This window comes from Ranitomeya variabilis, chromosome 5 (assembly GCF_051348905.1).
Source record: "Ranitomeya variabilis isolate aRanVar5 chromosome 5, aRanVar5.hap1, whole genome shotgun sequence".
NCBI classification, from domain to species: domain Eukaryota; kingdom Metazoa; phylum Chordata; class Amphibia; order Anura; family Dendrobatidae; genus Ranitomeya; species Ranitomeya variabilis.
This window is the reverse complement of record NC_135236.1, coordinates 545,069,415-545,213,593: the sequence shown is the minus strand read 5'-3', so window position 1 is coordinate 545,213,593 and position 144,179 is coordinate 545,069,415. Positions and strand designations below refer to the sequence as shown.

The 144,179-nt window shown below is 44.6% G+C and overlaps 1 protein-coding gene across 2 annotated transcripts; it reads left to right on the top strand.

Annotated features, from left to right (window-relative positions):
* Positions 1-32,638: 32,638 nt before the first annotated feature.
* Positions 32,639-106,881, top strand: KIF3A (kinesin family member 3A). Of its 2 annotated transcripts, XM_077265870.1 has the most exons (19): positions 32,639-32,795; positions 33,024-33,297; positions 35,662-35,806; positions 39,554-39,638; positions 40,017-40,122; positions 41,761-41,900; positions 42,331-42,528; positions 43,918-44,092; positions 44,174-44,272; positions 53,399-53,464; positions 57,850-57,858; positions 59,313-59,469; positions 62,769-62,949; positions 63,131-63,241; positions 72,714-72,839; positions 93,754-93,807; positions 93,890-93,958; positions 95,652-95,776; positions 106,693-106,881. In XM_077265870.1, exons 1-19 carry the CDS (start codon positions 32,757-32,759, stop codon positions 106,739-106,741), a joined length of 2,208 nt encoding a protein of 735 aa, XP_077121985.1. In that variant the 5' UTR covers positions 32,639-32,756; the 3' UTR covers positions 106,742-106,881. The 2 variants fall into 2 exon arrangements, with proteins under 2 accessions (XP_077121985.1, XP_077121984.1); XM_077265869.1 differs by lacking the exons at positions 53,399-53,464; positions 57,850-57,858.
* Positions 106,882-144,179: the final 37,298 nt, after the last annotated feature.

Below are 144,179 nucleotides of genomic sequence, written 5' to 3'. Positions count from 1 at the left end.
GATTTGAAAAAGTAACAGCTATTTTTAAGGGGTTAAATGCCTTTGTGCCACTAATCTAACACCTGATTTACATACCTACTGATGCCGCACATGATACCCAGGTCTCTCCAGCCTGGCCCAAATGGGTTCTGGGCACCAGAACTGGCATCAAAGTGGGCAAACAGCCCATTTTCACAGATTTGAATAAGTAAGTGGTGTTTTTAAGGGGTTAAATTCCTTTGTGCCACTGATACCAGAGTGCATACATATAGAACAGGGAGCCCCACAATAAAACCAGGTCTCTTCAGCCTGGCCCTAATTAGTTCTGGGCATCAGAACTGTCATCAAACTGGGCAAACAGCCAATTTTAACAGATTTTAATAGGGACCTGCTGTTTTTAAGGGGTTAAATGGCTTTGGGCCACTGATCTGACACTTAAAATACACAAATAGCGATGCCCTGCATCAAACCCAGGTCCCTCCAGCCTAGCCCAAATGGGTTCTGGGCACCAGAATTAGCATCAAAGTGGGCAAATATAGTGGGTTGGTGTCGGGAATGCCTTGGTTACAGCATCAAAACCCTGTTATTAACTGGGTTACTGAGGAAATTGTTCAATGGTTCTTATCTAAGTCCTTGAAGTCTGTATCTGTGTTGTCTGTCGGTCTGGAAGCTATTCCGGAGTATCTGAAGGTCTTTGAAGACGTGTTCTCTGAAAGCGAGGCTGAGGTTCTACCGCCACATCCATCTTTTAATTGTGCCATCAATTTAATCTGTCTTGTCCTGAGCGGCTGGCCATGAAGGAGTATATTGCCGAGAGTCTTCGTAAGGGGCATATCCGCCCTTATGTTTCTCCTATGGCAGCTGGCTTTTTCTTTGTAAAGAAAAAAGATGGTGGTTTGAGTCCTTGCCTCGACTTTCGGGAACTCAACAAAATCACTGTGAGAAACACTTACCCACTTCCTCTCATTCCTGACTTGTGTAACCAGTTGTCTGGGGCCAAATGATTTTCAAAGTTGGATTTGTGGGGAGCCTATAATTGGATAAGTGTTTGAGAGGGAGACGAGTGGAAGACGGCGTTTCTCACGTGAGAAGTTCTTTTTGAGAATCTTTTTACGTCCTTCGGGCTAACAAACACCCCTGGCCATTTTTCAAAATTTTATTAATATTGTGTTTGCTGATCTGATCGGTCACTTTGCGATTATTTACCTTGACGACATCTTGGTTTACTCCCCTGACAGTGAAACCCATTTTCACTATTCGCGTACTGTCCTTCATAGACTCAGGGAAAAACTACTTTTTTCAAAATTTGAAATGTTAATTTTTTGTACAGGAGTTATCATTTTTGGGTTTGATTGTTTCCAATGAGGGGTTTCACATGGATCCCAAGAAGGTGCAGGCTATTAGTGATTGGGTTCAGCCCCGTGACTTGAAGGGTTTGCAACTAGTGATGAGCGAGTATACTCGTTACTTGGGTTTTCCCGAGCACACTCGGGTGGTCTCCAAGTATTTATGTCTGATCAGAGATTTAGTTTTCCTTGCCGCAGCTGCATGATTTACAGCTACTAGACAGCTTGATTACATGTGGGGATTCCCTGGCAAACAGGCAACCCCCACATGTACTCAGGCTGGCTAGCAGCCATACATTATGCAGCTGCATCAACAAAAACTAAATCTCTGAGCAGTCACAAATACTCGGGAGACCACCCGAGCGTGCTCGGGAAAGCCCGAGCAACGAGTATACTCGCTCATCACTATTTGCAACGCTTCTTGGGGTTTGCAAACTACTATCGAAAGTTCATCAAGTGTTTTTTGCAGGTAGTTAATAGTGATGAGCGAATATACTTGTTGCTCGGGAAATCTCCGAGTATTTGTGACTGCTCAGAGATTTAGTTTTTGTTGACGCAGCTGCATGATTTATGGCAATTATGGCACTTAGCCTCTCTCTTCCCACTGCCCTGTAGCGGTGGCAATGGGGTAATAGTTGGGTGGTTGATGTGACCTTTGAATTGTAAGGTCACATCAAGCCCGGCTTAGTAATGGAGAGGTGTCAATAAGACAGCTGTCCATTACTAATCCTATAGATCTCCTGTAATGAATAAAAAAAAACAAAACAACAATATACCTGTCCGTTGTTCTGTCCCACGCAGTAATCCATATCTGGTGAAAATACAGTTTGCAACCAGGACTGTGCTAAGATGCTACCAGCCCAGCTGCAAACTACTGGGGAATGAGGAGATGCTGCCAGCGCAGCCTCAGTGACTAGCGGTGAAGTCACTGAGTCTACCCTCCCTGCTTGCCTGACCCGCGCTGAACTCTGGAGCGTGGGAAAATGCCAGTTCATTTTCCCACGCTGCAGAGTTCATTGCAGTTCAAGCCGGAAGGGAGGGCAGACTATGTGACATCAGCACTAGTCTCTGTAGCTGCACTGGCAGCATCTCCTCATTCCCCAGTAGTTTGCAGCCATGGCGGTTGCATTTCAGCACTGCTCCTAGTTGCAAACTGTATTTTCCCCAGATATTGATTACTGCGTGGGACAGAACGACTGACAGGTATGGTATATTGTTGGGTTTTTGGTTTTGGTTTTTTTTAATTACAGGAGAACAAGGGCGTTGTATGTATTAGCTGCATAATAAGGATGAAAAACTGTGTTTAGTGTTTTATTTCATTAAAAGACTTTATCCTGGCTGCGTCTTTATTGAACCTGTAACAACTATAGGATTAGCAATGGATAGGTGTCTTCTTGACACTTCTCCATTACTAAGCCGGGCTTGATGTGACCTTACAATATAAAGGTCACATCAACCCCCAAACTATTACCCCATATACCACCGATACAGGGCAGCGGGAAGAGAGAGGCTAAGTGCTGAAATTGGTGAATCTTAAAAATGCGACATTTCTGGGGAGGCTGAGAGCTAGTGTTTGTAGCCATGAGGGGTCAATATCCATGGCCCCTTCCTAGGCTATGAATATCAGCCCGCAGCTGTCTGCATAGCTTTTTCTGGAATTTAATTATAAGGGTACCCCATGTCATTTTTGGGGGGCCACCCTATTTTAATAGCCAGTAAACACTAAAAATACAGCTGTGGGCTCATATTCATAGCCTGGGGAGATCCATGGGTATTAACCCCTTCTTAGGCTATAAACATTGGCCTCCAGTCGCTGGCTTTCCCTCTCTGGATTGGAAAATTATGCGGGAGCCCGCAACATTTTTTCCCCCCAAAATAATCTTTTATTAATTACATACATGTCCTCTAATTTGCACACACACTATACTAATTGTATTGATCACTGACATATACAGTACATATCTAACTATTCTGCATCTACTTAGTGTATGTAAACCATGTCTTCTATCCTGTCGGCTCCAGCAGTGATTTTAGAGAGGCTGACAAATGAATTACCGGCTATTCTTCTATGTATCTCTCTCTGCAATATAAAGACTATATATATACAGTGTATATATATATATATATATATATATATATATATATATATATATATATATATAAAACCATATGCAAGAAGAAAGAGAAGGCACTCACCGATCTAAATTTCCCAACTTTATTTCATCTTAATGTTAAAAAAATTCCATGGCCGGGGGAGTGAGGAGCGGAGTTCTTGTGAGCAGGGATAGACGATGGCCGTTTGTGCTTGCGCTTCCACGGGTCAGTATTTTTTTAACAAGAAGATGAAATAAAGTTGGGAATTTTAGATCGGTGAGTGCCTTCTCTTTCTTCTTGCATATGGTCATGGATTTTCGTGTTTTTTCAGAAGAGCACCTATGATCTTGATGCATGGCTGATGCTAGGACTATTATTCATTAATACCTGAACCCGAAATTTTTGGATAACCTCGTTTCACAGACAGTGCCGTTCGTTTTTGGTCTTCTTGGCGTTAGATATATATATATATATATATATATATATATATACACATATATACATACACACACCCACTAGCTATTGAACCTGTTCTACGCCCGGGTGGCGAGCATTTATATTGGTATATGGTCTCCATCCTGGTATGCGCCTCTTCCATCCTGCCCCCTAATCTTGTCATGTGCTGCTACCATCTTGCACCCCCATCCTGTCATACGCTGCTCCCATCCTGCGCCCCCTTACTGTCATGTGCAGCCCCATCCTGCGCCCTCATCCTGTTTTGTGCGCCTCCATCTTGTCATGTGCTACTCTTTTCCTGTGCCCTCATCCTGTCATGTGCTGCTCCCATCCTGCGCCCCCATCCTGTCATGTGCTGCTTTCATCCTGCGCCCCATCCTGTCATGTGCTGCTCCCATTCTGCGCCCCCATTCTGTAATGTGCTGCTCCCATCCTGCGCCCCCATTCTGTCATGTGCTGCAACCATTCTGCGCCCCCATTCTGTCATGTGCTGCTCCCATCCTGTGCCCCCATTCTGTCATGTGCTGCTCCCAACCTGCGCCCCATTCTGTAATGTGCTGCACCCATTCTGCGCCCCCATTCTGTCCCATCGTTGATGGCCCCCATAAGATGCTCCATAGCATAATATGCCCCGTATGCTGATGCTGCGATTTAAAAAAAAAAAATGACAGACTCACCTCTCGTCGCTGGGCGCTGAGTGCCTAAGCAGGCGGGAACACCAGCGCACTATGGGGGTCAGCTGCTGGAGTCGCCGCTGGCTAAGGCCCCCGGTGTAACAGCTTGTCCCTCCCCCGGCCTGTGTCCCTGGACTGCTATGTAATCAGGCTTGAGTCAACAACCAGAAGGGGGAGCTTTCCCTCATGGAGGGATGGATCCCAGGACACAGAACAATAGACTCATGTGTTGGCTGATTCAATTGTGTGGTGACTTGCGAAGGGCTGGGATCGTATGCTGAGGCGAGATCCTGGTGCCCGTGTGTGGAGGATTAAAAGCTGCCACGTGGAATGGTGTTGTGTCCCTCATCTGCTGGATCCAGTAAACCCATCCCAGGATTATTTTTTTTTTCCCTAGCTTCAGATTGCCAGGTGGCGCCCCCGGATCTGCTCCCTTTGTGTGGACTCATTGTAGACTAATTACGGACGCTGCAGAATTACTTTGATTTGTGTTGTCCCAGTTCCCTGTTCCGATAAATTTTATTGGATTGATTACTGGCGTGGTGTCTCTTCCTGCTCTGTCGCATGCCCCGTCACACCCGGCACTTGCGATATTCACCTGTCCCTGTTCCACCGCCGCGCGCCACTCTGTCATCCGTGTCCTCTGGCTGTGACTGTTGAGGCAGGGGGCGCGCACTGACCACGTCATCGCGCCCTATGACCTGAACGTCACAGCCAGAGGATGCGGAAGACCCGGTGGTGGAACGGGGACAGGTGAATATAGCATGGCTCACCCTCCCCCTTCATACTCACCCTCCTGGTGCATCTCTGCTTCTCCATTGGAGATAGCGGTATGCGTTCAGTGCTTACTCATACCGCGATCTCCTGGGCCACAATCCTCCTCCCCGGATGTGTCACACTGTGGGATCCAGACTGTGCAGACGCGTCGCGCTTGCGCAGTCTATAAAGGCTTTGGACAGAGTGACGCTATCAGCGTTATTATATATATATATATATATATATATATATATATATATATATACACAGTGGGGCAAAAAAGTATTTAGTCAGTCAGCAATAGTGCAAGTTCCACCACTTAAAAAGATGAGAGGTGTCTGTAATTTACATCATAGGTAGACCTCAACTGTGGGAGACAAACTGAGAAAAAAAAATCCAGAAAATCACATTGTCTGTTTTTTTAACATTTTATTTGCATATTATGGTGGAAAATAAGTATTTGGTCAGAAACAAACAATCAAGATTTCTGGCTCTCACAGACCTGTAACTTCTTCTTTAAGAGTCTCCTCTGTCCTCCACTCATTACCTGTAGTAATGGCACCTGTTTAAACTTGTTATCAGTATAAAAAGACACCTGTGCACACCCTCAAACAGTCTGACTCCAAACTCCACTATGGTGAAGACCAAAGAGCTGTCAAAGGACACCAGAAACAAAATTGTAGCCCTGCACCAGGCTGGGAAGACTGAATCTGCAATAGCCAACCAGCTTGGAGTGAAGAAATCAACAGTGGGAGCAATAATTAGAAAATGGAAGACATTCAAGACCACTGATAATCTCCCTCGATCTGGGGCTCCATGCAAAATCCCACCCCGTGGGGTCAGAATGATCACAAGAACGGTGAGCAAAAATCCCAGAACCATGCGGGGGGACCTAATGAATGAACTGCAGAGAGCTGGGACCAATGTAACAAGGCCTACCATAAGTAACACACTACGCCACCATGGACTCAGATCCTGCAGTGCCAGACGTGTCCCACTGCTTAAGCCAGTACATGTCCGGGCCCGTCTGAAGTTTGCTAGAGAGCATTTGGATGATCCAGAGGAGTTTTGGGAGAATGTCTTATGGTCTGATGAAACCAAACTGGAACTGTTTGGTAGAAACACAACTTGTCGTGTTTGGAGGAAAAAGAATACTAAGTTGCATCCATCAAACACCATACCTACTGTAAAGCATGGTGGTGGAAACATCATGCTTTGGGGCTGTTTCTCTGCAAAGGGGCCAGGACGACTGATCCGGGTACATGAAAGAATGAATGGGGCCATGTATCGTGAGATTTTGAGTGCAAACCTCCTTCCATCAGCAAGGGCATTGAAGTTGAAACGTGGCTGGGTCTTTCAACATGACAATGATCCAAAGCACACCTCCAGGGCAACGAAGGAGTGGCTTCGTAAGAAGCATTTCAAGGTCCTGGAGTGGCCTAGCCAGTCTCCAGATCTCAACCCTATGGAAAACCTTTGGAGGGAGTTGAAAGTCCGTGTTGCCAAGCGAAAAGCCAAAAACATCACTGCTCTAGAGGAGATCTGCATGGAGGAATGGGCCAACATACCAACAACAGTGTGTGGCAACCTTGTGAAGACTTACAGAAAACGTTTGACCTCTGTCATTGCCAACAAAGGATATATTACAAAGTATTGAGATTAAATTTTGTTTCTGACCAAATACTTATTTTCCACCATAATATGCAAATAAAATGTTAAAAAAAACAGACAATGTCATTTTCTGGATTTTTTTTTCTCAGTTTGTCTCCCATAGTTGAGGTCTACCTATGATGTAAATTACAGACGCCTCTCATCTTTTTAAGTGGTGGAACTTGCACTATTGCTGACTGACTAAATACTTTTTTGCCCCACTGTATATATATATATATATACACAATGGTGTTCAAAAGTCCTGCATAGGCGTGAAGAAAACTATATGTTTCATACTTCTGCATCTCTACAGTGAAACTGGTGGGACATATATGTTTTTGTAATCCCTCATCGTATGCCATACTCATTTTTGAATGTCCCAAGTGTATAAATAGTTATGGTATGCGCATTTTTGATATTTTTTTTTACAGCATAACCATACCTACACCAGTACAGTGTGTAGAATGGTGAACAGGTTTCTAAGTTCATTAACTTCCAATGCAAGTTCACACAGACTTAAATTTAACTTTTTAAGATTTATTATTTTTTATTTAATTCAGAGTCCTGAAAAGGGCCTTTAGAGTGCATCTTTAGCTTCTAATACTTTATTGGCCAGCCTTTGCTCTTGAGCACCAGCTTGCATCTCTGTGGCATTGAGTGAACAAGCTTCTGCAGATGTTCACGAGTGATGATGTGGTTCCAGGCCTGTATCAGAGCCTCAATCAACTCACTCTTGGTCCTTGGCTGTTTTCTAGATATCTCTAATGATACCTTGTGCCACAAATTTTCAATTGGATTGAGGTCCGGGGACTGAGCTGGCCAGTCAATAGTAGCCACCTTGTTCTTTTTTTTCCTTTCCGTTACTGTCTTAGCTCTGTGACAAGGAGCATTATCATCCTGGAAGATGTAATCCCCTGAAAAGAGGTGTTGAGCAGAAGGAAGCATTTTCTTATTAAGGATGTCTATGTATTTTTTTGCATTAACCATACCCTCCACAATATGAAGCCTTCCAACACCAATGGCTGCCATACAGCCCCAGACCATTACTTTCATCGGATGTTTCACAGAGAAGCTCAAACACTCTGGCTTGTGCTCTTCATGTGGGAACCTTCTCACATAAGACTTGCCATCATTTCCTAAAATGCAAAAAGTGCTTTCATCACTAAATAGCACTTTTTCCCACTCCTCCTTCCTCCATTTTAAATATTTCAATGCCCACAGTTTTCGCCTTTGTCTTTGTATGGCTGTCATCAATGGCTTCTTTTGGGCCTTGCACCCTCTCAATCCTGCTTCCAAACATCTCTTCCTAACAGTTGATGTTGCTACCTCAATATTGCACTTTTCTTGCCATTCTCGCAGAAGCTGAGGAGAGGTGAGTTTTCGATTGGCAAGGGATGTTCTTATGAGTACTCTATCCTCCCTTTTAGTTGACTTTCTGGGCCGACCAGATCTGGGCCTGTCCTGGGTAATTCCAAGCTGCTTATGTTTCTGCAAAATTCTTACGACTGTACTCTGATTACAGCCGACCTTCCTTGCGATCTGGGGGCCAGTATAACCCTCTTCATGTAGCACCACAACTCGCACACGATCCTCCGCTGACAAAAATCTGAAGGCTGCCATCATAAAACTCTACAGTATGATTCAGCTAGATAGACCAACAGATAAAACAAACAAAGCAGCAGATGGGATGTAATGTGATTGGCTGCCATATCCAGGTTATGATTGGTCACAAGAACCTCATCTGTGATTGGCTAATTTTGGATCTGAAGCTGTACAATATTTAGTTGTGCTTTCAATTCCCATATTGTTGCAATAATATCAGGCAAAACTGCTTTAAAAGCTAAAAATATTACAGGGAGAGAATGCAAAATTGTATTCTGAACAAAACCATATATAATATGTCATATTAGCATTGAAGATATTCGACAGAAAACGTTTAAAACTTGAAAAATCAATTTATCCTATACCTATGCAGGACTTTTGAACACCACTGTATATATATACTGTATATATGTATACACACACACACACCACACATTTATTCTATGTGTATATCTCTATTCTATCGTAATCTAACCTGTCACTCTGATTAAAATGTACGTGGCTGATCATTTGCCGGCTTTTAATCTATCTATCTATCTATCTATCTAGAATATATATATACATTTTGAAGAATATTACGTTTTAAAACTATGTGTAAATGATTAATAACATTTCTGTATGTAAAATCTCATGTTAAAATCGCACTGCAGTCGGCTGTAGATCGGGTGTTAGGTGTGAAAAGTCAGATTGTACTCGCACAAAAACCGCCTGACACTCACATGACACTTGCATTGCACTCGTCAGACTTTCCTAGTGTGTAAATCGCTAGTGTGTCTCCAGCCTGTGTATGTAATAGTGGTGTGAGATCAGTGGCCAGGGTCATTTAACCCCTTAAAATTCAGTTACTTATTCAAATCATTAAAATCAATGCCAACTTTGATGCCAATTCTCACGGCCAGAACCCATTTGGGAAAAGCTAAGGTGACATGAATTTCATGCAGGGCATCAAAATGCATGTAATAATGGTGTCAGATCAGTGGCCCAAAGGCATTTAACCTCTTAAAAAATCACTTACTTATGCAAATATGTGAAAATGGGCTGTTTGCCCACTTTGATGCCAGTTCTGATGCCCAGTACCCATTTGGGCCAGGCTAAAGGGACCTGAGTTTGATGCAGGGCATCACTATCTGTGAATTGTAATCGTCAGATCAGTGGCCCAAAGTCATTTAACCCCTTGAAAACACCAGTTGCTTATTCAAATCTGTGAAAATGGGCTGTTTGCCGACTTTGATGCCAATTCTGGTGCCCAAAACCCATTTGGGCCATGCTGAAGGGACCTGGGTTTGATGCAGGGCATCACTTTCTGTGTATCTTAAGTGTCAGATCAGGGGCCTAAAGGCATTTAACCCCTTAAAAACATCAGTTACTTATTCAAATGTGCGAGAATGGGCTGTTTGCCCACTTTGATGCCAATTCTGGTGCCCAGAACGCATTTGGGCCAGGCTGGAGGAACCTTGGCTTGATGCAGGGCATCACTGTCTGTGTATTTTAAGTGTTGTATCAGTGGCCCAAAGGCATTTAACCCCTTAAAAACATCAGTTACTTATTCAAATCCGTGAAAATGGGCTGTTTACCCACTTTGATGCCAGTTCTGATGCCCAGAACCCATTTGGGCCAGGCTGAAGAGCACTGTTTTTGATGTGGGGCTCCCTGTTTTATATGTATGCACTGTGGTATCAGTGGCCCAAAGGCATTTAACCCCTTAAAAACATCAGTTACTTATTCAAATCTGCGAAAATGGGCTGTTTGCCTAAATTGATGCCAGTTCTGATGCCCAGAAAACATTTGGGCCAGGCTGAAGGGACCTGGGTTTGATGCAGGGCATCACTTTCTGTGTATTTTAAGTGTCAGATCAGTGGCCCAAAGGCAATTAACCCCTTAAAAACATCAGTTACTTATTCAAATCTGTGAAAATGGGCGATTTGCCCACTTTGATGCCAGTTTTGATGCCCAGAACCCATTTGTGCCAGGCTGGAGTGACATGGATTTCATGTGGGGCATCAGTAAATATGTAAATCAGGTGTTAAATCAGTGGCACAAAGGCATTTAACCCCTTAAAAATAGCTGTTACTTATTCAAATCTGTGAAAATGGGTGATTTGTCCACTTTGATGCCAGTTTTGATGCCCAGAACCCATTTGTGCCAGGCTGGAGTGACATGGATTTCATGTGGGGCATCAGTAGGTATGTAAATCAGGTGTTAGATCAGTGGCACAAAGGCATTTAACCCCTTCAATACCATACCTCAGTGCCCACTTTGATGCCCATTTTTGTGCCAGCCTTCTAAATTTTGTATCTGTTTTAAAGTGTATTCACAAAAGGACACATGACCGCATATTATTATATACTCAGAATGGTTTATTTTTATACAAAAACCTGAAAAAAACAGAAAATAAAAAATAGCCGAATAAGAAACTGCTGAATAAGAAACCAACTTCAGCCCGAATAAGAAACTGAACGAATAAGAAACCAACTTCAGCATCGTACCATAGGGGCACATTCACAGAGAGATGAGATAGGGGCTCATTCAGATGGAGCGATGATCGCAGTCGTAGCGCACTCACCGCCGTAGCGTCCTCCATAACTGCTTTTCTCCTCTCGGCTATCTGTCCTGAGTGTTCAATTCCTTCCTGGGCATGTATATACTCCCCCCTGCCTTAATCACGCCCTCTGGTGAAATTTCTGGGCATGTATACACTCCCCTTCTCGGCATGTAGTCACTCCCCGCTGCTTTAATCACCCCCCTTTGCAGAAATGAAGACGCCCTGAAATTTCTGAGCATAGTAACGCCCCCCTCCCTTTGTCACGCCCCCTCCCTCACTATTGTGGTTTTAACCAGGCCCCCAGGTGCCATACTCACGCCCGTCCCTGAAATTTTCAGGCATGTTGCCGCCCAGAGCTCCTCTTCTCTCCACCCTGCATCTTCAGCTGTTGCTTGGCCGTGATTGGTCAGTTTGTGCCACGTGACTCCGTAGCCTCGCCCATCCCTACTATCTACGACATGCCGACAAATTTCAGAACACCGGTGTTCTGAAAATTGTCGGCATGTCGTAGATAGTAGGGATGGGCGAGGCTACGGAGTCACGTGGCGCAAACTGACCAATCACGGCCAAGCAACAGCTGAAGATGCAGGGTGGAGAGAAGAGGAGCTCTGGGCGGCAACATGCCTGAAAATTTCAGGGAGGGGCGTGAGTATGGCACCTGGGGGCCTGGTTAAAACCACAATAGTGAGGGAGGGGGCGTGACAAAGGGAGGGGGGCGTTACTATGCCCAGAAATTTCAGGGCGTCTTCATTTCTGTAAAGGGGGGTGATTAAAGCAGCGGGGAGTGACTACATGCCGAGAAGGGGAGTGTATACATGCCCAGAAATTTCACCAGAGGGCGTGATTAAGGCAGGGGGGAGTATATACATGCCCAGGAAGGAATGTCAGTCCTGAACGTGCATTCATTGAACACTCAGGACAGATAGCCGAGAGGAGAAAAGCAGTTATGGAGGACGCTACGGCGGTGAGTGCGATTATCGTGCCGTGTGGATGAGCCCCTATCTCTTCACGATGCTGAAGTTGGTTTCTTATTCAGCAGTTTCTTATTCGGCTATTTTTTATTTTCTGTTTTTTTCAGGTTTTTCAATAAAAATAAACCATTCTAAGTATATAATATTATGCGGTCATGTGCCCTCTTGTGAATACACTTAAAAACAGATAAAAATATTAGAAGGCTGGCACAAAAATGGGCATCAAAGTGGGCACTGAGGTATGGTATTAAAGGTGTTAAATGGCTTTGTGCCACTGATCTGACACCTGACTTGCATACCTTGTGATGCCACACATCAAGTTCCTGTCAATCCAGCCTGGCACAAATGGGTTCTGGGCATCAGAACTGGCATCAAAGTGGGCAGAGAACCAATTTTCACACATGCGAATAAGTAACAGCTATTTTTAAGGGGTTAAATGCCTTTGTGCCACTGATTTAACACCTGATTTACATATTTAATGATGCCCCACATGAAATCCATGTCACTCCAGCCTGGCACAAATGGGTTCTGGGCATCAAAACTGGCATCAAAGTGGTCAAATCGCCCATTTTCACAGATTTGAATAAGTAACAGCTATTTTTAAGGGGTTAAATGCCTTTGTGCCACTAATCTAACACCTGATTTACATACCTACTGGTACCCCACATGAAATCCATGTCACTGCAGCCTGGCACAAATGGGTTCTGGGCATCAGAACTGGCATTAAAGTGGGCAAACAGCTCATTTTCACAGATTTGAATAAGTAACTGATGTTTTTAAGGGGTTAAATGCCTTTGTGCCACTAATCTAACACCTGATTTACATACCTACTGATGCCCCACATGAAATACATGTCACTCCAGCCTGGCATAAATGGGTTCTGGGCATCAGAACTGGCATCAAATTGGGCAAATCACCCATTTTCACAGATTTGAATAAGTAACAGCTATTTTTAAGGGGTTAAATGCCTTTGTGCCACTAATCTAACACCTGATTTACATACCTACTGGTACCCCACATGAAATCCATGTCACTGCAGCCTGGCACAAATGGGTTCTGGGCATCAGAACTGGCATCAAAGGGGGCAAATTGCACATTTTCACAGATTTGAATAAGTAACAGCTATTTTTGAGGGGTTAAATGCCTTTGTGCCACTGATCTAACACCTGATTTACATACCTACTGGTACCCCACATGAAATCCATGTCACTCCAGCCTGGCACAAATGGGTTCTGGGCATCAAAACTGGCATCAAAGTGGGCAAACAGCCCATTTTCTCATATTTGAATAAGTAAGTGATTTTTTAAGAGGTTAAATGACTTTGGGCCACTGATCTGACACCTTTATTACATGCATTTTGATGCCCTGCATGAAATTCATGTTACTTTAGCTTTTCCCAAATGGGTTCTGGCCGTGAGAATTGGCATCAAAGTTGGCATTGATTTTAATGATTTGAATAAGTAACTGAATTTTAAGGGGTTAAATGACCTTGGCCACTGATCTCACACCACTATTACATACACAGGCTGGAGACACACGAGCGATTTAAAAATCGGTCCTATTTATTGCAGGAAAGTCTGACGAGTGCAATGCAAGTGTCATGTGAGTGTCAGGCGTTTTTTGTGCGAGTACAATCTGACTTTTCACACCTAGCATCCGATCTACATCCGACTGCAGTGCGATTTTAACATGAGATTTTACATACAGAAATGTTATTTATCATTTACACATAGTTTTAAAACGTAATATTCTTCAAAACGTATATATATATTCTAGATAGATAGATAGATTAAAAGCCGGCAAATGATCAGCCACGTACATTTTAATCAGAGTGACAGGTTAGATTACGATAGAATAGAGATATACACATAGAATAAATGTGTGGTGTGTGTGTGTGTATACATATATACAGTATATATATATACAGTATATATATATATATATTATAACGCTGATAGCGTCACTCTGTCCAAAGCCTTTATAGACTGCGCAAGCGCGACGCGTCTGCACAGTCTGGATCCCACAGTGTGACGCATCCGGGGAGGAGGATTGTGGCCCAGGAGATCGCGGTATGAGTAAGCACTGAACGCATACCGCTATCTCCAACGGAGAAGCAGAGACGCACCAGGAGGGTGAGTATGAAGGGGGAGGGTGAGCCATGCTATATTCACCTGTCCCCGTTCCACCGCCGGGTCTTCCGCATCCTCTGGCTGTGACGTTCAGGTCATAGGGCGCGATGACGTGGTCAGTGCGCGCCCCCTGCCTCAACAGTCACAGCCAGAGGACACGGATGACAGAGTGGCGCGCGGCGGTGGAACAGGGACAGGTGAATATCACAAGTGCCGGGTGTGACGGGGCATGCGACAGAGCAGGAAGAGACACCACGCCAGTAATCAATCCAATAAAATTTATCGGAACAGGGAACTGGGACAACACAAATCAAAGTAATTCTGCAGCGTCCGTAATTAGTCTACAATGAGTCCACACAAAGGGAGCAGATCCGGGGGCGCCACCTGGCAATCCGAAGCCAGGGAAAAGAAAAATAATCCTGGGATGGGTTTACTGGATCCAGCAGATGAGGGACACAACACCATTCCACGTGGCAGCTTTTAATCCTCCACACACGGGCACCAGGATCTCGCCTCAGCATACGATCCCAGCCCTTCGCAAGTCACCACACAATTGAATCAGCCAACACATGAGTCTATTGTTCTGTGTCCTGGGATCCATCCCTCCATGAGGGAAAGCTCCCCCTTCTGGTTGTTGACTCAAGCCTGATTACATAGCAGTCCAGGGACACAGGCCGTGGGAGGGACACGCTGTTACACCGGGGGCCTTAGCCAGCGGCGACTCCAGCACCTGACCCCCATAGTGCGCTGGTGTTCCCGCCTGCTTAGGCACTCGGCGCCCAGCGACGAGAGGTGAGTCTGTCATTTTTTTTTTTGAAATCGCAGCATCAGCATACGGGGCATATTATGCTATGGAGCATCTTATGGGGGCCATCAACGATGGGAGCAGCACATGACAGAATGGGGGCGCAGAATGGGTGCAGAACATTACAGTATGGGGCGCAGGATGGGAGCAGCACATGACAGAATGGGGGCACAGGATGGGAGCAGCACATGACAGAATGGGGGCGCAGAATGGTTGCAGCACATGACAGAATGGGGGCGCAGGATGGGAGCAGCACATTACAGAATGGGGGCGCAGAATGGGAGCAGCACATGACAGGATGGGGCGCAGGATGAAAGCAGCACATGACAGGATGGGGGCGTAGGACGGGAGCAGCACATGACAGGATGAGGGCACAGGAAAAGAGTAGCACATGACAAGATGGAGGCGCACAAAACAGGATGAGGGCGCAGGATGGGGCTGCACATGACAGGAAGGGGGCGCAGGATGGGAGCAGCGTATGACAGGATGGGGGTGCAAGATGGTAGCAGCACATGACAAGATTAGGGGGCAGGATGGAAGAGGCGCATACCAGGATGGAGACCATATACCAATATAAATGCTCACCACCAGGGCGTAGAACAGGTTCAATAGCTAGTGGGTGTGTGTATATATATATATATATATATATATATATAATCTAACGCCAAGAAGACCAAAAACGAACGGCACTGTCTGTGAAACGAGGTTATCCAAAAATTTCGGGTTCAGGTATTAATGAATAATAGGCCTAGCATCAGCCATGCATCAAGATCATAGGTGCTCTTCTGAAAATACACGAAAATCCATGACCATATGCAAGAAGAAAGAGAAGGCACTCACCGATCTAAAATTCCCAACTTTATTTCATCTTCATGTTAAAAAAATACTGACCCGTGGAAGCACAAGCACAAACGGCCGTCGTCTATCCCTGCTCACAAGAACTCCGCTCCTCACTCCCCCGGCCATAGAATTTTTTTAACATTAAGATTATTATTATTATTATTATTTATTGTTATAGCGCCATTTATTCCATGGCGCTTTACAAGTGAGGAGGGGTATACATAATAAAAACAAGTACAATAATCTTGAACAATACAAGTCATAATAGGTACAGTAGGAGAGAGGACCCTGCCCGCGAAGGCTCACAATCTACAAGGGATGGGTGAGGATACAGTAGGTGAGGGTAGAGCTGGTCATGCAGCGGTTTGGTCGATCGGTGATTACTGCAGGTTGTAGGCTTGTCGGAAGAGGTGGGTCTTCAGATTCTTTTTGAAGGTTTCGATGGTGGGCGAGAGTCTGATGTGTTGTGGTAGAGGGTTCCAGAGTAGGGGTGATACGCGAGAGAAATCTTGTATACGATTGTGGGAAGAGGAGATAAGAGGGGAGTAGAGAAGGAGATCTTGTGAGGATCGGAGGTTGCGTGTAGGAAAGTACCGGGAGATGAGGTCACAGATGTAAGGAGGAGACAGGTTGTGGATGGCTTTGTACGTCATGGTTAGGGTTTTGTACTGGAGTCTCTGGGCAATGGGGAGCCAGTGAAGGGATTGACAGAGGGGAGAGGCCGGAGAATAGCGGGGGGACAGGTGGATTAGTCGGGCAGCAGAGTTTAGAATAGATTGGAGGGGTGCGAGAGTGTTTGAGATTAAATAAAGTTGGGAAATTTAGATCGGTGAGTGCCTTCTCTTTCTTCTTGCATATGGTTATATATATACACTGTATATATATAGTCTTTATATTGCAGAGAGAGATACATAGAAGAATAGCCGGTAATTCATTTGTCAGCCTCTCTAAAATCACTGCTGGAGCCGACAGGATAGAAGACATGGTTTACATACACTAAGTAGATGCAGAATAGTTAGATATGTACTGTATATGTCAGTGATCAATACAATTAGTATAGTGTGTGTGCAAATTAGAGGACATGTATGTAATTAATAAAAGATTATTTTGGGGGGAAAAAATGTTGCGGGCTCCCGCATAATTTTCCAATCCAGAGAGGGAAAGCCAGCGACTGGAGGCCAATGTTTATAGCCTAAGAAGGGGTTAATACCCATGGATCTCCCCAGGCTATGAATATGAGCCCACAGCTGTATTTTTAGTGTTTACTGGCTATTAAAATAGGGTGGCCCCCCAAAAATGACATGGGGTACCCTTATAATTAAATTCCAGAAAAAGCTATGCAGACAGCTGCGGGCTGATATTCATAGCCTAGGAAGGGGCCATGGATATTGACCCCTCATGGCTACAAACACTAGCTCTCAGCCTCCCCAGAAATGTCGCATTTTTAAGATTCACCAATTTCAGCACTTAGCCTCTCTCTTCCCGCTGCCCTGTATCGGTGGTATATGGGGTAATAGTTTGGGGGTTGATGTGACCTTTATATTGTAAGGTCACATCAAGCCCGGCTTAGTAATGGAGAAGTGTCAAGAAGACACCTATCCATTGCTAATCCTATAGTTGTTACAGGTTCAATAAAGACGCAGCCAGGATAAAGTCTTTTAATGAAATAAAACACTAAACACAGTTTTTCATCCTTATTATGCAGCTAATACATACAACGCCCTTGTTCTCCTGTAATTAAAAAAAAACAAAAACCCAACAATATACCATACCTGTCAGTCGTTCTGTCCCACGCAGTAATCAATACCTGGGGAAAATACAGTTTGCAACTAGGAGCGGTGCTGAAATGCAACCGCCATGGCTGCAAACTACTGGGGAATGAGGAGATGCTGCCAGTGCAGCTACAGAGACTAGTGCTGATGTCACATAGTCTGCCCTCCCTTCCGGCTTGAACTGCAATGAACTCTGCAGCGTGGGAAAATGAACTGGCATTTTCCCACGCTCCAGAGTTCAGCGCGGGTCAGGCAAGCAGGGAGGGTAGACTCAGTGACTTCACCGCTAGTCACTGAGGCTGCGCTGGCAGCATCTCCTCATTCCCCAGTAGTTTGCAGCTGGGCTGGTAGCATCTTAGCACAGTCCTGGTTGCAAACTGTATTTTCCCCAGATATGGATTACTGCGTGGGACAGAACAACGGACAGGTATATTGTTTTTTTTTTTTTTTTTTTATTCATTACAGGAGATCTATAGGATTAGTAATGGATAGCTGTCTTATTGACACCTCTCCATTACTAAGCCGGGCTTGATGTGACCTTACAATTCAAAGGTCACATCAACCACCCAACTATTACCCCATTGCCACCGCTACAGGGCAGTGGGAAGAGAGAGGCTAAGTGCCATAATTGCCATAAATCATGCAGCTCCGTCAACAAAAACTAAATCTCTGAGCAGTCACAAATACTCGGAGATTTCCCGAGCAACAAGTATATTCGCTCATCACTATTAACTACCTGCAAAAAACACTTGATGAACTTTCGATAGTAGTATGCAAACCCCAAGAAGCGTTGCAAATAGTGATGAGCGAGTATACTCGTTGCTCGGGCTTTCCCGAGCACGCTCGGGTGGTCTCCCGAGTATTTGTGACTGCTCAGAGATTTAGTTGTTGTTGATGCAGCTGCATAATGAATGGCTGCTAGCCAGCCTGAGTACATGTGGGGGTTGCCTGTTTGCCAGGGAATCCCCACATGTAATCAAGCTGTCTAGTAGCTGTAAATCATGCAGCTGCGGCAAGGAAAACTAAATCTCTGATCAGACATAAATACTTGGAGACCACCCGAGTGTGCTCGGGAAAACCCAAGTAACGAGTATACTCACTCATCACTAGTTGCAAACCCTTCAAGTCACGGGGCTGAACCCAATCACTAATAGCCTGCACCTTCTTGGGATCCATGTGAAACCCCTCATTGGAAACAATCAAACCCAAAAATGATAACTCCTGTACAAAAAATTAACATTTCAAATTTTGAAAAAAGTAGTTTTTCCCTGAGTCTATGAAGGACAGTACGCGAATAGTGAAAATGGGTTTCACTGTCAGGGGAGTAAACCAAGATGTCGTCAAGGTAAATAATCGCAAAGTGACCGATCAGATCAGCAAACACAATATTAATAAAATTTTGAAAAATGGCCAGGGGTGTTTGTTAGCCCGAAGGACGTAAAAAGATTCTCAAAAAGAACTTCTCACGTGAGAAACACCGTCTTCCACTCGTCTCCCTCTCAAACACTTATCCAATTATAGGCTCCCCACAAATCCAACTTTGAAAATCATTTGGCCCCAGACAACTGGTTACACAAGTCAGGAATGAGAGGAAGTGGGTACGTGTTTCTCACAGTGATTTTGTTGAGTTCCCGAAAGTCGAGGCAAGGACTCAAACCACCATCTTTTTTCTTTACAAAGAAAAAGCCAGCTGCCATAGGAGAAACATAAGGGCGGATATGCCCCTTACGAAGACTCTCGGCAATATACTCCTTCATGGCCAGCCGCTCAGGACAAGACAGATTAAATTGATGGCACAATTAAAAGATGGATGTGGCGGTAGAACCTCAGCCTCGCTTTCAGAGAACACGTCTTCAAAGACCTTCAGATACTCCGGAATAGCTTCCAGACCGACAGACAACACAGATACACACTTCAAGGACTTAGATAAGGACCATTGAACAATTTCCTCAGTAACCCAGTTAATAACAGGGTTTTGATGCTGTAACCAAGGCATTCCCGACACCAACCCACTATATTTGCCCACTTTGGGGCTAATTCTGGTGCCCAGAACCCATTTGGGCTAGGCTGGAGGGACCTGGGTTTGATGCAGGGCATCGCTATTTGTGTATTTTAAGTGTCAGATCAGTGGCCCAAAAACCCCTTAACCCCTTCCCGACCTTTGACGCATACGCTGCGTCATGAAAGTCTGTGCCTTCCCGACCTATGACGCAGCGTATGCGTCATGGAGTGATCGCGTCCCTGCAGATCGGGTGAAGGGGTTAACTCCCATTTTACCCGATCTGCAGAGACAGGGGGAGTGGTGCTTCAGCCCAGGGGGGGTGGCTTCACCCCCCCGTGGCTACGATCGCTCTGATTGGCTGTTGAAAGTGAAACTGCCAATCAGAGCGATTTGTAATATTTCACCTAAAAAACAGGTGAAATATTACAATCCAGCCATGGCCGATGCTGCAATATCATCGGCCATGGCTGGAAAACCTGAAGTGACCACCCCCCACCCCACCGATCGCCCCCCCAGTGCTCCGGTGCGTGGTCCGGTCCCCTCCGTCCTGTGCTCCGCTGCCCCGTGCTCCTGCCCGCTCCCCCGTCCTGCTGTCCGCTCCCCCCGTCCTCCGATCACCCCCCCTGTGCTCAGATCCACCCCCCCACCACCCTTTCATACTTACCGATCCTCCCGGTGTCCGGCCGTCTCCTCGCTGGGCGCCGCCATCTTCCAAAATGGCGGGCGCATGCTCAGTACGCCCGCCGGCCGGCAGATTCCTTACAGGTACATTTTGATCGCTGTGGTAGGTTCTACCACAGCGATCAAAATAAAAAAAATAATAAATAAACCCCCCCCTTTATCACCCCCATAGATAGGGACAATAATAATATAAAGAAAATATATATATATATTTTTTTCCACTAGGGTTAGGGTTAGAACTAGGGTTAGGGTTAGAACTAGGGTTAGGGTTACGGGTAGGGTTAGGGTTATGGCATGTGCGGATTTGGCAGCGGATCCGCAGCGGATCGGCCGCGGATCCGCAGCGGATCGGCCGCGGATCCGCAGCGGATCGGCCGCGGATACGCAGCGGATCGGCCGCGGATCCGCAGCGGATCGGCCGCTGCGAATTCGTAGCAGTTTTCCATCAGGTTTACAGTACCGTGTACACCTATGGAAAACCAAATCCGCTGTGCCCATAATGCGGAAAATTCCGTGCAGAAACGCTGCGTTGTATTTTCCACAGCATGTCAATTCTTTGTGCGGATTCCGCAGCGTTTTACACCTGTTCCTCAATAGGAATCCGCAGGTGAAATCCGCACAAAAAAACACTGGAAATCTGCTGTAAATCCGCAGGTAAAACGCAGTGCCTTTTACTTGCAGATTTTTCAAAAGTCGTGCGGAAAAATCTCACACGAATCCGCTACGTGGGCACATAGCCTTAGGGTTAGGGTTGGAATTAGGGCTAGGGTTGGAATTAGGGTTACGGGTGTGTTGGGGTTAGGGTTGTGGTTAGGGGTGTGTTGGGGTTAGGGTTGGGATTAGGGTTATGGCTACAGTTGGGATTAGGGTTAGGGGTGTGTTGGGGTTAGTGTTGAAGTTAGAATTGAGGGGTTTCCACTGTTTAGGCACATCAGGGGTCTCCAAACGCAACATGGCGCCACCATTGATTCCAGCCAATCTTGCATTCAAAAAGTCAAATGGTGCTCCCTCCCTTCCAAGCCCCGACGTGTGCCCAAACAGTGGTTTACCCCCACATTTGGGGTACCAGCGTACTCAGGACAAACTGGGCAACAACTGTTGGGGTCCAATTTCTCCTGTTACCCTTGCAAAAATAAAAAATTACTTGCTAAGACATAATTTTTGAGGAAAGAAGAATGATTTTTTATTTTCACGGCTCTGCGTTGTAAACTTCTGTGAAGCACTTGGGGGTTGAACGTGCTCATCACACATCTAGATAAGTTCCTTGGGGGGTCTAGTTTCCAAAATGGGGTCACTTGTGGGGTGTTTCTACTGTTTAGGCACATCAGGGGCTCTGCAAATGCAACGTGACGCCCGCAGACCATTCCATCAAAGTCTGCATTTCAAATGTCACTACTTCCCTTCCGAGCCCTGACGTGCGCCCAAACAGTGGTTTACCCCCACATATGGGGTATCACTGTACTCACAACAAACTGGGCAACAAACATTGGGGCCCAATTTCTCCTGTTACCCTTGTGAAAATAAAAAATTGCTTGCTAAAACATCTTTTTTGAGGAAAGAAAAATGATTTTTTATTTTCACGGCTCTGCGTTGTAAACTTCTGTGAAGCACTTGGGGGTTCAAAGTGCTCACCACACATCTAGATAAGTTCCTTGGGGGGTCTAGTTTCCAAAATGGAGTCACTTGTGGGGAGTTCCTACTGTTTAGGCACATCAGGGGCTCTGCAAATGCAACGTGACGCCCGCAGAGCATTCCATCAAAATCTGCATTCCAAAACGTCACTACTTCCCTTCCGAGCCCCGGCATGTGCCCAAACAGTGGTTTACCCCCACATATGGGGTATCAGCGTACTCAGGAGAAACTGGACAACAACTTTTGGGGTCCAATTTCTCCTGTTACCCTTGCAAAAATAAAAAATTCTGGGCTAAAAAAATATTTTTGAGGAAAGGAAACACATTTATTATTTTCACGGCTCTGCGTTATAAACTTCTGCGAAGCACTTGGGGGTTCAAAGTGCTCACCACACATCTAGATTAGTTCCTTGGGAGGTCTAGTTTCCAAAATGGGGTCACTTGTTAGGGAGCTCCAATGTTTAGGCACACAGGGGCTCTCCAAACGTGACATGGTGTCCGCTAATGATTGGAGCTAATTTTCCATTCAAAAAGCCAAATGGCGTGCCTTCCCTTCCGAGCCCTGCCGTGTGCCCAAACAGTGGTTTACCCCCACATATGGGGTATAATCGTACTCAGGACAAACTGGACAACAACATTTGGGGTCCAATTTCTCCTATTACCCTTGGAAAATTAAAAAATCCTGGGCTAAAAATCATTTTTGAGGAAAGAAAAATTATTTTTTATTTTCACGGCTCTGCGTTATAAACTTCTGTGAAGCATCTGGGGGTTATAAGTGCTCACTATGCATCTAGATAAGTTCCTTGGGGGGTCTAGTTTCCAAAATGGGGTCACGTGTAGGGGAGCTCCAATGTTTAGGCACACAGGGGCTCTCCAAACGCGACATGGTGTTCGCTAACGATTGGAGCTAATTTTCCATTCAAAAAGTCAAATGGCACGCCTCCCCTTCCGAGCCTTGCCGTGCACCCAAACAGTGGTTTACCCCCACATATGAGGTATCAACATACTCAGCAGAAATTGCCCAACAAATTTTAGGATCCATTTTATCCTGTTGCCCATGTGAAAATGAAAAAATTGAGGCTAAAAGAAATTTTGTGTGAAAAAAACAGTAATTAGACTTACTGGTAATTGTATTTCCAGGAATCCATCCTGACAGCACACTGGAGGACGTCCTTCTTATCCATGATGGGACAGGAAACACGAGAGGTTAAAAGGACCCTCCCCCTACCACCCTTCAGTGTTTTTCCAAAGTAACACATCTGGATGGATGCAAACACAAGTTTTATTACAACAAAATAATGAATCATACAAATGTTATATCACATAAGTATAAAGATCAGACAATAGGGAGGGAACTAACAGTGCTGTCAGGATGGATTCCTGGAAATACAATTACCAGTAAGTCTAATTACTGTTTTCCAGGTCACCACCTGACAGCACACTGGAGAAATACCAAAGGAGAATGGTATTTAGGGTGGGACCACTGCTTGAAGTACCTTTCTACCAAAGGCCAACTGAGGCGAAACTACATCTAACTTATAGTGTTTAGAAAAGGTACTAAGATTAGACCATGATGCTGCTCTACAGATCTGGTCTGCCGTAGCCCCCCCTTTCTCCGCCCATGATGTGGCCATGGCCCTAGATGAGTGGGCTTTAAGATTAACCGGGGAATTTAGACCTTTAGCTTTGTAGGCTAAATCAATTGTAGACTTTATCCACCGTGCGATAGTCGCTTTAGACGCTTTTTTCCCTTTATTTGAACCCCTGAACTGAACGAACAAGTTATTGTCCTGTCTCCAGGGTCTAGATAGATCAAGGTATCTGAGTACTGACTCTCTTACATCAAGGTTATGAAAAAATCTTTCTTTTTGATTTTTAGGGAATTGGCAAAAAGATGGTAAAACAATCTCCTGATTCATATTAGTATCAGAAACGACTTTAGGGAGAAAGGCCGGATCAAGCCTTAGTACTATTTTATCATCAAAGATCTGTAAATACGGGTTCTGTACCGAAAGAGCCTGTAGTTCCCCCAATCTTTTTGCCGATGTGATCGCAACTAAAAACGCGGTTTTAAGAGAGAGTTTGTTAATGTCTATGTCTCCCGTTATATCCCAGGACTGATCACACAGAAAATTCAGGACCAGATTAAGATCCCACGGCGGGACTGATTTCCTAATGAATGGCCTTAGCCTCTGGACTGCTCTAGAGAATCGACTAATCCAGGGGTGGGTAGATAACGAAAAATCAAAGAATACACTTAGGGCCGCTATCTGGACTCTTAATGTACTTGGTCTAAGGCCTTTTTGAAAACCTGACTGCAAGAAGTCAAGAATTTTTGGGATATCTGGATGGTCAGTATCAACTGTCATCTTCCCACAGAATCCACAGAATGTTTTCCATATTTTTGTGTAGATGGCAGATGTCACCGGCTTTCTGCTGGCTTGAAGGGTAGAAATGACGTCATCTGAAAGACCTTTTGCCCTCAAGACCTTCCGTTCAGGATCCAAGCTGCCAACTGAAGCGCTCCTGGGTTCTGGTGTAGTACTGGACCTTGTAGAAGAAGATCCTTTCTCTCTGGTAACAGGAGGGGTTCTTCCACTGATAATCTTCTTAACATTGGAAACCAACTTCGTTTCGGCCAGTGAGGAGCTATGAGGATGACTTTGGCCCCGTCCTCGCAGATTTTCCTGAGTATTCTTGGAATCAAGGCCAGAGGTGGAAACGCATACAGAAGACCGTCGTTCCAGGGTTGTGACAGGGCATCGATCGCGGCTGGGCTCTCCCAGGGATTTAGGGAGTAAAAGGTTTTGACCTTTGCGTTTTGCTTTGTAGCAAATAGATCCACAGTCGGCTTCCCCCAACGATGACAAAGATCCCTGAATACTTCGGCGTTTAGTTCCCACTCTGTAGGGGATACACTTTTCCTGCTCAGGAAATCCGCCAACCGGTTCTTGGATCCCTCCAGATGTACAGCCGAGATTGACCGCACCGACTTCTCTGCCCACTTGAAGATCTGTTCCGCCAGATCTTGTAATGCCAGATGTCTTGGGCCCCCCTGATGTCGAAGGAAGGCTACGGTCGTCGTATTGTCCGAGAAGATTTTTACATGCTTGTTCTTCAGCAAATGTTGTGCCGCCGTTAAGACCTTCCAAACCGCATGCAACTCTCTGTGGTTTGATGATTTCTTGCTGTCCTTCCTTTCCCAACGACCTTGGAAATATCTTCCCAGGACATGACCTCCCCAACCTTCCTGGCTTGCGTCTGTCGTGACTGACACACTCGGGGTTTGAAGCCATGGTACTCCCAGCCGGAGATTTTTGGAGAGAGTCCACCACACCAGAGACCTCTTGATCTGAAAAGAGAGATTCAGTCTTTGATTTAAAGAATTTTGCCTTCTGTTCCAGCTCCTCAGCACTCCCTGCTGAAGCTGCCGGGAATGAAACTGGCTCCATCTCACGCAAGGGATGCAGGCCGTCATTAATCCCAGGATTATCATCCCGTCTCTGATCGTATTTCGGCCTCGGGAGAAATGATGGACCTTTTTTACTATTCCCTTTAGCCTGTCTTCCGGAAGGTAGGACATCCTTGTTTCTGAGTCGAGCATGACTCCTAGGAATTTTATTCTGGATTTCGGTATTAAATCTGACTTCTTCCAATTTATGATCCAACCGAGCCTCTCTAGAGTGGAGATGAGGAACTGACAGTTGATTCTGAGCTGGTTTACTGACTCTGCTGCTACCAAAAAGTCGTCCAGATAAGGGATTACCATCAAATCCTGATTTCTCAGATATGCGACTACTTCTACCATAAGTTTCGTAAAAACCCTGGGAGCCGACGCCAGGCCGAAGGGGAGACAACGAAATTGAAAGTGATAGATCTTCCCCTCCATGTTTACCGCGAACCTCAGGAATTTTTGATGGTTTAAGTAAATGGGAACATGGTAATATGCACTCTTTAGGTCTAGAGTGCACATCACCATACCCCTTCCCAACAGAGGAATGGTAGACCGAATTGACTCCATTTTGAATCTTTTGTATACCACCCAGTTGTTTAGGTGCTTCAGATTTATTATCGTTCTCGACTCTCCCGATGGTTTTGTTATCGAGAAGAGATTCGAGTAATGACCTCTGTACTCTTCTTGAGAGGGGACCGGAACAATTGCCGCCATTTTTAAGAGGTCCTGTATATCCGACCACATGGGGGATGACGATTTTAGATGTGTGCTGGACACTAGAAATCTTTCGGGTGGAAGGGAGGAAAATTCGATTTTGTACCCCTGGGACACCACCTGTAACACCCAAGGACTCGTTGTTATTTCCCTCCAACCTTCTAGGAATCCGGCTAGACGACCCCCTACTCTGATGGCGTCATTTTCTATGGTAGCTAGACCTCTGACCTGAGTAACTCGAGTCTTTGGTTTTGGGTCTACTGTCTCCCCCTTTCTGGTAGCTCCATCTACCTTGCTTCCCTTTACCCCTGTAATCCTGTTTCTGATTATAGCGGGGTCTCCGAAAGGGCTGGAATTTTTTAGGCTTTTCTTCGGGGAACCCCTTTTTTACATCTGAGGCTTTCTCCAAGATATCGTCGAGGACCGGTCCGAAGACCCTGCCCCCAGAGAAGGGTATGGAACATAATTTATTTTTGGAGTGCATATCACCCGACCAGCTTTTGAGCCAAATAGCTCTTCGGGCCGCATTAGAGAGAGATTGACCTCTAGCCGCAAATCTAACCGTTTCCGCGGATGCGTCTGCCAAAAAAGCGGTTGCCAATTTTAATAGAGGCAGATTTTTTAGGATAGTATCTCTAGGAGTTTTGGCTATTAATTGATCCTGAAGATCATTTAGCCACAGGTCCATGGAGCGAGCTACTGATGTTGCTGCGATATTAGCTCCGATAACCGCCGAAGAACTCTCCCAGGCCCGTTTCAAAAGTCCATCTGCCTTTCTGTCCATGGGCTCTTTTAAATTGGAAGAGTCCTCAAAGGGGATTGAGGTTCTTTTAGACACTTTAGCCAATGGAATGTCTATTTTAGGAATATCGACCCATTCCTTAACTTCCTCCGGGTCAAACGGCAGGCGGAGACGGAAATCTTTAGGGATAGTCAATCTCTTCTCCGCCTCTTCCCATTCCTCCAGAATCATGGCTCTGATATGGGAGTTTACTGGAAACACCTTCGCAGTCTGTGAGCGCAGGCCACCAAACATTTCATCTTGAACCGAACAAGATGGTTGTGGATCCTCTATCTGCATAGTATGCCGCACAGCCTCCAACAGTTCTCCTGTGTCTGCTGCTGAGAATAAGTATTTTCTCCCTCTCTCTGGAGGGTCTCTGCTCTCCTCTTCCTCCTCTATATCCGATACAACAGATAACGAGTCTTCCGAGGAGTAATCAACCCTCTGCCTTTTGCTCGGTCTCTCAGAAGGTGAGGCTTGAGGTAGTACCAGACCTGATACAGAAGCCTGGACTTCCTCTCTTATCATGGCTCTCATATTTGACATAAGAGAAGCCTGCTCCTCTCCTATGATTTTGCAGGTGCATGCTTCACATAGGGGCTTCTGCCAGGTATCTTTCAGCTTGGCTGCACAAATAGGACATTTCCTGCTTTTGCCCAGCTTCTTTAACGATTTTTCTGGTAATGAGGCCGCCTTATATTTCTGTTCATCTGTTCATCTGTACCGCGCTCCTGCGCTCACTACCGCTTCCTGTTTCGGAGACGCCGCCCGCCCCCCTCAGCCGCAAACCGGAAGTGACGCGCGGCCGGAAAGAGAGGATGGTGTAGCGAGAATTTCCTTCCCCCATGCCGGCCGCATGGAGACGCCGACATCTGCAGAGGCTACCGGCAGGATCGCATACACCAGGGGGCGTGACGGAAGGATCGAGAGCCCCCGGCAGGGGGAAGCGATCCTCATACCAGGAGCAGCGCTACACTGGTAGGCAGAGGGACCCTCGGGCGGGTGTCAGCCAGCGGGTGCCTCATGGAGGGAAGGGTGAGGCAAAGCCCCCCCGATCCACATCCCCCCGCACAGAACGGTAGCTTCCTCTCGCCGTTCCTATCCATAATGGGACAGGAAAAACACTGAAGGGTGGTAGGGGGAGGGTCCTTTTAACCTCTCGTGTTTCCTGTCCCATCATGGATAAGAAGGACGTCCTCCAGTGTGCTGTCAGGTGGTGACCTGGAAAAAGTACTTTTTCATTTTTACGGATCAATTTGTGAAGCACCTGAGAGTTTAAAGTGCTCACTATGCTTCTAGATAAGTTCCTTGGGGGGTCTACTTTCCAAAATGGGGTCACTTGTGGGAGCGCTCCAATGTTTAGGCACACGGGGGCTCTCCAAACGTGACATGGTCTCTGCTAGCGATGGAGATCATTTTTCATTCAAAAAGTCAAATGGCGCTCCTTCCCTTCCGAGCCTTACCATGTGCCCAAACAGTGGTTTACCCCCACATGTGAGGTATCAGTGTACTCAGGAGAAATTGTCCAACAAATTTTAGGATCCATTTTATCCTGTTGCCCATGTGAAAATGAAAAAATTGAGGCTAAAATAATTTTTTTGTGAAAAAAAAGTACTGTTTCATTTTTACGGATCAATTTGTGAAGCACCTGGGGGTTTAAAGTGCTCACTATGCTTCTAGATAAGTTCCTTGGGGGGTCTAGTTTCCAAAATGGGGCCACTTGTGGGGGAGCTCCAATGTTTAGGCACACGGGGGCTCTCCAAACGCGACATGGTGTCCGCTAAAGATTGGAGCCAATTTTTCATTCAAAAAGTCAAATGGCTCTCCTTCCCTTCCGAATTCTGCCGTGCGCCCAAACAGTGGTTTACCCCCACATATGAGGTATCAGCGTACTCAGGACAAATTGGACAACATCGTTCGTGGTCCAGTTTTTCCTTTTACCCTTGGGAAAATAAAAAAATTGTTGCTAAAATATCATTTTTGTGACTAAAAAGTTAAATGTTCATTTTTTCCTTCCATGTTGCTTCTGCTGCTGTGAAACACCTGAAGGGTTAATAAACTTCTTGAATGTGGTTTTGAGCACCTTGAGGGGTGCAGTTTTTAGAATGGTGTCACTTTGGGGTATTTTCAGCCATATAGAACCCTCAAACTGACTTCAAATGTGAGGTGGTCCCTAAAAAAAATGGTTTTGTAAATTTTGTTGTAAAAATGAGAAATCACTGGTCAAATTTTAACCCTTATAACTTCCTAGCAAAAAAAAAATTTGTTTCCAAAATTGTGCTGATGTAAAGTAGACATGTGAGAAATGTTATTTATTAACTGTTTTGTGTCACATACCTCTCTGGTTTAACAGAATAAAAATTAAAAATGTGAAAATTGCGAAATTTTCAAAATTTTCGCCAAATTTCCGTTTTTTTCACAAATAAACTCAGAAATTATCGACCTAAATTTACCACTATCATGAAGCCCAATATGTCACGAAAAAACAATCTCAGAATCGCTAGGATCCGTTGAAGCGTTCCTGAGTTATTACCTCATAAAGGGACACTGGTCAGAATTGCAAAAAACGGCAAGGTCATTAAGGCCAAAATAGGCTGGGTCATGAAGGGGTTAAAAACAGCAGGTCCCTATTCAAATCTGTTAAAATTGGCTGTTTGCCCAGTTTGATGACAGTTCTGATGCCCAGAACTAATTAGGGCCAGGCTGAAGAGACCTGGTTTTATTGTGGGGCTCCCTGTTCTATATGTATGCACTCTGGTATCAGTGGCACAAAGGAATTTAACCCCTTAAAAACACCACTTACTTATTCAAATCTGTGAAAATGGGCTGTTTGCCCACTTTGATGCCAGTTCTGGTGCCCAGAACCCATTTGGGCCAGGCTGGAGAGACCTGGGTTTGATGCAGGGCATCACTGTCTGTGTATTTTAAGTGTCGTATTAGTGGCCCAAAGGCATTTAACCCCTTAAAAACATCAGTTACTTATTCAAATCTGTGAAAATGGGCTGTTTGCCCACTTTGATGCCAGTTCTGGTGCCCAGAACCCATTTGGGCCAGGCTGGAGAGACCTGGGTTTGATGCAGGGCATCACTGTCTGTGTATTTTAAGTGTCAGATCAGTGGCCCAAAGGCAATTAACCCCTTAAAAACATCAGTTACTTATTCAAATCTGTGAAAATGAGCTGTTTGCCCACTTTGATGCCAGTTCTGATGCCCAGAACCCATTTGTGCCAGGCTGCAGTGACATGGATTTCATGTGGGGTACCAGTAGGTATGTAAATCAGGTGTTAGATTAGTGGCACAAAGGCATTTAACCCCTTAAAAATAGCTGTTACTTATTCAAATCTGTGAAAATGGGTGATTTGCCCAATTTGATGCCAGTTCTGATGCCCAGAACCCATTTATGCCAGGCTGGAGTGACATGGATTTCATGTGGGGCATCAGTAGGTATGTAAATCAGGTGTTAGATCAGTGGCACAAAGGCATTTAACCCCTCAAAAATAGCTGTTACTTATTCAAATCTGTGAAAATGTGCAATTTGCCCCCTTTGATGCCAGTTCTGATGCCCAGAACCCATTTGTGCCAGGCTGCAGTGACATGGATTTCATGTGGGGTACCAGTAGGTATGTAAATCAGGTGTTAGATTAGTGGCACAAAGGCATTTAACCCCTTAAAAATAGCTGTTACTTATTCAAATCTGTGAAAATGGGCGATTTGACCACTTTGATGCCAGTTTTGATGCCCAGAACCCATTTGTGCCAGGCTGCAGTGACATGGATTTCATGTGGGGTACCAGTAGGTATGTAAATCAGGTGTTAGATTAGTGGCACAAAGGCATTTAACCCCTTAAAAATAGCTGTTACTTATTCAAATCTGTGAAAATGGGCGATTTGCCCCCTTTGATGCCAGTTTTGATGCCCAGAACCCATTTGTGCCAGGCTGAAGTGATTTGACTTTGATGTGGGGCATCACTAGGTATGTAAATCAGGTGTTAGATTAGTGGCACAAAGGCATTTAACCCCTTAAAAATTGCTGTTACTTATTCAAATTTGTGAAAATGTACGATTTGCCCACTTTGATGCCAGTTCTGATGCCCAGAACCCATTTGTGCCAGGCTGCAGTGACATGGATTTCATGTGGGGCATCAGTAGGTATGTAAATCAGGTGTTTAATAAGTAGCACAAAGGCATTTAACCCCTCAAAAATAGCTGTTACTTATTCAAATCTGTGAAAATGGGCGATTTGACCATTTTGATGCCAGTTTTGATGCCCCGAACCGATTTGTGCCAGGCTGCAGTGACATGGATTTCATGTGGGGCATCAGTAGTTATGTAAATCAGGTGTTAGATCAGTGGCACAAAGCTATTTAACCCCTTAAAAATAGCTGTTACTTACTCAAATCTGTGAAAATGGGTGATTTGCCCCCTTTGATGCCAGTTTTGATGCCCAGAACCCATTTGTGCCAGGCTGAAGTGATTTGACTTTTATGTGGGGCATCACTAGGTATGTAAATCAGGTGTTAGATTAGTGGCACAAAGGCATTTAACCCCTTAAAAATAGCTGTTACTTATTCGCATGTGTGAAAATTGGTTCTCTGCCCACTTTGATGCCAGTTCTGATGCCCAGAACCCATTTGTGCCAGGCTGGATTGACAGGAACTTGATGTGTGGCATCACAAGGTATGTAAATCAGGTGTCAGATCAGTGGCACAAAGCCATTTAACACCTTTAATACCATACCTCAGTGCCCACTTTGATGCCCATTTTTGTGCCAGCCTTCTAATATTTTTATCTGTTTTTAAGTGTATTCACAAGAGGGCACATGACCGCATAATATTATATACTTAGAATGGTTTATTTTTATTGAAAAACCTGAAAAAAACAGAAAATAAAAAATAGCCGAATAAGAAACTGCTGAATAAGAAACCAACTTCAGCATCGTGAAGAGATAGGGGCTCATCCACACGGCACGATAATCGCACTCACCGCCGTAGCGTCCTCCATAACTGCTTTTCTCCTCTCGGCTATCTGTCCTGAGTGTTCAATGAATGCACGTTCAGGACTGACATTCCTTCCTGGGCATGTATATACTCCCCCCTGCCTTAATCACGCCCTCTGGTGAAATTTCTGGGCATGTATACACTCCCCTTCTCGGCATGTAGTCACTCCCCGCTGCTTTAATCACCCCCCTTTACAGAAATGAAGACGCCCTGAAATTTCTGGGCATAGTAACGCCCCCCTCCCTTTGTCACGCCCCCTCCCTCACTATTGTGGTTTTAACCAGGCCCCCAGGTGCCATACTCACGCCCCTCCCTGAAATTTTCAGGCATGTTGCCGCCCAGAGCTCCTCTTCTCTCCACCCTGCATCTTCAGCTGTTGCTTGGCCGTGATTGGTCAGTTTGCGGCACGTGACTCCGTAGCCTCGCCCATCCCTACTATCTACGACATGCCGACAATTTTCAGAACAACGGGCGTGAGTATGGCACCTGGGGGCCTGGTTAAAACCACAATAGTGAGGGAGGGGGCGTGACAAAGGGAGGGGGGCGTTACACCGGCCTTTACAACTGTTACCATGGCGACTGCTACACCCAGAGGTCACACGCAGCACAACACCACTAGCCTAGAGACAAGCTGGCTTCCTATTGGTCGGATCCCTCCCGTCAGTCGCCTACTTGGACACATTCCTCCCTATGTGTTTGCAGCAGGGAAATAAAGCTCAGTGATTGGACACTTGAGTCTGCAGCCGATAGTCATTCTTCTCAGGCATTGGTCAAATCTCCTGTCACTCATATTAGCGCAGTCAGCTCGGCGCATGCGCGTAACGAAAGTGCTGGTCCAGGGAATTGGCCGAGGTGTCAGTGGAGCCGGGGTCGCTTCTAATGCGCGGGGACCGGCCCGGAGTCATCGCCAAGATGCCGGTAATGGGGGGTGGGACTGGCAAATCCTGCCCTGTGCAGCTGCGCTGCTGGCGAGTCATGGATTCAGCTGCGAGGCCTCCCCCTGCCAGGGCATCCTCCTGTGTGGCCACAATGACACGGGAAGATGCGCTGCCATGGTAGTAATGGGGCCGGAGCCACCAATGGGGCCGGAGCCACCAATGGGGCCGGAGCCACTAATGGCTGCACGTATTTCTATTCTGCCCACAGATCAACAAAGCGGAGAAGCCGGAGTCCTGCGACAACGTGAAGGTGGTGGTGCGGTGTCGCCCCCTGAACGAGCGAGAGAAGGCCATGGGTAACAGGATGGCCGTCCGCGTGGATGAAATGCGGGGCACCATCGCCGTGCATAAGGTGGACTCCATGAACGAGCCCCCGAAGACCTTTACCTTTGACACGGTGTTCGGGCCGGACAGTAAACAGCTGGACGTGTATAACCTGACGGCCCGGCCTATCATCGACTCCGTGCTGGAGGGCTACAACGGTGCGTACCTGTCTGGGGGGCAACACGTCTATGACTAGAGCTTGATCTCAGTCTCTTGTTATGCTGGCATGGATCTTACTCTGATCGATGAGCTGTAAACTTACAGAGAATCTGTCACCATGTTTTAGCTCTCCTATCTGTATCAGTTGGGGCAGAGACCCTGATTCCAGTGATTTCACATACCAGGATCCTGTTGCATCTTTTATACAATCTCTGTTTTATCTGCCGCAGATGTAGCAGTTCTCTGAATGCTGAGCTCTCTATAATCCCACCCACACCACTGATAGGCCGCTTTCTGTGTGCACAGTGCATAGGCAGAAACCTGCCTGTCAGTGGTGGGGATAGAGTTATGGAGAGCTCATGAATATAGAGGACTACATGGCAGCAGGTTGTCTAGTCCTCTAGTAATAATCTCCTGCTGATAAAACAGTGATCTTATCAAAACTGTGTCAAGCCCAGTAAGCGATACATAACTGGAATCAGGGTCTATATTTTGTTGCTCTCAGATTAAGTGGCCAAAACATGGTGACATATTCCCTCGATAGCTGCTAGCATTTGCTGTGCATTGTCAGAATAGAATTCAGATTTTTACAATTTTCAATATTTATTAAAACTGGCAGTGTATTAGGGTAGTGTAATAGGCGGGTAATCTCCGTAATCTGCCTGAAAGGCGCAAAATAAACACTCAAAAGACTGAACATATGTAGTTCTATGTCATGACTTGCTGGTCATATGAGCCGGAGAGACTGAGGAGCAGTGGCATCACCGAGAGGAGGAGCGGTGGCCTCACCGGGAGGAGGAGCGGTGGCCTCACCGGGAGGAGGAGCGGTGGCCTCACCGGGAGGAGGAGCGGTGGCCTCACTGAGAGGAGGAGCGGTGGCCTCACTGAGAGGAGGAGCGGTGGCCTCACTTGAGAGGAGGAGCGGTGGCCTCACTGAGAGGAGGAGCGGTGGCCTCACTGAGAGGAGGAGCGGTGGCCTCACTGAGAGGAGGAGCGGTGGCCTCACTGAGAGGAGGAGTGGTGGCCTCACTGAGAGGAGGAGCGGTGGCCTCACTGAGAGGAGGAGCGGTGGCCTCACTGAGAGGAGGAGCGGTGGCCTCACTGAGAGGAGGAGCGGTGGCCTCACTGAGAGGAGGAGCGGTGGCCTGACCGAGAGGAGGAGCGGTGGCCTGACCGAGAGGAGGAGCGGTGGCCTGACCGAGAGGAGGAGCGGTGGCCTGACCGAGAGGAGGAGCGGTGGCCTCACTGAGAGGAGGAGCGGTGGCCTCACTGAGAGGAGGTGCGGTGGCCTCACTGAGAGGAGGAGCGGTGGCCTCACTGAGAGGAGGAGCGGTGGCCTCACTGAGAGGAGGAGCGGTGGCCTCACTGAGAGGAGGAGCGGTGGCCTCACTGAGAGGAGGAGCGGTGGCCTCACTGAGAGGAGGAGCGGTGGCCTCACTGAGAGGAAAAGCGGTGGCCTCACTGAGAGGAGGAGCGGTGGCCTCACTGAGAGGAGGAGCGGTGGCCTGACCGAGAGGAGGAGCGGTGGCCTGACCGAGAGGAGGAGCGGTGGCCTGACCGAGAGGAGGAGCGGTGGCCTCACCGGGAGGAGGAGCGGTGGCCTGACCGAGAGGAGGAGCGGTGGCCTGACCGAGAGGAGGAGCGGTGGCCTGACCGAGAGGAGGAGCGGTGGCCTGACCGAGAGGAGGAGCGGTGGCCTGACCGAGAGGAGGAGCGGTGGCCTGACCGAGAGGAGGAGCGGTGGCCTCACCGGGAGGAGGAGCAGAACAGCGCTGGATCCCGGAGAAGGTGGTGGTAGGTGAGTATATTAAAGGGACTCTGTCACCTGAATTTGGAGGGAACAATTTTCAGCCATAGGGGCGGGGTTTTGGGGTGTTTGATTCACCCTTTCCTTACCCGCTGGCTGCAATATTGGATTGAAGTTCATTCTCTGTCCTCCGTAGTCCATGCCTGCACAAGGCAATCTTACCTTACGCAGGTGTATACTGTGGAGGACAGAGAATGAACTTCAATCCAATATTGCAGCCAGCATGCAGCCAGCGGGTAAGGAAAGGGTGAATCAAACACCCGAAAACCCCGCCCCTATGGCTGAAAATTGTTCCCTCCAAATTCAGGTGACAGAGTCCCTTTAATACACTACATTACATGCACAGGTTTATTAAAGTTAACCCTTTGGTGGAGCGCGTCTTTAGTGGGTAAGAGATGCTTGGGAATATATTTGTTTGTCATAAAAGAAAAACTGATACTACAGTGATGGTAAAACGGACTAAACAGATAATAATCTGCTCCAGCTCACTGATGAATAGGTTTTTTTCCCATGTAGGAGAAAATAATGGCCTGATTCTACCTAATTTCTTTTCCAGGGACGATATTTGCCTATGGGCAGACTGGTACAGGTAAAACATTTACAATGGAGGGAGTGCGAGCTGTCCCTGAACTCCGAGGGATCATTCCTAATTCATTTGCCCATGTATTTGGACATATTGCAAAAGCGGAAGGAGATACACGGTAAGGCTATAGCTTGCTTGTCCATGAGGCCACGTTCACACATTCAGGATTTTACATCCATATTTGTAAGCCAAAACCAGGAGTGGGTGATAAATGCAGAAGTGGTGACGTGTTTCTATTATAATTTTCCTCTGTTTGTTCCTCTCCTGGTTTTGGCTTACAAATACTGATGTAAAAAAAACCTCACCAAATACTGCTAGTGTGAATGTGGTCTAATTGGACTCATTCTTTGCAAAATGTGATGGTCTAAAAATGGTCTTTTATGAGTACATCTGTCCCTGTGCTCCACATATATGGCCGTGCTACTTTATCATTCATACAGTATTAGGGCTATTTCACACGTCCTGATATTTCCATTACCGGAAAAACCAGTACCGGAGATATCAGTGTACGTGTGTGTCATACTTGTGGCATACGTATGGCAACCATGTGCCGCATCAGTACCACACGTACCGGCGCCTGTTTGTGCTATTCCCCGGCGTTGGGTGCTGATGACAGCTCACATCATTCTTTTCTGCTGGCGCTGCAATCAATGCGAACAGGGGAGAATGTTGAGAGTTGTATTCAACTGATAACAGCGAGAACAGGCAGCGGCTGATGGGAGTATTTTTGATAACCAGCCAGGTAAAACTGACAGCTGTGGACTGCAACCCTCATCTGTGACCTTTAGCAAGGTTGTTTATTAAGAATAGAGGGGTCCCCACATCATATTTTTAATTATTTATATAAGTAATTGAAAAAAACGGTGTTGGATCGACACTATTTTTGACTACCAGCCAAGCTAAAGCAGACAGCTGGGGGCTGTTATTCTCAGGCTGGTAAGGGGCCATGGATATTGGCGCCCCATCCTAACAATAGCCGCCCAGAAAAGGCACATCTATTAGATGCGCTAAGTCTGGTGCTTTGCCCGGCTCTTCTCGCTTGCCTTGTGGCTATGGTAAGTGGGCTTGATGTCACATTTGTATTGTCTGGTGACATCAAGCTCACGGATTAGTAATGAAGAGGCTTTTGAGACTTTATATTTGCTGTGTGTTTATTTACAATACAACTATAGGATTAGTAATGAATAGGTGTCTTATAGATGCCTCTCCATTAGTAATCCGTGGGCTTGATATCACCAGACAATACAAAGGTGACATCAACCCCAAAGAAATGAACCCCACTTACTACATGGCAAGTGGGAAGTGCCGGGCAAAGCGCCAGAATTGGGGCTTCTCATGGATGTGCCTTTTCGGGGCGGCTGTGGGCTGCTATTTTTAGGCTGGTAAGGGGTCCAATATCAATGGCCCCTTACCAGCCTGAGAATACCGCCCCCAGCTGTCAGCTTTAGTAAGGCTGGTTGTTAAAAATGAGGGGGAACCCACACCATTTTTTTAAATTATTTAAATAATTAGAAACACGGCATGGGGACCCCTCCATTCTTGATAACCAACCTTGCTAAAGCTGACAGCTGAGGGTTGCAACCTGTAGCTCTCAGTTTTGTCTGGCTGGTTATCAAAAATAATGGGGAACCCATGCAGTTTTTTTAAATTTATTTATCTAAAGCTCAGGCGGCGACCCGGTGGTGTCGGGTGCTAAAGATCGCTCTCATCATTCTCCCCTGCTAGTGCTGATTGCAGCATAAGCAGGGGAGAATGATGAGAGCGGTCTTCAGACCCGAAGCGTCTCCATTTTTCGTGATCTGGGGTCGGGTGAGGGCTTATTTTTTGCGTGCCGAGGTGACGTTTTTAATGATACCACTTTTGTACAGATACGTTCTTTTGATCGCCCATTATTGCATTTTAATGCAATGTCGCGGCGACCAAAAAAACGTAATTCTGGCTTTTCACATTTTTTTTTTTCGATACGCCGTTTAGCGATCAGGTTAATGCTTTTTTTTTTATTGATAGATCGGGCGATTCTGAACGCGGCGATACCAAATATGTTTAGGTTTGATTTTATTTTATTTTATTTTGGATGGGGTGAAAGGGGAGTGATTTAAACTTTAATTTTTTATTTATTTTTTTTTCATATTTTTAAAAACATTTTTCTTTAACTTTTTCCATGCTTCAATAGCCTCCATGGGAGGCTAGAAGCTGGCACAACTGGATCGGTGCTGGCACAACTGGATCGGCGCTGGCACAACTGGATCGGCGCTGGCACAACTGGATCGGCTCTGCTACATAGCAGCGATCATCAAATCGCTGCTATGTAGCTGAATTGCAGGTGTGCTGTGAGCGCAGATCACAGGGTGGCGCTCACAGCAGTCCGGCATCAGTAACCATAGAGGTCTCAAGGACCTCTATGGTTATCATTCTGACGCATCGCTGACCCCCGATCATGTGACGGGGGTCGGCGATGCGCTCATTTCCGGCCGCACGGCCGGAAGCGGTAGTTAAATGTCGCTGTTAGCGTTTGACAGCGGCATTTAACAGGTTAATAGCGACGGGTGAATCGCGATTTCACCCGCCGCTATTGCGCGCACATGTCAGCTGTACTAAATAGCTGACATGTCGCGACTTTTATGTGGGCTCCGGCGCTGAGCCCACATAAAAGGGGGAGACACGACATGCGCAGTACTAGTACGGCGCATGTCGTGAAGGGGTTAAGCTGTGCAGCCGTAGGTTGGCTATTTTCTCTTATTAGTCCATCTTTCCTCACAAACTGACCTGCACAGTGTCCATATAGTTGCTGCTGGCTGAGGAGCATATGACCAGAGCATCAGCTTCCTCCAATAGAAAAGCTGCTTTCCCGTGTCAGGTGTTTTATGGGGCTGGTCACATGCTCCGCCACCAGAAACCATTGTATGGACTGGAGGAGCTGGTCAGTTTGTGAGGAAAGTGTCCGAGCTGTGTGAGTTTTAAAAGTCAACTTGTCTATCTTTAAAAAAAGAAGACCCAAGAACCCCTAAGTTTTGTATTGTGACTAGCTGACTAGTGGGCAACTCCTCTAATAAACCAATATATATAAGTTGGAAAAATACATAACGATAAAATGCATAAACTTATCTTAGACATGCTTTCTTTTACCTATTAAGTACCAATTTTATTTTTTACTTTTTAACTGGGCACACACAGGTTTTGACAACCCAAAAATAAACACTTCCTAGCAGTTAAAGCTAAGGGGCTGGAGGAGTTAAAAAGGTGTCAATTATGTTGGTGATCAAGATTGACTAAAGGGTTAATAGCTTGTGGTTTAGAAACCTCTGGTGATGCAGCAATGCGTCCTGTCAGAATTTTGACCGTAATTGGATTAAAAAGGACTTTTTACTCCTTTTGTATAGTAGTTGCCGATCTCCTCATTCAGTGACTAAACTAAAATGCGGCTTACATTTTAATTTTTCCTATGGAAGCCTTTGGGGTCATGAATTCTACCGCGCCCAATATGCAAATTTTCTCTTCTTCCAAGAGGGCAGTTTACTTTTTCCCCTCTACGTCGCTGCCCAATCGTAAGAAGGCAGTTCATAGAGGGAGAAAAAGAAAACTCCCGATAGCAGAACTGACATTTTCAGCAGTGTCTGGTGAGAGTTTCTGTCTCTGACTTGACAGCACTGAGAACTTCTCGCTCCTGTTCTTGTCGTTCTGGTACTGGGAGAGGAGTGAGGGAACCATGAAGGTCATTTATCACACAACGCTCTGGACCACCTACAGGTGCCAGGATGTAAGGCGATTACCCCGATACCTGTAGTAGGTCCAGGTGTATTTTTTTTGTGCTTGTTCTGCTTGTTGTTTATATTGCATTTTTTTCAGCTTGATATTTGTTTTCTAGGTTTCTGGTGAGAGTGTCTTACTTGGAAATTTATAATGAGGAGGTACGGGACTTACTTGGGAAGGACCAAACACAAAGACTGGAGGTAAGGGTGCCATAAGAAATGTCCTTAATGTGTTCTCTTTATGAGTACTTATTATATTTGATATTTGACAACTCAAAGTTACTGTTCGAAAAGGGTGTGCGCTTAGGTGGTTAGCACTGATTGGACTGACTCTGTAGAGACACACCCACAACTGGTAACGCCCAGTTGTCAATTTAATACACTTGTAGAGGAAATAACAGATGTTGTAAGAAGTGATGCTCCTTAATCTCAGGAGAGCTGAGAGATCATCTGGAGACAAGCAGCGTAGATTGATATAGGAGCACGCGATCACCGTCCATGGCTGAGCGATTCTTTAATGCTCTTATGACGTTTTTATTCCAAAGACTCCTTTTATTCATGAGAACCGCATTGTCTTAGGTTAAAGAGCGGCCTGATGTCGGAGTTTACATCAAAGACCTATCTGGATACGTGGTGAATAACGCTGACGATATGGATCGGATCATGACGCTGGGACACAAAAATCGTAAGTCATGCTTGTGATTAATGTCTACAGCACCCGATTACAGGATGTAGCCATTTCCCAAATTTCTGTTCAGCACAATGCTGAGACCTAATTGGTGAGTGTGGCCATTTCCATTGTTCCTCTGCACACTTATTATAGATGTTGTCTCAGTGCTTCCTAAGCAGCCGATCTGTAGCACATGACTGTCCAATTCAAAGCTTGACTGGTAACTTGCCATTCTTCATCTCTTGCTGGCGTGTTAGGTTGGGGCTGTATTAGTGGTCTGGCCACAACCCAGAGTGGATCGATGTGTCGCTACTACATTGTAGCACAGAATAAGTGAATGGGACCTCTAGGGCACTGCCACAAGCAAGTCACAGAAATCAGATGACGTTGGATTTTCTGTCATTTGGTGCGGTCACGGTGCCCTAGGGTTCACAGAGGGATCCCATTCACTTGTACATGGCGACCTTTGGCTACATGACCAGTGACAAGCCAGAAGTTGCGCATAGATATGTTATTATAACTTTTCCTGGCTTTTTGTGGAAAATGAATGCTCTGTTTATCTCTAAGGACTCAATTACGCAAGTTTGTTATGTTTAGTGTGTTTCATTGTGCCAGTCACCAACTTTTTATGGACCAATACCCTCAAATGAGTAATGTAGGATCTGGACCTCCTTTCTCCTGTCCGGTGGTGGTCTTTGTGTAAGGGCTCCCAATGAGGAGATGTACAACACCAGTCGATAGGTGATAAATAACTGAAGACAGCTATGCCTGCCTGTTTAGTACGGAGTACTGTCTACCCTGTGAACAGTTTTATCCTCTGGTCAGCTGAGATTGGCGTTAGCTACTTACCAGCTTTCCCTCTCTAACTGCGAGCCTGGGTGCCCTCTGTTGCCGTCTGCCAGCCTGGGTGCCCTCTGTTGCCGTCTGCCAGCCTGGGTGCCCTCTGTTGCCGTCTGCCAGCCTGGGTGCCCTCTGTTGCCGTCTGCCAGCCTGGGCGCCCTCTGTTGCCGTCTGCCAGCCTGGGTGCCCTCTGTTGCCGTCTGCCAGCCTGGGTGCCCTCTGTTGCCGTCTGCCAGCCTGGGCGCCCTCTGTTGCCGTCTGCCAGCCTGGGCGCCCTCTGTTGCGGGCTGTGAGCCTGGGCGCCCTCTGTTGCCGTCTGCCAGCCTGGGCGCCCTCTGTTGCCGTCTGCCAGCCTGGGCGCCCTCTGTTGCCGGCTGCGAGCCTGGGTGCCCTCTTCCGCCAGCTGCGAGTCTGGGCTCCCTCTGCCGCCGGCTGCAAAGCTGGGCTCCCTCGGCTGCCAGGCTGGGCTCCCTCTGCCGCTAAAAACAAGTATCTCGAAACAAGGTGTAGTATTGATACACAAAGTACATTAGAACGTTGTAGAACTTTTAATTTTTGATTAGCCTTTACCTAAATGGAACCTCTTTAAAGGGGTTGTCCTCATGCAGATAGTGGCTTTGAGATGTGCTCATGATCGGCGTATAAAGGCCTTGCTGATATACTTTTATAGTCCATGGCTTTGTTAAGAGAGCAGGGCTCCACCTCCTACGTAATGGAAGTCATCCCCACAGATCCAGTACTGGAGGAGGACATTATTTTATACTGTCTCATGCTCGTGAATTGTAAGAGTGCAATGTTCTTTAATTTCCCCAGGTTCGGTTGGCGCCACAAACATGAACGAGCACAGCTCCCGCTCACACGCCATATTCACCATCACCATCGAGTGCAGTGAGAAAGGTGCTGATGGCAATATCCATGTGCGAATGGGGAAGCTACATCTCGTAGACCTGGCGGTATGAATCTTTTTATTTCTTGGCTGGTTCTTCATTTTATTTTCTATGCTAAAATGTTCTTACGACATTATGGAATGGTGAATATAAAGATGGTCAATGTCTTCTCAATAAAGTCAGGCTCATGAAGTGGCTAGTGCGTTGACTACCAAAACTGCATTGTATTTGGAGGATTTTTGGGCTGAGAAATGTTAAGTGCTGACCACTAGCTGTGTCATTTCTGTCTTATTTTTCATCCACTGCCTGTTGTCAAGTGTAATCCAGCTGGGAGCCGAACCCGTATTACAGAAAGTGTGTGGCCTGTTCTTTTTCTCTCTGCTTACTGGAATAGCAGCGAGTCAGGCTTTCTGTTCAGGGCAGGCTTGTCATTGGATAACTCCTCTTTTAAATAAGAATTATATCCCATTAATCTATACATATGTTGCTTTCCCAGGGCTCAGAAAGGCAAGCCAAGACTGGAGCAACCGGACAAAGACTGAAAGAAGCCACAAAAATCAACTTGTCCCTATCCACATTGGGTAATGTCATCTCTGCCCTGGTTGATGGAAAAAGCACTCACGTACCATACAGGAACTCCAAACTGACCCGACTACTTCAGGATTCTCTGGGGGGAAACTCCAAGACCATGATGGTAGGCGTCTTCTCCGCTACATACTTGCAACAAGGCGGACAAATCCCAGGCTTCTAGGGAGGATTCTGCAGTCTAACTCTACATTTATTCCACTGAATCCATCTCCTATAGGGCAGACCTCTGTTTTGTTATATACTATGTTGCTATATAAGTAAATGCGCAATACAATACTGAAATGCGTGAGCTCGGCCATTTTCAGATCTTACACAGAGTATTGACTCATGTCCTGGCCGCCTTCTTATGGGTGAACGAGGAGTGACTTGGGGAGCAGCATACAAGCACTGGAGTCTGACATCTGAGGACCATGGGGAGATGATGGAAGCGGTTTATAACTGCTCCTGTCTTCTCTTCATCAGTCAGCATAATGCTCAGTGAACGCTGTGTAGAGAATAGAGGAATGGGTGCTTACTGCAATATTTTCTGATCTCTTGGAGGATGTTTTATGTAACATAAGAAAAAAAATATTCCATAGATTTGTCACTCACTCAGCAACAGGCTTTAATTTCAATACAATTTTTTTTAATTGCTGTTTTTTGTAATGGGCTGTTTGTTAGCTCACGTTCAGGGAAAATTCCGCTTCTTGGCTACACTGCAGAGCTGATATATGTCTCCTAAGATTCTGTTATATTGCTCCTTCTAGACCCAGATTAAGTGCTGTGTATACAGTGAACAGGAAGGCAGAGAGATTTTCTTACCATCTATCTTCTCTATGGGGAGTCTGGCTGTGTCTGACAGCCGCCTCCTGCAACCTCTGACTCGGACTCGGTTTTCTTGCAGAGTTCTATGCAGTTCACTTCACCATTTGGGATGTTGGTAAAGTGTTAGAAAATAATTAACAAAGACTTTGCTTACTAGAAAAAGTTCATAGTCTACCATTTTTGTTGATAAACTGTAACTACACAGTTGGCCACTAGATGCAGCTAGTGGCCAGGTTAATCTTAAAAATACATGGCATGTCTGTGACTTCAGGCAACCCCCATTGTTTGGGAAAACTTCGCTTTATATTTCAATTTTCACGTTTCTAAGTGCTTTCTCTGCATATTCCCATGAGTGGATCAGACCCAAAAGGAGTCCTCCATGCATGGAACAGTCCTGCCTTATAATGGGCCTATGCCTTCGTAGTTTGCGGTCACATGCTTCGAAATCCTGCGGATGCTCGTGAACACTGCGACTTCAGACATGTGCAGAAAAACTTAGGAAAGATGACAATTCTGATATACTTTGCTTCTGCAATGTCAAAGGGTACCTGACCAATTTGGCCAAAAGTACAGAGTTACTAATATACGTGTGTTACATTACAGTGTATAGCCAAGTAAAATAAACAAGTCAATGTATTCATATTTTTTAACAAGCGGTTTTGTTTTTCTTTTAACCTCCTTCTGTCTTCAGTGTGCAAACATTGGCCCAGCGGACTACAATTACGATGAAACGATCAGCACTCTGCGTTACGCCAACAGAGCGAAAAATATCAAGAATAAAGCCAGAATTAACGAGGATCCCAAAGACGCACTTTTACGTCAGTTTCAGAAAGAAATCGAAGAGCTTAAAAAGAAACTTGAAGAAGGTAAAAAGTAAATAGATATCTGCTAATTTCTCCTAAATCTGTGGCAAACCGTACTTATGGGGATTCAATATGTTTATTTAGGAGAGGAAATCTCCGGCTCTGATGACAGTGGTACAGATGATGATGACGATGAGGATGGAGAGATTGGGGAAGATGGAGAAAAGAGGAAAAGACGAAGAGGTAAGATCTCACATCCATGTGTAACTCTTCTCACTGTTACATCCACTAATATTTATATAATGAACTGCAGCCGGCTCTTTACTCACCGGTAGGAACACCTGCTGGAAGCATTGGCCGTGTCTTTTCCTCCCAGAGGCTTTCCTTGGAAGCTCTAATGATTTTTGGTGATTTTTTTTATGAATTGCTCTCCACCACTATGTAAAAAAAAAATGGAATGTTTTAAAAATGTGACCTATGATATACTAGTGATGCCTTGTTTCCCAGACTGTCTCTTCCGGCTGGATGGATATGTGATTGCTGCCGCCAATCGCTGGTCACATTGGTGACACGTCACCACTCTGTCCAGTAAATGTCTGCAGTGGTCGCGTGTCCGTATGACCACAACGGGATCTACAGACACTGGCGCTGAAATCCAGACCTGGTTCTACAAACATGACTGATACAATTAATCACTGCCAGTAATTGCTTGCAGTGGTCAAATCCTGTTGGAAGCAGGACCGGCAGACTACCTGGGAGAAGAATGGTGCTGCATTGGTAGGTGTGTGTCTTTAAAATTTAAAGGGGCTTGCCTTCCTTTTTTTTTTTTTTTTTAAGAAAAAGTTCAGCATGGTGTAACAAACAAAAAGTGATAATACATTATATATGCTGGACTTTTTCTTTAAAAAACAAAATTGGGATGCGCAGCCCCTTGTAAATGTTTAATTCTCATGTTTCTTCATGATGTGGGAAAGGTGTAAGCCCTCACTGTCAGTGCCCTATATATAACAGTACCAGGGGAACCATCATCAATAGCTGCGTCATGTCGTAACCTCTGTACTGCTTTATTGATAAGTCGGGCCCCATTAACATGGCTGGTGGAGTGCACAGCTACCTGCGAGCATGCTTGCACCCTAGATCGGAGTAGTAAAGATTACCATGGAATTGTATTGGATCTTTACAACATACAAAGATCTACATTACGTTTACATTGGACTTGTCACCCAGACAGAAGTAGCCCATTTTTGCTCTAATTTCATTCCCGCTGCCCTCCGACCTCTGAGTATTCATGTTTTTTACTTTTTATTTAAATATTCCATACAGTCCTGGCGAGCGGGACCTTTTTTATTTATTGCTAATTGTTCTCGTATTTGCCACAGAGGTGTGGCTCCCAGGATTCTCTGGAGGCGTGTCTTTACACGGTAATCACCATGTGAGCTCCTCCCCTTGGTAAATACCATACAAATTAGCGCCAAATAGAAACACCCGTATCTCCTGAGCCGTAAGGCGGATTAAACAGAAAAAAAAATATGCTGAGGAAAGCAGTGGGAATAAAAGTAGGGCTAAAACCCCTTAACCCGGAGCTTTTTTTCAGTTTTGCGTTTTCGTTTTTTGCTCCCTTTCTTCCCCGAGCCATAACTTTTTTATTTTTCCATCAATATGGCCATGTGAGGGCTTATTTTTTGCGGGACGAGTTGTACTTTTGAACGACACCATTGGTTTTACCATGTCATGTACTACAAAACGGGGAACAAAATTCCAAGTGCGGTGAAATTGTAAAAAAAAAAGTGCAATCCCACACCTGTCTTTTTGTGGCTTTTTTGCTAGGTTCACTAAATGCTAGAACTGACCTGCCATTATGATTCTCCAGGTCATTATGAGTTCATAGACAGCAAACATGTCTAGGTTCTCTTTTATCTAAGTAATGAAAAAAAATCCAAACTTTGCGTAAAAAAAAAAGAAATTGCGCCATTTTCCGATACCCGTAGCGTCTCTATTTTTCATGATCTCGCGTTGGGTGAGGGCTTATTTTTTGCGTGCCGAGCTGACGTTTTTAATTATACCATTTTAGTGTAGATACCATCTTTTGATCGTCCGTTATTGCATTTTAATGCAATGTCGCGGTGACCAAAACGTGGATATACCAAGTATGTGCAGGGTTTTTTTAATTTTTTTTTATTGTTTTATTTTGAATGGGGCGAAAAGGGGGTGATTTAAACTTCTATATATTTTATTTATTTATTTTTTTAAACTTTTTTTTAAATTTTGACATGCTTCAATAGCCTCCATGGGAGACTAGAAGCTGGCACAACTTGATCGCCTCTGCTACGTAGGAGCGATGCTCAGATCGCCCCTATGGAGTAGAATTACTCCTAGTGGTCGGCGCTCATAGTAATCTTGTATCCACAACCATAGAGGTCTCAAGGAGCCCTCTGGTTGTCATACCGACGCACCGCTCACCCCCGATCATGTGACGGGGGTCAGCAGTGCGCACATTTGCGGCCCGATGGCCGGAAGCTCTTGTTAATGACCCTCTCCGAGTTTGACAGCAGCATTTAACTAGTTAATAGGCGCTGGGGCGGATCTTGATTACACCCGTGCCTATTGCAGGCACATGTCAGCTGTTGAAAACAGCTGACATGTCGCAGCTTTGAGATGGGCTCACCACGAGCCAACATCAAAGCGGAGGTTCTGCCATCGGACGTACTATCCCGTCTGAAGTCAGAAAGAGGTTAAAGGGGTTGTCCAGTCCAAATGGATAAATCTGCAGTCACTGTGTGTGACTTATGAATACCCCAGCAGCGCAGGCACTGTGTGCTGAAAGGTTTCACCGGTTTCTTAGCCGGGACCGGAGGGTATGTATGAGGTATGCATACTGCCGGCCAGAGCCCCTCTAGTGGGTGTGGCCTCACGCCATATGCTTGTATGGAGCGCGGCTGTGCTCTGACTAGTGGGGAGTATGTATAACGCATAGGAATTGGTGAGTGATTGCAGACTTACCGATTTGGACCGCACAACCCCTTTAGAACTGTAAGATGAGCAAAACTACATTTCTCGACAGTGACATGAGATGACTGACAGCCCCCCAGTGATGTTAACAAACCCGGGTCACAAACCCTATAAATAATCTACTGCTAATTCTAGACATGCTGCAGATATTAAATGTATATAGACGTCTAAAAGTAACCACCACAACAATAATCCAGCTTTATTATAGTATTAATTACATGATTAAACCCAATAAAAAATACTGTGAACTGTGAGATAAACTAAACTCAAAGGGGGAGTATATGTAATTATTGTTCATACATGGTAATAATGCTCAGATATCAAAGGCTCCGTTTGTTAAAAATATACTGTGGATGTTAATCGTTACGCACTTCCTCAATAGGGCATAAGGCACTTGGAAAAAAAAAAGTATCCATGCATTCAAGGAAGCCTAAAAAATATGTGCTAAGTGCTTACATGTATAAAGTCCAAAAGATGCAAGGAATAATAATACTAGTAATAACTCCCTACATATAGATCATATTTTCCATCAAATCAGGCACCGAAGGTTTCAGGTTTAGTACAGGCAAATCTTACATGTATGCTACTTTTCATGATACTTAATTTTCTGTTGCGGAGATGAAAATCGCAGATTTTTTTTTTTTTTACAATGCATTCATACGCGGTACTTTTAGGTAAAATTCCCATGACGAGCTTTTGCTGCTGGGTATTTTGGCTGCACAAAAGAAAATGCAGCACCTTCCAGTTCCAGCAAAGTGGATGGGATCTCCTATTTTTTTGCTTTTTTTTTACGCAGTGCAAGCTGACCTCTGGTGCATGTCAATCTCTTGCAGGTACACCGGGTTTCGTGTGCAGATCATCCTCATAGATTTGCATTAGATCCCCATTTATAACGCACTTACACTGCAGAAAGAGTGTATCAATCACATTGTCAAAGCCTAATTCCAGGAAGTATCAATAGACAAACCAGCTTTTTTTTTTTTAAAACGCACCATTTCAAAAAGAGACGAAAACTCCAAAAACACAATAAAAACACAGGTTAAAATAGTGAGAAAAATGTAAGTAACCAAAATTAGCCGCAGAGAGTCTGCTACATCAAAAACTCACCAGACTGTGAGAACGTAGCCTCCTAGTCAATGTTGAGTTATGAAACCTCAGAGGGGGGCCTAATTTGGGGATCATTATAGAAATCATTTATATAGGGATCATTTGTTATCATTTATAGAAATCTGCTCTGACCAAGTAAAGATGCTTTCTCTGTAATGGCGCTGATAAATGCTCCCCGATGTATCGTAAGATATTGCAACATCTGCGCACGTTTCCATAGAAAATGGATTGTATGACAATGTTTAATCTTCTCTTGGTTTTAGTGGTTTATACAAAAATAATAGGTTGTTTTATGAAGGAGAAATGGACATAGTTAAAGGGAACCTGTCACCCCCAAAATGGAAGTTGAGCTAAGCCCACAGGCATCAGGGGCTTATCTACAGCATTCTGTAATGCTGTAGATAAGCCCCCGGTGTAACCTGAAAGATGAGAAAAAGAGGTTAGATTATACTGACCCAGGGGCGGTCCGATCTGGTTCTGGTCCGATGGGCGTCACGGTCCGGTACAGCGCCTCCTATCTTCATCAGATGACGTCCTCTTCTGGTCTTCACGCTGCGGCTCCGGCGTACTTTGTCTGCTCTGTTGAGGGCAGAGCAAAGTACTACAGTGCGCAGGCGCCGGAAAGGTCAGAGTGGCCCGGGACCTGCGCACTGCAGTACTTTGCTCTGCCCTCACCAGGGCAAATCAGACACCTGCGCAGCAGCCGCAGCATGAAGACAAGAGGACATCATCGTAAGAAGATGGGAGGCGCCGAACAGGACTGCGAAAGCCCATCAGGCCGGACTGCAGCAGGACCGCCCCTGGGTGAGTATAATCTAACCTCTTTATCTCATCTTTCAGGATACATCGGGGGGGCTTATCTACAACATTCCAGAATGCTGTAGATAAGCCCCTGATGCCGGTGAGCTTACCTCAACTTCGATTTTGCAGGTAACAGGTTCCCTTTAAGGGAGATCTGGAGATGTGTTGTGTGTGAGCGCCTCGCGTTGTGTGTGTGTGTGTGTGTGTGTGTGTGTGTGTGTGTGTGTGTGTGTGAGCGCCTCGCGTTGTGTGTGTGTGTGTGTGTGTGTGTGTGTGTGTGAGCGCCTCGCGTTGTGTGTGTGAGCGCCTCGCGTTGTGTGTGTGTGTGTGCCTTGCTTTGTGTGTGTGTGTGTGTGTGTGTGTGTGTGTGTGTGTGTGTGTGTGTGTGTGTGTGTGTGTGTGTGTGTGTGAATGCCTCGCGTTGTGTGTAAGCCCTAATGGTCCCCATGTAATACGACATTGCCTCTGCAGTGGATAGCCGGCACAGACAACTCATTTAAAGGTTAACAATGAATAGTGTCATGTTAATAACATGAGCTGCTTTATAAAACCTTCTTGTTTTGGAATAATGCCTGGCTGATTGATATTCTCTTCTCTCACATCTTCAAAAGCGCACACCTCCCCTGCCTCCTGCTTTGCTCGTTGGGGTTCGGTGCCCTTCTGCTTGATTGACTTTTCCCACTTCTGACTCGAACCTTGCACTCTCCCATTCTGCAAGCAGAGGCCTCTACTGCATCTGAGGAGCAATGTGGCAGTGAAGCTAGCCGCATCCAGGTATCTAGCCAGCCTCTGAGCAGCTTTTACAAGCGCTGTAGCAGAGAGCTTGTAAGTACTGCCCCCTTTGTACCTCCAAGAGGATCTACTAACGAGCTGACTATTCCAGAATAAATATTTTTCTGCTTTATTATGAAGAGTTTGGCCCGCCCGTGTGATGCTCAGTTTGACCTGATTCAATTAATTTAATGTAAATCTCAACAGCTTAAAAAGGGACCTATAACCATAGCATGTGCACCGTGCAAGTGACCCGACTCCCTGCTGATGCACTGAAAACAGTCCCCAATTTTCATGTGGTTGTGAGATGCCATGGACCATACACCCTGGGTGGCAGTAGAATGCTTTTGCGGTTTTTCTACCTGTAATGTAAATCCCTTATTTTTTACTCCTTTTGGGTAAGTACTAGTGATAAGCGAACATCATCGTGTGCTATCCAGGTGACTTTGGCGTGCTCGGGTAATATGTCCGTGTGTCCGCTCCTACATGTCTGGCCGCTGTCGTACAAAGCTAGATGTGCAGCCACTGGGAATTGAACGTATTATCTGAGCACGCCGAAGTCACCTGGATAGCACACGATGATGTTCGCTTATCACTAGTACTTACATGCTCGCATAAGGTGTTATTCGAATATCTTGGGTGTGCTCGGATAATAAGTTGGATTCCCCGCTGCTGCATGTCTCGCGGCAGTTAGACAGCTGCAACACATGCCGGGACAAGCGGGTAGACACTCGGACATAGTAGATAGAGATGAGCAAACTTATTTGGAAAATGGTCGCCGAATCCGAATGTGTCATATTGTGTGCTGAATTTGTTTTGCATTTGTTTTTTGAACATATTCGCACATACAGGTAGAGATGAGCAGATATGTTCGGAGCCGATCGTCAAGCATAAATTCGGCACAAAATCTGTCACATTCGGAATAAGTCCGCTCATCTCTAGTAGTAGACTCCATCGGAGTTTTGGCCTCCTGTAGGCACACGCTCCTGACAACCGTGCTATCACCATTACGGTCTGTGGCTCTTTGGCGCCATTTTGTGGGCGGGGGAGGAAGTTGTGTTTGGGTGTATGCCCTGACTGGACCCAAGAACGCAATGTGAAAGCGCCCCAACAGGGAGAAGGGTTTAAGTACTGAGGAAACAGCACCAACACTTTAAAAAGGGTGACCATCCACCTGCTTGTGAACAGATTGTCAACATTGTGAAAAGTCTAATATTGGTATAAAAATCAAAACCTATAGTTATAAAAAATAACAGGAAGGAAGGTAATCCTGCTTAAAGTCGATATTTACAAATCACAGATAAAAAAAAATATGAATTAGAGCAAATAATAATCATTTACTTCATCAATAAAACCAGTATGTATGCGCAGCTATGGTACTGGGACTGTGCGTCTTCTCAGGGGTTACACTAAGCACATGGCTATGAGCTCCAGTATTGTCCAGTAGTCATTGTCACTGTTATAGTAGTCTGTCATTATTTGCTCTGTTTCATACCTTTACTGTGATTTGTAAATATTGACTTTACTGTGATTGTTTTCCTTCCTGTCACGTTTTATGTGTTAACTACGGTATGTTTTGCTTTTTATACCAATACTAGCTGAAGAGCCCGGCGTTGCGCGGGCATAGTAACTAACTGTGGTTAGTTATCACAAATTATAATAATTATATTGCACATAAAAACATTTCACATTATATATTCAACACTACAGATTTGCAACACAAATTAACTAAATGATTACCCAAGTATTGACAGCATTTTATTTGTTTGGTGCCGTTAATCCGGCCCCCGCCTGTGGTGACCCCTCCAACCCTGGTCCCCGCCGTTCGTGACACCTCCAACCCTGGTTCCCGCCTGTGGTCCTGTGGTGACCACTCCAGCCCTGGCCCCTGGCTGCTGTGACCCCTCAAACCCTAGCCGCCACCAGTGGTGACCCCTCCAGTCCCTGGCCCTGCTTGTGGTGACCCCTCAGTACACGGTGGCTGCAGCCGGTACATGGTGTCGCCCCCGTCTCGATGCTGTGCTCGGCACCGCTGGGTAAGTGAATGTCCCGGGTCTCATGTTTCCCCTCCTGGACACAATGCTGCGGTTGCCATTACCGCGGTCTGCACATGCACACACAGCGAGTGGAGGACACCGAGCTGCGGCTCCGTCTCACACTGTTTACATGGTCGGTGTATTGGGGTCAGATGAGGCTGTTGGTGCTGTTTCCTCAGTATTTAACCTCTTCTCCCTATTATACTGATTGAGCTGTGTAGTTTGTTATTGAAAAAGGGCTCAGTGAGAGTATGGCACACGTAAAAATAAAAACTCTGAAATGACTCTTCCATTCTGACACTGCATCCTTTCTGCAGCAGCGCGGTCTACTCTGAGACCTCAGTCTCCTTATCTAGTCACAGCTTGCTTTCTCCAGGCTGACCGTCTCCTCCTCACTACTGCATGCCTTGCTGCAGATGGGAATGAAGTGTAAAATGGTAAATGGCCAAGGGGCTAGAACTAGGAACGATAATGGGGCACTGACTTGCTAATGGAGCATTTTGGCCGTCACCTATATGGGTCATTGTAGAACCAAAATAATTTGCACACTATACAGAACACATTGACATGCCGTTGCTCTTTTGCCATAGAGGTTGATTTTAAGTGAGGCACAGACATCACCGTGACTTGGCTGGTGCGGCAGCAGAAGTTTAGGATGAGTGAACTATGGGTATATGTGCTTAAGATGATATAATGTTAGAACGAATGGACAAAAAGTATACAGGTGTATGGACAGACAGCAATATACACTCACCAGCAAAAAAATCTATGGAAATCACATGCTATGTAGACATGTTAATTATATCCAATAGTGCTCGGATATCGTGTTATCTGAGCATGCTCGAGTGTTTTCCGAGTATCTCGGGTGTGCTCACATAATCTGTTCAAGTCCCCGTGGCTGCATCATTCGTGGCTGTCTAACAGCTGTGAATCATGCATCCGCTGTGACTTGAACATATTATTCTAACACGCGTGAGATACGCTGAAAACACTCGAGCATGCTCAGATAACACTAATCACTAATATCCAACTAATGAAAAAATGGAAACAAAATTTTCAGAACACCTTGATGTTTTTTTTCAGTATCCAGCATGAGCGCCACACTGAGAAATACACGCACTTGCATGCCTTGACATTGAGGTTATTATTGGTTGTCTCAGAAATGTTGCATTTCACCAAATCATCAAAAACCTCTGCTGGCAGCTTCCTTTGCAATTGCTGACCATGATGTCCGCGATTTGCTCAATGGGAGCCAAGTCATGGTTCCTCATTTATGCCACATCGGTTGCTCACAGCAGCACAAGCACAACAGACCCTGGTCATTTGCGTGCCCATGTGCATTCTGTGTGGCAGATTATTCCTTATGCACCTATTGTAAGTGCCGGCATTTGTGTGCATGACACTCGTACTCGATACTGAATAAATCGAGATGTTTTCCATATCTATTTTTCCATCTCATTAACATGTCTGTGGATCGTGTGACTTTCATAATTCCATGACGTTTTCTTTTTCATGTTGTGTTTTCAATTTCGGGGCGTTTATGTTGTTGAATACTAGCTTCTTCCATTTCTCGCTCTAGGTTTCTTATTTCTGCGTTTTGTCTGTCTTCATGACTTCTTCTGGGGCCATCTCTTTTTTTTTCCAGGCAGTAGCAGCAGTAGCAGCTCAGACTCCACAGTGATAGAGAGACCAGTGGATCAGTCCTTACCTAGTGAGTGGCAGCTTGTGAGCCATCGCTTTCCTTTGCCCTGTGCATCCCATTGAGTTGCTGCACTGCTGCCTGCGTCTGCCGCAATACATAGGAGTGGGAACCCTAATGCATGCCGTCATCTCGCACCCACTTGTTTCACATCCAAAGTTCTAAATGCTGCGCTGCTAAATCAACTAACAAATACCTTGTCTCTGCTATATGTGGATTTCCCTATAAAGCTTCCGTTTACCCTGTGAACACAATTTCCAGTATGTCTCTAAATGCTAATATGTACATAGAAAGTTGAGCGATGACTTTCCATCTGGAAAAGTTTTGCAGCATGTGAATGAGATTTCATCCCTATGTCTGGTGCTCTACATGCAACCATGCAAAATAATTCCGAGCCATAGTCTGGATATGCTATTACTATGTCACGGATACCCAATTATATCCACCAACAATAAAGTCTTACTTGGCTGAATTATAAGAATGGATGGATGAATGCCAGCTGCCAAAAACTGAACCCCAAATTAAATAAATTCACCTTACAGCACAATGGCAACCTGCAACTTGAACCCTATTATCCTGGGAAACACCCTTGAAAGCTCAGTCCTTGGGTCTTGATGGACCAACCAAGTTTCAGCCATTATTAATGATCTTATTCTGTTATCTTATACTGATTTCTGTGGGATACGTCTGCTTTATCTGATTAAATGCTAGCACCCATGACGGCTGGGTGTAAGTGATGAATGGATCTAAACAGCAATTTTCAGCCGTGGCTGCTACACCTCATCTTCTATTCAAGAGCATGCATGTTACAGTTCCCGAGGGGTCCGTGCCGATTAAAGTAATGACCCTATTTTGGAAATCGAGATTAAAAGATCTTCACTGTGTAGCTGAAATTTAAAAAAGCAAACAAAAAGTGTGTATGTATAGTTTTTAGGAATATATTGATAATTGCCAAACATTGCAGTCAAATAGGTTTTTGTTATGTAATTTGAGAGCAGCATGATGTAGGGGAAGATTCCAGCGGTCACTTACTGGGTTGTGTTTTGCTGTTCACTTCATTGGCCTACAAAGCCCCGCAGCCATTAGGATCTCAGTGAACATGGAACGGAGTTGGTAAATGACAAGGTGTTTTCCAGGAAGAATGTTCCGGGAAAGGGCTAATGAGTGGCAGAAGTTGAGGTGTAACCACAGGAGTTTGAGGCATACTGGGAGGTCACAGATAGACTGGACAACAACCCGTTGACTCACAGCAAGTTGCATAACCAGTCCTGATAAGTCCTCCGTATATGTTGATGCCGTAGTGCGTTTGTGGTACAGATAGGGACGCTCCTGGTGAGATGGATTCTCTAAATTGTAGGTCAGGGTGAGCAACAAGGATGAGGTGTTGGCTCAATGGGCAGGACTTAGCGGACTGCATGTTCATCAACTAGGACTGAGAAAGCAGGTAATTGGCAGACAAGTGGAGTGGGTTTCCCAGGAGACATAAAACCAGGAGTGTGGATTTACATAGGAATTGTAGATGTATAGTCAGGCCATGACTGGCATCAACGTTGTAGTGTGAAAAGCACCAGAGCAAAGTTTGTCCTGCTTAGGGCAATCAAAAAATTAACCAGCAAACGGTTAACTCTAGGCAGTAGTCATGAATAGGCAAACTGAGTATTTGATAATAGAGTAGATACATATTGTTGCATCAGTGTTGTTAGTGTGAAGAGCACTAGAAGAGTTTATGCTTACAGCAGCTGAAGGGTTGACTGCAGGTCTGAGCCAGCAAGTAAATGCAGATAGCCGATAAACAGGAGTTTACTGAATACCTATTTGCCAGCTCAAGGAAATGGATAGTGAGGCAAACTCCTGAGAATTGTTATTGAATACAACTCAATGGAAGTCTCAGTCAGAACGATGGCTCTCATAGACTTACATTGAGTGCTTGGGAACCAACTCTCACTTTCGGTCAGTCAGAAGTTGCAGTCACAATATGGCGGCACGGGACTGGAACAGTGCTGGGAAGAGCAGAAAAAGGCAGGCGAGAATAATACTAGGCTCCTAGTATCCTAGGGTCCTAGGGACCTTTATTAGTCGCACCACTCCAGCGCTGAAATAATAATAAAAAATAAAAAGCGGAAGTGGTGCTTTAATTTAAGGCTTTGTCCGGCTAATTTTCCTTTTCTAGCATTTTTCCTTAATATTTTGCTTCTGGCTTCCGATCACCATGACGGTTTTCTGATAGCGTCATATGCATTGTCAATCATACAGCCCCATGTTCCTCATGAATTTAAAATGCAAGAAAAGGACTTACCGTAATTCTGGTTTCATTCTGATGACTTTGTTTTTAAATTTATACATACAGGATAGATGTGCAAAAGTTTTAGGCAGGTGTGGGGAAAAAAAATGCTGAAATGTCACAATGTTTTAAAAAATGGAATGTTAATTTATTTAGAAAATGTAAAGTGAACAAAAAGAAAAATCTGAATGAAATCTGTATTTGAGAAGAAAATCGTTCACTATTGGGCCTGTGCTGATACATGAAAGAAAATGAAGGCCCTGAATGTAGACAGAGGTGGCGCTCAGATACAGCATGCATTATAGGAGAGACCCTCTCACAAGAGAAAAGTCTGGGACTTGGATCAGGGGGCTGAAAATGACTGAAGAAAGGAAGACTGAAAACTTTGTGGTTACTTTTAATTAATAAAATTGCACTAACATGGAAAAATCATTGGGGTCACCATGTCACAGGTGTGTATCACCTTTAAATAGTTGATAGCCAAAGTCTCATTTCACTGACCGTTCTTCCTCTAGATCTCCTTATACGCTATACTGTCGTGGGTGCATGTGTTTTCAATGGCGAAGGGGAAAGGGTGTCTGCCAAACACCTGTTGGCAGTATCTTATCTTCCAGGAGAACAGTAGGATCGGTTATGTTGCACTCCAGCTGCCCAATCTTTTCCAAGGGTCAGGAGCCAAATTTGATGCATGTCTGAACTCCTCAGAATCGGTGGGTCAGGCAAACTTTTGAGCTAATTTGTATGGGAGAAAGTATATAGTGAAAGTCACATCACTAACCGCCTGGCTAATGGAGGCAACTGCCTGCCTGTTCTTTAGAGCATCGGCTCAGCGATCACCGACTGCTCCAGCCGGCTATTCAGCTGTTCTACATTAACAGAGCAGCTCTTCTTCTGGGCTGCTCAGTCTATGGGGCGTGACTGCCGTCATGCTGATTGAAAGCTGACTCCCTGCAGTTAGTCAGCATGAAGTCAGCAGTCATGCATCCATCAACAGAGTGGAGGAGAAGCCTCTGATCTATTAACGGGTCATCAGTAGAAGCTGTTGAATCTCCGGCAGATGCAGTCTGTGACCCGTCCGTGCTGTCAGAGATTGGCGCTGGGCACAACAGGCAGATGGTAAACAGCTACCTGCTAATTAGTTCTTAGACCCGTAATAAAAAAAAATAGTACTGGATTACCCCTTTATAGGGAACCTATAATCAGAAAATGACGTATGGTTTAAAAGATAAAAAGAACCCTTGCGATTTTCACTCTGACCACTAGACTTTAACTTCTCTGGTTTCAGGAAATGACACATGTACATAGCGATAATGGTCTGACCTTGACCCTATCTCTTTGTATTAAAGTGCCTAATGAGCATGTGCAGAGGTCTTTGTGAAGGGAGGGGGAGCAGGGTCTGATATTATATCACCTATTGTGATTGGGGGGAGGATCCTGTGTCATCAGCTGTATAGAGGGGTTACCAGTCCCTGTAATCCTGCCTCTGTCATGGAGCGCTACTGAAAACTCTTCCTGAGGGACAGTAAAATAATGACAGTGAAAACTGCAAGGTTACTAATTTTTGTTTTTAATGAAGATTGTAAAATGAAAAAGAAATATTGCCAAAATACAAAAAAAATCAGCTTAACGCACAATTCTGATTTTTAACAGCTCATTTTCTGATGATAGTTTCCCTTTAAACCAGTCGAATTTTCAACATAATTCTAAATTTTTGCGTTTTTATTTTCATTTTCCATCTTATTATCTCATAATGGGCAAACAAGAAACTTTCTCATTTATAGAGATCACTCCTCAGCAGTAACTATCACCATCATCATGGTTGGTCGGAAACTCTGCCCAAGGCTTAGATTCCGGCTTTTGGGTGCAGTTACTTAATACTGCAGGAATTTTGACAATTTTTCACACTGTCTGTTGCTGTCCTGGAATTATAATCCGGTTGCACATTTGCTTGCCAACACAAAAGTAGATCCTTGCCCAAAGCAGTGTTTATGGGCTTTCTTTTTTATTTTTTGCAAGATACAAATAATATTGAGTAATGTAACTTTCTGCTTTTTTCCTCTCTTCATCGCCAATGCTGCCTACCTGCGATATAATTGCAACTGCTACTTAATGCAAGAACAAGCAGGTTGGTGTAATGGGTTTGTGCTCAGTAGTTTTGCTGTGAATTCTAGAAGACAAGATAAGTCTTCATTATTTGACTCCTACCTGGTCCTTTGGCATCATGCTGTATTACTTCATGTGTAGTAGTTATAGCATTGCTCCCCAATGTCTTCTCTAGGCACAGTCAGGGGCCGGGGGACAGAGGGGCAAATGCCCTCTGGGCTGGTCCCGCTACTAATGATATGGGCCGCCCAGTGTCTTCTATAGGTATGGGCGGGCTGGGCCAGGGGGCAGAGGGGCAAATGCCCCCCAGGCTGGTCCCTCTACTACTGGTTCTGGCCGCCCAGTGTCTTCTATAGGTACAGTCGGGCGGGCTGGGCCCGGGGGGCAGATTGGTAAATGCCTCCAGGGCTGGTCCCTCTACTACTGGTTCGGGCCGCCCAGTGTCATCTATAGGTACAGTCGGGCGGGCTGGGCCAGGGGGCAGAGGGGCAAATGCCCTCTGGGCTGGTCCCTCTACTACTGATTCGGTCTGCCCAGTGTCTTCTATAGGTTACAGTCGGGCGGGCTGGGCCAGGGGGCAGAGGGGCAAATGCCCCCCAGGCTGGTCCCTCTACTACTGGTTCGGGCCGCCCAGTGTCTTCTATAGGTACAGTTGGGCGGGCTGGGGCAGAGGGGCAAATGCCTCCCAGGCTGGTCACTCGTCTACTGATTCTGGCCAACCAGTGTCTTCTATAAGCATAGTCAGGCGGGCTGTGCCGGGGGGCAGAGGGGCAAATGCCCACCCCCCCGGGCCGGTCCCTCAGCTACCTATTCGGGCCGCCCCGGGGTGTCTTCTGTAGACGAGATGTGTGATGTTTTATGCTAACTAAACTGTACTAGAATAGGTGATGGCTTGTGTGTTTTATACAGTCGCAATCAAAATTATTCAACCCGCACCGCGCATTAGGTTTATTAGAAAAAGGCAAACAAACTCTCTGCTGTTTATAAGAACAATTTCAATATCTCAACACAACCAATGTAACAAATAGTAATGGCCCAAAATGTCTCTCTTAATGACTTGTGCATTCTCAGAATGCTTCCACCCCTTCATAATAAGCATCTTCAGTACTTACAGGGGCTGTCCGGCCTACATTGTTAAGTCTGCGGTCACTCTGTCATTCTGGCACTACAGTCGAGGCATTTTATGTTTCATTTGGAGAAACCACTTGTTCTATTAGTTGTGTTGATCTTGTTTTATCAGTTTATTGTTAAAAAAAAAAAAAAAAAAAAAAAGTTTGTATATTTTGCAAATAAAAGTAATATACAGTAGGGTTAAATAATTGTGATTGAATCTTCATACATTGTATTGAATGGGTACGCATTTCAATACAAGACTTGTTTTAATATTTATCCCAACCCACATGATGGTGGTTCTCTCTTGATGAGCAGGAAACCCTTTTTATGAATCCATGTGTCCTGTTTTCATTCATTCCATAGGCAAGAAGAAGGTCTCCCCAGATAAAATGGCAGAGATGCAAGCTCGGATTGACGAAGAAAGGAAGGCGCTCGAAGCAAAACTTGACATGGAAGAAGAAGAACGGAATAAAGCTAGAGCGGAGCTTGAGAAAAGGGAGAAAGATCTATTTAAGGCCCAGTAAGTGTGACGCAGGCAATGCTCCTTAGCCAGGGCGTCAAGGTATGGACAGAGACCCTTATTCCATTAATGCATCACTTACTGGGTGAAGCAGTTGTGTCTGAGGCACAGTTTTCTCTGCCACAGCAGAGCTCAGATGTTTAGCTATGTATAACCGGCCCACACTACTTTGTATAGTGATGGTAAGATGCTTATCAGTGCCGGCAGTGTGATTGGACTAGGAGGCACGAGACACCTAGTCGTATAGTGATAATCTGCTGATAAAATGCTGATTGTATTGAAACTGTAAAAAACAGCACAGTAATTAACATATTCCTGTAATCCGGCTCTCTTTAATTACATCATGGTGTTCTCAGATTACTTAGCGAAAACCTGCTGACGAATTCCTGATTCCCTTTAATCCATTAATTTCAGTTTGTTTACTTTTGGGAAATTCTAACATAACCTGTGTTCTCTCATACAAACTTTTTTTCCCTCTTTGGTGGATAGAGTGGTGCGATAACACTTGGTAAAAATAACTTTAAAAAAATAGAATCCTTACATTTTTTATTTTTCCTTTTTAACAACAAAAGTCAGTGGAGGAATGAATGGAAAGAGATGTCACAGTTACGGTTATGCCCCTCATTTCAGGCTTCAGAATGGAAACCAAGTGGTTGCAAGGTTGTAGTTTTCTTCCAGCACTCCCACCCAGTGCCCATTGGAGTCAGCACGTTCCTGTGCCGCCCCTGGCAAACATTACGAACATTAGAATCTGTTTCATAAAGCAACACAATCATTATTTCCAGCTGGGTATGAGATTATAGCCTATTGCCACATTGTACTGGTATCTTCCTAAAGCCTCCTTCAAAATGTTTTGGCAGCTATTTTTTTTGTCTCAATTGTAAAAAAAAAAAAGAACTATAATTTTATGCATAATTCTAAGCATTTTTATGCACACAGTTTTTCGTGTGATTTACTTTCATATAGTGAAGCCCATGAGAAAACACATAGAAATTAGTATCTGGCTGCAACATTTTTGTAGCCCCCACATTGTATGATGGCTCCCTCACTATATGTTTGCTGCCACAGTAGTCCCTAAATTGTATGATGGTCTCCACAGTAGTCCAAACGGTATATTGGCCCCCATAGTAGCCACAACTCTGTGGGAGGGCCCCTTTATTAAATCCAACTTTGTAGGAGGGACTCCTTAGTAACCCCAACACTGTATCATGGCCCCCTTAGTAGCCCTCACTCTGTATGGGAGCCCACTTAGTGACCCCAACACTGCATCATGACCCATTTAGTAGCCCGATGCTGTATGATGGTCCCCTTTAGTAGCCCACACTGTATCATAGACCCCTTAGTAAGTAACTAACCCTGATTGTATGTGGGCCCACCTAGTAGCTCCCACCATGTGTGAGGGCCTGCTTAGTAACCCCCATTCTATATGATGGCCCCTTTAGTTGCCCCTACTATTTGTGTGGGCCCCCTTAGTAGCCCCTACTATGTGTGTGGGCCCCCTTAGTAGCCTCCACACTATTACGATAGACCCCTTAGTAGCCTCCGTACATAGTGACACAGTATTTTCTTAAAATAAAAAAAACAAACATCACATGCTCGCCTAAACTCAGCGAGTCCAGCAGACAGCGGCAGGTCCCGGGCAGACTAACGCAGTGATGTCATCGCGTCGCTTCGCCTTGGACCCTACTGTTCTGCAGGCCTCTGGCCTATTGCAATATGCGGCCCACAGAACAGAGTCCTTAAACTAAAATTAAAGTAGCACTCCCAGCAAAGGTTTTATCCTCTTATTATGTTGAAGTTATCATATTATATAGCACTGTTTATTTACAATTGCTTATTTTGCCTTTCTACCCAGCTAATTCTTCTCTTTTTCCATTAGGTCTGTGACATCCCATGATTAAAAACTGTCTAGCTCAGTCCTTCTAAGCTCTGTGTACAAACAGGAGGTCAATTTTCCCTGCATGACTAATGAGTCACAGCAAAAGTCCCTGGTAGGGAGTGGAGTGAAGCAGATGGGTCAGGCGTTGAAGAGGAAAATGTTTTTTTGCAGGGACAAGAGACTTCCTGTTTTTACACAGAGCAGAGAAAAGAGAAGAATTAGCTGGGTAGAAAGGCAAAATGAGCAATTGTTAGTATAATGATTGCAGTATATTAAGAGGATACAAACTATGATGGGAGTGCTTCTGTAAAGGCAATTCACTGAAAGGGACATCAAATCCCCAAAAATATTCCTTAGATAAAAAAAGACCATGCTTATGAATACCTGATCACATTACTATTGATTAAAGAAGCTGTCCACTACATGGACAACTTCTTCTCATTCCCCATGCGTAGCCCCCACAAATTAATCAAGCCTATACTCCTCTCCCGTGTGGCGCTGTTCCTGCGGTGTCGGCACTCGCTCTCCCCGGGGCTCTCATGCGGTATTGTGACATGTGATGCTGGTGCCCATTGAGTTTTGCTTTATTATTTTATCGGGGCCAAACATTTTGATCGAGAAGGGATTGTCCTAGTAGTGTTCTGTGACTGCAGTAGTCCATTAATAGAGGCATTTTGTGTGGCTTTGCGGTATTTTAATATAAACCTAATATAATTATATAATTCAGTAATATAAGCCTAAACCACGGCACTAAAAAATGAATAGGCAAGTATTGACACTTTCATTTCATGAAAACAACTCTTCCACATCACTTCTGTTACTCGTCATTTCTTATCCTATCAGTAAGGCGGGTTTCACACTTGAGTTGAGGAGGGCTGCGGATGGCAGCTTATTTCCTCCTTTCTTCCTCCGTTAAGCCCCGCCCACTGCCACACCTCTTCCATTCAGCTCCGCCTATGTCTGCATGCTTCCTGCGTACCTGTCTTTAACATTGGGTACGCAGGCCATGTGGATGTATGCGGATGCGTCCGCATGCGTCGTTTTGACCCGCCCGCCGACCGCAACAAAATGCAACATGTCGAAGCATGCAGACGTAGGCGGAGCTGAATGGAAGAGGTGCGGCAGTGGGCGGGGCTTAACAGGCAGTGCGCAGCCCTCCGCACTCTGCCCAACGCAAATGTGAAACCAGCCTAAGATCATTTTTGGTGGTTTGCTATGCATATTTTCCAAATATGTGTGGTTATGCCAGGTCATTCATTCTGTGGTGTTTAATATGTAGTTTTATTTGCAAGGTGTAATGACCAGTTATTATACCACAATACCTCAGCTGCTTCCCATAGTTGTTTGCGCAATGGTTCTTTACTGTGATGATGACTGGGTATGCTGGAAGAAAAATGTAATTTTTGTCTTCCTCTTGTAGACAGGAACATCAGTCGCTCCTTGAGAAACTGTCCGCTCTGGAGAAAAAGGTCATTGTTGGAGGAGTAGATTTGCTGGCCAAGGCAGAGGAACAGGAGAAACTTTTGGACGAATCAAACCAGGAGCTTGAAGTGCGGAGAAGGCGGGCAGAGAAGCTGCGGAGGGAGCTGGAGGAGAAGGAGGTTGGTGATTCAGCCTGTGGGTAGGAAACTCTGGGATTGCATCCACAATAATGATTTTTCTTTTTATTATGGGCCATTATAAGCTCGTCTAGCATTCTGCTCATCCAAGTAACACAAGGATTTGTCACCTCCATACATGTGTCTAAAATGGTTCCCTTGTAAATCTTTTCTTTTTTTATAGCAAGAGCGGCTGGATATTGAGGAGAAATACACAAGTTTACAGGAGGAGGCACAGGGTAAAACCAAAAAACTGAAGAAAGTATGGACTATGCTCATGGCGGCGAAGTCTGAGGTTTGTCATTCAGTCACCTTACACCTGAATATATTGCCGGGCTACAGTGCTATCTCCATCATTGTAATTCAATGTTGTGCTGGTCCTTATTAATGGACTATGATGTGTTACATTTTTAACAGCTTTGCATAGCATGTTAGTGGGATCAAAATGTCTAATGTCTAGGAACAAGTGTTAATATGCAAATTTCCTCTTCGGAGAGGGAGAGGACAGGAACCAGGTGCCACCTATTGGATGTAGCAGTCCTAAAAGTCAATATCGACCCCCTTATAGGGCCTTGCCACATGTCTTGGGAAAAGAATCCAAACCAGACACTTAACACTTGTGATGGCTAAAAAATAAATGAATGTTAATTAAAAAAAAAAAGTGGTTCAGTTTAGATCTGCTCTCTTTTCCCAATTTAAAAATAAAAAAAAAAGATGGAAAAAGAATAAACAAATTTAGAATCCATGGTGTCTGCAAAAGTCTGATCCAGGAAAATATAAAATTTACTTTTTTTATTGTAAAACAATGTTTTTATTTTTTCAGTCATCTTACATTCTAAAAAAATCATCCAATGTACTAGCGTAAAAAAAAAAAACTACAGCTCAAAAAAGGAAAAAAGTTATGGGTCTCAGTAAATCAGAAGTCATTTTTTTAAACCTCTAAAAAAAAAAAATCTTGTCATAGTTGTGCTGACCTGAAGAACTATATTGCCAGGTAATTTTTAGCACACAACGTACCCCATCAAAATGAAACCCAAAGAGGGAATTTTCATTGTCCAGAGAGTGTTCATATTTTTAATGCCCACTTTTTGGTCAATGAAAATACAAACATTCTCTTTTTCCATTTTTGGAAGAAGCCTTTTGTATTCTGAATGGCAGACAGTACTACTGTAGATTATCATCAGACCCTTTGCAGGATCATTTTATTGAGTACAGTGAGGTTATAAGGTCTTACAGTATGCAGAATTCCTTGATTTTTTTTTTTTTAAAATTTTTGACCGTTCATCGGAGAGGGTTCTGAAGGTTTAAGGAAATCTGTCAGTAGGATCAAACCTTGTTAGCCATCTATATGGCAATGCAGGTCATAGGAAGCTGAATAAAGTGACACCTTGATATCTGTGATCCTATGTCTTCTTTCAGAGAAATCCATTTTTTTTCTTATATGAGCTTGAAGACTATGGGCCGGACACTGATCTCCCTGAGAATCTGCCTCTAGAGCTTATTTTAAATACCGTATATACTCATGTATAAGCTGCGTTTTTCAGCAAATTTTTTTGTGCTGAAATGCCCTCCTTGGCTTATACATGAGTCACAGTACAGAAAGCCAGCGGGGGAGGGGCGGCGGAGCAGCAGGTGCCAGGAGCCGGCGCACACATCATACTCGCCTACCTGCGCGCCCTCGGTGCTGGCACTGCATCTCGTTCCGGTCGCCTGCAGCTCTTCCTGTGCTCGGCGGTCACGTGGTACCACTCATTAAGGTGATGAATATGGATGCATCTCCACTCCCATAGGGGTGGAGCTCATATTTGTTACCTTAATGAGCGGTAACACGTGACCGCTGACCACAGGAGGAGCTGCCGGCGGCCGGAACGAGATGCAGTGCACACAAGGATAGGGAATAAGGAGGCATGCATACAGGGACAGAACGGGGAGGCATTCATACCAGGGAAGGGGGAGGCATGCGTACCAGGGCAGGGAAAGGGGAGGCATGCATACAGGGACAGGGAGCCACGCATACCAGGGAAGGGGGAGCCACGCATAGCAGGACAGGGACGGGGGAGCCATGCATACCAGGCTTATACTCAATTCAATAAGCTTACCCAGTTTGCCGTGGCAAAAGTAGGTGCTTCGGCTTATACTCGGGTTGGCTTATACTCGAGTATATACGGTAATAGGAGGTTCTCCCACTGTGAGACATGTAGCACCAAACAGTAGAACTGAACTTTGTCTTGCTGCAGCTTTCACAGCTCTGCTATATTGCAACACTGGCTTCCTGTGAGATGGAAGCTGAAGATGGGAGGGACCTGCAGATGTGTCAGGTATAATCACACACAGCTCTGCAGTGAGATCAGGAGACTGAGAATAGCCATTACATACCACACTACTACAAGTCTCCTCACTCTGACATGCCAGGCCTTGTCATTCTCCACAAGCAGAAACGTTACCACTTAGATCAAAATCTTAAGCCTCTCACCTTGCCAAAACAGTGTCCTAATTTGCATTACTGAGGGGCAATACTCTGAAACACTATCTGCAAATTGAAATTCTGGGTTGGCTTTTATCATAAGTCATATGGCATGGCTTGTTAAAGACAGTTGATATTGACTTCTAGAATTGCTGCTTCCAATAGGTGGCACTAGAGTTGAAGTCTTCTTCCTCTTTGAAGAGGCTATTAGCATATTTAATTTCCCAGAGGAGCATGCATGGCATATAAAGGCCCCGTCTCACTAAGCGATTTACCAACGATCACGACCAGCGATACTACCTGGCCGTGATCGTTGGTAAGTCGCTGTGTGGTCGCTGGGGAGCTGTCACACAGACCGCTCTCCCCAGCGACCAACGATCAGGGGAACGACTTCGGCATCGTTGAAACTGTCTTCAACGATGCCGAAGTCCCCCTGCAGCACCCGGGTAACCAGGGTAAACATCGGGTTACTAAGTGCAGGGCCGCGCTTAGTAACCCGATGTTTACCCTGGTTACCAAAAAAAACAAACAGTACATACTCGCCTTTCGGTGTCCAGGTCCCTTGCCGCCTGCTTCCTGCTCTGACTGAGATCCGGCCGTACAGTGAGAGCAGAGCGCAGCGGTGACGTCACTGCTGTGCTCTCACTTCTCACTGTACGGCCGGGAGTCAGTGAGAGCAGGAAGCAGACGGCGAGGGACCTGACGGACATCAGAAGGCGAGTATGTACTGTTTGTTTTTTTTTACATTTACGCTGGTAACCAGGGTAAACATCGGGTTACTAAGCGCGGCCCTGCGCTTAGTAACCCGATGTTTACCCTGGTTACCAGTGAAGACATCGCTGGATCGGTGTCACACACACCGATTCAGCGATGTCAGCGGGGCCTCAACGACCAAAAAAAGGTCCAGGCCATTCCGACACGACCAGCGATCTCGCAGCAGGGGCCTGATCGCTGGTACGTGTCACACATAGCGAGATCGCTATGGAGGTCGCTGTTGCGTCACAAAACTTGTGACTCAGCAGCGATCTCGCTAGCGATCTCGCTATGTGAGACGGGGCCTTAAGTCTCCTCACTGTGACATCCAAGGCCTAGCTTGTCACTCTACACTAGGAGAAACGTTACCCCTTAGATTTCATATCACACTAGTAACACACCCTTCTACGTGGATTTCTCTGGAATAAGACATTGGATCACAGATATCAAGGTATCATGTTATTCAGCTTCCTATGACCTTCATGCCCCTATAGATGGTTAAGGAGGGTTGATCCTACTGACAGATTCCCTTTAAAAGGGACCAGTCTGCAGGTTTTTCATAAGGAATTAAAGGGAACCTGTCACCACGTTTTTGGAAGATGGGATAAAAATAGCGTTAAATAGGGGCAGAGGTGGGCATTACATTAGTGTGTTTGTTATGCGTTTATTACCCACCTAAGTTGCCGAAATACCTTTGCAAAGTCTCCGTTTTCGCCTGTCAATCAGGCTGGTCTGGTCAAAAGGGCGTCTTGTCTTCCCCCAGATTTTGCGTAGTTTTCCGTTGGTGGCGTAGTGGTGTGCGCATGCCCAAGGTCCCGAATCCTCTGCCAGGGGATTTAAAAGAGCGCGCTGTTCGTTTTCATTGGTGATCGGTGGGCGCGGCCATCTTCCTTTGGCCGCGCGTGCGCAGAAGCGGCGCTCTGCTGGCCGCGGCTTCAGGAAAATGGCCGCGGGATGCCGCGCGTGCGCAGATGGATATCGCGGCGGCCATTTTCCTGAAGCCGCGGCCAGCAGAGCGCCGCTTCTGCGCACGCGCGGCCAAAGGAAGATGGCCGCGCCCACCGATCACCAATGAAAACGAACAGCGCGCTCTTTTAAATCCCCTGGCAGAGGATTCGGGACCTTGGGCATGCGCACACCACTACGCCACCAACGGAAAACTACGCAAAATCTGGGGGAAGACAACGCCCTTTTGACCAGACCAGCCTGATTGACAGGCGAAAACGGAGACTTTGCAAAGGTATTTCGGCAACTTAGGTGGGTAATAAACGCATAACAAACACACTAATGTAATGCCCACCTCTGCCCCTATTTAACGCTATTTTTATCCCATCTTCCAAAAACGTGGTGACAGGTTCCCTTTAATGATTTAGCTGTGTAGGTGCTTCTTCGCCAATAAAAATGATATGGTTTCTATACTAGATTTTTCATGACTGTAACATCAGATCTCTACAAAAAATGTATCTTCTTTATATTGGGGGATAAGTGCCTACACAGACATAGCACGAGTTCCATATGTAATAATGTGCTCACCGCTTCCCTTTTAACCCCTTAATCCCATTGGATGTACTATCCCGTCAAGGTGACCTGGGACTTAATTCCCAGGGACGGGATAGTACGTCATAGTGATCGGCCACGCTCACGAGGGGAGCGCGGCCGATTGCGGCCGGATGTCAGCTGACTATCGCAGCTGACATCCGGCACTATGTGCCGGGAGCGGTCACGTTTCGGGGTATAGGGAAGCATCGCGCATGGAGGGGGCTCCCTGCGTGCTTCCCTGAGACCCTTGGTACAAGGCGCAGTGCTCAACTTGTACCAAGCGTCTCCTCCCTGCAGGCCCCGGATCCAAAATGGCCGCGGGGCTGTAACCGGGTCCTGCAGGGACGTGGCTTACCAGCACCTGCTCAGAGCAGGCGCTGGTAAGCCTGCAGCCATGCATGTCAGATCGCTGATTTGACACAGTGCTCTGCAAAGTGTCAGATCAGTGATCTGACCCTATAACATGATGCCCCCCCCCCCCCCCCCCCCCCCCCGGGGCAATGTTATAAAGTGAAAAAAAAAAAAATATTCATGAAATGTCACGTGCCCGAAAATGTTACCAATAAAAACGTCAACTCGTCCCGCAAAAAACAAGACCTCACATGACTCTGTGGACCAAAATATGGAAAAATTATAGCTCTCAAAATGTGGTAACGCAAGAAAATATTTTTTGCAATGAAAAGCGTCTTTTAGTGTGTGACAGCTGCCAATCATAAAAATCCGCTAAAACCCCCCTCTATAAAAGTAAATCAAACCCCACTTCATCACCCCCTTAGTTAGCGAAAAATAAAAAAATGTATTTATTTCCATTTTCCCATTAGGGTTAGGGCTAGGGTTGGGGCTAGGGTTGGGGCTAGGGTTGGGGCTAGGGTTGGGGCTAGGGTTGGGGCTAGGGTTGGGGCTAGGGTTGGGGCTGGGGTTAGGGTTGGGGTTAGGGTTGGGGCTAGGGTTAGGGTTTGGATTACATTTACGGTTGGGATTAGGGTTAGGGGTGTGTCAGGGTTAGGGGTGTGGTTATGGTTGGGAATAGGGTTAGGGGTGTGTTGGAGTTAGGGGTGTAGTTAGGGTTGGGGTTAGGGGTGTGGTTGGGATTAGGGGTGTGTTTGGGTTAGGTATTCAGTTAGAATTGGGGGTTTCCACTGTTTAGGCACATCAGGGGCTCTCCAAACGCGACATAGCGTCCGATCTCAATTCCAGCCAATTCTGCGTTGAAAAAGTAAAACAGTGCTCCTTCCCTTCCGAGCTCTCCCGTGCGCCCAAACAGGGGTTTACCCCAACATATGGGGTATCAGCGTATTCAGGACAAATTGGACAACAACTTCTGGCATCCAATTTCTCTTGTTACCCTTGGGAAAATAAAAATTTAGGGGGCTAAAGAACATTTTTGTAGGAAATTAATGATTTTTTATTTTCACAGCTCTTATAAACTGTAGTGAAATACTTGGGGGGTTCAAAGTTCTCACAACACATCTAGATAAGTTCCTTGGGGGGTCTAGGTTCTAATATGGGGTCACTTTTGGGGGGTTTCTACTGTTTAGGCATCAGGGTCTCTGCAAATGCAACGTGATGCCTGCAGACCAATCCATCTAAGTCTGCATTCCAAATGGAGCTCCTTCCCTTCCGAGCACTGCCATGCGCCCAAACGGTGGTTACCCCCCACATATGGGGTATCAGTGTACTCAGGACAAATTGTACAACAACTTTTGGGGTCCCATTTCTCCGGTTACCCTTGGGAAAATACAAAACTGGGGGCTAAAAAATAATTTTTGTGGAAAAAAAATAAAGAATTTTTATTTTCACGGCTCTGCGTTATAAACTGTAGTGAAAGACTTCGGGCTTCAATGCTCTCACAACACATCTAGATAAGATCTTTAGGGGGTCGACTTTCCAAAATGGTGTCACTTGTGGGGGGTTTCAATGTTTAGGCACATCAGGGGCTCTCGAAACGCAACATGGCGTCCCATCTCAATTCCAGCCAATTTTGCATTGAAAAGTCAAACGGCGCTCCTTCCATTCCGAGCTCTGCCATGCACCAAAACAGTGGTTTACCCCCACATATGGGGTATCAGCGTACTCAGGACAAATTGCACAACAACTTTTGGGGTACAATTTCTTCTGTTAACCTTGGGAAAATATAAAATTGGGGGCGAAAAATTCATTTTTGTGAAAAAATATTATCTTTTATTTTTAGGGCTCTACATTATAAACTTCTGTGAAGCACTTGATGGGTCAAAGTGCTCACCACACATCTAGATAAGTTCCTTAAGGGGTCTACTTTCCAAAATGGTGTCACTTGTGGGGAGTTTCAATGTTTAGGCACATCAGTGGCTCTCCAAACGCAACATGGGGTCCCATCTCCATTCCAGTCAATTTTGCATTGAAAAGTCAAATGACTCCTTCCCTTCCGAGCTCTGCCATGCGCCCAAACAGTGGTTTACCCCCACATATGGGGTATCAGGGTACTCAGGACAAATTGTTAAACAACTTTTGGGGTCCATTTTCTCCTGTTACCCTTGGTAAAATAAAAGAAATTAGAGCTGTAGTAAATTTTTCGTGTAAACATTTTTTATTTTTTTTTATTTTTTTTTTAAACATTCCAAAAATTCCTGTGAAACACCTGAAGGGTTAATAAACTTCTTGAATGTGGTTTTGAGCACCTTGAGGGGTGAAGCTTTTAGAGTGGTGTCATACTTGGTTATTTTCTATCATATAGACCCCTCGAAATGACTTCAAATGTGATGTGGTCCCTAAAAAAAATGGTGCTGTAAAAATGAGAAATTGCTGGTCAACTTTTAACCCTTATAACTCCCTAACAAAAAAATTTTGTTTCCAAAATTGTTCTGATGTAAAGTAGACATGTGGGAAATGTTACTTATTAAGTATTTTGTGTGACACATCTCTGTGATTTAAGGGCATAAAAATTCAAAGTTGGAAAATTGTGAAATTTTCCAAATTTTCTCCAAATTTCCATTTTTTTCACAAATAAACACAGGTAATATCAAATAAATTTTACCACTATCATGAAGTACAATATGTCTCTAGAAAAGAATTCTCAGAATCACCGGTATCCGTTGAAGCGTTCCAGATTTATAACCTCATAAAGGGACAGTGGTCAGAACTGTAAAACTTGACCCGGTCATTAACGTGCAAATCACTCTCGGGGCTTAAGGGGTTAATCAGAGAAAATAAGCTGACCACTGGGCCAGCTGCAACGTAATGTGAAATAGAGTTCTTGTATGGAGACCTTTTTATGCTTTGAAAAATAAAGGAGTTAGATATAAATGAAACTCTTGTTCTGGGCCATGAGAAATTAGCTTGATTTCTTCGAAAGTTTGATTAGGACCTGACATGAACTCATTTTACAAAATACCAATAGGCAATGGGATCCTTGTGTGCTCGCAGACCGTAGGAAACCATTGTTTTGCGGAAAGTTGATGTCATAAAGTATCTCTCAAGTAATGTCAGAAGGTATTCACATGATAACTCGTGATGGCCTATTATTTATGATCCGCCTGCATTTTCAAAAACATCTGTGACCATATCTCTGGAAACTCCTCAAATATAATTATGAAACCAATTGGTCTTTTAGGTATTTTTTTTATTTGATGTCTTGGCTGCAAATTCCATTCGAAGTCCATAAATATACAGCATCTATGTGTACATAGATCAGTGGCAATAAGAAATCTCTCATAAGTTTTGTAGCTCTTCTCAATGATGGATCTACCAAAGTCGAGGAATGCTGCTTGGCAAATAGCTGCTTGTCTGCTGTAGCACCTTCATGATCTCTGCAAATTAGTAGCTGATATTCCACCTTTCTTCTTCCATTCAATACACATTGCAGCATATTGTATAAAAGGAGTGCATCACCAACTGCGGGGCTGGTCCCACCAGTGAGGCATCGGCCAGTTGGTGAGGGGAGGGGGGCCTTTTTCATTGAGTGGTTATACTCTGCCTAGTCCTTTCTGTAGCTGAAGCAATATGTAGTTTAGAAGCATAATTCACTCCGTTTACAAGTTTTAATTAATAGCTTTAGGACACAAAACAATTTAAAGTGAGAGATTTGTAATTTTAGCAAGCACGTCCGCTACAGTTCATGAGGCCCAGACACCTTTTTAGTCTGACCAGTAAGGCTCGGGCTTTACACTGGGTGCGGAAAGTATTCAGACCCCTTTACATTTTTCACTCTTTGTTTCATTACAGCCATTTGGTAAATTCAAAAAAGTTCATTTTTTTCTCATTAATGTACACTCTGCACCCCATCTTGACTGAAAAAAACAGAAATGTTTGCAAATTTAATAAAAAAGAAAAACTGAAATATCAGATGGTCATAAGTATTCAGACTGATTGCTCAGTAATGAGTAGAAGCAACCTTTTGAGCTAGTACAGCCATGAGTCTTCTTGGGAATGATGCAACAAGTTTTTCACACCTGGATTTGGGGATCCTCTGCCATTCTTCCTTGCAGATCCTCTCCAGTTCCGTCAGGTTGGATGGTGAACGTTGGTGGACAGCCATTTTCAGGTCTCTCCAGAGATGCCCAGTTGGGTTTAGGTCAGAGCTCCGGTTGGGCCAGTCAAGAATGGTCACAGAGTTGATCTGAAGCCACTCCTTTGTTATTTTAGCTGTGTGCTTAAGGTCATTGTCTTGTTGGAAAGGGAACTTTCGGCCAAGTCTGAGGTCCAGAGCACTCTGGAAGAGGTTTTCTTTTCAATAAATTTGCAAAAATGTCTACATTTCTGGGTTTTTTTCAGTCAAGATGGGGTGCAGATTGTACATTAATGAGAAAAAAATGAACTTTTTTGAATTTACCAAATGGCTGCAATTAAAGAGTGAAAAATTTAAAGGGGTCTGAATACTTTCCGTACCCACTGTATCTCGGTCTGTCTGGTTCGGCTCCAGTAGAAATAAGTTTGAGAAGGTTGGTTACATCTGCTTGTTTTGTAGGATAATTTTAGATCTATGACGGAGCTTTTGGTAACAATAGGGTTTTTTTCTGTTTCATTTTTTTCATAGATGGCTGACCTGCAACAAGAACACCAAAGGGAAATAGAGGGGTTATTAGAGAATATCAGGCAGCTGAGTCGTGAGCTTCGACTTCAGATGATCATTATTGATAATTTTATTCCACAGGATTATCAGGTAAGGCCGCAATTTTTCATTTACCATTCACACTTGTGATGCACAAAGTCTCTTCTTATTTTGGGGGTCATGATCTTTGTTTCTATTAGTGGAGGGGCAGGCTACTTGATCAGAGAAAACCTATATAGAAAAGAAATACCAATAATAAGAAACAATATTGTAACCCATATATATAATTCCTACCAAAAAAATGTATTCAAACAAAGCACATATAATGACTTTATTAATTCATAATCAAAAGCATGATAAAAAACATGAATGCACAACAGACGGTTAATAACACGAAATATGAAAATGAGGGGAACAGGGGGTGCAAGATGAAATAACGTTAGGGGAATTCTACATTCAATATAAAGTAACATGCATCTCAGATCAGGAAACCTGATTGCCAATCAAAAGATTTAGTAGCAGCTTACTAAAAAGGTGCCAAGTACTATGAAGTAACTCAAAATATAATTAATACATTGTAGCATTAAATCATAAAGTGCATTGTGCAATAATCATCCTCATTATTATACATATTGAAATAATATCCAAGTGGAAAATATATAGTAGCTGCTATTCATTTTTATCTTGGCTAGCATTTTTTTCGTCTCTTAATATATTATACATTTTATATATTACACTGCCTTATTATATACATATTAGGGTCTATGGTGCTATTTACTCAACATCTTATTAGTATCCTATTTATATAAGCCTTTTTATTTTCACAACTATCTCACTCACTTATGTTTCTGTACTAGTCCACATTGGCTAATTTATAAGTACCGTATATTCTCGAGTATAAGCCGAGATTTTCAGCCCAAATTTTTGGGCTGAAAGTGCCCCTCTCGGCTTATACTCGAGTCACGGTCGGCGGCAGGGTTGGCGGGTGAGGGGGAGAGAGGTCTGTCATATACTCACCTGCTTCCGGGGCTCCTGGCGCTCCCCCTGCCTGTCACACTGTCTTCGGGTGCCGCAGCTCTTCTGTTCAGCGGTTACGTGGGACCGCTCATTAAAGTTATGAATATGGACTCCACTCCCATAGGGGTGGAGCCGCATATTCATTCCTCTAATCAGCGGTAACGGTGACCGCTGACAGAGGAAGAGGCTGCGGCACCCGGAGACCCATCTGTCCGGGATAAGGAGCCAGGGACGCCGGGAGCAGGTGAGTATTACATATTTACCTGTCCACGTTCCACCCGCCGGGCGCCGCTCCGTCTTTCCGTCCTCTTGCTCTGACTGTTCAGGTCAGAGGGCGCGATGACGTACTAGTGTGCGTGCCGCCCTCTGCCTGAACAGTCAGTGCGGAGAGACGCCGAGACGGGAAGCTGAGGAGCTGCAGGCAGCAAGAGAGGTGAGTATGTCATCTTTTTTTTTATTGCAGCAGCAGCATTATATATTGCACAGCTTTATATGGAGCATCTATGGGGCAATAATGAAATGTATGGAGCATTATATGTGGCACAGCTTTATATGGAGCATCTTATGGGGCAATAATGAACGGTATGGAGCATCTATTTTTATTTTTTAAATTCACCGGTAGCTGCTGCATGTCCTACCCTAGGCTTATACTCGAGTCAATAAGTTTTGACAGTTTTTTGTGGCAAAATTAGGGGGGTCGGCTTATACTCGGGCAGCTTATACTCAAGTATATACGGTACTTCCCTTTCCTTGTTTCTACAACTTTTTTTTAACAAATTATGTACTGTCTATATTAATTAAATGTATGTTTGTATTTAATAAAGAATTATATTTTTACTATTTATTTGAGCCTAATTTCCACTTTTCTTTTCGGTTTCATATTGCTTTTTGAGAGATGGCTTATTTTGCATATAGAGGATTTTTTTTTGTATTCGAATGCCGGAATACAGCGGTGGTAATTTGTGTTTTGTGTGCCTTTTTTTCGCCTAATCTATTTGAACTCGTTGTGTAAAACCTCTGAAAGAAAGACATACTGCATTTGTTAAAAAAAACAAAAAAAAAACACCTCAGGTGAAAAAACCTCACCTTGTAAATTGAACTTTAGAAATTAATCTTTTAAAAACACTTTTTTCTAAGCACAAAGAAACGCACTGACAGAAAAGCATAAAATGTTAGGTATAAACAAGCAGGTCTGTGGAGTTGGTATGAAATAGACAGACTCAGACTCTGACAATATATAATAAATAGGGTACAGTGGTACAATGCAGGATGTGCAGTAAATGTGTTCATAAGAATTTGGGAAAATTATAATATGTCCTATAAATGTTTGTTTTATTTCTGATGTAAGGATCTGGGCTTTTAGTTGAGATGAATCTGTGCTGCACTTTATGCACATGCTCAGTAGTTACCAGTGCTGTGGCGTCGTAGTTGAGATGAATCTGTGCTGCACTTTATGCACATGCTCAGTAATGACCAGTGCTGTGGAGTAGTAATTAAGATGAATCTGTGCTGCACTTTGTGCACATGCTTAGTAATGAGCAGTGCTGTTGAGTAGTAATTGAGATGAATCTGTGCTGCACTTTATGCACATGCTCAGTAGTGACCAGTGCTGTGGAGTCGTAGTTGAGATGAATCTGTGCTGCAGTTTATGCACATGCTCAGTAGTGACCAGTGCTGTGGAGTCGTAGTTGAGATGAATCTGTGCTGCACTTTATGTACATGCTCAATAATGACCAGCGCTGTGGAGTAAGGGAGTCGGGAGTCTGGGAAATTGGGGAGTCGGAGGTTTGACTTACTGACTCCATAGTCCTATGGACAAGCCCTAACTGTGCCAGGTATACAGGGAAGAGAGAGAGAATAACTGCACTCCATTCCCTGCATCTGAAGGATACTGCTTGAGAAAGGTTAGTTTGCCTGTCTTGATTGATGGGTCTTCTACATGGGATGCAGGATTTTCATCAGCTAGTGTGGAGCACATAAGCCCCCTTACATGGGGAAGGTTTGCAAGCAATGTAAAAATCCCCATCTGTTTCCCTGTGTAGCGGGTTCCAAAAGTGTTGAAAGCCCCAGGGGATTTGCAAGCTGGTGGTGATGCTTCGGTTTAGTCATGGTTTGCTACATTTTAAGTTTTTAGATAAGATCTCATGCTTACTGTTCATCACTGGAAATTTCTAGCAAAGCATTAATTGCCAACCAGTGAAGGAATTATCATACCCTGATGAAAAGCTTCATAAAGTAATAGGAGACCAAGTATAAAACCTTTCTCAAAAATACAAAAATAATTAGGAAAACAAACTTAGTGATCTAAGCTATCGCGCTTACATTAGGAATTGTTTTATTTTTGTTTGAGCTCTTTCCCTTGCTTAAACCTTCCCTTGAGGAGCTGTAACTTCTTTATGGGGTGGAATGGAAAGCAATAATTTAGCTATTTAAGCTTTTTTTTGCTTCATTTTGCTGTTTACTGAACAGTAAAATTGACATGTTCACTTTATTCTGCGGATCAGTATGTCTATGGTAATACCAAACTTATTGCAGTTTTTTGGACTAAAACTCACTTTTTAGTGAGTAAAAATCTTGCTAAAATAGTCTGTGTGCTATAGGCAGCATCCTCTGCAGTGGCATAGCTCGCTCTCCTCCTGCCCCACACTGATCTGTCTGATTGTTGCAGGGCAGGAAAGGAATCTACCAGAACTTGCACTTTACTGCATGCATGCTGCAGGTCCTGGCTAGCTCAAGGACTTTTCAGATAATGTGATCAGTCACATGCCTGGCAGTAATTTCAAAATGCTCGGGACCCTGCTTATTCGGCAAGCTTTAGCGCTTACCGAATAAGCTGCAGAGGGAACCTGGATACTAGGCTGATCAGCGCCACAGGTTCATGTCTCGTGGCTGTTTGACTCATGCATGGAGAGCTTGTGTGTTGGGCTCTCCATGCATGTGTTCTGACAGTGAAACAGCCGCAACACTTGCAGCTGCGGAGTCGAAGAGCTGATCAGTCAGCACAAAGCAAAACAAACTTGTAGCTTATTGGATAAATGTCTGATAGTAATTTATCTGCAACTAGACTGTCATCCATGAGGGAGGTTATGTCACTGTTCTTCTACAAGAAAATGACTAAACAGACAGTTCGTGATGCAGCTCGTTTAAGAACTAATGATGTTCTTGATGTCTGGGTAAAGGCATCCATCCCTAAGAGACTGAAAAAAAACATGTGGTTGAAAAAGTGAAAGGTTTCTTCAAAGAATATGACAAGCTGAAGAAAAACAAAACGAAATGTTCTGATAGTGTGAAGAAGGTGGAAGAATGGTACTCAGGTCTAGACAACATGATATCGCGCATGCTAGGACTATGGATATGACAAGAATACCGGAAGACTAGGACTTTTTGCTAGCTCAGGGACAACTGGAAGCCATGAAAAAATGAGGTGTTGACAAAGCTTGGAAAAAAAAGACATTTTGAAGAAAGTAGAGACAAATTATAAGAAAAGAATTGAGAAAGAGAGACAAAAAAGAAGTTCTAGAGAGAAAAAGGTGGTGGTGCTGCTGTCATCTGATGAAGTAGATACGGGAGATGATGAAACATCAGAAGTACTGCCGTCAGCAAAAGAGAAGGAGTCAGTGTAGTAGATGACAAACTATCAGCAAGCCTTGATGTGGCCAAAGTTGGTGACAGAAATGCAGCATTAAAGAAAATCTGTTACCCCCAGACATATATGACCTATTAATATGGGCATACAGGTGATAGAAATGTTACTAGACCTACCTGTATGCCTCATATTAGCAGTCTTGTTGTTGAGAAATGTTCTGCAGATGATGAAAGCTGCCAAGATAGTAATCAATGTTATGAAAGAGACTAATGATACAGCAGAATGAATCATTTCAGAGGGTGCCCCATCAAAAAATTGAAAATATCATTTTTTGCTTGCATTAAGGACCACCCTACTGCCAGTGCCGTCTTAGCAAGGCAGAGAAGGTGGCTCTCACTAGGCCCTAGCTGCCATGACAACACATCGGCATTCTCGTTGGTGTTGTGTTGGGTTGGGTGGCCAATGGAGTGACAGAAGATGGCCCCTTTCTGTCTAAGCACTTATTTGCCACAGTTACGTATGACTGCGATAAGGAATTAAACCACCATGACCTGAGCCTTCTGAACTCATAGCAGCTGCTGATGTCCGTTTTCTAACCCCTTCCCGCAGTGAGTTCAGCCTGGTCCATACACAACCACTCCTGCCAGTAGGACACTTCTTTATAAATGGTAGAGAGACTGCAGTCGGCTGATGCTGGGCAGTTGACAGTCATGTTATTTTGCCATCTTTGTGAGAATGTATGCATCTGCACTAGAAGATACGACTGTGGGGTGATGGGGGGGGGGGGGGACTGAATGCAGCATGTAAGTAACAATAGACAAAACATTTAGCAATGTTTCCTGTAAAATCGCTGGTGTCTTATTGGCATCTTCTTTAAGCCTTCCCAATGACAGGTTAAAGTCGGCAAATGCCAGATGGATGATTTAGCTTTTTTTTTTTTTTTAACTGCTGGGTGTCTTTGGAAGCTAGAAGTAGTTAAAAGATGCTCAAAAGACTGAACATATGATCCACAAGTCGTTTTTCAATAGACATACAGATGTTCACTCTTTAGCACTTTTTCATGCAGTTTTCATAGCAGAATGTATTAGAAAGATGTCAAGTACACATACCATGACTCTTGTGAAGCAGCTGTGTCTTCTTTCTTTAACTCAGCTGTATGATACATAGCTATGTCTGTTCACGTGGCTGATAAATAACAATATTCAGTATAAAGTAAAGGTAAATCTCAGGAAAATCCTCATCTGTTGGTCCGAGAATTGCAATGATCATGTTAACATAGCCTAATATAGGGAAATTATTTGATTTGCAAATGATGCGTACAGGAGTCACATTATTTCTTGGAACCCAGAAGGTCCTATTAAGGGGGAACTTGTTATGTGTAAAAATGCTATTAACCTGGGGGCATGTCCTAGCTGGCCATGTGAGTGGAAGCAGGGAAGAGTGCTCTTGCTGCCAGAAGGACTTAAAATCCTGTTTTAACCCTGATTTTCGGGTATACTTATCGAGCCCGGCTGGCTGAAGGTCCGGAGAGCACTGCGGTTCTGAACGGAGGCACCGGAGCTGGCAGCAATGACCAGGAGGCGGCAGAAAGATGCAGGACTGGGCGATGCAGGAGCCGGCCAAGATGGAGCTGAGGCCAGAGAAGACGCTGACAGGGAGAATGCAGCATGTCAGCGTCGCATGGAGGTAGCGGCGAAGCTACAGCAATATGCCAGGGTGGAAGCTGCAGATGCAGAACAAGGACCCAGAGCTGGAGCTGACAAGGAGGAGGAGGAAGCAGGCATGGTGCAGCAGCACGAGGTACAGAAGGGGAAGGAGAGAGAAAGCATGGTGGGGGCTAGTGGGGGATCTGAAGGCATATCACAGGCAGAGGAGCCGACCCTTAGAGATGTTATCACACTGATCTCTTCATGTCAGCAGTCCCTGAATTCCCTGGCCCAGCAGATGCAGGACGTTAAAGGGGACACTGCACAGATTAATGCAGCCCTACAAAAGATGGACAAACGTATAGGAGAGGGTGAGCACGGCAGAAGATCACATAGTTAGATTACAAAAAGCTGAGAAGAAGTTCACCCAAGCAATAGCCGAGCTCACGGCCAAAAATGAGGATCTGGAAAATAGATCCAGAAGAAATAATATACGTATAGTGGGGCTGCCTGAAAAGACTGAGGAGTGAAACCCCACAGAATTTGTTGAAAGCTGGCTGCTGGAAAAAATTGGGAACACAGTGTTGACAAAAGTTTTTGCGGTTGAACGGGCTCATAGGGTCCCACCACAGCCCCCTGGGGCAGGAGCGTACCCTCGTACCATGCTTGCCAAAATATTGAACTACAGAGATAGAGACATTATCCTTAGAAAGGCTAGAGAAATGGAGGATCTGACGGCGGGAGGACAAAAAATCGCCATTTATCCGGACTATTCCGCTGCGGTTCAGAAGCCACGGATGAAGTTTACTGGAATCAAGCGACGACTGAGGGAGCTGGGAGTGCAGTATTCAGTGATGTTTCCCGCAAAGCTGAGACTGGTGGCTTTTAATAAGACCCACTTCTTCCTGACACCGGAGGACGCTACCCAGTGGATTGATACTAATGAGAAAAAGCTTAAGGGAATGGGTGATTGACATTTCGGCGATATCTGGTTGTGAATCGTTTTCTCTATCGCTGGCAGAGGGTTCTACATTTGTTAGCATTGGTTAAAGAGTTGAGCAACTGCTGAGGGTTTTGCTGGGTCATGTTAATTGACTGGCCAGAGGGGACAGTACCGTCTACTAAATATGAGGGAGGAGGGCTAGGCCGGGTACTGTAAATTGGTTTGGTATTTTTTTTTATATATGTTCATATAAGTTTGAATGTTTAGATATATTAAAGTGAAAAGTTGGGGGGAAATTATGATTGCTATGGCAGCGGGACGCGAAAGGGAAGGGTTAGGCAGGTGAGAGTGTTCGCAATGGGCAGTGGAGCCCCACTCTTGATGAGAGAAAGAATGAGCTATATTGGGAGGGTTAGGGGGGTCAGTTGGGTGGGGGTAGGGGGGGAGGGAGGGTTGGGACAGCCTAAACTTGGGAAATTGGATACCATGAGAAATGATGAGCCACATGATTGGGGATTGTACTAAAATATTGAGTTGGAATGTGAGAGGTCTGGCAGATAAGACACGGCGGACGGCAGTGTTACAGTATGTTCGAGAACAGAAGGTTTCAATGATATGCCTGCTGGAGACACATTTAGTGCGGGAGAGGGGGAATGTATTGAATAGGCGCTGGATACAGAGGGCGTACCATTCTACTTTTTCTACTTATTCTAGGGGTGTGTCTGTGTTAATACCTACGGGGGTGAAGTATGAGGAAGTGGCGGCAAAGGAGGATGTGGATGGCCAGTATGTGGTGGTAAACTGTAAAATTAATGGTGTGTTGATGTGCATTGCAGCAATGTATATTCCGCCTCCATACTCAAGTAAGAAGATAAGAGAGGTGCTGGAGAGGGTAGAGCGTTGGGGTCCAATTACCACTTCTAATTATTGGCGATCTCAATAATATATGGGATGACTTTTGGGATAAAAATAAAAAACCCCAGAATAGGACGGTGGGACATGTCACTACGTTTGGGACCTACAGTTAGGTCCATATATATTTGGACAAAGACAACATTTTTCTAATTTTGGTTATAGACATTACCACAATGATTTTTAAACAAAATAATTCAGATGCAGTTGAAGTTCAGACTTTCAGCTTTCATTTGAGGGTATCCACATTAAAATTGGATGAAGGGTTTAGGAGTTTCAGCTCCTTAACCTGTGCCACCCTGTTTTTAAAGGGACCAAAAGTAATTGGACAATTGACTCCAAGGCAGGTGTGGACAGGTGTGGGCAATCCCTTCATTATGTAATTCTCAATTAAGCAGATAAAAGGCCTGGAGTTGATTTGAGGTGTAGTGCTTGCATTTGGAAGGTTTTGCTGTTAAGTAAACATGCGGTCAAATGAGCTCTCCATGCAGGTGAAACAAGCCATCCTTAAGCTGCGAAAACAGAAAAAACCCATCCGAGAAATTGCTACAATATTAGGAGTGGCAAAATCTACAGTTTGGTACATCCTGAGAAAGAAAGAAAGCACTGGTGAACTAATCAATGCAAAAAGACCTGGGCGCCCACGGAAGACAACAGTGGTGGATGATCACAGAATAATCTCCATGGTGAAGAGAAACCCCTTCACAACAGCCAACCAAGTGAACAACACTCTCCAGGAGGTCGGCGTATCAATATCCAAATCTACCATAAAGAGAAGACTGCATGAAAGTAAATACAGAGGGTTCACTGCACGGTGCAAGCCACTCATAAGCATCAAGAATAAAAAGGCTAGACTGGACTTTGCTAAAAAACATCTAAAAAAGCCAGCACAGTTCTGGAAGAACATTCTTTGGACAGATGAAACTAACATCAACCTCTACCAGAATAATGGAAAGAGAAAAGTATGGTGAAGGCTTGGTACAGCTCATGATCCAAAGCATACCACATCATCTGTAAAACACGGCGGAGGCAGAGTGATGGCTTGGGCATGCATGGCTGCCAGTGGCACTGGGTCACTAGTGTTTATTGATGATGTGACACAGGACAGAAGCAGCCGAATGAATTCTGAGGTATTCAGGGCCATACTGTGTGCTCAGATCCAGCCAAATGCAGCCAAACTGATTGGTCGTCGTTTCATACTACAGATGGACAATGACCCAAAACATAAAGCCAAAGCAACCCAGGAGTTTATTAAAGCAAAGAAGTGGAATATTCTTGAATGGCCAAGTCAGTCACCTGATCTCAACCCAATTGAGCATGCATTTCACTTGATAAAGACTAAACTTCAGACAGAAAGGCCCACAAACAAACAGCAACTGAAAACCACCGCAGTGAAGGCCTGGCAGAGTATCACAAAGGAGGAAACACAGCGTCTGGTGATGTCCATGAGTTCAAGACTTCAGGCAGCCATTGCCAACAAAGGGTTTTCAACCAAGTACTAAAAATGAACATTTTATTTAAAATTATTGAAACTGTCCAATTACTTTTGGTCCCTTTAAAAACAGGGTGGCACATGTTAAGGAGCTGAAACTTTTAAACCCTTCATCCAATTTTAATGTGAATACCCTCAAATGAAAGCTGAAAGTCTGAACTTCAACTGCATCTGAATTGTTTTGTTTAAAATTCATTGTGGTAATGTCTATAACCAAAATTAGAAAAATGTTGTCTCTGTCCAAATATATATGGACCTAACTGTATGTCCGGGAAGTAGGTATGATCGATTTATGGAGAGTTAGACATACTGGGTATTCATGTTACTCGCCAGCTCATGGTACTTTGTCTAGGATTGATTTGGCGCTGGGCAACTGTCTGATGGACACGATGGTGGGGGATGTGAGATATTTGCCTAGGGCTCTCTCAGACCATAGTCCAGTTGAAGTGGAGTTTCGACCAGTGGGGAAACGAGCCGGGAGCAGGAGGGAGTGGAAAATTCACCCTTATTGGCTACATAATATAGATTTGGAAAAGATAAAGCAGGAGTTGGTGGAATTATTTGAGATAAATGAGGGTAGTGCGGACGCTCTTACTGTGTGGGAAGCCATGAAAGCATACTTGAGAGGGCTGCTGTTTAGGGATATTAGCAGGTGTAAGCGGAAATCGAGAGAGGCAGAGAAATTGGCGCTTGATGGGTTGAGGATAGCCGAAGACGAGATGAAAATAACAGGATCTTTGGAAGCTGGGAGGAGGTTAAAGGCAGCGCAGAGTCAGCTGGAGGAAGTTTTGCTGGGTAAGGCTGAAAGGAAAAGGGAATTCATGAATCTGGCTTATTACCAAGAGGGCGAATCTGTGGGTCATTTGCTGTCGCTGGTGGCTTCTGCCCAGAGAAGTACTTCCTTCGTCCATTCTCTGGTGTCGGGGAGCGGTATTACTGTCTCTGGGACTTCAGAGATTTTGGAGAGTTTCGCGGATTTTTATGCGGACCTATATTCCTCTCGGGTTGATGGGTCAATGGAGGAGACGGTGGCGTTCCTTGAGGAATTGGAGCTCCCAAGGTTGAGTGATATAGATAGAGAGGACTTGGAGGCTCCCATTACGGAGGAGGAGTTGGGTCGCCCATTGCAATCTATGACTAATGGAAAGGCGCCTGGTGTAGATGGATTTCCTGCTGAAATTTATAAAAACTTGGGGGAAGTGTTGATCCCTAGATTGAAGGCGGTCCTGGAGGAGGCTATGGATAGGGGAAGTTTACCGGCATCTATGCGAGAGGCCATAATAGTGGTGATTCCTAAGGAGGGGAAGGACTTGACACTGCCGGATTCATACCGGCCAATTTCCTTGCTCACCATAGATGTTAAACTCCTGGCTAAGGTATTGGCGATGAGGTTGACACGTGTCATTTCTGGCTTGGTGCATTCAGACCAGTCTGGCTTTATGCCCGATAGGTCCACTGCGATTAATCTACGAAGGCTATTTATGAATTTGCAGCTCAGATCCGATAACTGTGGCCAGAGAGTTATTGCATCTTTAGACGCCCACAAGGCGTTTGATAGCGTGGAGTGGGGGTATCTTTGGCAGGTGTTGCGGAATATGGGGTTTGGACCGCAGTTCATATCTTGGATTCGGCTGATGTACTCGATGCCGATGGCCAGGGTCAGGGTGAACGGGGAGTTATCACGGACCATACAACTAACTAGAGGGACTAGGCAGGGGTGTCCACTCTCTCCTCTTTTGTTTGCTCTGGCTGTGGAGCCACTGGCTGCTAAACTTCGACGGTCTGATGAGATGACTGGGTTTAAATATGGGAGGATTGAAGAAAGGGTGGCATTGTATGCAGATGACATTCTTTTGTTTTTAGCTGACCCAGGTGCGTCCTTGGAGGGAGCCATTGGGATTATTGAACGCTTCGGATCATTGTCGGGACTTAGGATAAACTGGTGTAAGTCTATCTTGTTTAAGGTGGATCATGTTGGGGGGGAGCCACTGGAAGATGGGCGACTGAAGGTGACGAGTAGTGTTGAGCGATACCGTCCGATACTTGAAAGTATCGGTATCGGAAAGTATCGGCCGATACCGGCAAAGTATCGGATCCAATCCGATACCGATACCCGATACCAATACAAGTCAATGGGACTCAAGTATCGGACGGTATTCCTGATGGTTCCCAGGGTCTGAAGGAGAGGAAACTCTCCTTCAGACCCTGGGATCCATATAAATGTGTAAAATAAAGAATTAAAATAAAAAATATTGCTATACTCACCTGTCCGACGCAGCCTGGACCTCAGCGAGGGAACCGGCAGCGTTGTTTGTTTAAAATTCGCGCTTTTACTTGGTTACGTGAAGTCCCGGCTTGTGATTGGTCAGGGCGGCCATGTTGCCGGGACGCGGACCAATCACAGCAAGCCGTGACGAAATTACGTCACGGCTTGCTGTGATTGGTCCGCGTCCTGGCAACATGGCCGCCATTAACCAATCACAAGCCGTGACGTCACTGGAGGCTGGACACGCGCGCTTTTTAAAATACGCGCATGTCCAGCCTCCCGTGACGTCACGGCTTGTGATTGGTTAATGGCGGCCATGTTGCCGGGACGCGGACCAATCACAGCAAGCCGTGACGTAATTTCGTCACGGCTTGCTGTGATTGGTCCGCGTCCCGGCAACATGGCCGCCCTGACCAATCACAAGCCGGGACTTCACGTAACCAAGTAAAAGCGCGAAATTTAAACAAACAACGCTGCCGGTTCCCTCGCTGAGGTCCAGGCTGCGTCGGAGAGGTGAGTATAGCAATATTTTTTATTTTAATTCTCTCTTTTACACATTATTACATTAATGTTGTTGCGATACCCGATACCACAAAAGTATCGGATCTCGGTATCGGAAATTCCGATACAGCAAATATCGGCCGATACCCGATACTTGCAGTATCGGAATGCTCAACACTAGTGACGAGCCAATTCAAGTACCTTGGCATATGGGTATCTATGCCTGTTACTGATTATATACATAGGAATCTGACTCCAATCTTGGGTGTTCTGAAGGCAAAAGTGGATGCTTGGCTTAAGCTGCATTTATCTGTGGTAGGTAAGGTGAATCTTATTAAAATGATTCTGATGCCGAAAATACTGTATATTTTGCATAATGCACCAGTGTGGATACCGCGCGGGAAATTTAGACAGATCAACTCTCTGTTTAGGAATTTAATATGGGGGAGACAATATCCGCGGATTAGACTGGAGACACTTCAGCGACCCAAGGACGATGGGGGACTAGCATTGCCTAACCCTGAAATATACTTTTCCCTTCCCCATGACAGCACCGGTACATGAGAGATGGTCCCGCCCCCAAGAACAGGAAACCTGCATAGGAGATAAAAGATGGGGGCGGCACCTCTCTCCTCAGTTTGGTTTCCTGTTCTTGCGGGGAACCTGCGGTGCTGCATGGGGAGAGGTCTCCCTTGCTTTGCCGGTCTCTGACCGAGGTCCGCGGTGGGAGCAGCGGTGGCGGCGTGTGCGCGTCGCCTCCATACCTGGAGCTGCAGATGCGTCTTTCCCACTGGGGACTCCCCGGCGTCCGCTCCTGGCCGGAGGCTGGGCCGAGGGAGAAAAGTGAGCGTACCCATCACGACGCTGGCGCCGACTGAATGGGGGAACTTCCGGGATTGAACCGGAAGTGACGCTACACGCTGAAGAAGCGGTGTGCTGACACTCCCCGGGGGGGAGAAAGTTCAGAGACGCACACACCGCTTCCTGCCCGCCATATTTAAATGTGCAAGGCGGCAAGCAGGCGCTGGGAACAGTCTCCTGCAGGATGGCAGATCTGAAGGAATCGACGATCCCAGCTGAAATCCCACAGCCTGTCGTGGTACTAAGGGTCCGGTGGGTGAGTGCCTTTGTAAGGCAAAAAACATGTCAGTGACACTGTGTTTTTTGTATATATGCAGGGAAAAAAAGTCACCTCTAAACAAAAGCATAAAGTATGTGCACTCTGTGATAGAAGCCTCCCCAAAACGTATGAAAAGCGTATGTGCCGCTCATGCATAGAAAAAACGGTGTCTGAAGAGTCTTCATCTTTGCTTCAGAATATAAAAGATATTGTTAGAAGCGAAGTACAAAGCACTGTAAAGGAGCAGTTAAAACATCATGGATTGCAGAGCTCCGTAAACCCATTCCCTACGTCTGCCCAGGCATCTGACGTAGAATCCGAGGGTGAACTGGGTGAGCTTCCGCCCGACGAGGGTTCGGACCTGGACTCTTCAGATGAAGAGTGTGGCCGACCTTATGTGTTATCAGAAGATGTGGGGAAGTTGCTAAAACTGGTCAGGTCCACCCTGGGGGTTGAGACGCCAAAAGAGAAGCAAACAGTTCAGGACTCTATGTTCAGTAATTTGGCGGATAAGAAACGAAAAGTTTTCCCGTTTCATGATAACATTCTAAATCTCATTAAAAAAGAATGGAAAAAACCGAATAAAAAGATTTCAGTTCCCCAGGCCTTAAAACGTAAATATCCCTTTAGTGAGGAAATTTGCGAGAAATGGGAAAAGGCGCCTAAGTTGGACGCGGCTATCGCAAGTACCTCCAGGGGCATAGCACTTCCCTTCGAGGACATGGGGGCCCTAAAAGACCCCCTAGATAAAAAGGCGGATGCCTTTCTAAAATCTGGGAGGCCTCAACTTGGGCGTTTAAACCTGGAGTAGCGGCTACTTGTACTGCCCGTGCCATGGTTAAATGGCTGGAGGAACTTAGCGACCAAATAAAAAACAAATGTCCAAGAGACAGACTTCTAGAAGTCATCCCTCCACTTCAAAATGCAACGGGATTCCTGGCGGACGCTGCCATTGATTCTGTGCGGTTTGCTGCCCGGGCTAGTGCCCTTTCAAATTCAGGAAGAAGGGCGTTATGGTTAAAGAACTGGAATGCTGATTTCCAATCCAAAGTGAAGTGAAGTGAAGCTCTGTGCAGTCCCCTGTGAGGGTCAATATCTATTTGGCAGCGCTTTAGATGAGATTTTAGAAAAAGCGGCGGACAAGAAAAAACACTTCCCTCCACCTCCCTTCTTTAGACGACGTTGGTATGACAATCGTCGGTCCTTTCGAGGATCAGGTAGGGGCCGAGGCCGCCCAACGGATAGAACCACACGGGGGAATCCCTGGGGTGAGAAAAGAGAAAGAGGTTTTCTTTTCAATAAACCCCCAAAACCAGATCCTAAACAATGACGCCATATTCCAGGTGGGAGGAAGGTTACGTTTTTTTGTCCATCAGTGGGTAACCTTACAGCCGTCCCAATGGATAATCAACTTGTTATCAGACGGTCTACGGTTAAATTTCATCTCCCTTCCTCCCCACCGAATAAAAGTTACTCGTGTGGCCAAAAAGAACCAGTTAGTTCTCGAAAAAGAAGTTCGTCTTCTTCTAGACAAGAAAGTCCTGGTAAGAGTACCTTCACAGGAAATAGGAAGGGGATTTTACAGCACCCTTTTCCTCACTCCAAAACCGGATGGATCTTTAAGAACTATTTTCAATCTAAAAGAATTAAACAAATTCATCCGAGTAGAAAAATTCAAAATGGAGACTCTGAGAACGGCGGTAAAACTGCTGTATCCAGGATGTTATATGGCAGTGATAGACCTTACCGATGCCTATTATCATGTGCCAATCAGCAGAGAGCATCAACAATTCCTGAGGTTGGTTGTGCAGCTGGGGCAGGTCTACACCCATCTACAATACCAATGTCTCCCCTTTGGGGTATCGGTAGCTCCTCGTATTTTTACAAAAATAATTTCGGAAGTAGCATCCTTCGTAAGGAGAGAAAACATTCTGCTAGTGCCCTATTTAGACGATTTCCTCTTGATAGCAGACAATCAAGAAGATTGCATAAAAGCAATTACGACAGTACGAGAGCTACTAACCAAACTAGGGTGGATAATAAACTTAAAAAAATCAAGATTGATTCCGGCCCAGATACAGGAGTTCCTGGGGATCCAATTAAATTCAATCAAACAGATCTGTATCCTTCCAGACAGGAAAATCGAGGTCATAAAACAAAGAATAACACAAATACAGGTGGCCCAATACGTCTCGGTGAGGGAAGCCATGTCTCTCCTAGGCATGCTTACTGCAACAATTCCGGCGGTCCAATGGGCACAACTTCATTCAAGAGACCTACAGTGGGAGATCCTGTCAGAACAAACAAGAATACCCTACAATCTAAACCGAAAAATCGTATTGTCACAACATGTCCGGGACTCTCTAAGCTGGTGGCTAGATTCCGGGAATCTAAAAAAAGGGGTCCCATGGTCAATCCAGAATCCGGTGGTACTGACCACGGATGCGAGCCCGTTAGGTTGGGGAGCACACCTATCAGATCGGATCCTACAGGGTCTATGGGATCCACAGATGCAATCAGCCTCCTCAAACCTGAGGGAATTGACAGCAGTAAGGCAAGCAATTCTTCAATCAGAAGAAGACCTCAAAGGAAAACATTTAGTAGTATTGTCCGACAACAGCACAACGGTGTCGTATATAAATCGACAGGGAGGAACCAGATCAAGTTCCCTAATGGAAGAAGCAGGAAGATTATTTCTTTGGGCCGAAAACCACCTTTTATCCCTCACAAGTACACACTTAAAGGGGTCGGAAAACTTTGTCGCAGATTTTCTGAGTCGTCACGTCCTGCACCAGGGTGAGTGGTCGCTAAATCAAAGAATATTTGGAGAAATCTGTGCAGTCTGGGGGCTTCCTCAAGTGGATCTTTTTTCCACAAGGCAGAATCGGAAAGTAAAAAGGTTCTACTCTCTAAACCCGAAAGAGAACCCGGAAGGAGTAGATGCGTTACTACACCAATGGAAATTCCAACTAGCCTATGCGTTTCCCCCGATCCCATTGATCCCTACAGTCCTGAAGAAGATCTGAGAAGAGAAATCACGCATAATCTTAATCGCACCCTTCTGGCCAAAGAGAGCTTGGTTCACTTGGCTCAGACGTATGTCCATCTCGGACCCGTGGATACTTCCAGAGGTCCCAGACCTTCTGCACCAGGGTCCGGTGACACATCCTCAGGTTCACAGCCTACACCTCACTGCTTGGAACTTGAGAGGGGACTTCTGCTAGCAAAGGGGTTCTCGGATCCTTTAATTACTACTCTACTGTCCAGTAGAAAAAAAGTCACAACTGATAAATACCAAAAGGTATGGGGAAAATTTTTAGAATTCTCAGGCCGAGGGATAACTGATACCGTTCAGAAGGTCCCTATATCTGAAATCCTAGAGTTTCTCCAAAAGGGTCTGGAGAGGGGATTATCTACCAGCACTCTAAAAGTGCAAGTTTCGGCGCTTAGCGCCTTGTTTGACCAAAAATTGGCTGATCACCCCTGGGTGTGTAGGTTCATTCGGGCCTCCTTTACAGCCAGACCATTCAAACCTCGTCCAAAGGTCGCTCCCTGGGATTTAAATTTAGTTTTAAACGCCTTGACCTCCTCTCCCTTCGAGCCTCTTTCCTCCATATCGGAAAAAGCGCTAACTCTAAAAACAGTTCTCCTGATTGCCCTTACCTCAGCCAGGCGCATTAGTGAGCTTCAGGCTATATCTATTGACCCTCCGTATACTGAAATTCTGGAGGATAGGGTAATTATAAAATCTGATCCGGCCTTCTTACCTAAGGTCAACTCGAAATTTCACAGGGACCAGGAGATAATCTTGCCTTCATTCTGTGCCAATCCAAAATCCCAGGGAGAAGAAACCTTCCATTGCTTGGACGTCAGACGTTGCCTTCTTCAATATATAGAAGTGACAAAACCATGGCGGCAGTCTACAGCCCTTTTTGTCTCCTTTCAGGGGGCAAACAGGGGAAAAAAGGCCACAAAATCGACTATTGCACGTTGGCTCCGTATGGCTATATCACTTTCCTATTCCTCTTCGGGACAGGTCCCTCCACCTGGTGTTACGGCCCACTCTACGAGGGCTATTTCCACATCTTGGGCAGAGAGGGCAAATGCATCGATAGAGCAAATCTGTAATGCAGCAGTATGGTCTTCTCCCTCTGCTTTCTTCCGCCATTATAGATTGAATCTGGGGCTATCAGATCTTGCCTTTGGTAGGAAAGTACTATCTGCTGTTGTCCCACCCTAGAGGTTCTTTCTATTTCTTCCTCTCATGTACCGGTGCTGTCATGGGGAAGGGAAAAAATGATAATTACTTACGGGTAATTTGATTTTCCAGATCCATGACAGCACCGCTCTAGTTCCCGCCCTATCTTGGTGATGGTGTGTGATTCACAAAAAAAAAAAATAAAAAAAAAAAATAAAATCTTTAAAAAAAAAAAAAAAAAATCTCAAAAAAAAAAAAAAAAAGAGACACAAATGAAAGATGGGGTAATAACCACTTAACATAACAATAGATAAATAGTCTTAGAGTTAAATATAATTTTTTATATGCCTAAAACTAACATAGCGGTTACCTTACATTCTCTGTAAACAAACTGAGGAGAGAGGTGCCGCCCCCATCTTTTATCTCCTATGCAGGTTTCCTGTTCTTGGGGGCGGGACCATCTCTCATGTACCGGTGCTGTCATGGATCTGGAAAATCAAATTACCCGTAAGTAATTATCATTTTTCTTGCAGCACAGAGTCAGCATCTAAAGGGATGGGCGCTTGAGGGGTCTCTTGGAGCAGTACAGCGGTTGATGGAAGTGATGACAAAAAGAAAGCCAGTAGTACAATGTTTGGAGGATGGATCCTTGGGAGCTCTGGGGAAATTATACCTGACTGTGTTGTTGATACGTAGGTTGTGGGGTAGATTGAGACATATACGCAGGATCACGGACTTGACGAGATTCTCTCCGCTATGGCATAATAATAACTTACAGGAGTTTGAGGCACTGGGGATACTGACAGAATGGCAGGTCAAAGGGATTCAGTACGTGTATCAGATACTTGAGCGAGGGGAGTTAAAATCATTTTCCCAATTGCAGGCGGAGTTTGGTCTGGGGACTGCGGGGGAGTATCAGTATTTGCGGATGTTGCATGCTTTTAGACCTCAGAATAGGAGCGGAGATATTAGAATTCAAAGAGATATAGTACTGGAGTATGTGTGTAATGAAGGGTCTACTGGGGGGTTATATCTACTTTGTATAAAGATCTGCTACATACTTTTCTGTTGGGATTTCCGATAATGGCGAGAGCTAAATGGGAGAGGGATCTGGGTCCAATGGATAAAGAGACTTGGGAGTCAGTGCTAGAATGGGTCCCAAGACTGTCAGTGAGCGAACCATATAGACTGTCACAGCTCTATGTAATACACAGGGTCTATAGGTCTCCGATAATACTATATAAGGCAGGTTTGCCTGATAATTCCGAGTGCCCAAGGTGTAAATCTACGGATGCGGATATATTTCATATGATGTGGACGTGTCCGAGACTGGCTGCATTTTGGTTAGTAGTTTTGAGTCGTATGGAAGGTGCGTATGGATGTGTGGTGCCAAGAGATCCAATTGTGTGCCTGTTGGGATGCGTGGATGAGATTGGAGTAGATAGTAACCTAAAGATAGCTATTGCCAGACTGTTATACATGGCTAGGAAGGTAATAGCTCGAAATTGGATCAGGGAAGAACCGCCGTCAAGAGGAGAATTCCTACAATATGTGAAACAAGGCGTGACACTCGAAAAGGGGTTTTACAAAAAGAAAGGGAAAATCGAAGTGTTCAATAAACTGTGGTCTCCGTGGATCGCCATGGGATAGGGATAGGGGTATTATACAAATTGAATGAACTACGATCCCTAATTAATGGCATTGTAAAGTGTGGCTTACATTAGGGGCTGGGGGATTAGTTATCCTTTTGTTTTACTGATGGAGGTGTTAAGCAAGATGGGCTGTCTTGTTGGGTTGGGGTGGGGGGTGTTGGGATCAAAGGGAGTTGTTTGAAGGGGGGGGAGAAAATTTTGTATTGAAAATACGAATGTAACATGTCAATCATCTTGTTATTCTTAATAAAAACCTATTCGAACAAAAAAAAATAAATGCTATTAACCTGCAGATATGGTGGCACGACTCAGTTGTCAGGTGACCCGGGACCAGGGGCTCCTTCCCTGTCCCTAACGCTAATGGGGCGCCCTAGCTCTCCCTATTCCGTGTTACTTCTGAAGGTGAAGATGCCGGGGCCACGTTCTTTGCCTTATCTCCTGTATCCGCCCTCTGTCTGTACCCTTTCCCCACCCAGGGAAGAAGGGAGCAGCCATGCACGGCAGTACACCAACCAGACGAACAAGACAACACGAACTGGGGCAACTGAAAATACCAGGCATACAAATATCCACTCACATATAACAGAGGAATGCATCGGGGAGTGAAGGATGAAGAAAAACCCAAAGTAGGAGAAGAAAGGGAATTATCACACTTACTAACTCAAGCAACAGTCATTGATAAACCCACCATGCGCCTTTTCATATAACCACTAACTCCTATCCTCTCAGCCATGCAGCTAAGCTACCTCTGACAATGTGTGTCAGTCAGGACCCAGATTATATAGGGCAAAGGAGTGGCTAACCGTTCTCAGCTGAGAGCTCAGGCTCTCAGAGCTCCCAACATGTCTGATTACACCATTTAAAAAAAAAAGGTGAAGTGCTTATTTTCAGCAAGGAGTAGGAGCAGCACTGTCTTGGGAACCCCGTGACATTTGGGGTTATTCTGCAGGTTCATAGCATTCTGAAGCTGTGCGACCACTGCACTAAACACCTGGAAGTGAGAAGGAAATTAACTTTATTCCTCCCAGCAGTCTATGGCTTTCAGTCATAGAGGCATAGCCACTGTGGCTTCAAACACTGCTAAGTGTATAGTGATAGGCAGCTGTAACCACACCCCGACACTGACTGACAGCCTGCTCAGCGTGCATCTGTACAGAGCCTGCTGTCAGTCAGTGCTGGGGTTGTGGTTACAGCTGCTGTTCACTATGTCTGAGCGGTGACGAAATCTGTGCCAGCCGGGCCCCTATGACTGAAAGCCCGAGGTTGCTTGGAGGAATACATTTTCTTTCGGCAGTTGGGCTTTTAGTGTGGCAGCCACGTGACTTTAGAACGCGATTAGCCTACAGTTTATCACATGACCGGGTTCCCTTTTGGTTTCTGTGGCGCTTGGTAGCACTCATCCCCCAAATCTCAGTACGGTATTTACATTTAGGATTTCACTTGTAAGCCATTTAAGAGCCCTCCATTTTTCCCAGCTAATTCTTGGTGGATTTAAGAGTATATTAGGGTCACAGTCATGTATCAAGGTCTACGGTCACCTGAACCGTAATCTTCTAGGCAGTGTCAGAATTTCCACAAGTATCTCTGTCGGGAAACCTTTGATGTATTTCAGCATCAAGAAGCAAGTCAACCTAAATATTCACTCTAAAAACATAGTTACATGTGTATAATATAGTTTTTTTTTCTGTTCAGGACATGATTGAAAATTACGTCCATTGGAATGAAGACATTGGAGAGTGGCAGCTGGTAAGCAGTTTTCTTAGATTTACTGGGAAGGTGAAAGCACAGTACTTTAACCTAACGTATGTTTTTATCTCTGGTTTGTAAGAAATGCGTTGCTTACACTGGAAACAATATGAGAAAGCAAACTCCTGTACCTGACAAGAAAGAAAAGGATGTAAGTCTCTATTTATCTTTGTAAAATGTCTTTTTTTTTCTTTTTGTTCCATGATCTTGATATTTAACACATTTTTATCTTTTCATGTTACGTCATTTCTGAAGACAAAAGTGGCACAATATATAGAATCTATAAAAAGTATCCATACAAAGCACATGTAGACTGTACACACGCTAACTTGTTATGTAGTGATGTAAGACATATATTTATGGAAAGACCGATAGTAGATTTGGTCACGTAGAGAAGGAAACAGTTTTTTAGCTTCAACCCCTAAAACAAACCGCAGTTGTCTCACAACATTTCTCCATATCTGATCTGGACTCGGCATTTACAGTAATCTCTTCTTCTTCTGAGTCATCTGATGATTTGCATTTTTGTATAGTGTACCAACTTTCCATTTGTAGCATTTTCATTTATAATATGTCATCTTCTGCAGTTAGTCTAGTACCATTAATATTGACAACTTCCTGAACTGGTAGTCTTTTAAAAGTTTGTAATCAAAGAAAATAATCTATTTCCCACCAGAATGTTCTACTTTTTTTTTTACTCTCTGCTGTATAAATTTAACTTATTAAACTGGATCCAGTTGATATGCCAGTTTTTTTGTCATGTAAAGAAAAGCGCACCATCTCAGAACTTTTGCCACCTTTTTAATATCACCAATAATATATATAAATCAATTGAGTATTTGTCACGATTCCACCACTCACTGTGACCTGGGTGCAGTGAGTGACAGCTCAGCCACCCTATAGAATAAGGGGCATGCAGAGCGGTCCGTATTGTGACAGTACAACTGCAAATCAGGGTAGGGGTGTCATGGGTTTCTTCCAGCTGTCTCCTGTTCTGGTTGATTACCTGACTATTTAGCTGGCTGTCAGTGCCTGATTATCAGCGTGTGTGTGTGTGTGTGTGTGTGTGTGTGTGTGTGTGTGTGTGTGTGTGTGTGTGAGTGTCTTGTTTTCCTGGGCTCTGTTTCTGATCTTTTGCTGTCCGACCTTGAACCTTGCCTTTGACCATCCATTTGTCTTGATCCGCTACCTTCTTGGAGTTCTGACCTCGGACTTTGACCTGACTATACCTTTGTCAAAATCCAGAGTGCATGATAAGCTCTCTTGATATCTGACCCCAGACCTCTTGAATACCCTGTCTCACAGCTTGTCCATAAGTAGTAACTCGGTGTCACATTTGTGATCCAGCATCACAGAAGGAAACTGAAATAATTTTGAGTGGTTTAAAATAAAAATTACAAAACTAAAATAATCTATTAATAAATAATTATGAACGCCTTTGTAGCACAACAATGACCCTAAGCATACCTCCAAATCAGTAAAAGAAAAAAAATCTAAGTTTAAAAAAAACAAAAAAAAAAAACTAGACCGCCTACCCAGTGAACTCTATGGAAGTTCAGTTGCTAATTGTTTTGTTTATTTCTTTTGTTGCCATCACTTATAATATTTTTTACTTCATAATTAAGGTATTGCGTGATACTTCATATATCTGCCGAAAACAAAATATTTTCCTTACGCAAAAAAAGACTTTCATAGCAACTCTGTAAGCATGTAAAGATAAAAAATAATAGTTTTGGCTTTTATCTTTTATTCTGTTAACCAGTGTCTAGTTTACTGTGTTTTGTGTTTACATAACCCTCCAGCATTGGCCGGTGATGGAGTTGTTTTTTTTACTTATTTTTCAGCCTTTTGAAGTAGATTTGTCCCATGTATATTTGGCTTACACTGAGGAGAGCCTTCGCCAGTCCTTAATGAAGCTAGAAAGGCCTAGAACATCAAAAGGAAAAACAAGACCCAAGACAGGTCGGAGGTATGTGTGAGGCTTTGTCATCCTTGAGACATAAATCTGAAGCTACCACAGTGGTAGGTCTCTACTACTAGCTCTCAGGCAGCACGGTGCAGGGAAAGTGCTGGGTCATATTCAACATGCAGTAGGTCATACCTAAAGCGGAACAGTACTGATAGTTTACCATTTGTTGTTGTGTTTTGTTTTTATTAATTGAGGGGAGGGGGGTTGACGGACGTATGCATTTATTAAACTGATTTTATTGGTTAGAAAATAATCAATATTATGTTTCCTCACTTAGCATGCTATTTCATTGTATAATAGCTATAAACTTACTGCTTAATTTTGATAATTAACCACAGGAAGACTGCACTCATGCTCCTTGTGTACATGCCGAGGAATTTTGCTAGTGTTTTGATGATGTTTCTACAGAACAACACAACTTCTACATGGAAGTTGATTAACGGAATAGGATCAGTTACCACAGTCATTCATATTATGACCCAAACATATCCATAGGGCTCTGTTGACATGAGGGCTAAAGAATGTTATTTTAGCTTCTGTTAGACAAGTATATCTAGGCGTTATTTTTATTTTGGTGGTTTGGAATAGCATTGTAAACTATGTCTTTCCATACAAAAGTAGACCGTGAAGGACATATAACTTTAACCCCTTCCCGACATCTGACGTAATAGTACGTCAGATGTCGGGTCCCCTGCTTTGATGTGCGCTCTGGCGGTGAGCGCACATCAAAGTCGCGACATGTCAGCTGTTTTTTACAGCTGACATGTGCGCGCAATAGCGGCGGGTGAAATCGCGATCACCCGCCGCTATTAACTAGTTAAATGCCGCTGTCAAACGCAGACAGCGGCATTTAACTACCGCATCCGGCCGTGCGGCCGGATATGAGCGCATCGCCGACCCCCGTCACATGATCGGGGGTCGGCGATGCTTGTACATTGTAACCATAGAGGTCCTGGAGACCTCTATGGTTACTGATCGCCGGTGGCTGTGAGCGCCACCCTGTGGTCGGCGCTCACAGCACACCGGCATTTCTGCTGTGTAGCAGCGATCTTATGATTGCTGCTGCATAGCAGAGCCGATCGCGTTGTGCCTGCTTCTAGCCTCCCATGGAGGCTATAGAAGCATGGCAAAAGTAAAAAAAAAAAAGTAAAAAAAAAAATGTGAAAAAAATAAAAAAAATATAAAAGTTTAAATCACCCCCCTTTCGCCCCAATCAAAATAAATCAATAAAAAAAAACCCCAACCTACACATATTTGGTATCGCCGCGTTCAGAATCGCCCGATCTATCAATAAAAAAAAGCATTAAACTGATCGCTAAACGACGTAATGAGAAAAAAAATCGAAACGCCAGATTTACGTTTTTTTGGTCGCCACGACATTGCATTAAAATGCAATAACGGGCGATCAAAAGAACGTATCTGCACCAAAATGCTATCATTAAAAATGCCAGCTCGGCACGCAAAAAATAAGCCCTCACCTGACCCCAGATCACGAAAAATGGAGACGCTACGAGTATCGGAAAATGGCGCAATTTTGTTTTGTTTTTTGCAAAGTTTGGAATTTTTTTTCACCACTTAGGTGAAAAATAACCTAGTCATGTTAGGTGTCTATGAACTCGTACTGACCTGGAGAATCATAATGGCAGGTCAGTTTTAGCATTTAGTGAACCTAGCAAAATAGGCAAGCAAAAAACAAGTGTGGGATTGCACTTTTTTTGCAATTTCACTGCACTTGGAATTTTTTTCCCGTTTTCTAGTACACGACATGGTAAAACCAATGATGTCGTTCAAAAGTACAACTCGTCCCGCAAAAAATAAGCCCTCACATGGCCAAATTGACGGAAAAATAAAAAAGTTATGGCTCTGGGAAGGAGGGGAGCGAAAAACGAAAACGGAAAAACGGAAAAAGCTCCGGGGGTGAAGGGGTTAATTAAAACAAAATATTGGAAACTGCGGTCTCCCATGAGAGAGAAATTTCAGAAGTTTCTCCAAACATCTCTAACTTAAGGCTCCTAGTGAATTATGGGTCAAACTCATTATTAGGTGTGGTTCCTTCATAGTAACTACGTACCAGGTTGTCTCTCAGGTTTTGTGCTCTTCTGTAAGTCATTGCCAGCTTATCTGTCACCTATTACTTGAGGTTGAGGACCGGGTCAGTAGTAAGTAGTGGTCAGAATTTTTTTTTAGCCTTCTCGCATAATGTATCCCTGGTTGTTATATTGCAAGATAAACCTAACATGCCTTTTTAAGCTCTATTCTGATTGTTCTTCCACTATACTCTCTCTCCTGAACTGTCCTGGACAAATCCCGATACTGTTGTAAAAAGATTGATTCCACACGGGTCCAGGGAGACACGGGGAGTGACAGGATGTGGCAAACGCAGTCATTGACGTGGCAACACACTCGCTCACAACTCAGACAGGCTGAGAGGCCCCTTTCACTAGCACCAGTGAAACAGAGCTCTACCAGTGCGGTTGGACTGCCACCAGTTTCTCTTTAGATATAAGCCCGGGTCTGTTAACGGGATTATACCAGGCCAAACACCAGCCTCGGTAGCATGAGAAGTTAAACAGCGAAACAGATGTGTCGATTGAGATAAAAGAGCAGCCCAAGGTTAAATTTACATATTTAATCACCTTAACTCACACTAGACAATACACTATATACAGTGGGGCAAAAAAGTATTTAGTCAGTCAGCAATAGTGCAAGTTCCACCACTTAAAAAGATGAGAGGCGTCTGTAATTTACATCATAGGTAGACCTCAACTATGGGAGACAAACTGAGAAAAAAAAATCCAGAAAATCACATTGTCTGTTTTTTTATCATTTTATTTGCATATTTTGGTGGAAAATAAGTATTTGGTCAGAAACAAACAATCAAGATTTCTGGCTCTCACAGACCTGTAACTTCTTCTTTAAGAGTCTCCTCTTTCCTCCATTCATTACCTGTAGTAATGGCACCTGTTTAAACTTGTTATCAGTATAAAAAGACAGCTGTGCACACCCTCAAACAGTCTGACTCCAAACTCCACTATGGTGAAGACCAAAGAGCTGTCAAAGGACACCAGAAACAAAATTGTAGCCCTGCACCAGGCTGGGAAGACTGAATCTGCAATAGCCAACCAGCTTGGAGTGAAGAAATCAACAGTGGGAGCAATAATTAGAAAATGGAAGACATTCAAGACCACTGATAATCTCCCTCGATCTGGGGCTCCACGCAAAATCCCACCCCGTGGGGTCAGAATGATCACAAGAACGGTGAGCAAAAATCCCAGAACCACGCGGGGGGACCTAGTGAATGAACTGCAGAGAGCTGGGACCAATGTAACAAGGCCTACCATAAGTAACACACTACGCCACCATGGACTCAGATCCTGCAGTGCCAGACGTGTCCCACTGCTTAAGCCAGTACATGTCCGGGCCCGTCTGAAGTTTGCTAGAGAGCATTTGGATGATCCAGAGGAGTTTTAGGAGAATGTCCTATGGTCTGATGAAACCAAACTGGAACTGTTTGGTAGAAACACAACTTGTCGTGTTTGGAGGAAAAAGAATACTGAGTTGCATCCATCAAACACCATACCTACTGTAAAGCATGGTGGTGGAAACATCATGCTTTGGGGCTGTTTCTCTGCAAAGGGGCCAGGACAACTGATCCGGGCACATGAAAGAATGAATGGGGCCATGTATCGTGAGATTTTGAGTGCAAACCTCCTTCCATCAGCAAGGGCATTGAAGATGAAACGTGGCTGGGTCTTTCAACATGACAATGATCCAAAGCACACCGCCAGGGCAACGAAGGAGTGGCTTCGTAAGAAGCATTTCAAGGTCCTGTGTCATGATTCCCAATGGCAGGGAAACATCAAAACACAAAGATAACGGACGAGCTCTGGGTGATGGAATCTCGAGCTGACCGTGAGCTAAATCTACCACACAACTAATAGTAGCCAGGGAGCATACCTGATTAACCCTAGATGCCACGCGCCAGCCGGAGGACTAACTACCCCTGGTAGAGGAAGGAACAGACCTGGCTTACCTCTAGGGAAATACCCCAAAAGATGATAGCAGCCCCCCACATGTAATGACGGTGAGTTTAGAGGAAAAGACATACACAGTATGAAGGTAGATTTAGCAAAGAGAGGTCCACTTACTAGATAGCAGAAGGATACAAAAGAGGACTTCACGGTCAACTGAAAACCCTATCAAAAAACCATCCTGAAATTACTTTAAGACTCCTGTGTCAACTCATGACACAGGAGTGGCAATTTCAGCCCACAAGAGCTTCCAGCTACAGAGAATAACAAAACTGCAAACTGGACAAAAGATACAAAACAAAAGGACAAAGTCCACTTAGCTGATCAGCAGACTAGTAGCAGGAACATGCAACCGAAGGCTCTGGTTACAATGATGACCGGCAAGGAAATGACTGGAGAGCAAGGCTAAATAGGAAACTCCCAAACACTGATGGGAGCAGGTGAACTGAGACAGCAAAGACACACAAGTCACCAGTACCACCAGCAACCACCAGGGGAGCCCAAAAGCGGATTCACAACAGTACCCCCCCCCTTAAGGAGGGGGCACCGAACCCTCACGAGAACCACCAGGACGATCTGGATGAGCCCTATGAAAGGCACGAACCAAATCCGAGGCATGAACATCAGAGGCAGTTACCCAAGAATTATCTTCTTGACCATAGCCCTTCCATTTAACCAGATACTGAAGTCTCCGTCTGGAAATACGGGAGTCGAGGATCTTCTCCACAACGTACTCCAATTCACCCCCTACCAGCACAGGAGCAGGAGGTTCAGTAGAAGGAACCACCGGTACCTCATACCTCCGCAACAACGACCGATGGAATACATTATGGATAGCGAAAGATGCCGGGAGGTCCAAACGAAAGGACACAGAGTTAAGAATCTCCAAAATCCTATAAGGACCGATGAACAGGGGCTTAAACTTAGGAGAAGAAACCCTCATAGGGACAAAACGGGAAGACAACCACACCAAGTCCCCAACACGAAGGCGAGGACCAACACGACGCCGGCGGTTAGCAAACTGCTGAGTCCTCTCCTGGGACAACTTCAAATTGTCCACCACTTGTCCCCAAATCCGATGCAACCGATCCACCACAGCATCAACTCCCGGACAATCCGAAGATTCCACCTGACCAGATGAAAAACGAGGGTGAAACCCTGAATTGCAAAAGAAAGGGGAAACCAAAGTGGCAGAACTAGCCCGATTATTAAGAGCAAACTCTGCCAACGGCAAAAAAGCAACCCAGTCATCCTGATCCGCAGACACAAAACACCTCAAATAAGTCTCCAAAGTTTGATTAGCTCGCTCCGTCTGGCCATTAGTCTGAGGATGGAATGCAGACGAAAAAGACAAATCAATTCCCAACCTGGAACAGAATGTCCGCCAAAATCTAGACACGAACTGGGTTCCCCTGTCAGAAACGATGTTTTCCGGAATCCCATGCAGGCGAACCACATTTTGAAAAAACAGAGGGACCAATTCAGATGAGGAAGGCAACTTAGGCAATGGCACCAAATGGACCATTTTAGAAAAACGGTCACACACCACCCAGATGACAGACATCTTCTGAGAAACAGGGAGATCAGAAATAAAGTCCATAGAGATGTGCGTCCAAGGCCTCTTCGGAATAGGCAAGGGCAACAATAACCCACTAGCCCTAGAACAACAAGGCTTGGCCCGAGCACAAACATCACAAGACTGCACAAAAACACGCACATCTCGAGACAGGGAAGGCCACCAGAAGGACCTAGCCACCAAATCTCTAGTACCAAAAATTCCAGGATGACCTGCCAGAGTAGAAGAATGAACTTCCGAGATGACTCTACTGGTCCAATCATCAGGAACAAACAGTCTACCAGGTGGACAACGATCAGGTCTATCTGCCTGAAATTCTTGCAAAGCACGTCGCAAGTCTGGGGAGACAGCAGACAAAACCACCCCATCCTTAAGGATACCAGCAGGTTCAGAATCCCCAGGAGAGTCAGGCTCAAAACTCCTAGAAAGAGCATCTGCCTTCACATTTTTAGAACCCGGTAAGTATGAGACCACAAAATTAAACCGAGAAAAAAACAACGACCAGCGTGCCTGTCTAGGATTCAGGCGCCTGGCAGACTCCAGATAAATCAGATTCTTGTGATCAGTCAAAACCACCACCTGATGTCTGGCACCCTCAAGCCAATGACGCCACTCCTCAAACGCCCACTTCATGGCCAAAAGCTCCCGATTACCAACATCATAGTTTCGCTCGGCGGCCGAAAATTTACGAGAAAAGAACGCACAAGGTCTCATCACTGAGCAATCGGAACTTTTCTGCGACAAAACCGCCCCTGCTCCGATCTCGGAAGCATCGACCTCAACCTGAAAGGGAAGAGAAACATCAGGCTGGCGCAACACAGGAGCAGACGAAAAGCGGCGCTTAAGCTCCCGAAAGGCCTCCACAGCAGCAGGGGACCAATCGGCAACATCAGCACCCTTTCTAGTCAAATCAGTCAAAGGTTTAGCAACGCCAGAAAACCCAGTTATAAATCGACGATAGAAATTAGCAAAGCCCAAGAATTTCTGAAGACTCTTAAGAGAAGTAGGCTGCGTCCAGTCACAAATAGCCCGAACCTTAACAGGGTCCATCTCAACAGAAGAAGGGGAAAAAATGTACCCCAAAAAAGAAATCTTTTGAACCCCAAAAACACACTTTGAACCCTTTACACACAAAGAACTAGTCCGCAAAACCTGAAAAACCCTCCTGACCTGTTGAACATGAGACTCCCAGTCATCAGAAAAAATCAAAATATCGTCCAAATACACAATCATAAATTTATCCAAATATTCACGGAAAATATCATGCATAAAGGACTGAAAGACCGAAGGTGCATTTGAAAGGCCGAAAGGCATTACTAAATACTCAAAATGGCCCTCAGGCGTATTAAATGCGGTTTTCCACTCATCCCCCTGCTTAATTCGCACCAAATTATACGCCCCACGAAGATCAATGTTAGAGAACCACTTAGCCCCTCTTATGCGAGCAAACAAATCAGTCAACAAAGGCAACGGATACTGATATTTGACTGTAATTTTATTCAGGAGTCGATAATCAATACAAGGCCTCAGAGAGCCATCCTTCTTAGACACAAAGAAAAAAACAGCTCCTAAAGGAGATGAAGAAGGACGAATATGTCCCTTTTCCAGGGACTCCTTAATATACTCTCGCATAGCAGCATGTTCAGGCACAGATAAATTAAACAAACGACCCTTTGGAAATTTACTGCCAGGAATCAGATCTATGGCGCAATCACAATCTCTGTGGGGAGGGAGAGAACCAATCTTAGGCTCTTCAAAAACATCACGATAATCAGACAAAAATGCTGGAATCTCAGAGGGAGTAGATGACGAAATGGAAACCAAAGGTACATCCCCATGAGCCCCCCGACATCCCCAGCTTATCACAGACATTGTTTTCCAGTCAAGGACTGGGTTATGAGATTGTAACCATGGTAATCCAAGCACTAAAACATCATGTAAATTGTACAACACAAGGAAGCGAATCACCTCCTGATGGTCTGGAGTCATACGCATAGTCACTTGCGTCCAGAATTGTGGTTTATTACTAGCCAAAGGGGTAGAATCAATACCCTTCAGAGGTATAGGGACTTCCAGTGGCTCTAAATCAAACCCACAGCGCCTGGCAAAGGACCAATCCATAAGACTCAGGGCGGCGCCAGAGTCCACATAGGCATCCACAGTAATAACTGATAATGAACAAATCAAGGTTACAGACAGAATAAATTTAGACTGTAAAGTGCAAATAGACTTGTCAGCCTTCTTTGTGCGTTTAGAGCATGCTGATATAACATGAGCAGAATCACCACAATAGAAACATAACCCATTTTTACGCCTGTAATTCTGCCGCTCGCTTCTGGACAGAGTTCTGTCACATTGCATATTCTCTGGCGACTTTTCAGAAGATACCGCCAAATGGTGCACAGGCTTGCGCTCCCGCAAACGCCGATCAATCTGAATAGCCATTGTCATGGACTCATTCAGACCTGTAGGCGCAGGGAACCCGACCATAACATCCTTAACGGCATCAGAGAGGCCCTCTCTGAAATTTGCCGCTAGGGCGCACTCATTCCACTGAGTAAGCACAGACCATTTACGAAATTTTTGGCAGTATATCTCAGCTTCATCTTGCCCTTGAGATAGGGCTATCAAAGCTTTTTCAGCTTGAATCTCCAAATTAGGTTCCTCATAAAGCAAGCCTAAAGCCAGAAAAAAGGCATCCACATTGAGCAACGCAGGATCCCCTGGTGTCAATGAAAATGCCCAGTTTTGAGGGTCACCTCGCAGCAAAGAAATCACAATCTTAACCTGCTGGACAGGATCTCCAGAGGAGTGAGGTCTGAGAGAAAGGAATAATTTACAATTATATTTGAAATTCAGAAACCGAGATCTATCTCCGGAAAACACCTCTGGTGTAGGAATCTTAGGTTCAGACATCGGAGTATGTATAACAAATTCTTGTAAATTTTGAACCTTAGTAGCAAGATTATTTAAACCTGCAGCCAAGCTCTGAGGATCCATCTTTAAACAGGTGAGATCAGAACCATTCAAGGATTAGAAGGAGAGAAAGGCAAAGGCTGTAATTAGAGCTGAAATACAACTGATCCAACTATGAAGCAAACATAGGAAAAAAAAAATAAACTCTACAGACTTCTTTTTCTCTCCTTTCTTCTGCCAGTAACTTTAACACGGGCCGGTCATACTGTCATGATTCCCAATGGCAGGGAAACATCAAAACACAAAGATAACGGACGAGCTCTGGGTGATGGAATCTCGAGCTGACCGTGAGCTAAATCTACCACACAACTAATAGTAGCCAGGGAGCATACCTGATTAACCCTAGATGCCACGCGCCAGCCGGAGGACTAACTACCCCTGGTAGAGGAAGGAACAGACCTGGCTTACCTCTAGGGAAATACCCCAAAAGATGATAGCAGCCCCCCACATGTAATGACGGTGAGTTTAGGGGAAAAGACATACACAGTATGAAGGTAGATTTGGCAAAGAGAGGTCCACTTACTAGATAGCAGAAGGATACAAAAGAGGACTTCACGGTCAACTGAAAACCCTATCAAAAAACCATCCTGAAATTACTTTAAGACTCCTGTGTCAACTCATGACACAGGAGTGGCAATTTCAGCCCACAAGAGCTTCCAGCTACAGAGAATAACAAAACTGCAAACTGGACAAAAGATACAAAACAAAAGGACAAAGTCCACTTAGCTGATCAGCAGACTAGTAGCAGGAACATGCAACCGAAGGCTCTGGTTACAATGATGACCGGCAAGGAAATGACTAGAGAGCAAGGCTAAATAGGAAACTCCCAAACACTGATGGGAGCAGGTGAACTGAGACAGCAAAGACACACAAGTCACCAGTACCACCAGCAACCACCAGGGGAGCCCAAAAGCGGATTCACAACAGTCCTGGAGTGGCCTAGCCAGTCTCCAGATCTCAACCCTATAGAAAACCTTTGGAGGGAGTTGAAAGTCCGTGTTGCCAAGCGAAAAGCCAAAAACATCAATGCTCTAGAGGAGATCTGCATGGAGGAATGGGCCAACATACCAACAACAGTGTGTGGCAACCTTGTGAAGACTTACAGAAAACGTTTGACCTCTGTCATTGCCAACAAAGGATATATTACAAAGTATTGAGATGAAATTTTGTTTCTGACCAAATACTTATTTTCCACCATAATATGCAAATAAAATGATTAAAAAAAAACGGACAATGTGATTTTCTGGATTTTTTTTTTCTCAGTTTGTCTCCCATAGTTGAGGTCTACCTATGATGTAAATTACAGACGCCTCTCATCTTTTTAAGTGGTGGAACTTGCACTATTGCTGACTGACTAAATACTTTTTTGCCCCACTGTACACAATGGTTACACATATACACTGGTCAAATATGCAAATACAGATAGTGGTAGAATAATAAATATAAGCAGATTATATGTAAATTAATGGGTGATGTTAGATCATGGGTGAGCTGGGCCACAGGGGGCATGGGCTGCCAGCTTCCTTGGTCACTTCTCAGCAGGATTTTAGGTGCAGCCCCCACTTCTGAAGTGGACCGCATGCATCACAGCGAGAGGGACCACATGGCCTTTAAATAGCCTTTATCCCCTTTGGGTCATTCCCCTCCTGCCCTTTGGACTGAACCTAAATTCCCTCCCCTTGCCTCTGCAGCTGTAAATTCCAAAACCTATGAAAGATCATAATTCCTTTCTGGACGGTCCCAAGGTAGCAGTTCTGATACCATGTGATCCAGCCAGGCCCCTGCTACGCGTTAAGACCAAACACAGCTTTGCTATCTGATTTCTACTGGCTGTTCTATGTATTTCCATACCCCTGGGAGCTAGAACAGGTTGAGACCCAGCCAAGCGTTTCTATGTTCTTGGGATCTCGAAAATACACATGTTGTACGGCTAGGACATATAATATCTCTATAACTCCTTATGGAATCATAGCAGACTCAACAAAGCATGTTATCCACATGACCAGCAAGCCTTTCCTTCTGTTCTGAGCGGACTCGAGGTGTGAGATCTGTCACTAATAGCCCTTTGAGGCTTGACCCCCCCTGCTGAGCTAGCTGCACACTGAAGGGGGGTTTATGATCCTATACCAGATAGGATACAAATGATTGGCACACTTATAGCTCCAATATTCTTTATAACTAGTGTGCTCCTGTAGGAGATATTATTTGTACTGATTGCTCATATATTGATGTAATTATGTGCAACAATTCTTGAGATATATCAATGTAATGATATTGCTCATATCAGATTGTGTCCGTATTAACCACACTATATCCCCTTTCCTTCCCTGTAGGAAGCGGTCAGCCAAACCAGAAGCCGTGATTGACTCACTGCTGCAGTAGCTGTTTTCTGCACTGGAGTATGAAGAATGCTGTGTGAGCAATGGTCGGAGATGGAATGGTTTATCCTGGGCAGGGAGGCATATTGTAATGGATACCTTGTGTAGGCTTTGTATGATAATCCCTGTGTCTTATTATATTGTGACATGCCTCATTATCATGGGTTCATTATTAACATTGATCCTGGATAATGGATATAATGTAGCATCTCTCCAGTGTCGTACCAGGACAGGTAGTATTTCAGATGACTTACCGAGAATGTGATATTTTTACCCTTGCATTATCTGTGTAACCTTACTTGCATGGCTTGGCGTATGACCGTATAATGATATCATATTTATATCAGTATAAGGCAAGCTGTAGCACTGAGCATGCTGGAGCTTGTAGTTCCACTGCATCTAGACAATTGCCTAGTCCAGATCGCTACAACTTTACACGTTTTTTTGGGGTCTACTGTCATGGAAGTATTAAGTCTCCGGCTCTGATCTTCTCCAGAAAAGGAGTATTAAAAAAGATTATACCTAAAGGGGTTGTCAGGTGAAGACAATTAACTATCCACAGGATATCACACGCCATAGGATTGTTGATAATTTGTTGATCAGTGGTGGTTCCATGACATGGAGCCTGTTAGAATGGAGTATCAGTATGCGTGCTCGACAGTCGCTCCATACATTCACTGTGGGGCTGCCAGGTGTTGTTTTCGGCTTTTCCTGGCAGCCCCATAGAGAATGAATGGAGCTGCGGTTGGGAAACAACTTACCTGCCCATTTTGTAACGGGAATAAAACTGCTCATCGGGATAAAAAATTCCCTGTTCTGCCAATCAGTGCGGGTTTGAGCCTTTGGATCTGGCTTGTTTCTATATATGCCACTGGAACATGTAGACTAGATTAAATATCAACCAAATATTTAATTAACCATAAACCCTTACAAACATGTACTCTTTCACTGGAGATTCCATGTACCAACCTAGATAATAAAAGATATAGGGCCACCAATCCAGTATATTAGTAAAGGTGAGCTTTTAGCCAATCCAGCATGCCTCCCCTCTCCACACCATAAACCAACGGTTCCTATGCAATTAAGCACCCATTGTATTTTCTGTGGACACACTATTGTCGTTGATGGATACATTAAAGTTGATCATTCTGAACCCCGTAACGCAGAAGCTACATGACACTGTCAGGTCTTCTGTTGTGTCCCAGGCCAGCGTGACCCTAACAATTGGAAGATCTGAATAGACCTCCTACCATGTTAGTCATCTTCACTACATCTGCAATGTTTCCTAGTCCCAGTCTATAGTGTATCCCTTATAGGATATTACTGTATCTCACTGTGTAACCGCGTCATCGTCTATCATTTCTACTTTATATTTATTTCATGTATATTTGTGTGGATATTTTGTGGCCTAATGTACAGTTTTGTTTTGTTTTTTGTTGTATTTCTTCTTTTTTTTTTTTTTTTTTTTTTTTTATTCAAGCCGTATGTCTATTTTTATACTTCACCTTTTTTTTCTTTTTTACCTTTCATGTAGCAAATTGTGAACCACGGAGTTGTTAGCAAATGTAACAAATATGTTAATTGGAAAAAGAGAGAACGTAAAGGGTCCAACTAATATTTATTGATAAGCCTCATTAACTATCTATCTATCTATCTATCTATATATATATATATATATATATATATATATATATATATATATATATATATGTGTATGTTATTTATAGTATTGCACTTGCAGACGGGCACAGTACTGTAATTGGGTCGGGATGGTGCTGAACATTACTGCCATTATAGATTCTGAGCAGTTTTGTCATATCAAGGCATTTTCTGATTTCCTCATTATTATCTATACACAGCTGGAGATGGGGAGGCCTATTCTGTAGCACTGGAGGATAGCTTGGTCATCCTGTGCATGCCTCATTAACTCTTTATGGGAATGTGGTGAATACGTGCACGATCGCCTGTTCTTTTCTGTACTTTAACAATGGGGCAGAAGCGTAGGGAACAAATGCAAGTCTAAGAATATATCATTGTAAGGATATACAGGTCTATGTGAGAACCGATGTCTAGTGTAACAGGCAAATTATTGATTTCAGAAGTATTTTCTTTCATCTTCCATTAAACCATTTGCTTCAGCTCCATCACATTTCAAGGTGTCAAACTATAGACGTAACTAGTTTACCTATCACTATTGCCATTTCATAACCTTTGTCTCCTCCGACTCTTTTTTTTAAATAAATCTTACTTGTATTTGAACAATGTGTGTTTTATTACTGGGATGTCTCTTTGACATGTGAGATCTGGTATTTGTAATTATAAATACTAGAATTGTAAAAAGTTGTTTTTTACATCATTATTTTTTTATTGTGATAAGTTTGCATTATATTTTGGACATGATAATCCGAAGCGGTGAGTCCTAGATATAGACCTACAGAAGTTTCAGACTATCACATCTGGCGATCATGGAAGTTTGCTCAACATTAGTGAATCGACCTGAGACAACGCATCACTGAAACAATAGAGTCCATATTGAAGATAAGTTGGCACACATCTGGATAGAACTAGATCCGAGGCTATCATTTTGCACCATTCTTTTTGAATCGCCATGTATGACCACATGATCACAAATGTGTTGACAACTGCAAACCCCTAAAAGATTTTAAGGTAATGGGGGTGAAGTTGTCCTTAAAATGGCCTCCACTTTTTTCAACTTGAGTTATAATTTAAGACTTATTTTTCCAATAAATTCTCATTTCCAAACATATAGTAGTGTTCATTCTGTCTATGATACAGGGAATAACGTCACTTAGTAAATAGGAGACATTCAATCTGCTACCTTGGCATAGGATGCATTTCAGAGCAATTATTTCATACTCATCCTCGGTAAAGTCCTCTAAATAGCCGAAGACACAAACCAAAGCTTGTGGGGTGATTGGTATGTCAATTAGCTTCTCTATATTACAAGAAAGTATTTCAGAACGGACAAAGAGACACATCCCGAAAATATGGACGATGCTGGCAGGGCTGGTATCACGCTGAGGACAGCTGCCATCTGTTTAGACCTCTGTTTTGTGGAAGAATACAGGAGGCCTGTGTTCATTAGGACAGTGTATCTTTGTATTAAACTATAGGCTTGACTAGCAGATAGTTGTGGTACAGATGGTTGAATTGATTTCCATTGTTTACCCTATGCAACACTGATATCGGTGCTGAGGTGATTTCTTGGTGAGCAATCCTAGTGAACAGAATATTATGTATCTCGTTTTCATGGTAAGGTTATTTTGCTTAGGTCATGCATGTCTCATTTGGATACATATTGTGATAAAATAACCTCTGTGGTAACCTGTATTCTTCCATCGATTATTGGAAGCTTATTGTGATAACCTTTTTTCTCCATCGCCACATTGGGGGACATAGGACCGTGGGTGTATGCTGCTGTCACTAGGAGGCTGACACTAAGTAAATACAAAAAAGGGTTAGGTCCTCCTCTGCAGTATACACCACCCACTGGCACCGGATAATACCAGTTCTTGCTTAGTGTCCGTAGGAGGCACACTGCGTCTGTTTTTTTCCAGACATTTTACTTTTATTTTTATTTTTATTTTTTCACTTTGCGCAAGAGGATGAAGGTGGCGACGGACCCTTTTAAGGGGTCCAATCTCCCCCGAAACACCAACAGGCGAGCACGGTGAGTTTACTCCCCGTACCCTTTCCTGTGACGTGGGATGCTCGGCCGTGGACATGCCCTGTGAAATCCTAGGGGAGCGAACCCTTAGGATACACAGAGGCCATCTTCCCAAAGTACTGTCCGGCCGCCCTCCCTCTGCTCCACCACTAAAAGAATAGCGGTGCTGCAAGGAGCTTCCCAGTCCCTCTCCAGCCCCTCATCAAGAGGGCGCTGGATTGAGGTGGACTGCATCGCCCCTCATACCTCGCCTGAAGAGGATCCCAAGCGGTGAGTCTTTTGGGGTCAGGGGGGGCTCCCGAGCGCACCGCGGGCTCGGCCGCATCTTGCGGCCGGGCACCGCTAATTTAGTCCCCGGCTTCTGATTCTGCTAGGCCGCGGTCCGCCCACAGCGCGTGAGGCCCCGCCCACTGCTTCAGCGCTTCTTGCACACTGCAAGAAGCGCCCTCTAAGCTCTCGGCGGCCATCTTGCCACAACAGGGGAACCCCAACGCCACTTCACTCCATCACCGGCCAGTGATCTGGACACAGGACCTGGGTACACGCGCTGCACGCTGACACAGCTCCCATCCTTCCGCAGGCTCCGCTTTACTCAGTGCTCCGCTTTTTTTCTAGGCAGCACAGTGCTCCGCTTTACTAGCCGCACAATGCTCCACTTTACTAGCTGCACAGCCTGCACGGAGATTAACAGACAGCATGTCTCTGCCTAAACACAAAAAATCTGCAAAAACGCATACAGTGTTTTTTACTTCGTGCACCTCCTGCCAGGCTGCGCTACCGAGCGGGCATACTGTCCCGCTCTGTAATGCTTGTGACCTTAAAAGCGCTCAGGAGCCCCCCACCGCAATTGAGCCCGCGGTGACCTGTCCCCCTGAGTGGGCTTTGTCACTTTCGCAGTCTATGGCTTCTTTGACGAAGGTTATTGAGTCCCTCCAGGATCCAGCCAGGAGCAGGACCACTAATCCGCCTATTCAGGAGGATTCCCCTACGGCTGCGGAATCTTCAGCCTGCAGGGGCCGCTCTCATTCTAAGCACAAGCGGCCATCTAGGAAGCGCGTCCGTAGCTCGTCCCCCAGGCCCTCTGGTGCCTCGGCGTTTGGTAGCTCCACTTCCCGCTCTCGCTCTCCAGGCACCTCTTCCGACCAGGACTCTGATCCTGAGTCCGATGGACCTCTAGATCTGGAGTCGCCAGGTTATCAGAGCACTATAGATAGTCTCATTGAGGCCGTCAACCAGTCCCTTCAGATCAACGATGAACCGGCGACCTCTAGTACGGATACTTCGGTGTCCTTCAAAAGGAGTAAACGTACTCACAGGGTGTTTGCCAATCACCCGGAGTTCCAGGCCATAGTCCAGCGACATAGAGAGCATCTAGACAAACGTTTTCAAGGCCAGAGATCTCTTGAGTCCAAACATCCCTTTTCTCCTGATCTCTGTAAACAATGGATAGAATCCCCTCCCGTGGATCCTCCTGTCTCACGTTTGTCCTCTAAAACTATCCTTTCCATGACGGACGGATCTTCTATCAAAGATCCCACGGACCGCCTAGTTGACAGCCTAGCCCGTTCAGTCTTTGAGGCTTCAGGCTCGGCACTCTTCCCCTCCTTCGCTGCTACCTGGGTAGTCAAAGCCGTGGCCTTTTGGGCAGACTCTCTGCATAAGACCTTACAGAACAGCGACCTTTCTCCTGACAGCGGAGCTTGCAAATCAGATCTTAGCTGGCGATTACTTAGTAAACGCTTCCCTGAACACGGCTAACTGCTCTGCACTTACGGCCGCTAACGCTGTGGCGATCAGGAGAGCGCTATGCCTGAGGAACTGGCGAGCGGACTCCGTATCTAAAAAGTCGCTCACGTCTCTGCCATATCTCAGTGGCCGTCTTTTTGGTGAAAAACTGGACAAGCTGATTTCCGACACTGCGGGGGGTAAAAGTACTTCCTTTCCCCAGCAGAGATTCAGACAACCGTTCCGAAGACAGCCACAGGCCCGGTTTCGAACCTTTCATGGAGCCTACTCATGGCATTCCTCGGCCAGTTTCCCTGGTTCGGGGCACCGTGCCGCCAGAGACAAAAGCCCCCAGGCTTCATACGGGCCCAACCATTCCTGGAGGGGCCGCTCCACACAATCTAGGTCCAGGGGGTCCAGACCCCAATCATCTTCCAAATGACTCGCAATCCTGTCCTGTACGACACCAGCAAAGTTGGCGGACACCTCTCATTCCGTCATGCCTGGCTCCCCGTTGTTCACGACGAGTGGGTCAGGGATCTGGTGTCCTCCGGTTACAAAATCGATTTTTCCTCCACCCCTCCAAACCAGTTCTTCGCTTCCCGCCCTCACGAAGTGGGACAGCGCGCCTGAGCCTTTTCCCAGGCCATCCAGTCGCTCCGACAAGACGGAGTGATTGTCCCTGTCCCAGAGGACGAAAGATTCCGCGGTTTTTATTCAAACCTGTTTATGGTCCCCAAAAAGAATGGAACAGTAAGGCCCATCCTGGACCTAAAGCTCTTGAACGGATTTGTCAAAGTCCGTCATTTGAGGATGGAATCCCTCCGTTCCGTCATTGCCTCGATGGAACACGGCGAATTCTTAGCATCAATCGACATCCAGGATGCATACCTCCACATCCCAAACTTCCCGTCTCATCAAAGGTTTCTCCGCTTCACCGTCGGAGAGGAACACTTTCAGTTCACGGTCTTGCCTTTCGGCCTCGCCACCGCCCCCAGAGTTTTCACAAAGGTCATGGCGGCTATCATGGCCATTCTGCATTCTCGGGGCTTAGTCGTTCTTCCCTATCTAGACAATTTACTGGTCAAAGGCCCATTTTTCCGAGCCTGCGAGGAGTGCGTCCGTATTTCCTTGGATACTCTTTCTCGGCTGGGCTGGTTGATCAATTTAAAGAAGTCATCCCTTCTCCCAGCTCAAAGGATTTCCTTCCTGGGCATGACCCTGGACACGTTCCTAGGGTTGGTGCTCCTTCCTCGGGACAAGGCCCTGGCCCTTCAACAGGGGGTCCGGAAGCTTCTTCGGCCGCCCCCCTGCTCCATCCGTTTCGGTATGAGGATTCTCGGAAAAATGGCCGCAATGGAAGCGATTCCTTTTGCGCAACTACACCTCCGCCCCCTCCAGCACGTTCTTCTGGATGCATGGGACAGGAGTCCGTTTTCCCTCGACCAACTGTGTCCCCTCTCCCCTCGGGTCAGACAGACACTCCAATGGTGGATGCTCCAATCCTCTCTTCTCCAAGGGAGGTCCTTCCTCCCGGTCCATTGGCTGGTAGTCACCACCGACGCCAGCCTCCTAGGCTGGGGAGCGGTCTTTCGCCATCACACTGCGCAGGGAACCTGGAATCATCTCGAGTCTCGTCTTCCAATCAACATCCTGGAGATACAGGCGATCCGGCTGTCCCTAAAGCAGTTTCATCATCTCCTCGCAGGTTGCCCCATCCGTATCCAGTCGGACAATGCTACGGCTGTGGCTTATATAAATCATCAGGGGGGCACCCGCAGCAGAGCTGCAATGCGCGAGGTAGAACACATCCTTCGCTGGGCCGAACACAACCTCTCAGTCACATCGGCCGTTCATATTCCCGGAGTGGAAAACTGGGCCGCGGACTTCCTCAGCCAGCAGGGCCTTGCCTCAGGAGAGTGGTCTCTCCATCAGGACGTATTCCAACAAATCTGTCTTCGTTGGGGTACTCCGGACGTAGACCTGGTGGCTTCCTGGTTCAACGCCAAGGTACCTCAGTATGTGGCCCGGTCCCGGGATCACAGAGCAATCGGAGCGGACGCGCTAGTCCTTCCCTGGAATCAGTTTTGCCTTCCTTACCTGTTTTCCCCCCTGCCCCTGCTTCCCAGAGTAATCAGGAAGATCAGGGCAGAGGGTGTCCCGGTAATTCTCATCGCCCCGGATTGGCCTCGCCGGGCGTGGTATGCAGAGCTGGTCCACTCATCGCAGACGTTCCCTGGCGCCTACCAGATCACCCAGATCTACTTTCTCAAGGCCCGATCTACCACCAGAACTCAGGGGCCCTGTGTTTGACGGCTTGGCCGTTGAATCCTGGGTTCTGACTCAAGCGGGTTTTCCCCGGGAGGTAGTTTCCACCTTCATCAGTGCCCGAAAGCCGGTGTCATCGCGCATCTACCATCGGACTTGGAAGATCTTCTTTGATTGGTGCAGAAGCAGAGGTCGCCCTCTGATGGTCTTCAACATCCCTACCATCCTAGATTTCCTCCAATCCAGTCTGAACTTAGGCCTTTCGCCGAGTTCCCTTAAAGGACAGGTCTCGGCCTTGTCAGTCCTTTTTCAACGCAAAATCGCTTCCAAACCTCAGGTCCGAACGTTCTTTCAGGGAGTCTCTCACATGGTGCCTCCCTACAAGGCGCCTCTAGAGGCTTGGGACCTTAATCTGGTCCTAGGTGTCCTGCAGGAATCTCCCGTCGAGCTGTTGCAGGACATCTTCTACCTCTCCTTTCATGGAAAGTGGCCTTTCTCGTCGCTATTACCTCGATCAGACGAGTCTCTGAGTTGGCTGCTCTTTCCTGCCGGTCGCCGTTCCTTACGTTCCACCGGGACAAAGTGGTCCTCAGACCGTCCCCTACTTTCCTCCCAAAGGTGGTGTCTTCCTTCCACCTCAATGAGGATATCGTACTTCCGTCCCTTTGCCCTGCTCCAACGCACCGCATGGAGAAGGCTCTTCACTCCTTGGATCTTGTTAGCGCTCTCAGGAAGTACGTGTCCAGGACGGCATATTTTCGACAGACGGATGCTCTGTTCGTGCTCCCGGCGGGACACTGGAAGGGACTGGCCGCTTCTAAGTCGACAATCGCCAGATGGATTCAGTCGACTTTAAGAGGCTTACTGCATCAGAGGCAAGTCTATCCCTGCGGGCCTCAGGGCACACTCCACTCGGTCAGTGGGTGCTTCCTGGGCCTTTCGGAATCAAGTGTCAGCAGAGCAGGTTTGCAAAGCTGCAACCTGGTCTAGCCTGCACACCTTTTCAAAGCATTACAATGTCCATACTCAGGCATCTTCAGATGCAAGTCTGGGTAGGCGTATTCTGCAGGCAGCGGTAGCGCACCTGTAGTCAACAGGTGCCATAAGTTTACACTGTTGGGTTGTTATTTCCCACCCAGGGACTGCTTGTGGACGTCCCACGGTCCTGTGTCCCCCAATGTGGCGATGGAGAAATAGGGATTTTTGTGTACTTACCGTAAAATCCTTTTCTCCGAGCCACTCATTGGGGGACACAGCACCCACCCTTGTTTGGCTTGTTGCCTATAATAAGTGTTCTAGTCTCTGACATGTTGTTTCTACGGTTAAGCGTTTTTTGTTAATCTACTGCTTTGCTACGAACTGGTATTATCCGGTGCCAGTGGGCGGTGTATACTGCAGAGAAGGAGCTAACCCTTTTTTGTATTTACTTAGTGTAAGCCTCCTAGTGACAGCAGCATACACCCACGGTCCTGGGTCCCCCAATGAGTGGCTCGGAGAAAAGGATTTTACGGTGAGTACACAAAAATCCCTATTTTGCAACTGTGTCAGCAACTATAGAGAAGAAAAAGGCAGCCATGCTTGCCAATATCATGTTAAAACAAATGCACAGCAGAATGCAGCAGACCCCCATGATAAAGGCAGGGGCAGCACAGATGCAAAATACTAATGAAAGAACCACTTGCAAACCCACTGATGTACAGTGAGTTTGCAAAAGTGCTTGTTTCAGGGCTGCCTCCGGGAATTTTCAAGGCTCCGTACTGGCAGCATTTTTGGGCCCCCTTGAGACTGCCCTGGCTACATCCGAACCTTCCACAGTCCCACCGACCTCTCTTGGAAAAACTCCACTTCTGCCCCACGTCCTCACCAATCACATACTAACAGTTCCCATCAAACACCATATTCCATACACAGCTGCTTTTGTTTTGACCAAAAATTTTTTTTAAGCCGCCGCCACGACAAGGTAGACTTTTTTGGCCGGGCCCTATTCTACTCTAACCTTTTAGACGTTTCTTAAAATATCCAATACTCCTTTTTTTGGTGTATTTTATTTTTTTTTAATGGAATGTCATAATTTTTTTACAGACCAATACTACCATATACAAGGAACAAATATCGTCACACCATAGCCGGATCACATATTATCACCAAATAGTGACAGAATAATACCACATACAAGACACAAATACTGCCACCCCATGACCAGATCACATATTACCTCCACATACTGAATACTACAATGCTGAACATTCATTCATTAAAAAGACACAATACTAATATTACCATAAGTGCCATTATACACAGAAGTTCTGTACATATATACAGTAGTGTTCAAAATAATAGCAGTCAAATATGACTAACCAGATTAGTCACTGACATGTGGTAATATAATTCATTAAGTTAGTGCAATAGATTCTAAGAAAACCAGCAGACTTGGCATTCATAATCTGCATGTTTAATTTAATGTGGGTGTTCAAAATATAATTCTTGATGGAAGAATAGCCAGAATGGTAAAGGCTCAGCCAATGATCAACTCCAGGATCATCGAAGACAGTCTCAAGTTGCCTGTGAGCACTGTGACAGAAGACGACTATGTGAAGCTAATCTCTTAGCAAGAAGTCCCCGCAAAGTCCCACTGTAAAAAAGACATGTACTGAAGTGGATACAATTTGCCAAAGAACATGTCAACCGGCCTAAAGAGAAATGGAGAAACATTTTGTGGACTGATGAAAGTAAAATTGTTCTTTTTGGGTCCAAGGGCATACAGTTCGTCAGACGACCCCCAAATTCTGCATTCAAGCCACAGTACACTGAAGACAGTGAAGCATGGTGGTGCAACAACCATCATGATATGGGCATGTTTCTCTTCCTATGTTGCCGGACCCATTTACAGCATACCAGGGATCATGGACCAGTTTGCATATATTAATATACTGGAAGAGGTCATGTTGCCTTACGCTGAAGAGGATATGACCTTGAAAGGGCTGTTTCAACAAGACAACGACCCTAAACACTAGTAAACAAGCAAAATGTCCAACAAAATTGAGGTTATGGAGTGGCCAGTCCAATTCCTGGACCTTAATCCAACAGAATACTTGTGGGGTGACATTAAAAATGCCATTTCTGAGGCAAAGCCAACAAATGCCAAAACATTGTGGGAAGTACCGTATTTGCCGGCGTATAAGGCGACCCCCAACTTTTCCATTTAAAATATAGAGTTTGGGATATACTCGACGTATAAGTCGGTGGTTATCTTACGCCGGGTGTCGTCTTATACGGTGTGTGCGGAGCTCTGAGGTCACCGCATATGGTGCAGGGAGCGGTCCCGGATGGTTTCCAGGGTCTGGAGGAGAGGAGACTCTCCTTCAAGCCCTGGGATCCATATTCATGTTAAAAAAAAAAAAAAGAATAAAAATAAAAAATAGGGATATACTTACCTTCCGACGGCCCCCTAAGTTCTCCCGGCTCTCAGCTGTGCACGCGGTGGCTTCCGTTCCCAGGGATGCATTGCGCGAAGGACCTTTGTGACGTCACGGTTGCGTGACCGCGACATCATCTCAGGTCCTTCGCACAATGCATTGTAAGGACAACTGCAGACACTGCTATTTCTTAGAACAGCCCAATGTTCATTTTTTATTTTCTGTAAAATGGTTAAAAATGATATACATTTCTCTTCATATTTTGAATTACATAGTTACATAGTTATTAAGGTTGAAGGAAGACTTTAAGTCCATCTAGTTCAACCCATAGCCTAACCTAACATGCCCTAACATGTTGATCCAGAGGAAGGCAAAAAAAAACCATGTGGCAAATAGTAAGCTCCACATTGGGGAAAAAAATTCCTTCCCGACTCCACATACGGCAATCAGACTAGTTCCGTGGATCAACCCCTATCAAGGAATCTAGTGTATATACCCTGTAACATTATACTTTTCCAGAAAGGCATCCAGTCCCCTATTAAATTTAAGTAATGAATCACTCATTACAACATCATACGGCAGAGAGTTCCATAGTCTCACTGCTCTTACAGTAAAGAATCCGCGTCTGTTATTATGCTTAAACCTTCTTTCCTCCAGACGTAGAGGATGCCCCCTTGTCCCTGTCTCAGGTCTACGATTAAAAAGATCATCAGAAAGGTCTTTGTACTGTCCCCTCATATATTTCTATATTAAAATAAGATCACCCCTTAGTCTTCGTTTTTCCAAACTAAATAGCCCCAGGTGTAATAACATATCTTGGTATTGCAGACCCCCCAGTCCTCTAATAACCTTGGTCGCTCTTCTCTGCACCCGCTCTAGTTCAGCTATGTCTTTCTTATACACCGGAGACCAGAACTGTGCACAGTATTCTAAGTATGGTCGAACTAGTGACTTGTATAGAGGTAAAATTATGTTCTCCTCATGAGCATCTATGCCTCTTTTAATACATCCCATTATTTTATTTGCCTTTGTAGCAACTGCCTGACACTGGCCACTGAATATGAGTTTGTCATCCACCCATACACCCAGGTCTTTTTCATTGATGGTTTTGACCAGAGTTTTAGAATTAAGCACATAGTTATACATCTTATTACTTCTACCCAAGTGCATGACCTTACATTTATCCCCATTAAAGCTCATTTGCCATTTATCAGCCCAAGCTTCTAGTTTACATAAATCATCCTGTACTATAAAATTGTCCTCCCCTGTATTGATTACCCTGCAGAGTTTAGTGTCATCTACAAATATTGAAATTCTACTCTGAATGCCCCCTACAAGGTCATTCATAAATATGTTAAAAAGAAGAGGGCCCAATACTAACCCCTCTGGTACCCCACTGCTAACCGCGACCCAGTCCGAGTGTGCTCCACTAATAACCACCCTCTGCTTCATATCCCTGAGCCAGTTCTCAACCCACTTACACATATTTTCCCCTATCCCCATTCTCATCTTATGTATCAACCTTTTGTGTGGCACCGTATCAAAAGCTTTTAAAAAGTCCATATACACTACATCTACTGGGTTCCCTTAGTCCAGTCCGGAACTGACCTCTTCATAGAAGCTGATCAAATTAGTCTGACATGAACGGTCCCTAGTAAACCCGTGCTGATACTGGGTCATGAGGTTATTCCTCTTCAGATACTGCAGTATAGCATCTCTCAGAAAACCCTCCAGAATTTTACCCACAGTAGAGGTTAAGCTTACTGGCCTATAATTACCGAGTTCAGTTTTTGTCCCCCGTGAAAACCGTGTGCAATGTTCCAAATGCATGGAAATAAAAACTATAAAGATTTTGTGATTAACTCATGTTTTTGAACATACGGCTGTTATTTTGAACACTAATGTATACAATGTATAGTGTAAGTGTACAGGTAATACAGTGATCACCAGTGACATTACATACATGAGCTCTGTATATAGCGTACAGATAAAGCAGTGATAATCATTGACATTACATACAAGAGCTCTGTATATAGTGTCAGCGTACAGGTAATACAGTGATCACCAGTGACATTATGCCCTGGAGCTCTGTATATCGTGTCCATGTACAGGTGATACAGTGATCACCAGTGACCTTGTACACAGGATCTCTATATAATGTCAGTGTACAGGTAATACAGGGATCACCAGTGACATTATACACAGGAACTCTGTGTATAGTGTTAGTATACAGGTAATACAGGGATCACCAGTGACATACAGGAGCTCTGTATATAGTATACAATATATAGTGTCAGTGTAGAGGTACTACTGTGATCACCAGTGACATACACAGGAGCTCTGTACATAGTGTCAGTGTATAGCATAAGTGTACAGGTAACACACTGATTCACCAGTGACATCTCTAGTTGAAGATATTCATCTTCGCTTTGCTTCTTCATCCAGTGCAGACCGCCATCAATTCTTCCATCCAGGACTCATCTCTGCAGAAAACAACACAGTTATCTAGAGCAAATTCCCCAATTTTTCATCAACTTCTACACTACACCAGATGAAGTAAAAAAGCAACAGTGTTGGCCTGCACAGTAACATGACTACCCTCCCCCCATTGAAAACATTATACTCAAAAATAAAATACATATTAATGACGTTCCCCATCCTGGCCTCCATGTGTCTCATTCCTGGCCCCCATATGTCTTCGTCCTGCTGCCATTCTTCCTCCCATCAGGGTCCCATATGTCCTCCCAGTCTGCCCCAATATGTTCTCCCATGCTGCCCCCCATATGTCTCCATCCTGCCCCCATATATGTCCTCTCAGCTTGCCCCATATAGGTCCTCTCACCCTGCACCCATATATGTCCTCTCATCATGGCCCCAAATGTCTTCATCCTGCCCCCATATATGTCCTCTCATCCTGTAGCCCATATATCTCCATCCTGCCCCCATATATGTCCTCTCATCTTGCCCTCCCAATATGTCTCCCCATATTGCAGATTTCAGTAATAAAAAGAAAGTTTCTCCTTAGGCTTCTTTCACACTTCAGTTTTTTGGCGTCGGTCACTTCCGACATAATGACGGATCGACGGATCCGTCACAATAGTTGAAAAAACGGATGTAACGGATCCGTTTTTTTGACAGATCCGTTACTCGGGGGTTGTATATACTTTTTGGAGCATGCGCAATTGAAAAAAATTGAAAAAATGGATTGGGGCGACGGATCCGCCGAAATGACGGTCGCGACGGATCCGTCGCCAATAGGTGGCCGTTCTATGAAATGACGGACGCAACGGATCCGTCGCGATCCGCCATTTCAACGCAGACAAAAAACGTTGCAATGACCGTCAATGTCTAGAGGACGCCCGCCAAATTTTGACGGATCCGTCGCATGACGGATGGAACGGACGACCATCCGTCACAATCCGTCGCTAATGCAAGTCTATGGGGGAAAAAACGGATCCGTCGAAAAAAAAAACGGATCCGTTATTTGAGGAAAATGGCGGATTTAGACTGACGCCAAACAACTGGAGTGTGAAAGAGGCCTTACCTGGCCGTGGTCCAGCAGCATCCTCTTTCTCAACCATTTGAGCTGCTTACACACCAGTGCATTACAGTAACATCATATGCCGGCGACAAATGTGTTGACGTCAGCTGCCGGCCTCTGATTGTCTGACGGCTCCTATTGCAGTGTAGGAAAAGTTCTTCACAGCAATAGACTTCAACTGAACAAGAACACACGTTCAGTTATTAGCTGAAAGGGCAGTAATGTCCTGATGGCGGCCCTGGCTTTTTTCATTAGCATTTTGCACCTGTTCCTCCTTTATCATGAGGGTCTGCTGCATCCTTCTGTGCATTTGTATTTGGGCATGGTCTTGGTAAGTATGGCTGCTTGATGGTTTTTGCCACTGCACTTGGGGACACTTTCAAGGTTTTCCCAATTTTTCAGGCTGACTGACCTTCATTTCTTAAAGTAATGATGGCCACTCGTTTTTCTTTACTTAGCGGCTGTTTTCTTGCCGTAATACAAATTCTAACAGTCTATTCAGTAGGACTATCAGCTGTGTATCCACCAGACTTCTGCACAACACAACTGATGGTCCCAACCCCATTTATAAGGCAAGAAATCCCACTTATTAAACCTGACAGGTCACACCTGTGAAGTGAAAACCATTCCCGGTGACTACCTCTTAAAGCTCATCAAGAGAATGCCAAGAGTGTGCAAAGCAGTCATCAAAGCAAAAGGTGGCTTCTTTGAAGAACCTAGAATATAAGACATAATTTCAGTTGTTTCACACTTTCTTGTTAAGTATATAATTCCACATGTGTTAATTCATATTTTTGATGCCTTCAGTGTGAATGTACAATTTTCACAGTCATGAAAATACAGAAAAATGTTTAAATGAGAAGGTGTGTCCAAACTTTTGGTCTGTACTGTATATAAACCAATAGAATCTGAAATATCTTCAATCAGCCCATAGGCTGAATGCCCGTCAAGCTTGATACTCCCTCTTCTCAAGTCTATAACAGCTTATTAACTCTCCTACGCATGAAGAAGGAATATGCTGAAGCTGGTCTTCTCACGACTCTGCTCAGTGAAAGACTTTACTAACTTTCCACTCCCGCTCTCTGACCACAACCTTCTTTCTTTCTCTGTCAAGAATTGTCACCCTGCTCAGGACACCTCCACTTACCACACTTATAGAAATATATGTGCCATTAACACCCAGAAACTTATGAAGAATTTGCAGTCAAAGTGCCCTGGATGAAGCTGCACCTTAGAACAACTCAACACATACGCGACAACCCTGGCACATGCTGCAAACACGTTTTCTACAGTGGTGTGCAATGTGTCTTTGGAGAAAATCCAATCTGGCCGAAGACTTCATCCATTATAAGTTTATGCTTAAAACATACAACTCTGCCCTTCACCTCTGCAAAGGATCCTACTTCAACAACCTTATCATCACACTATCCAACAATCTTAAACGTCTCTTTGACACTTTTCATTCTCTCGTCAATCCAAAAATACACGCCACAACCACTGACCTCAGTGCTTATGCCATTTTTACATAATGAGGGCAACACACATGTCCTTATAGGATTTAGAATGCTACAAGGGCCCATTCATCTGATCAACATGTGGGGGAATCGTGTCCAAATTTTGCACCAGGGATTTTTGGACTTTAGTTATGCCACTGGAATTATCTATCATGCAGTTTGCAAAAATTAAAATTAAACTGATGGTTGGGAGATGTGTCCATTGCATCAGACATGTTGGATTGCCTATCGTTCGCATTATTTCCCTGGAGATAAGCTGCCTTCCGATGCGTCAGTCAACGGCTTCCTTATAGAGGACACAAGAGCGATCAGCCAAGCGAGCACTACTGTGTACGGGTATGATGGTTGAGATGGCTGTCGTCTGAACGATTGGCCAAAGCATTTTCCAGTCGACAGACATCTAATGTGTATGGCCATCTTTAAAAAAACAACCTTAACAGTTTTATCCTGGTTGGAATACTCTTGATGATGTATGCACTAAAAGATCATTTAAACTTGTTGACCTTTTATTTACTCTGCATTTACTGTTCAGAAAATCCAGCTTTATTACACAGACAGTAGAAATAGTATCAAGTCAGAATTTACAGTGTAAATTTCAGAGCAACAAGTCAGAAAAACCAATGATTACAGTACCAAGATAAGATATAATCTGGAATATGCAAAATCAGTTTATATCAGTAGAAATACATGTAGGGCAAGTTGCCATATAGCTGTGCCTAGGATGCATACATTTTGTAATGTGTCAAGTTATTACTTCCAGATCTGACCCAGAGAGTAATATCAGACGGTATAAAGGAAAACAAGAATTTACATCTATCATCTAAAAAAGCCATTAAAATGATTCCTGTGAATGCACATCTCTTTTCTATACAGTACGTTTCAGTAAACCTTAGGTATGATGAAAGAAATGTGGCTTCAGTGTTTAAGTGTACACCGTTCTCCTGCCTGTGCTCCCGATGATGGATACTTCGAACCAGGGGCGTGTAGAACACACAGCTGATCCAAACTGTGTGCTCTCCCATGCAGGAAGCATCAAAGGTGCTCAAAAGCTTGGATGCTGGCCACATCTGGCAACCTGACCCACTTCAGAGCAATTGTTGCAAACTTTAAAGCAGTGAGATTGCAAGTTTGCATTCCTTACCTAGGAAGTCATCCTCCTCCGATAGACTACAGTGATGGCTGGTAATCTAGTCAACAATCATTAAACTATAGAATTAAAAATTCATCTGTTCTAGAGACAAAAAAATTTTTAATAACACTTTGTAATTTTACTCATTTAACATGAGACAATCTTTTTTAGATCTCATTTGGAATGTATGCATTATGAGGTCTACAGTTACCTTGGTCCCCTAAATCCAGGTGGGCAAGCTGCTCTGCACACTGAATGGTTTTGAAGAGGTTTTCCAGAAGTATGATATTGAGACTTTCCTAGAGTTCAGTGGCATTCAAGTGAATGCAAAGCCAATTTGAGCCGCTACCGTATGTACAACCCTGAGGCTGCTAAAAACTGAAGTGGAGCCCAAGGTAAAGCCATTTCATTCTTCTTTCTGGAAACCCCTTGTTGCACAATAGGAGATAAATAAATGGCTGTATGTTACTGGATTGGATAGGAAAGGTAGAGAACAACATCAATCCTTTTCTTACATAACTCAGTGTTATGAAGTTATTGTCTGAGGGTATAATATATAGACTGCTTTCTCTACCCATCCTCCGTAAATTGTAAAAAAAATGCTAAAAAATTTGTAAACAAACCACATACACTTAACAAACAATAATGGGATAAATGTCCAAAGTGGAAATACAATATTATTTTTATAAAAACCAATCAAAGCAATAAAAATAATAAATTGTTTTAACCCCTTAATGACCGCCAATACGTCTTTTAACTGACCTGAGATATGAGAGAACAGCCTCCCCATACAGGTGACAATCCAGCAGCTGTCAGCTGTACACTATAGCTGACAACTTGCTGCATCAGCCACGATCAGTGTTTGCACCATCTATATCTGTTTAACCCCTTAGATGCTGCTGTTAATAGTGACTACATCATTATAAATGGTTAACAGAGTGTGAGGGCTTCCTCTTTATCCAAATTGGTGCCCTCAGATCGTGATTGTGTGGTCCTGATGTTTGCGATGGCAATTCATGACCAAATAGCGGCCTTAGAGTCTGACAGCTGTTGTAACCTGTTCAGAAGTTAGCAACATTTAGGTGGTAAAAATACACATTTTCATTTCTGTCATGCCACTTTGTATTAATTCCTGTAAAGCACCTGAAGAGTTAATAAACTACCTGACTGCAGTTTTCAATATGTTAGGCTAGTTTCACATTTGCATTTAAAAACGCAGCGTTTAAAACGCAAACGCAGGTGGTGAAAAAACGCATGTAAACGCGTGCAAACGCTGCGTTTTTTAGACGTATGCGTTTTCTAATGCGGGAAAACAAACACGGCGTTTTGACACGTTTACATGCATTTTTTCTTGCATTTGCATTTTTTTTCCCATGAAGAGAAATTTCACAAGAGAAAAATCAAGATAACCAGACACCGCCAATGGGACTACAGAGGGCGTGTATTATGGGATCTCTATATATAGACCCTAGGGCTACTGAAATTTTAAGTTTGCTACTGTATCCTGTGTCATGATGGATCTTCGCATGGAAAGCTTTTATTTCAACCTGGATTTCAGCTTCAAGCTGTTTCTTGCCTGTGCTTTTGCTTGGGAGCAAGACAGAAATCGCGAAAGATGGAGAAGGAGACAACGTAGGCGTTTTTGTAGGCACCCCATTATCGAAGTACGTGTGAGCTGTGGAGCCTATCACACGCTCTATGCCGAGCTTAGTGCCAACCCGGAGAAATTCCAGGAATACACAAGGATGTCGCAAGACTCGTTCCAGGATTTGCTTGCTCGTGTCCAAGGAACCATACGGAGACAGGACACCCAGCTCTGTAGAGCGATTCCACCGGAGGAACGTCTGCTGGTTACATTAAGGTACGTTACAAATCTAAACCCAATGACAGTCCAAATTTTTTGTTTTCACACATGTATGTTTTGGCTATTTACCTATCTTTCTTTAGCGTAACCACACCATAAATAGAATAGATTGTAATGTTTTTTGTTTCTGTTTTTCTTACAGATTTCTGGCAACCGGAGAGAGAGTTTATCATCCCTCCACTTCCAATACCGTCTTGGAATATCCACCCTGTCCGGAATAGTTGCGGACACCTGCCGGGCTTTGTGGAATGCACTCCGGGATGAGTTTATACCCGTACCCACCGTGGACATGTGGCTTGAAATAGCTGAAAAATTCTGGAGTGTGTGTGATTTCCCCAACTGTTTAGGAGCGGTGGAAGGAAAGCACATCCGCATTATCAAACCTGCCAGAACAGGATCGGAATACTTCAACTATAAAAAATATTTTTCTGTTGTGCTCATGGCAATAGCTGATGCGGAACATCGCTTCATCGCCGTGGACATTGGAGCTTTTGGCCGTGGCAACGATTCCCAGACTTTCAAGAACTCAGATATGGGCCGGCGTGTGTATGTCCAAAATTTCAATTTTCCCCCGCACAACCTCTCCCCAACACTCAAGGTCCACTGATGCCATTCGTTATGGTTGGGGATGAGGCCTTCCAGATGTGTGAAAACCTACTGAAGCCCTATTCCACACTAGAAGGATCTTTAACTACAGACTGACCAGGGCCCGAAGAACAGTAGAGTGTACCTTTGGCATTCTGGTCGCTAAATGGCGCATTCTTGCATCAGCCATAAATCTAAAAGTGGAAACAGTCGACGAGGTGGTCAAAGCCTGTGTGGTTCTCCACAATTACATAATGACTAAGGGGCAACCCAACATTGAACTGGATGAACCAGTTGCACACCCACTGCCCGATTTCCAGCATCACCCGCTGCGGTCAACTGCAGCCGTTGGTCACATGCGGGACCAATTTGCTGCCTTTTTTGATTCAGATATTGGACGTGTGTCATGGCAGGACAATGTAGTGTAAAAGTCCTGTTGTAATTATATCTGTACCAGTAATTTTCTACAATGATAATAATATGTCTCATTAATAAACTTTATTTTTGGTTATGTTGACCGTGTCTCCTATGTATTTCCTCTCCAAACCAAGGTTGTCCTAAAACTGGCAGTATTTGATCTGTATTTAATATCATTTTTTGTAATCCAAAACCAGGAGTGGGTGATAAAGGCAGAAGTGCTAGTTATTATGTTAATATCATAACCCGACATGATATGAGACATGGTTTACATACAGTAAACCATGTGATATCCCCCTTTATTTTGCATATTCCACACTACTAATGTTAGTAGTGTGTATGTGCAAAATTTTGGAGCTGTAGCTATTAAATTTAAGGGTTAAATTGCGGAAAAAATTGGCGTGGGCTCCCGCGCAATTTTCTCCGCCAGAGTAGTAAAGCCAGTGACTGAGGGCAGATATTAATAGCCAGGAGAGGGTCCATGGTTATTGCCCCCCCCTGGCTAAAAACATCTGCCCCCAGCCACCCCAGAAAAGGCACATCTGTAAGATGCGCCAATTCTGGCACTTGGCCACTCTCTTCCCATTCCCCTGTAGCGGTGGGATATGGGGTAATGAAAGGTTAATGTCACCTTGCTATTGTAAGGTGACATTAGGCCAGATTAATAATGGAGAGGCGTCAATTATGACACCTATCCATTATTAATCCAATTGTATGAAAGGGTTAAAAAACACACACACATTATTAAAAAGTATTTTAATGAAATAAACACACAGGTTGTTTTAATATTTTATTGCTCTCTCAAGCCACCTGAAGAACCTCGCTCTGTAGCAAAGGAAAAATAATAAACCAACAATATACATACCTTCCGATGATCTGTCACGTCCCACGATGTAAATCCATCTGAAGGGGTTAAAATATTTTACAGGCAGGAGCTCTGCTAATGCAGCTGTGCTCGTGCCTGTAAAACCCCGGGGAATGAAGGTAATGTAGGTCAATGACCTGTATTTACCTTCATTCGCGGTGATGCGCCCCCTGCTGGATGTCCCTCGAACGTGGGAAAATATTCAGAAAAGTTCCCAGGCTCGAGGTCATATGAGGACATCCAGCAGGGGGCGCATCACCGCGAATGAAGGTAATGTAGGTCAATGACGGTGTGTGTTGCCGGCGGCCATAGACACAATAAACCAAACATAATTGTGGCAAATCAAACTTTTTTTATTTAACAACTGAAAAAAATTATTTTTTACTGCGCCGGCTTGGGGTAGAGTGATGTAAACGGGGGGTGTGAAGAACTGAGGCCTGGCTAACCGTGGACGACGCAGAGGTGGCAGGAGAAGGGGCAATGAAACTAGAAGGGTCTGGAAGTTCGGGGATGGGGCTTGACACATGAGAGGCTTGAGACGCACTGGAAGGGTGAGACAAAACTGACATTACAGACACATTAGTAGGTGAAGGGGGAGGAATGCTAAGAGTCCTCTGTTTTTTTTATTCTGGGTTTTATTTTGGCTTTGCCTGGTTGTGGGACGTCTTGGTGGGCTCATATGCCGTGGCGTGGTGGCGGGTGACCTGTCAGGGTCCGGCTGCACTGTCACAGTCCATAGCGATTGGCATTGGCCATGCCAGGGTCCTGCTGCATCGTGGTGGGGGCGGTACGTAAAGGCATGCCAGGGTCCTGCTGCATTGTGGTGGGGGCGGTCCGGAAAGCTATGCCAGGGTCCTGCTGCATCGTGGTGGGGGCGGTCCGGAAAGCCATTCCAGGGTCCTGCTGCATCGTGGTGGGTGCGGTACGTAGGCATGCCAGGGTCCTGCTGCATTGTGGTGGGGGCGGTCTGGAAAGCCATGCCAGGGTCCTGCTGCATCGTGGTGGGGGCGGTCCGGAAAGCCATGCCAGGGTCCTGCTGCATCGTGGTGGGGGCGGTCTGGAAAGCCATGCCAGGGTCCTGCTGCATCGTGGTGGGGGCGGTCCGGAAAGCCATGCCAGGGTCCTGCTGCATCGTGGTGGGGGCGGTCCGGAAAGCCATGCCAGGGTCCTGCTGCATCGTGGTGGGGGCGGTCCGGAAAGCCATGCCAGGGTCCTGCTGCATCGTGGTGGGGGCGGTCTGGAAAGCCATGCCACGGTCCTGCTGCATCGTGGTGGGGGCGGTCCTCAAAGCCATGCCAGGGTCCTGCTGCATCGTAGTGGGGGCGGTCTGAAAAGCCATGCCAGGGTCCTGCTGCATCGTGGTGTCAGTGGAGGAGGTCCAAGCAGGAGCAGCGGTTGTCACGGTGGTGGCGGTGGGATGTCCAACTGCACTCGTCATGGTGCTGGCGCTGTAGTGGAGTCCGCCTGTGGAAGGAATAGAGGTGGCCGTGCAGTGGTATGCAGCAGAGGTCGGCATTGAGGTTAATCGTGACAGTGAAGGCATAGTTGGATATGCTGCCACTGTCTGCTGGAAATACCGACTCTGCTGCATAGCCTGCACGTACGCAGCATTGCAGGCCTGCATGACACTCAGCTGGAGATCAGGAGTAAGGTTTTCCGACATGCCCTGCTCAATTTGGTTAAAAAAATGATGAGCTGGTCTCTGGAGGTCGGCTTTAACTTGATCAAGGCTTTTGGTGACCTCCTGGATACGGGCATTCAAGAGGTTATGTGAAACATCCATTCGGTCACCTAAAGCCTTGATTGCTTCGTGTAAAACCGAGCTCAAGTGCAAAAACTCGGGCATGAGTGACCTGTCCGAAGCCCTCTGCCGCTGCCGGGATGTGCCCAAAAAAAGGGGGCAGTGGAAGAGGACTGCGAAAGGGGGAGACCTGAAGGACCAGCTCCCTGGTCTCCAGTTAGTGTGGAAGGCCCACCTGCTGCTGCGCTGCTGGATGGCTGAGATGGGTCCGTGGCTGTCGGATGAAGGACCGCTCCAGAACCTGGGCCAACAGTCGTGCTGTATGTGCTGTGAAAAAAGGAAAAAGAAAATTAATACCAAAAATTAACCAGACGCAAAATCCTGTGGAATTTAAAAATACAGATTATGGCAATACAACACAACCTAATGCACGTGATAAATACTTACGTTCTCTGGGCAAGGACCGGTCTTAGAAATGCCAATACTCGATGGTATTTGTATCGTCTGATCCTTGCTCCTGAACCACTGGGAACACAACTCTCTTCACGCAGGTCCTTGTTGAAGCGGTCCTTAATCGAACGCCAACATGTTTTTAATTTGTCCACTGTTAAAAAAAAAACCTTATGGTCAGAAAATGGACTTTTAGTCGTGCTCATCCAACTGTGTGTGATGAAAGATACTCCATAGAGTTTCTTTCATCACACAGAGTTGAGTGAGCACGGCCAAAGTCTCTGCTGCTTCACACTGCAGTGCAATACTTACCAAATGCATTTTGGACCCGTGTCGTGGCGTTGTCCCAGCCATCCCACATCGCTTGGGCCACCTCAATCCACAACCGCCGGATCGTGGTGTTGTTCGAGTGCAGTGGATCCCGGCTGTCCCACAACGGGACTCGCTCCTGGACCAGGGTGATGAGTAGGTCATTGTCTATCAGGTTATGGTCCCGTTGTGAAACCTAAAAGATAAAGTCATTAAAGTTTGCTCAATTACATAAGGAAAAGAAAGAAAAAAGATGCTGAGAAATGGCATGAATAGGAAAGTCAAGATACAAAAGGATTCCAGAAGGAAAAAGTTTAGAAATATGAGTGGAAAGAAAGGAAGATTCAAGAATATTACACTGAGGACAGTCAGCCTTGTATACGTACCCGCTGCCGCCTTTCCACCGGACCTTGACTCCGCTGCTCCGTTTCTGTCTCTGCCGCAGTAGAAGAGCTCTAAAAAAAGGAAAAATCAAATTGTCACATGTGTCGATGTGACAGTGAATACTTACCAATCTGATGAGGCAAATACTCACCTCACTGACATGCTCCACTTCCGACGGTCGTGGCTGAAACTCCTCACCAGACGAAGAATCCAAAGATGACATTCTGATGCATGTAGAAAGAAAAAAATGGCAGAAATTAGGACATGTAGAGACAGAAAATAAAAAATAAAGGCATTGGCTACGATATACTCACATTGTTCAGAGTTTTTTCCTCCAAGATGTGGCCTGTCAGGGTGTCTTCGGCTTCAGAGTCTGGTGACAAGTGACCTGCAACTGTCCACACCCTCCCTTTTATCACCTTGATGGTGGGGGGTGGCTTATCAGTGTCTAGACATTGTTATCTTAATTAAAACGCATGTGTTCAAAAACGCAACAAAACGCATGTGCTAAAAAACGCATGCGTTTACATAGACATCAATACTTTTTTTGCCGCAAAAAAACGCATGCGTTTTTTTGCGGCAAAAAAACGCCTCTAGAAATTACTACATGTTGCATTTCTGCAACCAAACGCAAGCATAGAAAAGACGCATGCGTCGTCAAACGCGGCCAAACGTGTACAAAAAAAACGCATGCGTTTTTAATGTTAAATATAGGAAAAAAAACGCAGCGGCAAAAAACGCAAATGTGAAACCAGCCTTAGGGGGTGCTGTTTTTAAAATGGTATCACTTTTGAGGGTTTTCCAATATATGGGACCCCTAAAGGCACTTCAAACATGGATAAGTCCCTAAAAAATAAATTTTGTAAATTTCCTTGAACAAATGAAAAATTACTGCTACATTTTTAAACCTCCTAAAATGCTAACAAAATAAAATAACATTTTACAAATGGTGCTGATGTAAAGCTGACATGTGGGAAATGTTTTTTATTAATGGTTTGCTGTGGTATGGCCATCTGGATTAAAGGGATAATCATTCAAATTTTGAAAATTGTTAATTTTTTATAATTTTTCTAAAATTTTTGATATTTTTTATAAATAAACACTAAACATATTGACCTAAATTTACCATTATCATAAAGTATAATGTGTCACGAAAAAACAGTCTCAAAATTACTGCGATTTGTTGAAGCGTTGCAGAGTTATTACCACATAAAGTGACACTGGTCAGATTTCAAAAATTTGGCTCCGTCACTAAGGGGTTAAACATTTTATTACATTCACGAGAAGAGGAACTTTTTAACCACAGTGAAAAAAATCTGAAGTTAAGTAAGCAATATAACCACAAGTTTATGAGCAGTAAGTTCTTATCAAATTTTTGCTTTTGGAAGAGACGTCAGAAGGTAAAAGCTAAAACTATTTTGGTTGTTTAGGTGAAAAGGTATTTTCCTGTCCTGTTTTGTATACTATTACCCATTGTCATTAAAAACGGAAATTCACAGAATGTAAAAAAAATTCCCATTAGGTTGCTCCAACAAAGTGCAATTTGGGGCAAGGTGCCAGGATCCATGGTTGGAAGGGAGAGAGTAGTTATAATTGTGTATTACCGAATAGGATGGCAATAGTACAAATTAAACTGTAAGCTCACTGACTAAGTATTCAATATAAAATAGTAGATAAAACATCAATTTTATTACAAAACTCTAAAATCCTTAAAGCAAGAATAAAAGCAAAAATTATCTGGCCAATAGACAATATTCTTCTGGACTAGTGCCGAAAGGAAAAATAGGATTATGCTTGCCCTGATATAGAACTAAGTAGTCCATACCATGCCGTGGAGGTTGGCATCTTATATATACAACAGAAATGGACCCCCTGCTGAATGTCAGCTTTCCTTGCTTGGCCCTATGTAGCCCTACATTGGGAACGTAAACTTATTCATCCAGACAATTTGTAGAGAGTACCAAAAATCTATACAAGGTAGGGGTATATTAAATAACTATCTACAAATCACACTAATATAGGCAGCATCACATACACATTATACCATAGGGTATTAACTTTATAGATAGTAATGGAGTATTATAAGACATAGTCTGTGCAGTGACTATGGATATGGTTAGTAAGGCGCCTGTCTACAAATACTCAGCCATGTACCTAAAATAAATTCTTATACACATACACTCAATGGATTCATATTAATAAATTGCCTCTATATCAGTTGAATAAATCCATATCAATATGCAGATTTAACCCCCAGAGAGATAGACCTTCTGTAGATAAACATGAGTAAACAATTAAATGAGCATCTCTATGCAAAAATAATTCCCAAGTTTGACTACTCTTGACGCGTTTCCCCTTAATAGGTTCATGAGGAGAACATACTTAGTCATCAGAAAATAAGCCATATGCACAACAAAAGTATAACTTAGCTTAAAGATGCGTCAGTTATTTCAAGAGTCAGGTCTGAACCATCGAGAACGATGTACCAAGTCTGTTGGAGAGCGATATCTCCTCCGATAGTCTTCAGCCATGGTGACCAATCTGCTATATACAGTATATATACAGTATATACGTTTCCTACTTCCTGTATTTAACAATTCAGGGTAAATTTGCCCCGAAGTAGAGTAGCACAAGTGCGCATCCAGTCTCCCTGTGGAACGCATTTCGCTCTAAGCTGCATCTGCATAGTGACAGCAAGTTAGGCATAATTTCTTCTTATCCCAGAATCTCATTGCACATCCGTGCAGGCGTAGTATACATTCTGGTGAGATGCAAATGTGCAAATGCGTACTACCTCCCGCCTGAGCAGCAGTTAGATGTTCAGCCAAAGCAGCAGCTTCTTCCGGGGGCGTGAGAAGCTAAGGGCGAAACACGCGTCGGGGCGACAGAGGAACATAGAATCACCCGGTGCTACAGGATTTACTGTCTAATATATCTACGTGCCACCGCTGTCAGGTAATATAGGCTCTTGGGATCTATGCCTTCAATATGAATGTAACTAATGAGTTATTTCCTGTCATGGTACCGCTGTAGGATTAATCCTTATCTTATGCATAGGGCAGATCTGGTAACAACCAGTGGCTGTTGGTACTTACCAACCCTTACAACTTTTAGAATTTACTTTTGTTGCGGTTTAAAAGTGATATATATTCCATAATAGTAGCAAGGGTGTTATATTGATCCCCTGGGTATCTTTTTGTATTATGTGTATCATACCTGTTTTGTTCTTTTAACATTTTTTGAAATAAATTGGGATATCTTAATAATATATTGTGGTTCTCTTCTCTGGGCTCAGGGGTTAATTCGCACTGAGTTTCCAAGTTGTTGATTTATGTATGCAGGAAGTGCCATGTAGTATTCTGGGACATTTTGTTGAATGATCATAGACTTATTTGTGTGCAGGAGGAGTTTACACTTTTCTGATATTAGATGGCGTGGTTGTTACTCTTATATGCTTAGTTGAATGTAATGCATATACTTTTTGGACTTTGGTTTCACTTTCTCTCTTGTAAAAGATTCTTCAGACTTCAGTTATGCTGTATTAAGAAGCTGATGTATGTACCTCATGTTCTGTGTAGATAAAACTTGAATTACCCCATATAATCTACTCTCACATGTTTCTTCTGCGACCGAACTATGCAACAAGTGGAAGATCTGGCAGAAATTGAAGAAACAGATGTTCCACTCACGAAAAAGACTATGCAGAGTCTGCTCAACTCATTAAGGTCCTCATTACAAGAGGATCTCAGAAGTATGTTTGCTGAGCTTAAAGGGGACATTGATTCTCTGGGTGAACGCACAGCACAGCGCATACTGAATCCAAAATGGCAGAAAATGCCAACTCCCACAACAGTTTAATTGATGCTCATACGGCTTTAGAAAAGGAGGTGATCCTGCTTAAATCTATAATATATGATTTGGAAGATAGATCGTGTTGCAACATTGTCAGAATAAGGGGCATACCAGAGACAGTAAAAGATGTGGAGCTGGCCCTAGTATTTTCAAGAACTACTACTGGTGGTGATTACTGGCGCTGACCTTTGGGATCTCATGGTGGGCAGAATGCATAGAGTCCCCAGATTTAAAAACCTCAGCCTTGCAGTCTCTTGTGACACTTCTTTAAGACTGAGAAGATATTTTTGCATAACTGGAGGGGGGAAAATCAATCTCCCAGACACATAAAAGTATCTTGCAATTTTCCCTGATTTATCTGCTGTGACCCTGGCAAAAAGAAGAGAATTTGCAGGAGTAGCTAAAATATTAAGAGATAATAGCATTTCATATATATGGGGGTTCCCAGCCAAGATGATAATTCCCCATTCAGGAACTACTCATGTCTGTGTATCATCTTCTCAGGTGGAGAAACTTCACAAGTGGGATCTGCTGCACAATCAACAGAGCTGAATCATTCAGCATCTGGAGCTCATCAGAAATTAGACCCTAAGTGGTCAATGACTTGACTTTCCCTGCAGGACCCTTTTCCTGTTTTCTTGGGCCAAAGATTAGGGTAATGTTGATCCCAACTATAGTTTATCTTGTGTTTCTAGGAGATGAATATGAGATTTGCTGGACTTTAATTCTAAATGTTTACGGAACTCACAGTTTGAGTGCTTTTCTCATCTTTGGTGCCTTGTTAAGCAGTTTGCCTGCCTGTTTGTTTCCCCAGTCAAAAGGTCTATGTTGTGGAGGTAACTCATCAAAAGTCAATGCGATGTCGCCTGCATTCAGGAAACCCATCTGTGTAAGGAAGATAATCATCATTTGCACCAGAAAAAATTCTCAATCTACTTTTTTGCCAACATTGATGAGAAAAAAATGGGGATTTGTATTCTTGTAAGATATTCCGTGGTCTTTAACCCCTTCACCCCCAAGGGTGGTTTGCACGTTAATGACCAGGCCAATTTTTACAATTCTGACCACTGTCCCTTTATGAGGTTATAACTCTGGAACGCTTCAACGGATCCCGGTGATTCTGACATTGTTTTCTCGTGACATATTGTACTTCATGATAGTGGTAAAAATTCTTTGATATTACCTGCTTTTATTTGTGAAAAAAAAAGAAATTTGGCGAAAATTTTGAAAATTTCGCAATTTTCCAACTTTGAATTTTTATGCAATTAAATCACAGTGATATGTCACACAAAATAAAGTAACATTTCCCACATGTCTACTTTACATCAGCACAATTTTGGAACCAAAATTTTTTTTGTTAGGGAGTTATAACAGTTAAATGTTGACCAGCAATTTCTCATTTTTACAACACCATTTTTTTTAGGGACCACATCTCATTTGAAGTCATTTTGAGGGGTCTATATGATAGAAAATACCCAAGTGTGACACCATTCTAAAAACTGCACCCCTCAAGGTGCTCAAAACCACATTCAAGAAGTGTATTAACCCTTCAGGTGTTTCACAGGAATTTTTGGAATGTTTAAATAAAAATGAACATTTAACTTTTTTCACACAAAATTTACTTCAGCTCCAATTTTTTTTATTTTACCAAGGGTAACAGGAGAAAATGGACTCCAAAAGATGTTGTACAATTTGTCCTGAGTACGCCGATACCCCATATGTGGGGGTAAACCACTGTTTGGGCGCATGACAGAGCTCGGAAGCGAAGGAGCGCCATTTGACTTTTCAATGCAAAATTGACTAAAATTGAGATGGGACGCCATGTTGCGTTTGGAGAGCCCCTGATGTGCCTAAACATTGAAACCCCCCACAAGTGACACCATTTTGGAAAGTAGACCCCCTAAGGAGCTTATCTAGAGGTGTGGTGAGCACTTTGACTCACCAAGTGCTTCACAGAAGTTTATAATGCAGAACCGTAAAAATAAAAAATCATATTTTTTCACAAAAATTATCTTTTCACCCTCAATTTTTTATTTTCCCAAGGGTAAGAGAAGAAATTGGACCCCAAAAGTTGTTGTACAATTTGTCCTGAGTACGCTGATACCCCATATGTGGGGGTAAACCACTGTTTGGGCACATGGGAGAGCTCGGAAGGGAAGGAGCGCCGTTTGACTTTTCAATGCAAAATTGACAGGAATTGAGATGGGACGCCATGTTGCGTTTGGAGAGCCACTAATGTGCCTAAACATTGAAACCCCCACAAGTGACACCATTTTTGAAAGTAGACCCCCTAAGGAACTTATCTAGAGGTGTGGTGAGCACTTTGACCCACCAAGTGCTTCACAGAAGTTTATAATGCAGAACCGTAAAAATAAAAAATCATATTTTTTCACAAAAATTAACTTTTCACCACCAATTTTTTATTTTCCCAAGGGTATGAGAAGAAATTGGACCCCAAAAGTTGTTGTACAATTTGTCCTGAGTACGCTGATACGCCATATGTGGGGGTAAACCACTGTTTGGGCGCATGGGAGAGCTCGGAAGGGAAGGAGCGCCGTTTGACTGTTCACTGCAAAATTGACAGGAATTGAGATGGGACGCCATGTTGCGTTTGGAAAGCCACTGATGTGCCTAAACATTGAAACCCCCCCACAAGTGACACCATTTTGGAAAGTAGACCCCCTAAGGAACTTATCTAGAGGTGTAGTGAGCACTTTGACCCACCAAGTGCTTCACAGAAGTTTATAATGCAGAGCCGTAAAAATAAAACAAAATTTTTTTCCCACAAAAATTATATTTAGCCCCCAGTTTTGTATTTTCCCGAGGGTAACAGGAGAAAATGGACCCCAAGAGTTGTTGTCCAATTTGTCCTGAGTACGCTGATACCCCATATGTGGGGGGGAACCACCGTTTGGGCGCATGGGAGGGCTCGGAAGGGATGGAGCGCCATTTGGAATGCAGACTTAGATAGAATGGTCTGCAGGCGTCACATTGCATTTGCAGAGCCCCTAATGTACCTAAACAGTAAAAAAAAAACACACGTGACACCATTTTGGAAAGTAGACCCCCTAAGGAACTCATCTAGATGTGTTGTGAGAGCTTTGAACCCCCCAAGTGTTTCACTACAGTTTATAACGCAGAGCCGTGAAAATAAAAAATATTTTTTTTTCCACAAAAAATATTTTTTAGCCCCCAGTTTTGTATTTTCCCAAGGGTAACAGGAGAAATTGGACCCCAAAAGTTGTTCTCTAATGTGTTCCGAGTACACTGATACCCCATATGTTGGGGTAAACCCTTGTTTGGGCGCACGGGAGAGCTCGGAAGGGAAGAAGCACTGTTTTACTTTTTCAACGCAGAATTGGCTGAAATTGAGATCGGACGCCATGTCGCGTTTGGAGAGCCCCTGATGTGCCTAAACAGTGGAAACCCCCCAATTATAACTGAAACCCTAATCCAAACACACCCCTAACCCTAATCCCAACAATAACCCTAACCACACCTCTAACCCAGACACACCCCTAACCCTAATCCCAACCCTATTCCCAACTGTAAATGTAATCCAACCCTTACCCTAACCCTAACTTTAGCCCCAACCCTAACTGTAGCCTTAACCCTAGCCCCAACCCTAGCCCCAACCCTAACCCTAACCCTAGCCCCAACCCTAACCCTAGCCCCAACCCTAACCCTAGCCCCAACCCTAACCCTAGCCCTAACCCTAGCCCTAACCCTAGCCCTAACCCTAGCCATAACCCTAACCCTAGCCCTAACCCTAACCCTAACCCTAACCCTAGCCCTAACCCTATCCATAGCCCTAACCCTAGCCCTAACCCTAATGGGAAAATGGAAATAAATACATTTTTTAAATTGTTTTAATTTTTCCCTAATTAAGCGGGTGATGAAGGGGGGTTTGATTTACTTTTATAGCGGCTTTTTTAGCGGATTTTTATGATTGGCAGCCGTCACACACTGAAAGACGCTTTTTATTGCAAAAAATATTTTTTACGTTACCACATTTTGAGAGCTATAATTTTTCCATATTTGAGTCCACAGAGTCATGTGAGGTCTTGTTTTTTGCGGGACGAGTTGACGTTTTTATTGGTAACATGTTCGGGCACGGGAGATTTTTTGATCGCTTTTTATTCCGATTTTTGTGAGGCAGAATGACCAAAAACCAGCTATTCATGAATTTCTTTTGGGGGAGGCGTTTATACCGTTCCACATTTGGTAAAATTGATAAAGCAGTTTTATTCTTCGGGTCAGTACGATTACAGCGATACCTCATTTATATCATTTTTTTAATGTTTTGACGCTTTTATACGATAAAAACTATTTTATAGAAAAAATAATTATTTTGGCATCGCTTTATTCTGAAGACTATAACTTTTTTATTTTTTCGCTGATGATGCTGTATGGCAGCTCGTTTTTTTGCGGGACAAGATGACGTTTTCAGCGGTACAATGGTTATTTATATCCGTCTTTTTGATCGCGTGTTATTCCTCTTTTTGTTTGGTGGTATGAGAATAAAGCGTTGTTTTTTGCCTCTTTTTTTTTTACGGTGTTCACTGAAGGGGTTAACTAGTGATATAGTTTTATAGGTGGGGTCGTTACGGATGCGGCGATACTAAATATGTGTACTTTTATTGTTTTATTTTTTTTTATTTAGATAAAGAAATGTATTTATGGGAATAATATATATATATTTTTTTCTTTATTTAGGATTTTTTTTTTCTTTTTTTTTTACACATGTGGGAATTTTTTTTTTTACTTTTTTACTTTGTCCCAGGGGGGGACATCACAGATCGATGATCTGACAGTTTGCACAGCACTCTGTCAGATCACCGATCTGACATACAGCCGTGCAGGCTTACCAGCGCCTGCACGGCACCCGGAAGTAATCCCTGCAGGACTCGGATGCAGCCCCACGGCCATTTTGGATCCGGGGCCTGCAGGGATAGGAGGTAAGAGACCCTCGCAGCAACGCGATCACATAGCCTTGTTCCGGGGGTCTCAGGGAAGCCCGCAGGGAGCCCCCTCCCTGCGCGATGCTTCCCTGTACCGCCGGCACACCGCGATCATGTTTGATCGCGGTGTGCCGGGGGTTAATGTGCCGGGGGCGGTCCGTGACCGCTCTTGGAACATAGTGCCAGATGTCAGCTGCGATAGGCAGCTGACACCCGGCCGATCGTGCTGGACGTACTATTCCGTCCTTGGGAATTAGGGCCCACCCCACATGGACGGAATAGTACGTCCAATGGCAGAAAGGGGTTAAACTAATTAACAGGTTTATTGATCCTGCTGGGATGTATATAATATTTATATGTTGTCTGAATAGGATGGTCTATACCATTGGATTGATATATTCACCAAATTCTTCTCAAATGACATTTGCTAGGAAGTTTTTTCAAAAGTTATGGATGTCTCCTAAGTTTATCAGATTCTCTGTGGAGATTATAATCCTCCCATGTCTAAATTTCTCGATTGTTCATCTGTTAGCTCAAATAGGAAAATGCTGGGTTCTCTAGCTGACGAATTTCATTTACATGACATATGGAGATATTTTCATGCTGGTGAAAGAGACTATTTTTTTTTTCTAATAGACACCATTCATACAGTAGGATTGACTATTTTTTGGTAGATAGTAAGTTTTACCTAACTGTATTGATGCTTCTATAGGTCTGATTTCTTGGTCGGACCACGTCCCTATATGCCAAAGGATTAGAGATTTGTTAGTTTACTCAAATACCCCTAGATGGCATATGAATCCCCACCTTCTTGCAAAATCAGATGTTGTTGATAAATTGTCTGAAAGTTTGACAGACTACTTCAAACATAATTATAACAGTGAAGTCTCAGACGAGACTTTGTGGTTAGCTCATAAAGCCTATATTAGGGGTATCTTCATTAAACTAGCTTCCTTTGAAAAAAAAAATATAAAGTTATAAATGAGCTCTAGGCCAGATCAAGCATCTGGAAGAAGCAAGTAAAGTTGCTCCATTGACTGCCACCTATCAGAGAATTTTAAACTGCAGAATTCACCTTCGCTCACAGCTTCTGTCTTCTTATGAGAATAACTTGAGGAAGACCAAATCTCAATTTCATGCTATGGGTGACAGAGCAAGAAAGATCCTAGCAAAGAGAGTCAAAAACAAGAAGCGATAAAAAAATAGAATATCTTGAAGGACCCGACAATACAAAAATATGTAATCCGATAGAAACTGCTAAAGAATTCGCTAAATACTATTTTAATCTATATAACTTAAAAGATGATCCTTAGGTGATCCAACCAAATCCAGAAACTATTCAGGCCTAAAAAGATAAAGTAAACTTACCAAGAATCACTGAAGAACAACTCATATCTCTTAATGTCCCCCTCAACTTGCAGGATATTCAAAATGTCATTAAAACAGCTAAATGTCACACAGCGCTGGGACCAGATGGTCTATCAAATGAGTCTTACTGTCATTTCTCTTGCAATTTAGCTCCCTATTTAATTAAGACTTTTAACTGCTGGCAAACTTCAGAAGCTATTGCTCCCTCCGGGCTGGAAGCCACGATCACCACCATCCCTAAACAGGGGAAAACGCATACCACTCCAGCCAACATCAGGCCCATTTACTCACTGAACTGCGATGTTAAGATTTTTTCTAAACTTCTTGCTTCCAGAATTCTTAAAATTCTGCCCTCATTGATTGCCGCCAATCAAGTTGGCTTCTTGGCCGGACGGCAAGCTAAGGATGGCACAAGAAGATTGATTGACTTATTTAAAATGGTGGAATTGTCTAGGGTTTCCAGTATTCTCCTATCATTGGATGCTGAGAAGGCCTTTGACAGGGTACACTGGAGTTATTTAACATAGTAACATAGTTATTAAGGTTGAAGGAAGACTCTAAGTCCATCTAGTTCAACCCATAGCCTAACCTAACATGCCCTAACATGTTGATCCAGAGGAAGGCAAAAAAAACCCATCTGGAAAACAGTAAGCTCCACATTGGGGAAAAAAATTCCTTCCCGACTCCACATACGGCAATCAGACTAGTTCCCTGGATCAACACCCTATCAAGGAAACTAGTGTATATAACCTGTAACATTATGCTTTTCAAGAAAGGCATCCAGTCCCCTCTTAAATTTTAGTAATGAATCACTCATTACAACATCATACGGCAGAGAGTTCCATAGTCTCACTGCTCTTACAGTAAAGAATCCGCGTCTGTTATTATGCTTAAACCTTCTTTCCTCCAGACGTAGAGAATGCCCCCTTGTTCCCATCTCAGGTCTACGAGTAAAAAGGTCATTAGAAAGGTCTTTGTACTGTCCCCTCATATATTTATACATTAAAATAAGATCACCCCTTAGTAGTGTTGAGCATTCCGATACCGCAAGTATCGGGTATCGGCTGATACTTGCGGGTATCGGAATTCCGATACCGAGATCCGATACTTTTGTGGTATCGGGAATCGGTATCGGGATTAATATCAATGTGTAAAATAAAGAATTAAAATAAAAAATAGGGATATACTCACCTCTCCGGCGGCTCCTGCACTTTACCGCCGTAACCGGGAGCCGTTGTACCTAAGAATGCGCGCTTGCAGGGCCTTAGATGAGGTCACTGCGCTCTGATTGGTCCGTAGCGGTCGCGTGACCGCTACGCGACCAATCACAAAGCAGTGACGTCACCTAAGGTCTTTCAAGCGCTTGAAATACCTTAGAAGTCGTCACTGCTTTGTGATTGGTAGCGTAGCGGTCACGCGACCACTACGCGACCAATCAGAAGCTGCAGACGTCTTCTAAGGTATTTCAAGCGCTTGAAAGACCTTAGGTGACGTCACTGCTTTGTGATTGGTCGCGTAGCGGTCACGCGACCGCTACGGACCAATCAGAGCGCAGTGACCTCATCTAAGGCCCTTCAAGCGCGCATTCTTAGGTACAACGGCTCCCGGTTACGGCGGTAAAGTCCAGGCTGCGTCGGAGGGTGAGTATATCCCTATTTTTTATTTTAATTCTTTCTTTTACACATTGATATGGATCCCAGGGCCTGAAGGAGAGTTTCCTCTCCTTCAGACCCTGGGAACCATCAGGGATACCGTCCGATACTTGAGTCCCATTGACTTGTATTGGTATCGGGTATCGGTATCGGATTAGATCCGATACTTTGCCGGTATCGGCCGATACTTTCCGATACCGATACTTTCAAGTATCGGACGGTATCGCTCAACACTACCCCTTAGCCTTCGTTTTTCCAAACTAAACAGCCCCAAGTGTAATAACCTATCTTGGTATTGCAGACCCCCCAGTCCTCTAATAACCTTGGTCGCTTTTCTCTGCACCCGCTCTAGTTCAGCTATGTCTTTCTTATACACCGGAGACCAGAACTGTGCACAGTATTCTTAGTGTGGTCGAACTACTGACTTGTATAGAGGTAAAATTATGTTTTCCTTATGAGCATCTATGCCTCTTTAAATGCATCCCATTATATTATTTGCCTTCGTAGCAGCTACCTGACACTGGCCACTGAATATGAGTTTGTCATCCACCCATACACCCAGGTCTTTTTCATTGATGGTTTTACCCAGTGTTCTCTAATTAAGCACATAATTATACATCTTGTTTACTCTACCCAAGTGCATGACCTTACATTTATCCCCATTAAAGCTCATTTGCTATTTATCAGTCCAAGCTTCTAGTTTACATAAATCATCCTGTAATATAAAAATTTGGTAAGATTGTATCCAGATTTGGTTTTGTAGGCCCCAAAAATCTGCAATTATGTCCCTTTATTCTAATCCTAACGTAACTGTCCTATCTTAAGGTTTTAGATCACGTAATTTTTCTATTACTAATAGTACGTGCATGTGGTGCCCACCTTCTCCAATCTTTTTTGCTTTGGTCATGGAGCCCCTACAGAGCTCATTCACAAAAATGGAGATATTACAGGGCTAATGGTTGGGGATGTTTAAATGTCATTGACTTAGATGCTGATGATGTAATTATAAAAGTCGGGGGCCGACTGAAACATGAAACCCAATGCAAGTCAATGGGGAATCAAAGTCGGCAGTGAGTGGAGGACAGCAAAACACCTACAGTGCCCATTTTAATGCCAAAAACATCAATTCTTATTACTTAAGCTTGTCAATCTTAATTTACTTTATAATAATAGTTAGGCATTGAAAACTGGGGGTCATTTGGCTAAAGTTGTGGGGGGGTAGGGCTGGCTCAAGATTTTTGTGGGCCCAGGAAACGCGGAATACGTCACGGCGGTTGAGCAGGGAGAGGTAAGTATTTAAACTTTGCAAGTTCTGAGATCCTGAGCAAGCAGGGGGGGGGGCACTCGTTCGTAGGAAGGTGCAGATGAAAGTGCAGGTTACTTCATCAGGTGGGGGGGCATACTCGTTGGCGACGTCACTGGCACAGGGCCCCTCATAGTACGGCGGTGTGTTTGACGGCAGGTGGCGCCTCCCACTTGCAGAGACACTTTTGCGCACTATGAGGGGCCCTGTGCCAGTGACATCGCCAACGAGTATGCCCCCCCCACCTGATGAAGGAACCTGCACTTTCATCTGCACCTTCCTCTTTGTCCCCATGTAAGGTGGTATAGTATGCGGGAAGGGGAACCTGACTTTCAGCAGGGTCAGATTCTGGCTGTGTAGAGTGCAAGGGGAATGTAGTGGTCTGGATCAATGTACCAGCAGACTCACCT

Bases quoted from the DNA above. Each gene is read 5' to 3' on its own strand.
- KIF3A (XM_077265870.1), top strand. From the start codon at position 32,757: ATGCGCGGGGACCGGCCCGGAGTCATCGCCAAGATGCCG. The intron at 39,639-40,016 runs GTAAGGGTGCCA...GCATTGTCTTAG, and splicing joins ACCAAACACAAAGACTGGAG to GTTAAAGAGCGGCCTGATGT. The intron at 93,959-95,651 runs GTAAGTCTCTAT...CTTATTTTTCAG, and splicing joins CTGACAAGAAAGAAAAGGAT to CCTTTTGAAGTAGATTTGTC.